This window comes from Lithobates pipiens, unplaced genomic scaffold, assembly GCF_037356315.1.
Source record: "Lithobates pipiens isolate NorthernLeopardFrog02 unplaced genomic scaffold, aLitPip1_a1.2 Scaffold_18, whole genome shotgun sequence".
In the NCBI taxonomy this organism is placed as follows: domain Eukaryota; kingdom Metazoa; phylum Chordata; class Amphibia; order Anura; family Ranidae; genus Lithobates; species Lithobates pipiens.
This window is the reverse complement of record NW_027507758.1, coordinates 592,457,778-592,601,956: the sequence shown is the minus strand read 5'-3', so window position 1 is coordinate 592,601,956 and position 144,179 is coordinate 592,457,778. Positions and strand designations below refer to the sequence as shown.

The 144,179-nt window shown below is 44.1% G+C and overlaps 2 protein-coding genes and 1 pseudogene across 9 annotated transcripts in view; 1 reads left to right on the top strand and 2 right to left on the bottom strand.

Moving 5' to 3' along the window:
* The window catches only part of LOC143989154 (fucolectin-like), a 47,210-nt gene extending 24,765 nt beyond the window's left edge, over window positions 1-22,445 (top strand). For all 7 annotated transcript variants that reach the window (XM_077489181.1, XM_077489186.1, XM_077489185.1 and 4 more), the window contains 2 exons: window positions 12,092-12,377; window positions 19,153-22,445. In XM_077489181.1, coding sequence (XP_077345307.1) covers window positions 12,092-12,377; window positions 19,153-19,351 — 485 coding nt within the window. In that variant the 3' untranslated portion in view covers window positions 19,352-22,445. The remainder of the gene's footprint in view (window positions 1-12,091; window positions 12,378-19,152) is intronic.
* Window positions 22,446-68,505: 46,060 nt separating this feature from the next.
* LOC143989151 (olfactory receptor 5AP2-like) lies at window positions 68,506-69,480 on the bottom strand (annotated as a pseudogene).
* On the bottom strand, window positions 69,418-121,452 carry LOC143989157 (PIN2/TERF1-interacting telomerase inhibitor 1-like). Of its 2 annotated transcripts, XM_077489188.1 has the most exons (4): window positions 121,353-121,452; window positions 113,066-113,175; window positions 108,735-108,813; window positions 69,418-69,556 (listed from the first exon to the last, which is right to left on the bottom strand). In XM_077489188.1, the coding sequence occupies exons 1-4, from the start codon at window positions 121,369-121,371 to the stop codon at window positions 69,525-69,527; spliced, it is 240 nt and encodes a 79-aa protein (XP_077345314.1). In that variant the 5' UTR covers window positions 121,372-121,452; the 3' UTR covers window positions 69,418-69,524. The 2 variants fall into 2 exon arrangements, 1 of the variants encoding a protein (XP_077345314.1); XR_013276996.1 differs by lacking the exons at window positions 69,418-69,556; window positions 108,735-108,813 and adding an exon at window positions 116,905-117,022 and having other exon boundaries at window positions 113,034-113,175; window positions 121,353-121,450.
* Between the last annotated feature and the right edge of the window lie 22,727 nt (window positions 121,453-144,179).

The window sequence follows — 144,179 nt, the reverse complement described above, 5'->3', positions numbered from 1 at the left end:
TAGAATAACGTGCAGAGGCAGCGCCCTGCACATGCGGAGCTCTGCGGTGTGATTCAGTCGGTGTGCTGCCCCCAAGCTGGCCCCCGGAGGGCATCCTGCCTCTTTGGTGATGTACCTCCTCCTCTCTTCTACCAAGCACCCACGTGGAGTCAGTGCCCTCATCATCCCCTCCCTCTTCATCACTGGAGCAAACCTGGCAGTATGCTGCAGCTTGTGGAACATGACTGCTAGATTGCTGTCCTTCTTGAGCATCCCCTCTCTCTGCGCTCACGCTACTGCCTTCCTCTAGCTGAGTATCATCATCAGAGCCTACAAAACACTGGGTATCGTCCTGGAGCATGTACCCAACACTGTGCTAAAAGAGTTCGGGGGACTCCTCATGAGGACATGGTGGGTCTAGGGAAGGAGTCACTGATGATGACATTGAGATGAGGGAAGAGGATGCGTTGGCAGCTTCTTTGCTAGTACCCTGAGCGAGAGAGGATGAGGATGAAGAGGGCTTGGTCATCCACTCTACCAAGTCTTCGGCATGATGCGGCTTAACACGTCCAGCTGCCGAAAATAAGGACAAGCAACGTACTGATGATGATGCATCGCGTCCACGACCAGCACTGTTGTCTCTAGATACAGAGCCTGCTTGCCCTCTTTTATTGGCTCGTGCCTGTCTGCCTCTCCTTGTTGGCCTTCCAGACATGGTAATGGCCTGCAGGGAGATAGGAAAACCAGCAATTGGGTAGTGTATATTGTGCTGGAGGCACACAACACCCACTAACTCCTGTAGATGCCTGTATGATAGAACACCAGCAATAAAGGGTAGATACAGGTGTATACTGGGCTGGAGGCACACAACACCAACTAACTCCTGCAGATGCCTTTATTATAGAACACCAGCAATAAAGGGTAGATACAGGTGTATATTGTGCTGTGCTGGAGGCACACAACACACAGTAACTCCTGCATATGTCTTTATTATAGAACACCAGCAATTAAAGTGTAGATACCGGTGTATACTGTGCTGTGCTGGAGGCACAAAACACCCACTAACTCCTGCAGATGCCTTTATTATAGAACACCAGCAATAAAGAGTAGATACAGGTGTATATTATGCTGTGCTGGAGGCACAAAACACCCACTAACTCCTGCACATGCCTTTATTATAGAACACCAGCAATAAAGAGTAGATACAGGTGTATATTGTGCTGTGCTGGAGGAACAAAACACCCACTAACTCCTGCAGATGGCTCAATTAGAGAACAGCAATATAGGTAGCTACAGGTGTATACTGCGCTGGAGGCACACAACACCCACTAACTCCTGCAGATGGCTCAATTAGAGAAGAGCAATATAGGTAGCTACAGGTGTATACTGCGCTGGAGGCACACAACACCAACTAACTCCTGCAGATGGCTCAATTCGAGAACAGCAATATAGGTAGCTACAGGTGTATACTGCGCTGGAGGCACACAACACCAACTAACTCCTGCAGATGGCTCAATTAGAGAACAGCAATATTGGTAGCTACAGGTGTATACTGCACTGAAGGCCCACAGACAACATCCACTAACTCCTGCAGATGGTTCAATTAGAGAACAGCAATATAGGTAGCTATAGGTGTATACTGCGCTGGAAGCACACAACACCCACTAACTCCTGCAGATGTCTCAATTAGAGAAGAGCAATATAGGTAGATACAGGTGTATACTGCGCTGAAGGCACACAGACAACACCCACTAACTCCTGCAGATGCTGGAACACTACACAAGGCCGCCGCTCTGGCGGCCTTATATAGTGTGGGGCATGTACTACACAGCCTGAGCTATAATTGGCCACAGGCATCCTGTCTGTGGCCAATCATGGCTCTCCTCGCTGCCGGCGTTGTGATTGGCCAAGCATGCAGGGTCACAGTGCATGCTTGGCCAATCAGGAGCCAGCAATGCACTGCGATGGCGCAGTGTATCGTGGGCCGTGAGAGCCACACGAATTTGTCGCTAACGGCCGACAGAGTTCTTGCTTCGCCGAACGGGCGAACAGCCGGTGTCCGAGTCGAACATGCGTTCGACTCAAATACTAAGCTCATCCCTAGTGCTGGCTTGCCATTTTTTCCTGGACTCCCAGCTAGAAGTGCAGAAGCTAACCTCTATGGAGTGAGCATGGAAACTGATTCTTGCGGTTCGTTCTCCTTTAACTCAACAGACGTTCATCTTGAGGCAGGGAGCCAAACTGACCAGTTTTAATTTAGGCTTCACCTTCTATGGTCAGGAATAATACAGTGATTGAGTATGTCCTTAAAGGGCACAGCATCTTCTGATGGTAAGGTTATGTCTCTGGCCAATCCTACAAGGTCTCACACCAACCAAAGGAGTGATTCCAAGCCCTGTTCAAAAATGCATAACTGACATGCTGCTGTGACAACATGCTCCATTCACGTAGAATGAGCACTTTTAGCCACCATAAGAGAATTGTCAATCTGTCCTCTGGAGGTACTTGAAATACTTCCACAGCTTCACTTTTATTTAAAGGAATTTCACCAACCTTACAAAAGGAGTAATAAAACATCAGGACAAAGGTCATCCTCATCTTGCTGTTCAGAAGGGACTGAAGAGGATTGATTGGCTTGAGAAGGTTCTGAGACCAGTTTTAATGGTCCTAAAAGGAAGACTGGACATTGCAAGAATAGATGGCCCTTGCAAAAGGTGAATTCAGCAATTCCTTTTAGAGTGTCTTGAACACATGCTTAATTCATTGTGACAATTTGGTCACCATCATCTTAATCGCTGTCTGCTTGAACAAAGAAGGAATCATACAGCCATGTTTATCCACATCTTTCTTGGGAAGAATCTGACAATGGTTGATTAGCCTAAGAAGGTTCTGAGATTGCTCATTTGCAAAATATATGACTCCTTCACTAAGGATGAGCCGAATCACCCCCGGTTCGGTTCGGTTCGCACCAGAACCTGCGAACAGACCTAAACTTCGTGTGAACTTTAGAACCCTATTAAAGTCTATGGGACTCGAACGTTCAAAATCAAAAGTGCTCATTTTAAAGGTTAATATGCAAGTTATTGTCCTAAAAAGTGTTTGGGGACCTGAGTCCAGCCCCAGGGGACATGTATCAATGCAAAAAAAAGTTTTCAAGGGTCTGGTATGGATATTTGGGGGGAACCCCACGTCATTTTTTTTTTTAATTTGATGCGGGGGAACCCCACGCTTTTTTCTTTCAATGACTGTTCTCTATATTACGGGGAGCCGACAATTCATTGTAGGCGCGAGTGCTTTTAAATGACTTTTTTTTCCTGCAGAAATTACACTTTGTGCAGGGACAGTTCTAAGCACGGGAAACATGCGCCCCTTTACAGGCATACTATACACACACCCCAGGTATGAAATTTAAAGGAATATTGTACTTTTATTGTTTCACTTTAAGCATTATTAAAATCACTGCTCCAAAAAAAAAGCCGTTTTTAAAACTTTTTTTAAATTGATACATGTCCCCTAGGGCAGGACCCAGGTCCCCAAACACTTTTTATGACAATTTATTTAAAATTAGCACTTTAGATTTCTCCCATAGACTTTTACAGGGTGTTGCACGGCTTTTCGAATTTGCTGCGAACACCCCAAATTGTTCGCTGTTCGGTGAACAGGCGAACAATTTGGGGTGTTTGCGGCAAATTCTAAAGCTGAAAAAATCGAAGCTCATCCCTACCCTTCACAGAGCGAGTGGAAGCAACTCCTTTAGAATGTAGTGACCATGTTTCAATGAATGTGACAGGCTTTTAGGTGTTGACATTTTTATCCCTGGCTAATTGAACCAGCAGGTCTTATACAGTCATGCTGAATATACAGTTTATTGGGCGACACAGTGGTGTAGTGGTTAGCACTCTCGCCTAGCAGTAAAAAGGGCCACTGGTTTGAATCCCAACTAGGACACATCCTGCCTGGAGTTTGCATGTTCTCCCTGTGTCTGTGTGGGTTTCCTCCCACACTCCAAAGACACGCAGGTAGGTTAATTGGCTTCTGTCCAAAACTGGCCCTAGTATATGAGTGGGGACCTTGGATTGTGGGCTCCTTGAGGGTAGGGACTGATGTAAGTGTGCAACGTACAGGGATAGGGACAATTGTAGACACTCAGTAACTCAGGTTGAACTGGATGGACTGGTGTCTTTATTCAACCTTACTAACTTTGTAACTATGCTCATCTGTATCTTCTTTTTTGGAAGAGTCTGAAAAAGACTGTTTGCCTGGAAGGCTAGGAGACTGCTCTTTGATAGAATAGATAACCCATTTTACAGGGTGAATGGAAACACTCCTTTATGCCGCGTACACACGATCGGAATTCTCATCAGAAAAAGCTCTGATGGTTTTCCCGACGGAATTCCAATGGAATTTCGCACAAGCTGTCTTGCCTACACAGGGTCACACCGAATTCCGATCGTTTATAAGGCGGTGAACTACAACATGTACGACGGGACTAGACAAAGGAGGTTCAGTAGCCAATAGCTTCTGTCTCGTAGTTGAATCTGCACATGTGTGATTTTTGGCGTGTCGGAATTGCATACACGCGATCGTAATTTCCGATAGAAAGTTTTTCCGTCTGGAAAATTGAGAACATGCTATCAATTTTTGGCTGGCGGAAATTCAGACAGCTAAATTCCGATGGAGCATACACACGGTCGCACTTTCCGATGAAAAGCTCTCATCGGTCTTTTTCCGGCCAGAATTCCGATCGTGTGTACACAGCATTAAAGTGACAATCTGTTAGGTGTCTTATCCTTGGCTGCTTGACCAAAGAAGTATTCATGCAGTCATGTCCATCCGCATTGCCCTCTTTGGAAACTCTGAAGAGGGCTGTTTCACCTGGTATGGCTAGGCGACTCATTGCCGGAACAGATAAACCTTTCAAAGGGTGAGCGGGAAATACTCCTTTAAATTGTATTGACAACGTGCTTATTGAATGTGACATCATTTTAGGTGTCATCCCTGGCTGCTTGAACCAGCTGGATACAGTCGTGCCCATCCACATCCTTCCTCTTTATAGAGTCTGAAGAGAGTTGTTTTGCCTGGGAAGGCTATGAAACTGCTCATTGCCATAACCTAAAAACCCCTTGGCAAGGTAAGTGGAAATAACTCCTTTTGAGTGTATTGGCCACTTGTGTAATGAATGTAACAACCTGTTCCGTATCTTCGTCCTCATCTCTGGTAGCTTGAACAAAGCAAGATCCAAACAGTCATGTTCCTCTGCATCTTCCTCTTTGGAGAGTCTGAAGAGGCTGTTTTGCCTGGGAAGGTTATGAGACTGCACATTGTTAGAACATATAACCCCTTCAGAGGGTGAGGGGAAACACTCTTTTGGAGTGTACTGTCCACTTATTTAATTAATGTGACATCATCCTCATCTCTGGTTGTTTTAACAAAGCAAGATTCATACACTCATGTTCATCCACATTTTCTTTTTTGAAAAGAGCTGTTTTGTTTGGGAAAGCTCTGAGACTGCTCATTGCCAAAATAGATAACGTTTTCACAGGGTTTTGCCTGCCAAAACAAAGCAACCCACAAAAATAATTAAATGCAGTATAAAAAAGTTTGCTTAGTAACAAACCCAAAAGGATAACTACTGCCAGATGAGGATGAAGCTTCCATCCACAGCCCTAATTTACCAGGTAGTTAATGAACCAAACCTTGTCCTGACAGGACTCAAGACATAATGAAAACATTTTGTTCAGAACAGTAAAAAAAAAAAAAAGTAGGAATTTGCAACAGAATTTGTTCTTCAATGCACACAAACCACCCAAGGGAAATGTAGACATCATAAAAGCATGCTTCTCACTTTTTTCTTGGGGGGGTGAAAAACTGAAGAGCACATAGACATTAAGAAGGATGTGTTACTGGTCTCAAAATATAAATTAACCACTTGCCGCCCGCCCTATAGGCAACTGACGGTGGCAAAGTGGTTGCATAATCCTGATCGAACGTCATATGACGTCATCAGGATTATGAGCCGCTGCACGCCCCCGGGGGCGCGCATCGCGGCGATCGTTGTTGCGGGGTGTCAGTTTGACACCCGTCAACTACGTTCTCGGTAAAGAGTCTCCTACGGAGACTCTTTACCACGTGATCAGCCGTGTCCAATCATGGCTGATCACAGTGTAAATAGGAAGAGCCAGTGATCGGCTTTTCCTCACTCGCGTCTGTCAGACGCGAGTAGAGGAGAGCCGATCGGCTGCTCCTCTGACAGGGGGGTCTGTGCTGATCGATTATCAGCACAGCCCCCCCGAGGATTCCCACACTGGAGCACCAGGGATGCCACCAGACCACCAGGGATGCCCAGCAAAAGGTAATCCTCCCTAGACCACCAGGGATGCCAGTCAGTGCCACAATGGATGCCAATCAGTGCCCATAATGGATGCCAATCAGTGCCCACAATGGGCATCACTGATTGGCATGCATTATTGTTTGGCACTGATTGGCATCCATTAGTACAATATAACATAATACAATGCCGCCTATGAGTGCCCACCTGTGCCGCCTATCAGTGCCCACCTGTGCCGCCTATCAGTGCCACCTATCAGTGCCCACCCATGCCCATCTGTGCCGCCTATCCATGCCCATCTGTGCTGCCCATCCAGGCCCATCCGTGCCAGCTATCAGTGCCAATTTGTGCCAGCTATCAGTGCCAATTTGTGCCACCTATCAGTGCCCATCTGTGTCGCCCATCAGTGCCACCCATCAGTGCCGCCTATCAGTGCCCATCAGTTCCACCTATCAGTGCCACATATCAGTGTCCATCAATGCCACCTCATCGGTGCCACTTCATTGGTGCCACATAATTGGTGCCACATAATTGGTGCCCATCAGTGCCGCCTTATCAGTGCCCATCAGTGTAGCCCCATCAGTGCCCATCAGTGAAGGAGAAAACGTACTTATTTACAAAGTTTTGAAACTGAAACAAAAAAAACATATTTTTTTTTCAAAATTTTCTGTATTTTTTGATTTGTAGCGCAAAAAATAAAAACCGTAGAGGTGATCAAATACCACCAAAAGAAAGCTCTATTTGTGGGGAAAAAATGATAAAAATGTCATTTGGGTAGAGTGTAGCATGACCGCGCAATTGTCATTCAAAGTGCGACAGCACTGAAAGCTCAAACTTGGTCTGGGCAGGAAGGTGTTTGTATGGTGCCCTGTATTGAAGTGGTTAAGAGAGCCGGTGATTGTAGACGCGATGAGGTAATGTGATCAGCTCGGCGGGAACTGCAAAGAATTACACAAACAGTATTAGATATGACCACTCATCTTCATGGCTTGAAGTAGTTTCACTTTTACATAGCAATACATATATTACATTTTTATAGTCACATGTTTATAACCGTTAACATAATATAATACAGATTGTGACTGAAATACTTTAAAACATAGTTACAACAATGAACATTATTATATTTTAATAAACAAAATTTTTCCTTTTATTCAGTATTATAGATAATTATCTTTATCTCTCTGGAACACTTTTGCTGTGCAATAATAATAATACTGGCATTGTATTGCTATAAATACAGATATTATTCTTTCAGTAGTTCTCTTTTTTGACCACTAGATGGTGCACATTGCATGTCTGTATGAAGTAATGCTTAAGCTTTCCAGTACAATAGTTTTTTTTTTACCCATTTAATATTGTTTTTTCAACATGTGCTTTCTAATTTTATGTAACTTTGCATAAACCAGGTTTAAATATACCTATGTATAACAGTTTAGTGCTTACAATAAACATTTGTTCTGACTAATACAGTATTTTTATGCTTTTGTGCCCTTTTCACTGTTCCTCACACATTCTGTTCTGAACTTCTAATTACAGCAAAACTATTGCATAAAATCTGCTGAAACTTTTCCTGCATCTGCTCAAGATGTTTAGGAATCTATCTATCACAGTTTAACATGGATTAGAAACTATTTAAAGTACATACCTGCAAAGAATTACACAAACAGTATCAAATATGACCACTCATCTTTATGGCTTGAAGTAGTTTCATTTCAGTCACATGGTACGTGGTCTTATATAGACTCTGCTTGTGTACCTTCTCTGCCTCTGCTATCTACTGGATGTTGATAGAATAGCAGGATGGTATTTATTTGCTTAGAAATAAAAAGAAATAAATATGTACTTTGGGGTGTCTGTTTTGTCTTTTATGTGACCATATAAACCCCAGTCCACCACAGATGTCCTATACTTCAACAGGCAATAGCGGGCTACATTATAGATAAATGGAACTGGCACCAATAATGAAACAAAAGGGAAAGAAGGATTGCTACACCTGAAATTAGTGAAGACTATTAAGGAATGAATACTGTGATAAAGGGCGCTCCCAATACAATCATTTAAAAATACAAAAAGTGATTTATACAAATAGTATGTATGCATACAAACCATGTATAAACGTATATTAGTGAATGACTTTATATGTGTGCACAAATACTTCAAAGAAAGATATTATATTAATATATTTATGATTGCTAAAACAAATATATCATAAAAAGTTCAAAACAGTTCCAAAATTCTTTAGAGATGATTCCACTCCAACACCATGTGAGAAATTAAATCAGTGTTCCAAATAATAATTGTGACTTTTCACCCAAAGTGACAACAAATTGCACTCACTAGATGGTCCTGGCCAGCAAGTGGCCATAACACATGAAGTACCTCCTTGAATCCTGGAAACCATTCAACGATCTTTTTCCAATCAATCGTTCACATGTATGGTGAACTTGGTCGAATGAGCTCGGGAACAGCCAGATCAAATCTTTATTATCTATCCTCCGCTCCAATCTCCTACATCTGAAAATCAAGCTCCACCAAAAAGAGCCAGGGAAGGCAAATATAGTGTAGTATCATTTGTTTATTTTTAAAAAATTATCACTTACAATATTTCCAGCAGGGGAATGCATCAGTATATCAAAAATACCTAGTGTGGTGGAAGTCCATTCAGACAGGCTACCTGACTAGCAGCATATGCTATGCATTAGGAAGCCCCCCCAGCATAAGTGACGTAAAGTGCATGTCAGACCTAGCTTCTATGCATTTCGAATTCCAGCATGCATCATCAAGAAGTGCTGCACTCCACGGAAACTGCCTTACTAAAACTCATTAACGATTTACTAACTGCTAAAACTAAAAGTACTCCATACTCCTACTACTTGACCTCTCTGCAGCCTTTGATACTGTTGACCACCCGCTCCTTCCCAGCAAACTACAGTCCCTCAGCCTCCAAGATTCTGCTCTATTCTGGTTCTCTGCCTACCTATCACAGCGCTTCTTCAGTGTCACCTACAACTCTGTCTCCTCCTCTCCATTGCCCCTTTCTGTGGGGGTCGCCCAAGGCTCTGTTCTTGGACCCCTTCTCTTCTCTATCTACACCTCCTCTCTTGGTCACTTTCAATACCACTTATATGATGATGACAGGCAAATCTATCTGTTTACTCCTCACCTCACTCATTCAGTCTCCTCTCCATTACTAACTAGACATGTGCGATTAGTTTCGTATGAATCCGAAAGGATCCAAAATACCAATTGCCATGCGTCCGAATTTTGTACGAAATACGTACTTTTGTTTACCAATTTCTGATCAGTCGTCGTCGAGGACTCATTATGCTTATTATGAGGGGCTCCCACCATCCCTGTGCTATGCTGACTTTCTCCTGGGGCTGTACCCCTGCTGTGCTCATTATGAGGGGCTTCCACCATGCCTGTGCTGTGCTGACATACCGAGCACAGCAGGGGATAAAAACCAAACTTCCATCAGCATCGACTGTCATATTGAGGTATATATATTTTTGCCTTTAAATTCATCGTAAAGAACGTTCGTACAAGTTAACAAACCTAACGACAATTTGTATTTCGTACAAATTGAAATTGAATTTCGGACACGAATTACCAAGTACGAATTAATTCTAATATGAACCGTAACAGAACGAAACAAAACAAATATATTGACGGTTCCCATGTCTATTACTAACTGACATATCAGCATGGATGTCACACCACTTCCTTAAACTAAATCTCTCTAAAACTGAGCTAATAATATCCCCCCCCCCCCCGACTTTTCCATCAAAATCAACAATGCAACTATCAATCCCTCCGCTCACACCAGGGTACTAGGTGTAATCCTAGACTATGATTTGTCATTTCAGCCTCAAGTCCAATCGTTGTCAAAAGTTTGTAGAATTCACCTCTGTAACATCTCTGAAATTTGCCCCTTTTTAACAAATGAAACCACCAAGCTCCTCATTCACCCCCTTGTTATCTCTCACCTTGACTATTGCAACTCCCTTCTCATTGGGCTGCCTCTCCATAGGCTATCCCCTCTTCAAGAGGAGCTGCACCTTAAAAAAAAAAAAAATTGAAAGTCAGCAGCTACAAATACTGCAGCTGCTGACTCTTAATAAATGAACACTTACCTGTCCCAGGGTCCAGCGATGTTGGCAGAAGATGACAAGCAATCACTCGTCTCTTGGCTGCCCCCGCCGCCATCCTCTGTCAGGGAATTGGGAAGCGAAGCATTGCGGCTTCACTGCCGGTTCCCTACTGTGCGTCTCCACTGGTCTCCGCTGTGTCCTGGGAACTGTGTGTTTCCAAGAACACAACGGGGGGCTAGCTTGTCCCAGAAATGGGTGCAGATACCTGGATTATACAGGTATCTGCACCCCCCTCCCCCCTGAAAGGTGCCAATTGTGGCACCAGAGGCGGGGAGGGCTCCGATGAGTGGGCCTTCCACTTTAGGGAATGCTGCTGCCAGACTTTTCCACCTTACCAATCGCTCAGTGTCTGCCAATCCTCTCCTCCAATCCCTACACTGTCTCCCAATCACCCAGCAAATTAAATTCAAAATACTAACCACAACGTACAAAGCCATTCACAACTCTGTCCCAAGCTACATCACCAATTTTGTCTCCAAATATCACCCAAATCGTCCTCTCCACTCTTCTCAAGACCTCCTACTCTCAAGCTCTCTCGTCTCCTCCTCCCATGCTTTTCTTCAGGATTTCTCCAGAGCCTCTCCCATCCTCTGGAACTCACAAACTCAACCTGTCCAGCTATCCCCTACTCTTGCTACCTTCAGGCAATCCTTGAAAACTCATCTCTTCAGGGAAGTATATCATGTCTCCAACTAATCTTTTACCACTTCCATCAGCTCATTCCCCACTGTTACAACCTTTTGTACCACCTGCCCCACCCTATTAGATTGTAAGCTCTTCTGAGCAGGGCCCTCTTAATTCTCTTGTATTTTATTGTATTATAACTGTATTTTCTCCTTTTTATATTGTAAAGCACTGCGTAAACTATTTTCGCTATATACATCCTGTATAATAATAATAATACCCTCTGTGGGGAGCTCAGGGTATGCACAGTTGTTGCAGGGAGCAAGGCACAACAATACAACAATACCTTGCAATGCAGCATTCATTTGGTACAAAGCATTTTGAAATTGAGCTCATTCAACCTCTGCCATCTGCCTGTAAACACCGACACAGTGTGGGTGTGCGTGCCTAGGAGAGACTCTGCTAACACCACTGCCCACTTCACATGGAACCCAGCGGACCCCAGACAAGGCTGTTAGCAATGATAAAAGCCACCCCAAGGACCAGCAGGGGGGCTCCCAGGATTATGGGCTATGTAGCTGAGACACCAGGGACTATGTCCATTCTAAACCCACATGCATGGATGGACGGCCAGCCCTTTAGACCGGCCAGTTAGAGGTGCACACCTGGGCCCTGCACATAGGAGGAAAAAAGAGTAACACAGAGACTGCAGGTGGGCTCAAACTTGAGTTATGGTCCTGGAAGCATAACAGGGGCAAGTCCTGTACCCAGCTGTGCTGACATGGAGCCGTCAGGAAAGGAATTATTGACTTTTAAAGCAGGTTGGTCCATACTTTAAATTATCAATCTTGCCTTTGTTTTACGGTTTAAATTCAACTTTTCAGATTTCCATATTATCTAAAAGTATGCACTGGATTTAAATAACAGTTACAAATGCTGTATTTTATTAATTGAAAAAACAAGGTTTGGCAAATATAATCTAATCTTATTCAATCTTCTCAACCAGACAAAAACGTGGCCCTTCAAGGCCGTGCAACTCAGTCTACAAATTATGAAACTTTAAGCACAGCAACAAATGTCATTGATGGAAATTTGGACTCAGAATATAAGCATGGTTCCTGTTTTTCCAGCAAAAGCCAACCGTCACCTTGGTGGAGGGTGGATTTATTGGTGAGCCATAAAATATCCCATATAATGATAACCAGTAGAGGAGACTGCTGTGCAGACTATCTAAATGGAGCAGAAATTCTTATTGGAGACTCTCTGGCCAATAATGGAAATAACAATTTGAGGTAAGTCATTCCTCTTCTCTCATTTCCCTTCTTTTCTCATTACCTCTCTTCTGCTATTCTCACAGTATACCAAGCCCTCTCCTGTTCTTTTCTTCTTTCCTGCTCCTCATATTCTTCTTCTTCTTTTTTCCTCTCCCATCATTCCTCTTATGTTTCACTCCTCTTATTCTGACTCCGATTGTTGTGAAGCGATTTATCCCTTGTGAGACCTCTATGCCTGGCCTGTATAAGATATAATCACTGAGGACAATCTTCATCAGATAGCTTGAACTCACCAAATACTGATGCCATACACAAAGGTGTTTTTATTCTGAACATCAGGTTACAGCAGATGACAGGATACAAACAGATGAATAGGTTGTGGTTAGGGATGAGCTTCGTGTTCGAGTCGAACGTACGTTCGACTCGAACATTGGCTGTTCGTCCGTTCGGCGAAGTCCGAACATTTTGGTCCGTTCGCGCCAAATTCGTGTGGCGCTCACGGCCCACAATGCACTGCGATGGCGCAGTGCATTGCTGGCTCATGATTGGCCAAGCATGCACTGTGACCCCGCATGCTTGGCCAATCGCAGCGCCAGCAGCGAGGAGAGCCATGATTGGCCACAGGCAGGATGCCTGTGGCCAATCATAGCTCAGGCTGTGTAGTGCACGCCCCACACTATATAAGGCCGCCAGCGCGGCGGCCTTGTGTAGTGTGTTGGCGTCTGAAGCAGTGGGTGTTCTGTGTACCTTCAACACAGTACACACCGATCGTTTTCGGCCGATTTTCGATCTTGCTGTTGTGTAGTGGTTATTGTCTGCGTGCCCTGACCGCAGTATACACCGCTATATTCACCTCACCTATATAGCTAGTGATCTATCTTTTATAATAGAGCTTGCAGTCAGTAGTGTTAGGAGATGCTGTCTGCGTGCTCTGTACCCAGTACATACCGCTATATCCACCTAGATAGCTGTTCTCTATTTGAGCCCACTTGCCATCTGCAGGAGTTATTGGAAGTTGTGTGTGCCTCCAGCACAGCACAGTATACATCTGTATATACCCCTTTATCTCTGGTGTTCTATAATAAAGGCATCTGCAGCAGTTAGTGGGTGTTCTGTGTACCTTCAACACAGTACACACCGATCGTTTTCGGACGATTTTCGATCTTGCTGTTGTGTAGTGGTTGTTGTCTGCGTGCCCTGACCGCAGTATACACCGCTATATTCACCTCACCTATATAGCTAGTGATCTATCTTTTATAATAGAGCTTGCAGTCAGTAGTGTTAGGAGATAGTGCGTGCTGTCTGCGTGCTCTGTACCCAGTACATACCGCTATATCCACCTACATAGCTGTTCTCTATTTGAGCCCACTTGCCATCTGCAGGAGTTATTGGAAGTTGTGTGTGCCTCCAGCACAGCACAGTATACATCTGTATATACCCCTTTATCTCTGGTGTTCTATAATAAAGGCATCTGCAGGAGTTAGTGGGTGTTGTGTGCCTCTAGCACAATATACACTACCCAACTGCTTTTTTACCCAACTCCCTTCAGGCCATTACCATGTCTGGAAGGCCAGCAAGGAGAGGCAGACAGGCGCAAGCCGATAAAAGAGGGCAAGCAGGCTCTGTGTCTAGAGACAACAGTGCTGGTCGTGGACGCGGTGCATTGTCATCAGCACGTGGCCATGGGACACGCTTGTCCTTCTTTTCGGCAGCTGGACATGTTGAACCGCAACATACAAACGACTTGGTAGAGTTAATGACCAAGCCCTCTTCATCCTCCTCATCCTCTCTCACCCAGTCTCAGGGTAGTAGCAAAGCAGCTGCCAACGCATCGTCTTCCCTCCTCTCAATGTCATCATCAGTGACTCCTTCCCTAGACCCACCACGTCCTCCTGAGGAGTCTCCTGAACTCTTTGAGCACAGTGTTGGGTACATGCTCCAGGAGGATGCCCAGTGTTTTGTGGGCTCTGATGATGACACTCAGCTAGAGGAAGGACGTAGCGTGAGCGCAGAGAGGGGATGCTCAAGAAGGACAGCAATCTGGCAGTCATGTTCCACAAGCTGCAGCATACTGCCAGGTTTGCTACAGCGATGAAGAGGGAGGGGATGATGAGGGCACTGACTCCACGTGGGTGCCTGGAAGGAGAGAGGAGGAGGAGGAGGAGGAGGCACATGTCCAACGAGGCAGGATGCCCTCCGGGGGCCAGCTTAGGGGCAGCACACCGACTGAATCACACCGCAGAGCTCCGCCTGTGCAGAGCGCTGCCTCTGCGCATTATTCTAAAAGTTCTTTGGTGTGGGCTTTTTTTGAGACGAGTGCATCAGATCGCACCGCTGCTATTTGCAACATATGTCTCAAGCGTATCTCACGTGGCCAAAAGATCAGCCGCTTGGGCACCACATGCTTGACCAGACATATGTTGACCTGCCATGCAGCTCGTTGGCAAGCGTACCTCAAAGACCCACACCAAAGAACAAAGCGGACCTCTCCTTGCTCCTCATCAGCTGGCATCTCCAACCCCACTAGACCTTCAGTTCTCTCTGAAACCTGCTCTGAGAGGAATGAAGGTGTAGAATTAGGTGTGTCACAGCCAAGTGCTCCTGGGAACTCTGCTAGCGGTACACCCACGTCCGATTATAGCAGGCAAATGTCCCTGCCCCAGCTGCTGGACTGGCGAAAGAAGTTCACTCCCAGCCATCCACATGCCTCAGCTAACCTACGCTGCATGGCCTCCCTGATCCTGCAAAGCCTGCAGAAGGATCCTCGTATTCTTCGGATCAAGGAGAGGGACCATTACTGGCTGGCCACTCTCCTTGATCCACGGTACAAGGGTAAGGTTGCCGACCTTATCTTGCCATCGCAGAGGGAGCAGAGGATGAGACATCTCCAGGAGGCCTTGCAGAAAGGTCTGTGCAACGCGTTCCCAGAGACTGGGAGGTTACAAACTCCTGGTCCTGGACAACGTGTTGCTGAGGCATCGGTCAGAAGGAGTGGTGGAGAAGGTGGCCGTCTGACTGATGCTTTCAGACAATTTTTTAGTCCGCAGCCCCAAGGTATGATCGGTTCCAGCACCCATCGCCAGCGTCTGATTTACATGGTGCAGGAATACCTAGGGGCAAGGTCAGACTTGGACACCTTTCCCACCGAAAATCCTCTGGCTTACTGGGTCTTGAGGATGGATCACTGGCCAGAGCTTGCACAGTATGCAATTGAGCTACTGGCCTGTCCTGCATCCAGCGTTCTTTCGGAACGCACCTTCAGTGCTGCTGGTGGCTTTGTTACCGATCACAGGGTGCGCCTGTCCACCGAATCAGTTGATCGACTGACCTTCATCAAAATGAATCAGTCTTGGATCACCCACAGCTACCAAGCACCTGAAGCTGATGTAACAGAATCATTTTTTTTGAAATATCACATCCTTCAAGACTGCCTATGCTGATGCTAAGTGACGGTCCTGTTATGTTGATTATCTATCCTCTTCCTCCTCCGCTGATATGTTGGAAGAACATTTCTGGTTCTGGTTGATGCCATCAGCCCAATTTTTCTGCCCCTGTTTAACAGGGGCGTTTAAGTACAATTTTTGATGCAATGCTTTACAGCAGGGCTAATTCCTGCAATCAAACAAGAGTATATGGGAGAGGTTGCAGTGTGGTGGCACCAGCACCAGTGCCTAAGGCCCAATTTTTCTGCCCCTGTTTAACAGGGGCGTTTAATTACAATTTTTGATGCAATGCTTTGCAGCAGGGCTAATTCCTGCAATAAAACTAGAGTATATGGCAGAGGTTGCAGTGTGGTGGCACCAACACCAGTGCCTAAGGCCCAATTTTTCTGCCCCTGTTTAACAGGGGCGTTTAATTACAATTTTTGATGCAATGCTTTGCAGCAGGGCTAATTCCTGCAATAAAACTAGAGAAAATGGCAGAGGTTGCAGTGTGGTGGCACCAGCACCAGTGCCTAAGGCCCAATTTTTCTGCCCCTGTTTAACAGGGGCGTTTAATTACAATTTTTGATGCAATGCTTTGCAGCAGGGCTAATTCCTGCAATAAAACTAGAGTATATGGCAGAGGTTGCAGTGTGGCGGCACCAGCACCAGTGCCTAAGGCCCAATTTTTCTGCCCCTGTTTAACAGGGGCGTTTAATTACAATTTTTGATGCAATGCTTTGCAGCAGGGCTAATTCCTGCAATAAAACTAGAGTATATGGCAGAGGTTGCAGTGTGGTGGCACCAGCACCAGTGCCTAAGGCCCAATTTTTCTGCCCCTGTTTAACAGGGGCGTTTAAATACAATTTTTGATGCAATGCTTTGCAGCAGGGCTAATTCCTGCAATAAAACTAGAGTATATGGGAGAGGTTGCAGTGTGGTGGCACCAGCAGCAGTGCCTAAGGCCAAATTTTTCTGCCCCTGTTTAACAGGGACATGTAATTACAATTCTTGATATAATATTTCACAGGAGGGCCCCTTCCTGTGCCCACCCAGAGTAACGGTGAGGACTTATAGTGTTGTGGCACCAGCACCACAACCACCAAAGGTCAATTTTTCTACCACTGTTCAACAATGGCATGTAATTACAATTCTTGATATAATCGTTCACAGCAGGGCGCTCCAGCGCCCACCAAGAGTCACTTTGAGGGCTTACAATTTGTGGCAAAACCAACACCTTGTTCTGCCATTTCTGCAGAGCATATAGGGCAGGCCCCTACTTTCAAACATCCAATTTACAAACATCTCCTACTTGCAAACGGAAGGAGACAACAGCAAGTGAGATGAAAAAAGATGGACGACAAAACAAATTATACAGGGGTGATAACCCTTCCCTATGTTTTCCAAAAAGCTTAAAAATCGTTTTTTTGACTGGAGCTACACTTTAAAAATGTACCAGTTGAAAATTACAAACAGATTCAACTTAACACAACAAACCTACACAGTCCCTGTCTTGTTTGCACCGCCTGTATACTGCTGTTCTGAGTATATAGGGCCTGGGGGTCACACGCATTTCCTTTTTTTAATATGGGTATGGGGTTCCCCTTAATATGCGTACAAGACCTAAAGGGGCTGGTAATGGGCAGGGAGGGCTACCCATGCCATTTTTCTCAATGATTTTCAACCATATTTCAGGAACCAGATATAACATTAAAACCGCAAGCAGTTTTAAATGGTGTTATTTCCGTTTAATGTCATTTTGTGCAGGGACTGTTCTAAACACGGGAAACACGTGGCACTTCACAGGCATACTACAGACACCCCCCAGGCACCATATTTAAAGGAATATTTCACTTTTTTTTTCACTTTAATCGTCATTAAAATCAGTGCTCCCGCCAAAACGGACATTTTTAAAAACATTTTAGGCATTGACCCATGTCCCCTGGGGCAGGAGCCAGGTCCCCAAACCCTTTTTAGGACAGTATCTTGCATATTAGCCGTTAAAATTAGCACTTTTCATTTCGAACGTTCGAGTCCCAATGGGGTTCTAAAGTTCGTTCGGGGGGTGTTCGGCTCATCCCTAGTTGTGGTATTTATGCAGTCAAAAGATGATATTGTCGGTAGCTTACAATGCAGAATACATGTCCCCTGCTACATGTGGCTTGTAAGCTGTATCCATCACACAGGAAGTACAAAAACACAGGAAGAAGGGTGGAGCATTACATATAAAGGAAGTGTGTCATAACATCAGGGAAAAAGAACATAAGAAAACAAGTGCATTACAACAAAAGATCACTAGATGGCAGCATGTGGACTAAATGTAAATGTCCATAGAAAATGGTTAGGAAAACAATCTATATAAATTCTGTGCCCTGTTGGGGCAGCACACCTCTCATGTTGCCCTCTTCTCTCACATTCCTTATCCCTAGAATTCTCTTTTTTTTCCTTTCCGGTTGTATTCTTTCTTTTTTTCCTTTCCCCTAATACTCGTTTCTACTCATATTCTTTCTATTTTTTCTTTTTCTTTCATATTCTCCCCTTTTCATCTCCTCTCTTCTTATATTCTCTTCTTTCAAATTATCTTCTCATTTCCTCTCCTCTCATATGCTTCCCACTTCTTCTCCCTTTTATAGTCCCCTGTTCTTTAATACTGCAATATCCTCTCTATTGCATATCTTATATTGTCATCTCCTCTCTTTCTTTTCTCTTTTCCTCTCCCCTAATGTTCTCCTCACCTCTTTCTATTCAGCTCATATTCTCCTCTTCTTTTTACCACTTCTCCTATGTTATCCTCTTATAATCTCCTCTCATTTTTCTCTCCTCCTTATTATCCTATCCATTCATATTCTTTCTCCTTTTTTATCCTCTGATGTCTTCTCTTTAAGTCTCCTCTTATATTTCCTTTTCCCTCTCGTCTGTTCCTTTTTACCTCCCCTCTCATATTCCTCTCTTCTTCCATTTTCTTTTCTCCATTCATATTTTCTTCTTCTTCTTTTTTCTCCTCTTGTCTTTTGCTCTCATATTCTTTCTTCTTCTATTATATTCTTCTCCTTTTTCTCTCATATTGTCCTTTATTCCTCCATTTTAACATTCTCCTCTCTTCTTTTTTCCTATTCTCCTCCTTTTCCCCTCCTTTCTTCCTCTCCTCTCATTTACCATACTTCTCTCTCTCTCCACTTTTCTCTCCCCTTCTCCTCTACTTTCCTTATTTTCTTTCATAGTTTTCTTGCCCTTGTGCATCTCCACATTTAATAGCCTGAATTGTTTGCCCTGTTTCTTCATCTTCTTTTTTTTTTATATATATTTCCTATTATACATAATCTCCAAAATTCCACATTCTTTTTGTTTATGCGCTTTTTCTTTTGGCCTAGATGTGCTCAGATTACATCCATTCCACAGGGTGCCACTGAAACCTTCCACTGCTTCGATATGAAAGGCCGATATGTAAATGTCATCCTACCTGGAAAAACAGGATATATCACATTTTGTGAAATTGAGATCTACGGAGTACCTGTGATTAATGATGAATGCTGTGCCTGCGCAAAAATATGTTCCAATAATGACAATTAAGAATGATGTCACTGCTGAAAAATAAAACATAGTCTACATTGTGAACAATACAATATAGCAGATGCCAATTTGTAAAGTAATTCTTAAATCGTGGGCAGCCATATATAGAGGTCGAGAGAGACTGTACATCCGCCCTAGTGTGACACAGCCTTATTACGTTAATTCAATAAAAAGACTTTAAACAATACACTCACATTAAATAAAAAGGCACATCAATGTTATCTGGCTATTCTACTTGGTCCTGATTGTAACATCCGAGGGTCTCAGAACTTCTGCCTGGATGCTCGGATCCTAGCATACCCTAATGCGCATGGGATATGCACATCTGCTCGGTCCAGCCGGTGCCGCACATTCTCAGTGAACTAGCAACACCAGGGAGGTGAGGACAGGAGAGGCAGTTTGGGAACTTCTCTTCCTGAACAAGAACCCATCTCCTCTAGACCTCAAACTAGACCAAAAACTTTATACACCTTCCCAGTCACTTACTGGGTGTCCTCCCCCAGGGATTGGCTGGGACTACTTTCCAGAGGAGGACGCACATCAGACATTTGCCATGGTGACATGTTTAGGAGTTCTCAAGGTTAGAAGTCACCTTGACAATGGAGGCCACACCTCTGAAACGTGTCCGTCATGGCAACTGTCTGATGTGTGTTCTCTCCTGTCCTCCTCTAGAAAGTAGTGGGCTGGAAGAGTCAAATCTACAGCCTGAATATTTATGTGGTCCCAGCCAATCCCTGGTGGAGAACTTCCAGTAAGTGACTGGGAAAGTGCATACAATTTTGGTCTAGTTTGAGATCTAGAGGAGAAGGGTTCCTGTTTATTAGGAGAAGTTCCCAGGCTGAAGGACTTTTGCCCTTCTGGACAATAAAGCTGTGTTTTTTTTCTGCTCATCCAGGTCCCAGCTTTGGTTAGCTGGGGGGCCTATTCTACTGAACTTTGCTGGAACTGACTGATAGATTTATCTGGGACTATGATCTGAAGAGTTCACAGGAGACATACTGTATCTGTCTCACATTGTAAGGAGGCATCCACATATTCAGGAAAATTTGTGAGTACAGATCGGTGTGTGAGTGCCCAGGGACTGTGTGCTGCTGTTATCTCTCTTGCAGCAGTGTCAACTTGTGCTTAAAGAGGGATTCCGCCCAAAAAAAAAAATATTAAAAGCCAGCAGCTATAAATACTACAGCTGCTGACTTTTAATAAATGGACACTCACCTGTCCCGGGTTCCAGCGATGCCGGCAGCCGAGGCCGATCGACCGCTCGGGCCTCGGCTGCTGCCGCCGCCATTCGAAGTGAGGGAATCAGGAAGTAAAGCGAATCGGCTTCACTTCCCGGTTCCCTACTGAGCATGCGCGAGCCGCGCCGCGCAATAGGAGATCTCCGCGCTGTCACTGGGACCCGTGTGTGTCCCAGCAGACAGCGCGGCAGAGCAGGAAATGGCGTAGACTCCAGTGGGAGTCTATGCCCGGAAGTGGTTGAAAATACCTGTCTTTGACAGGTATCTCCACCCCCCTCCCCCCTGAAAGGTGTCAATTGTGACACCGGAGGGGGGGGGGTTCCGATCAGTGGAGGTTCCACTTTAGGGTGGAATCCCGCTTTAAAGTTGAGCTTTCTTATAGTGTTCCTGTCCAGTTCAGTCCATCATTTGCTGCTCCAAGGACTGTGCTAGGAGGCTTGAGAAAAGTGAGAAATGTCCTCAAGTTGTTATTCTTCTACACTGGGGTATCCCACAGTTACCCTGTACCTCATCCAAATTCAAGTTATAATAAAGCACCATAAAAGGATACCCCTGGACTCTTCATTGAATGAGAAGAGTGACTGGGACTGTGTGACTAACGGCTAATACACTAGCTTGGGAAAGAACCCTGGGACAACATAGCGGGCCTTTATGGGGTAAGCACTAAACTTGAGATCAGTTGACTGGTCTTGTAACATAAGGAAATTATTCCAGACGGCTGCACTAGCAATAATCCTTTTATTGAAGCTTCATATGACCAGTGGATGACAGATGGAGCAGGGGACAAACAGGTAGAAATGTTTTATGCAAATGTTAGCTAACATTTGCATGGGGAATGCATCTACTTCTTTGTTCCCTGCTCCAGCTGTCAACCACTGGTCATATGAAGCTTCAATAAAAGGATTATTGGAAGAGCAGCAGTCCAGAATCATTTCCTTATGTTATACAACATAAGAGCTGGGCTAGCACCTGGTTAGTACCTTCTGAAAATGTGCAACAGGGAGGGTTAGAAGGAAGCTATGGAGAAATTGTTTGCTGCTGCCACACTCATTTACCTTTCCAAACTCTCAGGCCGTGTACACACGGGCGGACTGTTCGCTCAACTTTGTCCACTGAACAGTGTTTCAGCGGACAGTCCGCTCGTGTGTGGGCTTCAGCGGACAGTTTCAGCGGACAGTCTGACGAACAAAGTTTTTCGGAATTTCCGTAAAACTGTCCGCTGAAACTTGGTTTGAGCGGACAGTCCGCTCGTGTGTAGGCTTGTTCGTCAAACTAAGTCTCGCGCATGCTCAGAAAGAATTTACACGCCGAAGGTTGCATTGCAGTGTATAGGACGTCGTTTTTCTAGTCCCGTCGTACGTGCCGTTCACGTCATCGCGCACGGTTTCAGCGGACTGTTCGTTCATTGTGTGTGGTCAAGTCCGCTCATGCTAATTTTGAGCGGACTGTTTGTCAAACTGTTTGACGAACAAAGTTGAGCGAACAGTCCGCCCGTGTGTACGCGGCCTCAGTGTCTGCCACCCCTCTCTGCCAATCCCTACATTAGTTCCCGATTGCCCAGAGAAAAAAAAGATTTAAAATATGTCTAATTTAAATGTTACAAAAATAAACTGTATTTATAACCAAGAAGTAAAAAATGTTCTTGAAAGATGAGATTGCAACGTGTATGTTCAGCATTAAGCTTTCCGCCATATAGTTTGATTATATAACCATTGTGTAAGATAAATCAATAACTATGCAGAGTACAAACCTAAGCAATATTTATATCCAGTCAGATGACGCTGTGCATTACAATGTGGATAGTATATCTAATAGAGATTGTATAATCAGATTGCATTAAATGTGAATTCTGTTTATTATACCTACCAAAAACATTTTTTCTGATCATTGCTTCATTCAACCTCATTCAAATCTTATCAATACACTGGATATGAGCCCACCCAACTTTAGATTCCATAAAATCTTAGTAGATTGTATGGTAATATTGTAGCATGTGTGGGCAGTTGATGGATACAATAGCAAAACTCAAATTTTAATCTAAGTCCAATACAAATTGTACTATAATTTAAAGGGTTAGTTCACCTTTAGCAAAAAATAAAAAAATGCCTATGCAGGTAAGAGCTGCCTGTGAATAAAAACAAACTGCACAGTTTTGATTAAAGCTTGATAATGCCCTTGCTATAGGTGTAGGCCATTTACATACCCCAGGAATCATGGCAGAAAAACTCCCAGAGATAGTATCCCTCCAACCTCCCTTGTTGCTAGGATGTTGCTAAGACACCCACATCTGTTACTGCTCTCCCCCCAACATCACAGGAGTGAGCTCTGAACCCCCCATCCATGTTTCATCACCTAACCCCTCCATTGCAGCATCGCTAAACTCTGAGCTTCTGCAACAGGAGGGAGAGAGCGCAATGCGAGGGGGTTTGAATCCACTCGCAGTACCTTTCAATGTCCTAGCAACGTGGCTGGATTTGATGATGCCATCTCTGGGAGTCTTTCAGACAGGTTTTGGGAGGTATGCAAATGGCCTACACCTATAGCAAGGTCATTATCCAAGTTTGGTCAAAGATGTGCAGTTTGTTTTTATGTACAGGCACCCCTTACCTGCATAGATAAAACCACCATTCCAGAGTATCTGTTCAAGAACTGGGCACACATTTGCTTTTACAATAAAACAATGATTTTTGGTATTCTCCTCTTTTAAAGTGAACCAATGTGCAAGGTACATTTATTACATACTGGCTCAATCCAATCCAAAGTAGCTGCATTAAGCATGAGGGCAAAAATTTGATGAGTGTGACAGATAGTGGGAGACTTATACGGTCACCCTCACCTAGGTACTAGGTAGGGTACAGTAAGTATATTTTCTAACATTTCATAGATGTATTTTTTTAATTACAGGTAAAATACTGTTATTTTGCATGGGGATAGTATTAAGTAAGCAAACACTGATTTCTAATGAAGGGTCAGAATAGCCCGGAGTCAGACAAACGGCATAAACGCAGGGCTATGCATGAATGAGTTAACAGTGGTGAGCATAGGTATGGGACTAGTCGAGTCTTGGGAGTGGGAGGAGCTGACAGGGAGAGAAGAGCTGCACGTCCCTCCCCGGCGTCAGTGTCTTGCGGGGGATAAAACGTGCAGCATGGCGGATCTGAGCGGTCTTTTTGAGCATCTGAAGGCCGCAGTGGTGGAAAATGGGGACCGATGGCTGCGCGATCAGGTAGCCCTGGCGCTGGGGGACAGAGCGGAGGTGGCAGACATGGCAAGGAAGGGGCTGGACCGGGTGCGGCGTTCCCGCCCGACGGACCGGTTCTCCCTGGATTCCCCCGCGGAGGACTGATAACAGGCCAGCAAGAGACTATGGCATCCAGGGCCGTCTTTAATATTGATTGGACCCTGGGCAAAACTTTTCTTGGGCCCCCCCCCCCCCCCCTCCCACCATGCAGCTTTGCTCTCCACATGCTCTGAGACATACAATAAATAGCAGCTAGCCTAGACTCAAAATCAGTTTACTGAATCAGACAGGCAGCTATTGCGATTGGTTGCCAGAGGTTACAGAGTATCACTGCCTGGTTGCTAGAGGTTACAGCACACATTACGGCTCACTGATTAGTTGCTAGAGGTTACAGCACGATTGCTGCTTGTTGATTAGTTGCTAGAGATTACTGTGGATATGACCTCAGGGGGGTATGATATACATATTAATGCTGCCTCTATTTACTGAATGCTGGTAATTCACATATAAACACAGGGTCTGCAGGTGAGTCATCTGTACACAACAATAGGGCAGAGCTGGGCAGCATTAGTAGCAGCACTTCACACTGAGTTATCGGGACACAGCACAGGACTAAAACTTCGAGGGACGAGGGAATTTAAACCAGTATAGTTGGCAAGTATGAGGCAGCTGCTTTGGGCCCCACAACAATGACAGGGCCCAGGGCAGCTTGCCCTTTTGCCCTGCCTTAAAAACGGCCCTGATGGCGTCGCTCCTGATCCCCCGGCAAAATGGTCGGTGGTTCGGGATGGGGAACAGGGAGGTTACAGGCCGGGGACATGGCGTTACTGCCGGGCCACCGCGCCTTCTTCTAGCTCTTTTACAAGTGGTGGTTCTTCTTCTTCTGTCGCCGCTGCCGCTGTCTTCTGTTCTTCTCTTCTGGAGATGTTGCCTTGTCGTTGTCACCGGTCACAATGACAGGCACACGGTGTACGGCGACTTATATAGCGACATCGCCGGATGATGTCCCCGCCCATTATGATGTCACAGTCCCAGCATCCTCTGGGACTCAAAGCACCCCCCATGTTGAGGGCACGCGGCCTGGTACGGCTCAGGAGGGGGGGGGCACTTGCTCGTCCCCACCCCCTTTCCTGGCCGGCCGGGTAGCGTGCTCGGATAAGGGTCTGATATGGACCTAGGGGGGACCCTCGCGCCGTTTTTTTCGGTGTAGGGATTCCCCTTTAAGTCCATACCAGGTGACGGGGCCAGCGACGCCTCCTTCGCTGGTCCCGACTACCTGGTACCACGCTCAAAATGAATGGACTTTCCTCCGTGTATGTGGGCGAGTCCGTTTATTTCAAAAGTACGGCGGATAGTCTGGCGGACTTAGTCCGCCGTATCTAGTCCACCGCAAAAGTACCGTGTGTGGGCAGGTAGCTCTTTCGGAAAGTTTGGCGGACAGTCTGGCGGACACTCTGCCAGACTAAGTCCGCTGGATATTCTGATACGTGTGTATGCGGCATAACAGTGGTTTAGATGGAATTTGGTGAAAGGGTTCACTGCGGTCAGTGTTTTGGTTGCATCCGAGCCAGCTTGTCAGCTGGAGGCCTAGTTTTATTTTAAAGGTACTGCAGTGCATGGTGCGGATCGTTTATGTTAATGGTGGGGGGGGGGGGGGGAGTGTCATGCATAGACCAACGGGATCAGATGACATTGTAACTGCTGTTTGTTTATATATGTTAATTTAATTGATTTGTTTAATAAAAGGGGCTGCTACGGCCAATAATTACTCCAGAAAGGTGTGGTCTCTTTTAATGGGAAAAGGTGGGGTTGGAAAGGTATGGAGTAGTGTGGCTGGATTAGCAGCTGAGATGCAAATCTGTTATACTATAGTCATGTTTTAATAAATAGAAGGTCCAAGGAAACTTCTACTGAGAAAAATGGAGACTGCAGTTGCTAACTTGTCAGACCTCTCAGTATTCAAGGCTGAAGGCTGTGCCCCCCCCCAAAAGGCAGAGAGGACAAAGGATCATTTATCAGTAAGGCCTGCAGCTGATCTTTCCCCAATTCTGATTTACCATGCCTTGTTCTTTGTGTCAGGGTGGAGGAAACATTCTTGGTAGAAGCAAGACTTTACCTCATATCATAGCTTCCAACAAGTAAAATGGGACATACACACGATAGGATTTCCCAACAACAAATGTTGGATGTGAGCTTGTTGTCAGAAAGTCTGACTGTGTGTATGCTCCATAGAACATTTGTTGTTTGAATTTCCGCCAAGAAATGTTTGAGAGCAGGTTCTCAATTTTTCCGACAACAAGACTTGTTGTCAGAAATTCCAAGCGTGTGTACACAATTCCGATGCACAAAAGTCGACGCATGCTCGGAATCAAGCAGAAGAGCCACACTGGCTATTGGACTTCATTTTTCTCGGCTCGTCATACGTGTTGTATGTCACTGTGTTCTTGGCGATCGGAATCCAACAATATTTGTGTGACCGTATGTATGCAAGACAAGTTTGAGCCAACATCCTTTGGAAAAAAATCCAAGGTTTTGTTGTTGGAAAATCCTATTGTGTGTACATAGCTTTACAGTGAGCAGCGCAGGAGTGACATCACAAGATCTCACTTCAGATCTCCTGAAACTAGCAAACAAAGGCCACATTTCTGAGCTAACTTATGCTCAAAGCTCTCTTACTGCTGGATGAAAAGACTGACTGCTGGCAGATCACTAAAAAGGTACTGACTGTTTATTTTGGGAAACCCATTTGGGGGCACCCTGTTAGCGCCCTTTCACACAGGTGCACCAATTGGATCCACCTGTCAGCTTTTTAGGCGGACCATATCAGACAATCCATTGCCCTCTATGGAGCGGCAGATGTAAACATCCAATTTGAACAAACTAACTAATCTATATACAAATAGCAGGATAAATAGGGCAAAGTGAGGTCAGGCTGAGGAGCAAGGAGTATCACATCAGTAATAGGCCAGAACAGGGGTACACTAGAGCAGGTAAGTACAATTTCAAGGTTACAGGTACAGTGCACATGGGCAAAACACTGAGGCACCATAGTCTGCTAGAGAAGGGGCTAAATACCCCTCCAGTTGCCTTCATCAGATGGGGATTAATTGCTTGGATCTGCTAGCTACTAGAGACACCTGCTGGTGGATACTGGAACTATACCCTTCAGGTCCTGGAATGGCAGCACCTCCAGCAGGTGATTCATTTCCTGACATCAGGTCTTTTGGGGCTTCCCTCATGACCTCCTAAGACGTATGCTTAGGGCAGTCAAGGGGATAATAATGTTTCATCAGCTTGGAGGTAACAAGGGTTCCCCCAGATCCTGCCCCCCTATGTGAATGTACCCCTACTTTTTCACCAAAAACAAGTGTCAAAAATAAATGAAGACAGGAGACAATTTTTGAAAATTCCTTTATTTAAAAAAATGAAAAAACAATGTTCCCCAATGTAGATCCATCTTCAATCACAACACCCACTGCACTGAAAGAAAGAAGCCAGTGATGGAGGCAAACTGCCGAATGCCTGCTCCCCCATTTGACAGTTCTTAAAAAGGTATAGACGGGGGCCACCTGACAACATTACCTGGTGGCACCGCCCCTTGTGATGTCACTGACCCAGCATGCACCAGGGCAATGATGTCAGAAGGAGGGCGTGGCCTTACCTATTTAAGAGCTGTCATACAGCAAAGCAGGCATTCACCAGTAACCATTCGTCGTGGGTGGAGCTTTTTAAATGTCATTTTTTTGTCTTTATAAATGTCAGTTTTGCTACAGCAGGTTCTATACATGGTACAGATGAGCCACTTTACAGGCAGACTTGTGGACTGCCATGCACATACAGTATACGGAGATGAGGCGGGCCGCTCTGTGGCGGATCATGTACATGTACGTGATCCAGCATTTCTGGGTAGCAACACAGGGCTCTGTACACAGAGCAGAAATGTAGCTGTGTTTTTCTGCCTGCAAAGCAGGGAGAAAAATCTACCACATCTACTAGTAAAAGCAGCACATTTTGCACACATTACACCTTTAGGCACACGGTTAACCCTTTCATTGCCCCTAGTTAACCCCCTTCCCAGCCAGTGTCATTAGTACAGTGACAGCGTATGGTATTAGCACTGATCACTGTACTAGTGTCACTGGTGATGTCAATGGCAGTTAGTCAGTTCCCACCCAGTATCAGTTAGTGTCAGTTAGTGTCAAATTGGTCACTGCACACATTTCTACTATAAGTTGTTGATCACAGCCATTACTATAACTTTCATGCAAACCAATCAATAAACACTTATCAGGATTTTTTTTTTACCAAAGACATGTAGCAGAATACATTTTGGCCTAAACTTATGAATACATTTTATTTTTTTATTTTTTATTTTTTTTGTTGGATGTTTTGTAACATAAAGTAAAAAATATTGTTTTTGTTTCAAAAATGATGGTCCTTTTTCGTTCACAAAAAAAAAAAAACAGTGGTGACCCAATGCCGCCAAAACAAAGCTCTAATATGGCCCGTACACACAGTCGGATTTTCCTATGGAAAATGTTCTATAGGGGCTTGTTGTCGGAAATTCCGATGGTGTGTAGGCTCCATCGGACATTTTCCATGGGAATTTCCCTCACAAAAAATTTGAGAGCAGGTTTGCAAATTTTCCAACAACAAAATCCGTTGTCGTAAATTCCAATCGCGTGCACCCAATTCCGACCCACAAAGTTCCACGCATGCTCGGGATCAAGCAGAACAGCCTCACTGGCTATTGAACTTAATTTTCTCGGCTCGTCGTATGTGTTGCACGTTACCACATTCTTGACACTCGGAATTTCCAACAAGATTTGTGTGACCATGTGCATGCAAGACAAGTTTGAGCCAACATCCGTCGGAAAAAAAACATGGATTTTGTTGTCGGAAAAACCTATCGTGTGTACAGGGCATTAGTGTGAAAAAAATGGTTTGGTCATGAAGGAGGTAAAACCTTCCAGAGGACAAGTGGTTAATGAGGTCAACAGCGGTAAACATGGGACACAGTTCAGCAGTCATCCCGTCTCACCGTAGCAAGGGACAGCCACAGATCACTATTCAAAAACAAGTTCCCTCTTTTTTCCCACATTATTGGTGATGATGAATGGAAGATAGAGTTTTGGACCCAGCTTAGGTATTTCAAGTACCTTGCGATATCCTTCAGGCTTTGTATCGCCTCTGTTACTTTATACCATTTTGTGAATTACTGGTCATCTTTAGTGACTTTATTGAAGTCCTCATAGTTGTGTACTTGGATGGCATCATTTTCTTTGTCCTTGGAGGTATCATGTACCGAAAGTCCTAAGCCAATATAGCCAATAAGCTCTGACACATATGGTACATCTCCTTCCAAAGGTAACACACTCCAGTTTATTTGGAATTGGAGACACAAGAATGTTATATGTGTAATTGGTCGTGCCAGCTAGATTTTGTTGGACAGGCTGGTGTACACATGTGCCGAATGTTGGCCGGTTTCTCTGTGTATTCTAGGCTTAAAGCTCCATGAAGTCTACTTAAAGGGATTGTAAAGTAAACATTTTTTTTTTTTTTAAATAACAAACATGTTATACTTACCTCCACTGTGCAGCTCGGTTTGCACAGAGTGGCCCCGAACCTGCTCTTCTGGGGGTCCCTCGGAGGCTGTCTCTGCTTCCTCCTGCAGGTACTTCTCACGTTCATGCGAGCTCCCTCGCATTGTGAGAAGCATCTGCGGGCGCGCTCCCGTGATACAGCCGGCGGCTATAGCCGCTCGCTGTATCACACAGCTCTGCCTTCCGGCTCTCCGCGTCAGCGGATGTGATTGACAGCAGCGCGAGCCAATGAGGTAAGTAAAACGGGGGGGGGGGGGGCTGGGGGCGCAGGCAGTGTCAGATGTTTTTTCACCTTAATGCATAGAATGCATTAAGGTGAAAGAACATTTACCTTTACAACCCCTTTAACTAGTTCTCACCTGACCTATAGCAAAATGATGGCCGGACAGGACATTCTTCGATCTGAGTGGACATCATATGACGTCCTCCTGGATCACACCTCGCACACTCCGGCATGAACTGATTAGTGTCCCGACCCGTTGCCAATACAATGTGACCATGGTGACCAATCACAGCAGATCACATGACATTTGTAAACAATGGATGGCTTCCTTTCATGCAATCCAGGGGTGAATTAACAACACACACAGACACACAATATACGCACACAGTATACACACACAGAATACACATACACTACCCCTGGTTTTATTGAGGCTGGCAACCCTGATGGGGCCCCTTAGTGGCATGGGGCCCTCGGGCAGTGCCCGAATGGTCAGTCCGCCCCTGATGCCATCCATTGTGTACAATTGTGTTGTTAGATGTGATTTATTACAATGATCACATGGTACAGACAGGGCCAATTACAGCCCATCTGTACCAAGTGATTAGCTGTGATCAATCACATCTTATCACAACAAAAATCACTGAATTAGGCCCCTTTCACACGGGCGGATAGAATTCAGCTTTTAGCTGTGGATAGATCAAGTTATCTACCGCAGCTAAACTCACACAATGCTTTCCTATGGCCCCATTCACACACTGCGTTTAGCAACAGTTTTGTTACATAGGGTTTGGTGCGGTTAGAAAAAAATTAATTTGACTGCGTCCAGGACAGATTTTTTTGCTGCTATCTGCACATAACTGCAAGTAATCGCAGTGTACTATTTCTCCTGTGGATAGCAGAGGCAACAAGGAAAGAAAAACAACAGGAAGCACATCAGAAATGGCAAGAATGTTCCAACGAAGCTAAACGCAGCTAAACGCAGCCGCATGTAAACACAGCTAATCGCAATGTACAACTGCAAGTGAACGCTGTGCCAGTATTCCTGCAATTTCAAAATAAAAAAACATGTTTTAACAGCGGAAGAAGAGCTGCCTGTGTGAAAGGGGCCTTAATCAGTTTCATTCAGTAAAAATGGTTGCTTATACCAGTGAAATCCATTGGTACTATAAACAGTCATTATATGTAAAAAAAAAAAATCCTGATCATTTACCCTGAGTAGTACAGTATTACTATTGTAACACTGTATTGCGCTGGTCAAAGTGTTAAAAAAAAAAACATAAACAATTTTAAAAATAAAGAAAACAGAAAACAAATTAAAAACATTGGGAAAAAAAATATTTCAGTATTTTTTTTTTGTTATATACTGTCACCAGTCTGGGTCCCTGATCATATATGGTAATGTTGTACTGCACTGGTGACAGGATGTAAAACAAACAAAAAAAATTGTGATTTTTGACAAAAAAATTACAACTTAAAAAAAAAACTCATCATGCCTCTTACTTGGACTTTCTACTTTACAAAAAGGAATAATTTGGGGTTATTTGTACTGTCCTGGTGTATTTGAGCTTCATGGATAGCCATGTCCATAAAGACATAGAGAAGCAAGTTTGGGGTGGAGGAACTTGACTGACCTCAACCCGACAGAACACCTTTGGGATGAATTAGACTGCGAGCCAGGCCTTCTCGTCCAACATCAGTGCACAAATGCTCTTATGGAAGAATGATCAAACATTCCCATAGACACACTCCTAAACCTTGTGGACAGCCTTCCCAGAGGAGTTGAAGCTGTTATAGCTACAAAGGGTGGGCCAACTCACTATTGAACCCTACAGACTAAGATTGGGATGACATTAAAGTTCATGTGCGTGTGAAGGCAGGTGTCCCAATACTTTTGACAATATAGTGTATAATGTGCTATGTCCTATAAGAAGATATCCTTTGTTTCCCATATCTCATTTGTAAGTTGTTCTGGTAGTGGATTTCCTGTGCTGGAAGATAAGAATTAAAAAAAAAATAACTGTTGCACAATAATTATCCTGACACAACAAAAAACATTAGTGATGTCTCATCAGAAACTGTAAATGTAAGTAACTGTTCTTGTAATTGTACCTAGTATTAGAGGAAGATTCCCTATGCTAGAAAGCTATTCTTTATTAGGTATGTAGTAGTAGAAGCAATAATAATGATAATAATAATACTAATAACACTAATAATGATAATAGCAATACTAATAACACTTACAGTATAATACTAACAACACTAATAATAACACTTACAATATAATACTAATAACACTAATAATGATAATAGTAATACTAATAACACTAATAATAATACTAATAACACTTAGCCCTTGTACACACGGTCGGACATTCTGACAACGAAATCCGTTGGATTTTGTCCGTCGTATTTTGTCCGAAACTGTTGCATACACACGGTCGGACAAAGTTGCCGGAAAATCCGATCGTTCAGAACATGATGACGTAATTTCATTACGATGGGACTACGTTCAGGCTAGTAGCTAATAGCTTTGGTGTAGGAATTTGATCTGAGCATGTGTGGCACTTTGTCCGATCGGAATTCTCTACACACAATCGGGCAAAGTCCGATCGGATCGTGTTGTCGGAAAATTTTATAGCCCAGCTGGAAAACTTGGTCCGTCGGAGTATGTCCGATGGAGCCCACACACGGTCGGATTATCCGACAACATGGTCCGATAGGACATTGTCCATCTGAATGTCCGACCGTTGGTACAAGGGCTTACAGTATAATATTATAATACTAATAATGATAATAATACTAATAACACCAGGGCTGGACTGGGACAAAAATTTGGCCCTGGACTTCATCCAGACCGGCCCACTCCAATTTTGCAAACACGCACAAAAACAGTATGCTGCGCACTTGCACGAGAGTGACGTCATCACGGCCCGGCTAGACACATAGCAGGAGAATGCAAACTCAGAAGCCGACAGCACACTGCTGGTGATCTTTTATTTTCCAGCCCCCCCCCCCCCCTCTACCCCCTGGTGTCCCCTTGTCACCTGCCCGAAGTCTGGCTCTGCATTATATATTTTAAAATAAACAACTAATGCGCACACTTATTTTTGATCAACCGCAGTAATGAGAAGCTGCCAACATCAAACAGGTTTAGGCCCCTTTCACACGGGACGGATCAGTAATGATCCGCCCCGTGATGATCCGCTCGCTCAGCGGGGATCGCTCCGTTGTCCCCGCTAAGCCGGCTGCGGACAGGGCGGTCTCCGCACACTGTGCGGGGACCACCCTGTCAGCTCTCCGCTCTCCTCTAAGGGGATCGGATGCGTACAGACCGTCTGTCCGTCCTAATCCGATCCGCTCTGCAGACGGATAGAAAAATAGGATTTTCCTCCGTCTGCAGAATCGGACTGTTGCGATGGCGGAGGAAATCGGGTGTCTGCGGATGCTCATCCGCATACACCCGCTATCCCATAGGGATGAATGTATGTCCGTATTTCATCCGCAAACGGATGGATGAAATACGGACATATCATCCGCATGTGTGAAAGGGGCCTAACACAAACCCACAGATAAATGGAATATATAGCAAAGGATGTGATGCTAACCAAAATAACATTAAAAAAAAATCCATTTGGTGCAAATAATGATTCAAATAATACAAAAAATCCAACATAGCTAAAAGTACATCAAACGTGTCAATTAATATTGAAATGTGCATAAAAAAAATTTTCAGCAAAAAATTCATATATAAACCATTCATTATAATTAAAACCATTTTATCCAAACTATGTCCTTGGTATTAAAGTGCAAAAAGAGTGCAAAAAAAAGGGGGGTTTTTAATAAGCATTTTTTATATATGATTTTTTTGCTGAAAATATTTTTATGCACATTTTAATATTAATTGACAGTTTTGGTGAACTTTTAGCTATGTTGGATTTTGCATATTATTTTAACCATTATTTTCACCAAATTGATTTTTTATGTTATTTTATTTAGCACCACATCATATATATATATATATATATATATATATATATATATATATATATATATATATATATATATATATATATATATATATATATATATATATATATATATATATATATATATATATATATATAGAGAGAGAGAGAGAGAAAGAATATGGCTATATATATATATATATATATATAGCTGTATATAGAATATGGCTGTGTGTATGATATATATATATATATATATATATATATATATATCATACACACAGCCATATTCTATATACAGCTATATATATATATATATATATATATATATATATATATATATATATATATATATATATATATATATATATATATATATATATATAGCCATGTGCTATACACAGTATTCAATGGGCCGGCCGGTTACCTGGATGGGTTCCTGCAGCACTGCCATCCTCCAGGCTCCCTCGTCTGCTCCGGGGATTTCTCTGCCTGACGGCTGCTCTCACGGCGGCCCCCGGCTCATTTAAACTCACAGCGTCCGTTACCGCGGGGGCCGCCGGAGATAGCCGAGTTTTGTTCGCTGAAAAGCGCTGTCGGAGAGGAGCAGGGCGGGGGAAGCCGAGCGGTGGCGGAAAAGGACGACTGTGGGCCGGAGGTGGCCGAAGATGTGTGCAATACTATTGTTGTGAGAGCGCCGAGTGGGGGCGGAAAGAGACGAAGTGCGCGGCGCTGCGCTCGGAAGTACAGCGGTGCTCAAATGAATGGCTGTGCGAGTAGCGCAGCCATTCATTTGGCTAGGCTGTCACTGAAACCGGCCCACTGAGCCATCGGCCCGCCGGGAATCTCCCGGTAGTCCCGATGGCCAGTACATGCCTGAATAACACAGTATAATACTAAAAACACTAATAATACTAATAATGATAATAATAATACTAATAACACTAAAGCCCCGTACACACGAGAGGACTTATGTCCGACAGACTTCCGAAGGAGTTCCGTCGGAGTTCTGCCGGAGTTCCGACGGAGTTCTGATGGACTTTTCGGCTGAGCGGACATGGCCACACACAATCACACTAAACTCCGACGGATTCGAACGTGATGACGTACGACTGGATTCGAATAAGGAAGTTCATAGCCAGTAGCCAATAGCTGCCCTAGCGTCGGTTTTAGTCCGTTGGAATAGCATACACACGAGCGAATTTTTCGAAGGGACCGGGTCCGGCAGAGTTCCTTCGGAAAAATTTGAAGCATGTTCCATATTCTAAAGTCCTTCGGACTTTGGCGAGTCAAAAGTCCGTTGCAGCCCACACACGATCGAATAGTCTGACGGAATCATTCCGTCGGACTTTGGATGTTGAAAAGTCCACTCGTGTGTACGGGGCTTTACAGTATAATACTAATAACACTAATAATACTAATAATGATAATAGTAATACTAATAAAACTAATAATACTTACAGTATACTACTAATAACATTAATAATAATACTAATAACACTTACAGTATAATACTAATAATGATAATAATAATACTAATAACACTTACAGTATAATAATAATGATAATAATAATACTAATAACACTTACAGTATAATACTAAAAACACTAATAATATTAATAATGATAATAATAATACTAATAACACTAATAATTATAATAATAATAATACTAATAACACTTACAGTATAATACTAATAACACTAATAATACTAAGAATGATAATAATACTAATAACACTAATAATAATAATAATAATACTTACAGTATAATACTAATAACACTAATAATACTAATAATGATAATAGTTATACTAATAACACTAATAATAATACTTACAGTATACTAGTAATAACACTAATAACAATAATAACACTTACAGTATAATACTAAAAACACTAATAATACTAATAATGATAATAATAATATTAATAACACTAATGAGGATAATTAATACTTACAGTATAATACTAATAAAACTAATAATACTAATAATGATAATAATAATACTAATAACACTTACAGTAAAATACTAATAACACAAATAATACTAATAATAATACTAATAACACTTACAGTATAATACTAATAACACAAATAATACTAATAATGATAATAGTAATACTAATAACACTAATAATACTTACAGTATACTACTAACATTAATAATAATACTAACACCACTAATAATGATAATAATAATACTAATAACACTAATAATTATAATAATAATACTTACAGTATAATACTAATAACACTAATAATACTAATAATGATAATAGTTATACTAATAATAATACTTACAGTATACTAGTAATAACACTAATAATAATAATAATACTAATAACACTTACAGTATAATACTAATAACACTAATAATACTAATAGTGATAATAATAATATTAATAACACTAATGAGGATAATTAATACTTGCAGTATAATACTAATCATACTAATAATGATAATAATAATACTAATAACACTTACAGTAAAATACTAATAACACAAATAATACTGATAATAATACTAATAACACTTACAGTATAATACTAATAACACGAATACTACTAATAATGATAATAGTAATACTAATAACACTAATAATACTTACAGTATACTACTAATAACATTAATAATAATACTAATAACACTAATAATGATAATAATAATACTAATAACACTAATAATACTAATAATGATAATAATAATACTAATAACACTTACAGTATAATACTAATAACACTAATACTACTACTAATAATAATAATACTAATAACACTAATGACGATAATAATACTTACAGTATACTACTAATAATTATAAGAATAATAGTAATTATAAGAATAACAATTTTAATAATAATGCTAATAATAAAACAACTTTATTTGGAATGATCACATTACAGGAATTGCTGATTCAGTACTCTTTGATTCTCCTAAATATTTTTCTGTACACTCTGTCTGATCACGTAGTTTAGGAATCCAGATCATTCTTTGTAAATCAGATGATCCTCCATATGTATCTTCAGTAGATGAACAAGACACTAATCATACAATTTGTTTAGTATTTAAATTGACGCACTCACCTACAATTACTTATTTCATTCATTTATGTTGTGCTGTTTCTACTGACAGTAGCAACTCAAATGTATATTTTGATCTAAGTTTTTATTTATGGTCTCAAACTTTTTTTTTTGTACTATTGGGTAATGTGTATACATGTTAAAGACAGTCCATTTCAGATAAGGTCTACACGTAGTGTCTGCTGTGTAAATAAAAGGAAAGCTGGCATTCATTATTTTTTAAAAATCTGACAGCAGAGTATTTTACACACACAGATCAAAGTGGGTGCTCTGAGTAACAGACCAAGCAGATAACAGACCAAGCAGATAACAGACCAAGCAGATAACAGACCGAGCAGATAACAGACCAAGCAGATAACAGACCAAGCAGATAACAGACCAAGCAGATAACAGACCAAGCAGATAACAGACCAAGCAGATAACAGACCAAGCAGATAACAGACCAAGCAGATAACAGACCAAGCAGATAACAGACCAAGCAGATAACAGACCAAGCAGATAACAGACCAAGCAGATAACAGACCAAGCAGATAACAGACCAAGCAAATAACAAAGCAGATATCAGTCTATGTAGAAATAGAAGAGGGTCTTCATGCACTTCTGGCAGCACTTGAAGAGAGAAGCAAACTCTGGAAGTAAAATTAAAAGAAAAAAAGGGCGCCTCTTAGTGCAGAAGTAAAACTTTATATTTCGCAAAAGGGTTAAAAACACTTACAAAAGGGTGGATGGGTAGGAGCACATCATATTAGTAATATGGCAGGTGGTTCGGCATTCTGGTAGTCCCAAGGAGTCTCAGGGATATCCGGAGGTGTAATTCTATGGCAGCATATTCTGAAGTGGCCGGCAGATGGAAGCCACAACTCTCCTGGTTACTGGGAAGACAGCTAGGCCGAATACAGGAATTGATGTCAACGGGAAGGGACCAACAACCAGCATGGACAGCAAACTGGAAGTGATATCATCAACATGCGACGTGTTTCGGAACAGCTAATTGGTTCTTTAAGAAACATCTCTTTGCTTGAAGAATCATCTTCATCTTTAACCACTTCCCGACCAGCGCATGCCGATGTACGGTCGACAGAATGGCACGGGCAGGCATATTGGCGTGCTTGCGTGCTGGTCGGGACCCCTGTGAGTCCAGTCCCGGGCCCCGTGGACTCGATCGCTGTGGGCATACCCGTGATCGTCTCACGGGTGGCTGAACTGGGAGATGCCGTTGTAAACAGCATCTCCCCATTCTGCCTAGCAACAAGTGATACTGATCTCTGCTCTGTTTTATTGGAGCAGAGATCAGTGTTCACTAAAAGAAAGCCCAGCCCCCAACAGTTAGTAACACACCCCTAGGAACACTTAACCCTTACACTGCCACCCCCTGGTTAACCCCTTCACTGCCAGTGTCATTTACACAGGAATCACTGCATTTGTATAGCAGTGATGGCTGTATAAATGACAATGGTCCCAAAAATGTGTCAAAAATGTCCGATGTGTCCGCCACAATGTCACAGTCACAATAAAAATCACTGATCGCCGCCATTACTAATAAAAAAAAATTATTAATAAAAATGCCATAAAACTATCCCCTATTTTGTAAACGCTATAACTTTTGTGCAAACCAATCAATAATCGCTTATAGTGATTGTCTAAACTGAGGGAAAAAAAATGTTTTTATATATTTTTGGGGGATATTTATTATAGCAAAAAGTAAAAAATAATGTGTTTTTTTCAAAATTGTCGCTCTATTTTTGTTTATAGCGCAAAAAATAAAAACTGCAGGGGTGATCAAATACCACCAAATAAAAAAAGCTCTATTTGTGGGAAAAAAAGGACGTCAATTTTGTTTGGGAGCCACATCGCACAACTGCATAATTGTCAGTTAAAGCGATGCAGTGCTGAATCGCAAAAAGTGGTCTGGTCTTTGACCAGCAAAATGGTCCGGGGCTGAAGTGGTTAATCCATCTGTCGACCACTTCAGAATATGCTAACATAGAGTTACACCTGCGGATATCACTGAGACTCCTTGGGATTACCAGAACACTGGACCACCTGCCATATTACTAATATGATGTGCCCCTACCCATTTTCTCCTCTCCTCTTCCTTTCTCTGTTGGGATCCGTCAAGGTTCTGTTCTTGGTCCTCTTCTATTCTCGATCTATACCTCCACCCTGGGTCAGCTAATTGCCTCCCATTGCTTCCAATACCATCTATACACCAATGACACTCAAATGTATCTCTCTACCCATCAGCTCACTCCTTTAGTCTCCTCACCTATCACAAATGTACTAATAGATATAATCTGAAGCACCCTCTAGTATGCTAGAAGGATAGTACAGTTTTTTTTTGAGAGTAGGTAAATTTGCTGGCAGCCAAGCCTGGATGTGTTTTTTGTGATCTGTATTGTGAGTGACCTATAATAGACCTGGGTGATAGGTGGTGACACTAGGACCTCTCACTTCTTTTCAGAATCTTCTAGTGCTTTCTGGAAAGAGAGGTGGAGAAGGGAGGTGAAGTCACCTTGGGTATTCTGAGGAGCCCTGGCCAATCCCCAATCTGGATTGGCAGGGGACAGGCCTCCTTAAATACCCAAGTTCAGCCCATCTGGGGAGGAGTTGATCGAGTGGAAGATGGACATGGAATGTTTAGGCTGTCCGGGCCTTTGAGGGAGCTCCCCGGTCTGGGGGAGGGGGTGACGTTGGGCCTGAGCTTGGGTGTGGACGGACCCTCTTAAAACCCACAGAGGTGTTCTGACCAAGAGGCACAGGAGGACCAAGAGAGGACAGCGGGAGAACACTGCCAGGCAAGTCTCCAGGAGTTCCACAGAGGCAGCTAGGAGGGCTGGTGAGTGTTGTTGGGAGGACTGGGAGGCACGTCTGAGAGGACTGAGATGCAGCAGTCAGGGATGGGTGCAGAGCCAGTCTGGAGGATGGTGGTGGCACGGGCAGAGGAAAGGGGCAGCTGCAGCCTGGAGGGCTGGCAGGGCCTAAAGAGGTGGTGCTGGGAGCAGTAGCCACATGGACAGCTAGCACTGGAACTTTCTATTTTGCTACACCATAGGGACCCATGGCCAGTGTCAAACCCACAGTGCTAGCTAGTCCAGGAAATGCAGCAAGTGATGTGCCGGAGAAGTGAGGAGTGACAATCTGCAAGTGAGAAAGTGCAGGAGGAGAAGAGGAGAGTGTATATACTGTGGTGTATAAAGTAGTCCCAACTTTGACTGTTGATTACTTGGGCATCTCATAAGTTTGTTATCCCCCATCCAAGTTAAATTCCCCTCAATAAGACATACAAAACAAGTGCAAGGATTGCTTTCACGTCTCTGTGCGATCAAGGAGTGTGTGCCTGGCTGGACAGGGTGACAGACAGACCACTACATTCAGCAGCCCCTACGGGGGTACCGCTACAAATCATCCTGGATGTCACCCCACTTCTTCAAACTCAATCTATCCATAACGAAGCTCATCATTTTTCCTCCTTCACATGCCCCTTCCCCTGATCTCTCTGTCAAGATCGATGGCACAAGCATAAACCCATCCCCCCGCGTGCCATGGTTTTAGCTTTAATCCTGGACCTTGATCTATCCTTTAGGCCCCACATCCGATCACTGTCCAAATCTTGCCACCTCAATCTCCGCAACGTCTCCAAAATATGCCCCTTCCTAACCAATGCCACCACAAAGCTCCTAGTTCACTCCCTGTCATCTCTCGCCTCGACTCCTGCAACTCCATCCTTATTAGCTAACCTTTACATTGGCTATCCTCATCTCAGTCCAACATGAATGTTGCTGCCAGACCCATCCACCTTACCAATCGCTCTGTGTCTGCTACCCCTCTCTGTCAATCCCTCCACTGGCTTTCACTCAACCTACCCTCCCAACAAATTAAATTCAAAACAACTTACAAAGCCATCCACAACTCTGACCACAGCTACATCACTAACCTAACCTCTAAATAAAAAACCTACTCATTCTCTTTGCTCCTCCAAAGACCTCCTGCTCTCTAGCTCCCTCGTCCCCTCCTCCCATACTCACCTCCAGGACTTCTCCCGAGCCTCTCCCATCCTATGGAACTCCCTACCCCAATCTGTCTGATTATCTTCTACTTTTAGACAATTCTTATAAACCCTCCTCTTTAGAGAATCCTATCCTGCCCACACCTAACATATGTACTTTAATTTTCTCTACCAGATCATCCCCCACAGTTATTATCCTTTGTATCACTTGACTCTCCCTTTTAGATTGTAAGTTCTAACAAGCAGGGCCATCCGATTCCTCCTGTATTGAATTGTATTGTAACTGTACTGTCTGCCCCAGTGTTGTTGGCACTATATAAATCTTGCATTATAATAATAATAATAATAATAATAATAATAATAATAATAATGCCAAAAATGTCTTTTTTTTTTTTTTTTTGATATAATTATTTTTTTTTTCACTTTATTTTTTAAACTTTATTGCTATCACAAGGGGGTGAACAAGCATGGACAGATGGAATATATATTATGGAGGCACTGAGGTTCTAGCTGTATCCTTGGCCACACACTTGCTGAGCTGTGACCCCGAAAGTGACATAGTACATGTTGTGCTTCCAGAATTATTAGTCACAGGAGGGATCAGGGAACATGTGGTCACTTTCAGAGCCCCATAGAAGTGATTTAGCAGCTCTAGATCCCTTTTATTGGAAAGCCCTTCACTGGCTCCTAAAGCCACCACCAAGCTCACAGCTTGATTTACCTGCTTGTCTACCATGCCATTTTTAAATGTACCTTGGTAGATAAGTGGTAAAAGATATTTACCTTTACTTATTGTCAGTGGTGGCCCATGCATTTTGCCCCCCCCCCCCCCCCCCATCCGTGTGCCTGGCCCCTTTCAGGACGCATGGATTCCTATGGCAGGGCAGGAGGGGACGGTACTTTTTGAACCACCTGATTAGAGCCAGAGGCTCTAATTATCTTCAAAATAGGATGGTCTCTCTGCACTCTGATCCCACCCAATTGTGTGATGATAGCAAATAAATTTTCGCACTAATTTTCACACTATTTCCACACTAACCTTCCTCCCCGCCAATCAGGAGGCAGGGCGTCAGACCTGTTTCTTGATTGGCCAAAGTGGCAGGCCACCCTATTGGATGCCTGTCACTTAGGAAGAGGAGCGGAGGAGACACGTGCTGGAGCGGAGGTTGCCGCCGCTCTGGTGAGAGGGGCAGCTGCCTGACGGTAAGTGTCAGGGGGTCTACCAGAGCTTTACGCGGGGAGGGTTGGGGTTGCTGCCAGAGCCTCAGGGCGCAAGTGGCTCCCTATACTGGGCACAAGTGGCTGCATTTGACGAGCACAAGTGGTTGCATTTGATGGGCACGAGTGGCTGCATATGATGGGCACAAGTGGCTGCATATGATGGGCACAAATGGCTGCATTTACTGGGCAGAAGTGGCTGCATTTACTGGGCAGAAGTGGCTGTGTTTAATGGGCACAAGTGGCTGCATATGATGGGCACAAGTGGCTGCATATGATGGGCACATGTGCCTGCATATACTGGGCACAAGTGGCTGCGTTTAATGGGCACAGGTGGCTGCAAATGATGGGCACAAGTGGCTACATTTAATGGGCACAAGTGGCTGCGTTTGATGGGCACAAGTGGCTGCGTTTGATGGGCACAAGTGGCTGCATATGATGGACACAAGTGGCTGCATATGATGGGCACAAGTGCCTGCATTTGATGGGAACAATTGGCTACATATGATGGGCACAAGTGGCTGCGTTTGATGGGCACAAGTGGCTGCATATGATGGGCACATGTGCCTGCATATACTGGGCACAAGTGGCTGCGTTTAATGGGCACAGGTGGCTGCAAATGATGGGCACAAGTGGCTAAATTTAATGGGCACAAGTGGCTGCGTTTAATGGGCACAAGTGGCTGCAAATGATGGGCACAAGTGGCTGCATATGATGGACACAAGTGGCTGCATATGATGGGCACAAGTGCCTGCATTTGATGGGAACAATTGGCTACATATGATGGGCACAAGTGGCTGCGTTTGATGGGCACAAGTGGCTGCATTTGATGGGAACAAGTGGCTACATATGATGGGCACAAGTGGCTGTATTTGATGTGCACAATGGCTGCAATTGATGAGCACAGTGGCTGCATTTGATGGGCACAATGAGGCTGCAATTGATGGGGGGGGGGTTCAGTATTTTTCAGTTTGTTTGCGCCCCCCCCAAAATTTTTGACCACCAGCCGCCACTGCTTATTGTCCTGCTAACAATGTTTTTTACCAGACACAAAGTAAGGGAAAATCTGCAACAAAGACCAAGATAGCAATTTAAATGTTTTTCTTTAGTAGAATAGGCTGGAATGGTTTGCAACTTTTTTTCTATCCATGTCCCTATTGCAGATTTTTCCTCACTTATTGAAATTATTGTGAAATCTGGAGACAGCATCCCAAAATCAGGGATGGACACTTTTTATCTGAGGACAACATTCTAAAATCAGGTATGTCTGGCCGTCCTATTGTAAGCTGGGCAAAGTGGAAAGCAATGACATCAAGTCTCTGGCCTTGCTAGAAAAACAATTGATTCTGTAGGTTGGGGCTATATGATCTGTTATATAAATACCCTAGTATCATCAATTAACATGTGATGTGCCCTATCCATTCCTTGTTATGTAAAATCTCTCCAGCAGGGACTCCGATAAAAGCAAATTTTTAATAGAATTGATGGGTTTGGACTTCCGAAAATGTTTTTGTTGCAAGATAAAGGTTTGATTGTTTTCTGTTTGCATTCCTTTTGAAGTTTGAAGTTGAAGTCTCGACGACGTAACGCGTAGGACACCCGGAAGTGACGTTCGTATCCGGTTTTGCTTGCTGTCTGTCATATGTGCCTATCTTTCTTGCTTCACTTGTGAGTAGTTTTAAACTATTTAAATAAATTGCTATATTTTAAAAAACAACTACACTATGGCGGTTTTCTCTGATTCATTCCCCTGAGTCTACCTACCATCCATGAGGAAGCCAAAAGAAGTCTCCCAAAGAAAATTTGTTTATACAGCCATCCCTACAATCACCTTGGTGCCCATTACTATCTTTTGCTGTGTTACCCACAGCAGTGAGGTAATTGCATAGTATTAACACTATCTGCACGGATCACCACGGATGGATTTATCACCCAGCACGTTGCACGCTTAATTCCGTGTGTCTACCGAATTGCACGTTTTGAATTTGTGTCCATTATTAATTTTGTGTCCATTATTAATTTTGTGTTACCCACAGCAGTGAGGTAATTGTATAGCATTTACACCACCTGCACGGATCACCACGAATGGACTTATTACTCAGCACATTGCATGTTTAATTGAGTGTGCTTACCGAATTGCACGTTTTTTTGATTGTGTATGGGACATTCTACACAAATCACTATTGTTATTTGGATTTAATATTCATCTTTTTTTCTTTGCACATATATATTTTCAGTTTAATTTTTTACACGTTGAATACGTGCATATATCTTATTTTATACGTTAAAATTTATGTTTTTTAGAATTTTTTTTTGCACTAGTTAATCACCGGCATGGTCTTTTAATTCATTGATATATATGTATAGGGATATTCTCTGATTGATTTATGCACGGTTGCACTTTATATAGCTCTATAATTGCACAATTTTAGTTTTGTTGTGGCTATTTGAATGTTTTGTAATTAGCGCATCACATCTTTATTCAATTACCTTTACCAGTGAGAGACAACTCATTTAGTGATTGCTGCTTTTTTTCATTTGCTATTCTCGCCCTCTCCTATCTTTTCCCATAGAGCGCGGAAGTCTCTATATATACTCACTATGTGTTGAAAAATTAACACAGTGAGGTTAATTGCATGAATAAAAATAAATAAAGTGAAAATACGGTGACCATACAGTGTAATATACCCTCAAATAAATATGTGATAATACCAGGAATGTAAATCCATAAAATAGGAGATATTACATAAATAAATAAATATTAAATAAATCAATGTGATAATTATTACCCAAGAAAATGCATATAAATCTCAAAGTTAGCCCCAGATAATCTATTAAGAGCTATAAATGCAGTCCAAAAAGTGAAAAAATATATTACTAGAAAAAATTAAAAAATTAGTAATTAATAAGTCCACAAAATCTTCACAGCAAAAAGCTGTTAATTTAGCAAGGGAGCTTTCCCTGAGGTTAGTGAATGAGATGAAGGTCGGCTGGCTTCCATCATCTAAATATTTATTTTCTCTAGACTGGGATGGAAAACTGTACTGGGTGGGCTGTACTGAGGGGCTAGGAAGGGAGGGGGCTCTGTACTGGGAGGGGGTCTCTACTCAGGGGATCTGTATGGGGGGTACTGTGCTGATGGTTTCAGCTGGGAGGGGGGGACTATACTTAAGGAGGTCTGTGCTAAGGGGTTAGGATGGGAGGGTGTTTTGTACTGGGTGATCTGTACTGAAGGGTTAGGATGAGCGGAAAGTTGTACTGGGGGGTAGGCTGTACTGAGGGGTTTGGATAGGAGGGGGGTCTGTATTGAGGGGTTATAATGCCAGGGGGGTTTGTACAGGGGGTCTATATTGCGGGGTTAGGATGAAAGGGGAGTTGTACTGGAAGCTGTACTGAGGGGTCAGGATGGGAGGGGGATTTGTACTGGGGGGTCTGGACTTGAGGGGTTAGAATTAAAGGGGAGTTGTATTGGGTGCTGTACTGAAGGGTCAGGATGGGAGAGGGATTTGTACTGGGGGGGGGGGGTCTGTATTGAAGGGTTGGAATGAAAGGGGAGTTGTATTGGGGGCTGTACTGAGGGGTCAGGATGGGAAGGGGATTTGTACTGGGGGGTCTGTACTGAGGGGTTAGAATGAAAGGGGAGTTGTACTGGGGGCTGTACTGAGGGGTCAGGATGGGAGGGGGATTTGTACTGGGGGTGGTCTGTACTGAGGGGTTAGAATGAAAGGGGAGTTGCACTGGGTGCTGTACTGAGAAGTTAGGAAAATAGGGGGGTCTGTACTGAGGGGTTAGGATAGGAAGGGGGTCTGTATTGAGGGGTTATAATGCCAGGGGGGTTTGTACAGGGGGTCTGTACTGAGGGGTTAGAATGAAAGGGGAGTTGTATTGGGGGGCTGTACTGAGAGGTTAGGATAGGAGGGGGGGTCTGTATTGCAGGGATAGGATGGGAGGGAAGATCTGTACTAAAGGGTCTGTATTGATGGGTTAGCACCCTTCTATTGACTCACGAAATAAGGACCAGCAACCTAACACCACATTATCATTCACTATATTAGGCACAGTGTTTACGCCCCCACTTCTTCTGTACTGAGGGTTAAGGATAGGAGGGAGGTCTGTATTGAGAGGATAGGATGGGAGGGAAGATCTGTACTTGGGGGTCTGTAATGAGGGGTTAGGATGGGAGGGTGCTTTACTGATAGGAGGGTCTGTACTTAGGGGATAGGGGGGGTGGGAGGGTCACCCTGGGGAGCTGTACTTTGGGGTTAGGATAGTTAGGGAGTCATATTTGGGTGGGGTCTATACACTACATAGGTTAGGATAGGAGGGTTTTTCCTGAGGAGGGTCTATATGAAGAGTTAGGCTGGAAGGGGGAACTGTACTGGGGGGTCTGGAATGGTGTGAGACTAGGAGCTGGGGTCTGGACTTTGGTTGGTATTCACTGAAAAGTTAGGCTTGGAAGGGAGTCGGTACTAAGGTGGTGGGCTGGATGGGGGGATTCTGGGCTGTGGGGAGGATCTGTACTGGGGGGCATTGGAGCTTTTGTTTGAGATCTGTACTGTGGGGGGTATGGGCTTTGGGGGAAGTGTACTGGCAGGAGGGGGTGGGGTCATTATTGGTTGTATTATGTGTAGTGGCCTCTGAGTTACACTATCCTGAGCCCTAAACTCTGAGCAATATGCGTTCCTGGGAGTGTGAGTACAAGTACTGGGGTGTGTGCTGTGTATACAGTGAGTAGGCTCAGATTTCATTTAACCATAGTTCTTTAAGCCCATCTTATTGTGCAATTTGGCCCCACTTCTGGTGCTTTATTCCTTTACTTATTTTTCGTGTCTGTGCAGGAGGAGTTGTAAAAAAAAGGATCAACCTCAAGTGCCAGATATGCTAGGTACGCCACAGCATGATTGGTATTCTTTGCAAAGTGGCATTTCGCCACATTCACTAAATTCCCTTGCAAAGTTTTAATTTCCCTTGTAAAGAGAACAACCTATTTATTTTAGTAAATCAACCCAAGGGTTTCCTCCCACTGACTCCTACCCCCTATAGCCATGTATGAGTAGGCAGGAACCACTGCTTGGGTATGGAGAAGCAGGTGTGCGTCATTCTGTCTATCTTACTATGTTTATATACTGAATAATATTTGTATCTGTTCACTTATGTTCTCAGATATGAATGCGGCCCTCCGAGGTCGGGCAACTCAGTCTACAATTTTACGAAGTTCAAACAGCGGCTATCAGTCAGCAGCAATAAATGCAATAGATGGTAACCAGGACTCAGACTTTTCCCACGGTTCCTGCTCCCATACACATAATGACCCATCTCCTTGGTGGAGGGTGGACCTGCTGACAGCTTACAGAATCAATCACATCAACATTACTAACAGAGGGGACTGCTGTGCTGAAAGACTGAACGGTGCTGAAATTCTCATTGGAAACTCTCTGTCCAACAATGGAAATGATAATCCCAGGTGAGGTTGGGTTTAGCCTACACTCTTCCACATATATGAAATGGTGAAATCCTCCACCACAATAAGAAAAAACTCCTACAGGAAAAAATCTCAGAATTGCACTGAGTACAGCTAAACTCCTCATCGTAAATTAAATGCCAGTTGGAATCACAGGCTAATAGCAAAGTTCTGGTCCGCTTTTCATTAACCACTGAAAACCAGACCTCTTTCTGACACTTTTTGCTTTAAGTAAAAATCAGTATTTTTTGCCAGGAAATCCAAACAGTATATATTTATTTAGCAGAGGCCCCAGAGAATAAAATAGTGGGTTTTGCAGTTTTTTTTTTATATAACACGGTATTTGCACAGCGGCTTTTCAAACAAACATATTTAAAAAAAAAAAACAACCACTGTCATTTGTACAGTGACAGTGCACAGCACAGATCACTGTATTACAGGGATGAGCCAAACCCCCGCCAGTTCGGTTCGCAGCAGAACATGCGAATAGGCAAGGAATTTGTGTGAACACTCAAACACTGTTAAAGTCTATGGGATGCGAATGTGAAAAATCAAAAGTGCAAAATTTTAAAGGTTTATATGCAAGTTATTGCCATAAAAAGTGTTTGGGGACCTGGGTTCTGCCCCAGGGGACATGTATCAAGGGCCAAAAAAGTTTTAAAACTTCACGTTTTTTTCGGGAGCAGTGATTTTAATAATGCTTAAAGTGAAACAATAAAGATGGAATATTCCTTTAAACACCGTGCCTGGGGGGTCTACTTAGTCTGTCTGTAAAGTAGTGCATCTTTCCCATGTTTATATTATGACCACAGCAAAATGAAATTTCTAAAGGAAAAAATGTAATTTAAAACTGCTTGCGGCTGTAATGTATTGTCGGATCACAGCAATATAAATAAAAATACCAAAAATGCAAAAAAAAAATGTCGTGGATGTCCCCCCAAATCCACACCAGGCCCTTCTAGTCTGGTATGGATATTGGTTTGGGGATGACCGTGATGTGTGCTGTCAGTAGATCTTTCGGTGACGGGTTGGCAGATGTAAAAGAGTTAAATGCCGCTAAAAAATGTGGTTTCAAAATGTCATTGAAAGCTTTATAGTACCCAGACGTAAGTCCGTCAGGGCCCGGGCTTTTGCTGGGTTTTAATTGTTTGAGGGCTGTATCAAGTTCAAGTGCGCATATTGGAGCTTCAAGATCATGGGCTGTTTCGGGTGTTATAGGGGATGGGCCGTACTGAAGTAAAAATTCTCTAATTAGTTGTGTCCTTTGCGTGTTCCCGGTTAATTGGTGGGTGTCATGGAGATTGTAAAGATTCTTGTAATAGTTAACAAATTGGTCTGCAATTTGGTGGTTAGACGAGATCGCGTTACCCGCTTTATCTTTCAGTATGTGGACTGAGGTAGCAGCTCTCTGTTTGCGGAGCGCTCTGGCTAAAAGCTTGCCTGATTTGTTACTGAATTCGTAGAAGGTTTTACGAGAGAGGATATAATTCCTCTTAATACGAGCATTTATATAATCTAAGAGATCTTGTCTGGCCTTAATGAGTTCGGAAATGGAGTTCTCGACCTGCGATAGTTTATGCGCTTTTTCCAGAGATCTAATCTTGTTTGTGAGATGCACAATTTGGGCATTTCTGTCTTTTTTCCGTTTGGCAGCAGCAGCTATTAAATCCCCTCGTATAACGCATTTATGTGCTTCCCATAACATCATAGGTGAAATATCAGGGGAGGCATTTTCCTTAAAATACGTCACTAATCGGTCCTTCGTTGTAGCTGCTATGGCGGGGTCTGTAAGAAGAGCGGGGTCTAGTCGCCAAATCGGAGAGCTAGGTGGATTGTCGTTAAGTTTCAGAGTCAAAGATATTGGGTGATGATCAGAAATGAATTTAGGGTCAATGGTAACATCAATAAGACAGGGAAGATCTCTCTGTGACAAGAATAAATAGTCTATTCTTGAGTGTCTCTTGTGTGGGAAGGAGAAAAACGTGTAGTCTGATTCTCGGGGGTTGAGGGTCCGCCAGGTATCATGTAGGTTGAGTTCCTGTAGTCGTAGTTTAATAGTACGTAAAGTTTTGTGTGGGATAGAGGAAGATCTGGTCGAGGAGTCTTGGATCGGGTTAAGTGGGACATTAAAATCTCCTCCCACAACGAAGACACCCTCTTGAAAATCTGAAAGCTTATTCAAAGTCGAGGCGAAGAAGGATGCTTGACCTGTGTTGGGGACATATATGTTGGCAAGTGTAATGCGCTTGCCCATTAGTGTACCTTTGGTAAAAATGAAAACGTGCATCCGGATCGCGGAGGGTGTCCTCAATGTGAAAGGGGCAATGTTTTGCAATCAGGATAGAGCCCCTTTTTGATTTGTTAGTCGGGTTAGTGGCGTGTATCGCAGTGGGAAAATTGTGATTTGTTATTTTTGGGGTATAGTTGGACTTGAAGTGGGTTTCTTGTAGGAAGACTATTTTGGCCTTACTCTGTTGGAGGGAGAAGAGCAACTGAGACCTTTTTTCAGGTATGTTCAACCCGTGAGTATTCAGGGAAATAATTTTAATTAAGTCTTGTGTGTGGGTCTTGTGGGTCCGTGGCATCATGAGTTTATTGGAGTGTTATAATCCTTGTGTAGATATGAACTTTCGGTGTGTGATAATGGGTCTGCAAATGGAGGTATCAGCTAAGGGGTGTGTATAGGATACGTTCAGAACTGACCGTATAGAGTCTGTCACTTAAAACCAGAGGTTTACTGAAATAGGTGAAAAGAGAGTGGTCGGATGGACAACCTAGTCGATGTATTGTGTATTTATCGTATACCAGACTAATTCCGGAGAAAAGCAAGAACCAGCCAGAGGCGGCTCTAGGCTTTGTGAGGCCTTAGGCATAAACTAGACATGAGGCCCCACTCACGTCTATAACGGGGGGGAAAAAAATAATTCAAGCAAAAAAAATGAATTGCATATATTAAGAGTACTGGTGTCAATGTGCTCAATCATACCAGTACTGAGAGCACACTGACACCAGCGCTGAGAGCACACTGACACCAGGGCTGAGACAGAGCACACTGACACCAGGGCTGAGACAGAGCACACTGACACCAGGGCTGAGACAGAGCACACTGACACCAGGGCTGAGACAGAGCACACTGACACCAGGGCTGAGAGCACACTGACACCAGGGCTGAGAGCACACTGACACCAGGGCTGAGACAGAGCACACTGACACCAGGGCTGAGACAGAGCACACTGACACCAGCACTGAGCTAGAGCACACTGACACCAGCGCTAAGTACACTGACACCAACACTGAGAGCACACTGACACCAGCGCTGAGTACACTGACACCAATGCTGAGAGAACACTGACACCAGCGCTGAGAGAACACTGACACCAGGGCTGAGGTAGAGCACACTGACACCAGAGCTGACACAGAGCACACTGACACCAGGGCTGAGGTAGAGCACGCTGACACAGAGCACACTGACACCAGGGCTGAGGTAGCGCACACTGACACCAGGGCTGACACAGAGCACACTGACACCAGGGCTGACACAGAGCACACTGACACCAGGGCTGAGGTAGAGCACATTGACACCAGAGCTGACACAGAGCACACTGACACCACAGCTGACACAGAGCACACTGACACCACAGCTGACACAGAGCACACTGACACCACAGCTGACACAGAGCACACTGACACCACAGCTGACACAGAGCACACTGACACCAGAGCTGACACAGAGCACATTGACACCAGGGCCGACACAGAGCACACTGACACCAGGGCCGACACAGAGCACACTGACACCACAGCTGACACAGAGCACACTGACACCAGGGCTGACACAGAGCACACTGACACCAGAGCTGACACAGAGCACACTGACACCAGAGCTGACACAGAGCACACTGACACCAGGGCTGACACAGAGCACACTGACACCAGAGCTGACACAGAGCACACTGACACCAGGGCTGAGGTAGAGCACATTGACACCAGGGCTGAGGTAGAGCACACTGACACCAGAGCTGACACAGAGCACACTGACACCAGGGCTGAGGTAGAGCATACTGACACCAGGGCTGACACAGAGCACACTGACACCAGAGCTGACACAGAGCACACTGACACCAGGGCTGAGGTAGAGCACATTGACACCAGGGCTGAGGTAGAGCACACTGACACCAGAGCTGACACAGAGCTCACTGACACCAGGGCTGACACAGAGCACACTGACCCCAGGGCTGACACAGAGCACACTGACCCCAGGGCTGACACAGAGCACACTGACACCAGAGCTGACACAGAGCACACTGACACCAGGGCTGACACAGAGCACACTGACACCAGGGCTGAGGTAGAGCACATTGACACCAGGGCTGGCACAGAGCACACTGACACCAGGGCTGACACAGAGCACACTGACACCAGAGCTGACACAGAGCACACTGACACCAGGGCTGAGGTAGAGCACATTGACACCAGGGCTGAGGTAGAGCACACTGACACCAGAGCTGACACAGAGCTCACTGACACCAGGGCTGACACAGAGCTCACTGACACCAGAGCTGACACAGAGCACACTGACACCAGAGCTGACACAGAGCACATTGACACCAGGGCCGACACAGAGCACACTGACACCAGGGCCGACACAGAGCACACTGACACCACAGCTGACACAGAGCACACTGACACCACAGCTGACACAGAGCACACTGACACCAGAGCTGACACAGAGCACACTGACACCAAGGCTGACACAGAGCACACTGACACCAAGGCTGACACAGAGCACACTGACACCAAGGCTGACACAGAGCTCACTGACACCAGGGCTGACACAGAGCTCACTGACACCAGAGCTGACACAGAGCACACTGACACAGAGCACACTGACACCAGAGCTGACACAGAGCACATTGACACCAGGGCCGACACAGAGCACACTGACACCAGGGCCGACACAGAGCACACTGACACCACAGCTGACACAGAGCACACTGACACCACAGCTGACACAGAGCACACTGACACCAGGGCTGAGGTAGAGCACACTGACACCAGAGCTGACACAGAGCACACTGACACCAAGGCTGACACAGAGCACACTGACACCAAGGCTGACACAGAGCACACTGACACCACAGCTGACACAGAGCACACTGACACCACAGCTGACACAGAGCACACTGACACCAGAGCTGACACAGAGCACACTGACACCAAGGCTGACACAGAGCACACTGACACCAAGGCTGACACAGAGCACACTGACACCACAGCTGACACAGAGCACACTGACACCACAGCTGACACAGAGCACACTGACACCAGGGCTGAGGTAGAGCACACTGACACCAGAGCTGACACAGAGCACACTGACACCACAGCTGACACAGAGCACGCTGACACAGAGCACACTGACACCAGAGCTGACACAGAGCACATTGACACCAGGGCCGACACAGAGCACACTGACACCAGAGCTGACACAGAGCACACTGACACCACAGCTGACACAGAGCACACTGACACCACAGCTGACACAGAGCACACTGACACCAGGGCTGAGGTAGAGCACACTGACACCAGAGCTGACACAGAGCACACTGACACCAAGGCTGACACAGAGCACACTGACACCAGGGCTGAGGTAGAGCACACTGACACCAGAGCTGACACAGAGCACACTGACACCACAGCTGACACAGAGCACGCTGACACAGAGCACACTGACACCAGAGCTGACACAGAGCACACTGACACCAGGGCCGACACAGAGCACACTGACACCAGAGCTGACACAGAGCACACTGACACCACAGCTGACACAGAGCACACTGACACCACAGCTGACACAGAGCACACTGACACCAGGGCTGAGGTAGAGCACACTGACACCAGAGCTGACACAGAGCACACTGACACCACAGCTGACACAGAGCACGCTGACACAGAGCACACTGACACCAGAGCTGACACAGAGCACATTGACACCAGGGCCGACACAGAGCACACTGACACCAGAGCTGACACAGAGCACACTGACACCACAGCTGACACAGAGCACACTGACACCAGGGCTGAGGTAGAGCACACTGACACCAGAGCTGACACAGAGCACACTGACACCAAGGCTGACACAGAGCACACTGACACCAGGGCTGAGGTAGAGCACACTGACACCAGAGCTGACACAGAGCACACTGACACCACAGCTGACACAGAGCACGCTGACACAGAGCACACTGACACCAGAGCTGACACAGAGCACATTGACACCAGGGCCGACACAGAGCACACTGACACCAGGGCCGACACAGAGCACACTGACACCAGGGCCGACACAGAGCACACTGACACCAGGGCCGACACAGAGCACACTGACACCAGGGCCGACACAGAGCACACTGACACCAGGGCCGACACAGAGCACACTGACACCAGGGCCGACACAGAGCACACTGACACCACAGCTGACACAGAGCACACTGACACCAGAGCTGACACAGAGCACACCGACACCAGGGCTGACACAGAGCACACCGACACCAGGGCTGACACAGAGCACACTGACACCAGGGCTGACACAGAGCACACTGACACCAGAGCTGACACAGAGCACACTGACACCAGGGCTGAGGTAGAGCACACTGACACCAGAGCTGACACAGAGCACACTGACACCAGGGCTGAGGTAGAGCACACTGACACCAGAGCTGACACAGAGCACACTGACACCAGGGCTGAGGTAGAGCACACTGACACCAGGGCTGACACAGAGCACGCTGACACAGAGCTCACTGACACCAGGGCTGAGGTAGAGCACATTGACACCAGGGCTGAGGTAGAGCACACTGACACCAGGGCTGAGGTAGAGCACACTGACACCAGAGCTGACACAGAGCTCACTGACACCAGGGCTGACACAGAGCACACGGACACCAGGGCTGACACAGAGCACACTGACACCAGAGCTGACACAGAGCATACTGACACCAGAGCTGACACAGAGCACACTGACACCAGGGCTGAGGTAGAGCACATTGACACCAGGGCTGAGGTAGAGCACACTGACACCAGAGCTGACACAGAGCACACTGACACCAGAGCTGACACAGAGCACACTGACACCAGAGCTGACACAGAGCACACTGACACCAGAGCTGACACAGAGCACACTGACACCAGAGCTGACACCACACCACTGTACCACCCCCCCTCCAGTCACATGTACCACCCCCCCAGTGACATGCACCCCCTAGTCACATTTACCTCACATACAGCAAGGCTCTGTCCCCTCATAGTTCAGTCCGTCGGCTGCACAGTGCACACAGACAGGCTGAATTGGCTCCGCCTCTATCATGGAAGCCCCGCCCTGGAAGGAGGGTAGACTCGGCGATCCTGTGCTGAGATGCTAGCTGTGCCCTGCCCTTGCACAAGAAAGGACGGACAGGATTTGAGGGCAGGCAGGGCGGGGCAGGCCAGTTGATGGTCTCTGTGTCTGCTGGTGTTCTGAGTGGAAGGACACCTGCACTGCAGTTCCACTTCCAGTGAAGTTTTCTGGACAGGAGTGGGGCGGGGTGTTACAGAGAAGAGAGGAGGCGGGCTGACTGTACTCTGACCGAGCAGGCACCTGGGACGGATGTATGATGATAGCCAGAGGCGGCTCTTTAGGCAAAGTATGCGGGAGCGAGGCCCCTAGAAGGGCGAGGCCTTAGGCCACCGCCTACTTTGCCTAATTAGAGAGCCGCCTCTGGATAAGGCCATGGAGGAGTATGTTGCAGACGCACTTTCTCGAGGTTTCATCTGCAAATCCTCATCTCCTGCTGGTGCTGGTTTCTTCTTTGTGAAGAAGAGGAGTGGTGAACTGAGACCTTGTATTGATTATAGGGGTCTCAATCATTTCACGATTAAGAATGCCTATCCGATTCCATTGATTACAGAGTTATCTGAGCACCTCAAAGGCGCAACAGATTTCACGAAGCTTGACTTGAGAGGGGCATACAATCTCGTGAGGATTAAGGAGGCGACAAGTGGAAAACTGCATTTAATACCAGAATAGGCATTATGAGTACCTCGTAATGCCTTTTGGCCTTTGTAACACCCTGGCAGTTTTCCAGAAATGTATTAACGATGTCCTCTGAGATTTGTTGCAGTTATGTGTGGTGGTTTATATCCTCATATTTTCCAAGTCCCTGGAGAGCCACTACACAGATGTCTGTTGTGTGCTTCAGAAACAAAGAGAAAACAATCTCTATTATTAACTGAAGAAGTGCAAGTTCCATCATGAACAGATTAAATTCCTGGGTTATGTAATTTCCACTGCTGGTTTTTTGATGGACCCAGAGAAACTTTCGGCAGTCCTACAGTGGCCCCGACGTGTGGGTTTACATCCTCTGCAGAGTTTCCTGGAATTTGCCAAATATTATCGGAAGTTTATTGGTAACTTCTCGTCTCTGGTCAAGCCCCTGACTGATATGACCAGAGAGGACGGTAACCCACAGAGTTGGTCTCTGGAGCCCATTAAGGCCTTTGAGAGTCTCAAGGCTGCCTTTGTTTCTGCTCCTTTGTTGGCACATCCTGATCCTACCTTACCTTTTATCCTTGCGGTTGATGCTTCTGAGACTGATGTTGGCATCCTTCTGTCTCAATGTCCTACCTCTGAGAGCGCTATGCATCCTTGTGGCTAATGTTCCAAGAAATTGTCACCTGCGGAGTGCAATTACGAGATTGGTGGCAGAGAGCTGTTGGCGATCATTTTAGCCCTGAAAGAATGGAGACATCTCCTCGAAGTTACCACTGTGTCATTTCTTCTTACTGACCATGAGAATCTCACTGTCAAGTACCTTACAGCAGGGCCCAAAATGATGAGGGTGGTCTCTTGCATGGTTCCGGTCCAAGCACCCCTGGTGGTGGAGACAGGGAGTGCTAGGGCCACGGAAGGGTGCAGGCGCCTGCAGGCAGAAGGCTGAAGCTTAGAGACACAGGAACTTCTCTGGAGAAGATGTGAAGACTGATCACCAGACTTGTTCAGGGGGAGCCAAGTAGTTAAGTACAGACTCAGGATCAACTGCAGGGTCAGGAACAGGCAAAGGTTGGCAACGGGCTGGCAGAAAAGTACACAATCAGCAGGCAGAACCGTAGTCAGGGACAGGCAGAGGTTGCCAACTGGCTGGCAGCGAGGTACACAATCAGAAGGCAGAGCCATAGTCATAAATCCAGGCCAAGATCTGTATTGTAAGCAGAGGCAAATGAACAGGCAGGGAAGATCCAAGAAAGTAGTCAAAGGAAGCTGGGTTTTCAGGAGCAAGGTCAGCAGGCAGGAACAGTAATCTGGAACACAGGAACAAGCTGAAGATGATCCAGCACTGACACTAGGCAGATTCTCTGTTTATATAGGGCGCCGTGCATCGGGATTCCTGGGAGTGTGTGTGCGTGCGCGAGTGCACGCTAATGCACATGCGTTTGTATGGATGCGCATGCCCACTCTGGATTTCACTCGTCTCTGCCTAAGACTCCATGCGTGCGCATTGGCATTAGCAGAACGGGGGTTGGCAACTTGTCAAGTTTCAATTACATTGTCTCATTCTTACCCGGTACTAAGAATGTAAGGGCTGATACCTTGTCAGGACAATTTTCTTCCACTTCCAAGTTGGAGTCGGTTCTGGTTCCTGTGATTCTTCCTGATCATATTCTGGCTACAGTTTGCTCCAGTCTCACTTCTCCTTTGGGTGACAAAATTCTTGCTGTTCAGGTCCATGCTGCTTTTGAGAAACCTTGTGATCACTGCTTTGTCCCAGAGAGTCTCCGTACTGTTATGCTCCAGACTTACCATTCTCCCAAGGCTGCTGGCCACCCTGGGAGGAATCAACTAGTTTGAGCCATTTCCCAACAATTCTGGTGGCCTAGTTTACGTGCTAATGTTACTGCCTTTGTAGCTGCCTGTTCCATGTGTACTCAGAGTAAGACTCCACAACACCTTCCAGTGGGCCTCCTACAACCCATACCAATGGAGAGAGGCCCTGGAACCACCTGTCTATGGATTTCATTGTGGAGTTACCCAATTCCCAGGGAAACGCAGTTATCCTTATGGTGTCTGACCGGTTCTCAAAGATGTGTCATTATATTCCACTTAAGAAGTTGCCCACTTCTTAGGAACTGGCTTCCATTTTTGCTCAGGAGATCTTTTGCTTAAATGGGCTGCCCAAGGTGATTGTCTCAGACAGGGGTAGTCAGTTTGTGTCCCAGTTATGGCGAGCCTTTTGTGCACAGTTGTAAATTCAGCTTGTTTTCTCCTCTGCGTATAACCTGCAGCCTAATGGGGCTGCAGAACGAGTCAATCAGTCCTTGGAATAATTCCTACGTTGCTATATTTCTGACCATCATAACAACTGGTCAGACCTATTACTGTGGGTAGAGTTTGCTCACAACAGTGCCTTGAATTCTGCTTCCCGATTGTCAACGTTAATGGCAAATTATGGTTTCCAACCTTCCATGTTGCCTGACTCATTTGTTCCACAGATTATTCCTGCATTAGAGGAGCATCTCCGTGGTCTTCGTTCCAATTGGGCACAAGTTCAGGAGGCTTTGTGACATGCTAATGATAGCAGGGCTGGTGCAAAGATTTTTGACACCCTAAGCGAAACCTAATTTTGCTGCATTGTCAGTCTCTGCAATATACATAAGAGTAATTAAAAAAAAAAACTGCATGGGATTCCCCCACAGTCCATTACTAGGCCTTTCGGTCTAGTATGAATATTAAGGGGAACCCCAAACCAAAATTAAAAAAGAAAAAATTGCATGGAGATCCCCCCAAATTCCATACCAGGCCCTTCAGGTCTGGTATGGATATTAAGGGGAACCCCGCGCCAAAATAAAATAAAAATGGTGTGGGGGGTCACCTCAAAATCCATACCAGAGAGAAGGGTCTGATATGCATTTTAAGGGGAACCCATGCCAAAATTAAAAAAAAAATGGCATGGGGGTCCCCCCAAAAATCCAGACCCTGATCAGAGCATGCAACCTTGCTAATGTTAATGGGAACAAGGGCCTCATCCCCACAACCCTTGCCCAGTGGTTATTGAGGTCTGCGGGCCAGGGGCTTATCGGAATCTGGAAGCCCCCTTTAACAAGGGGACTCCCAGATCCCGGCCTCCCCCCTGTGTGAATGGTAACGGGGTACAAATGTACCCCTACCACTTCACAAAAAAAATGTCAAAATGGTAAAAATGCCAAGACATGGCTTAGGACAAGTCCTTCATTAAAAAAATTCAAAAATGAAAATGTCCCACAAAGTCCATTCATCTTCTTCTCTCGCTCCCACGGACCGAAAAAACCCCACCTCCATAGGAGGCTCCCGCCATATGATGTGTCTTTTTCAGGTGACAGTTCTTTTTTAACTGAGGGTGGTTACATCAGCAGATGGCTCCGCCCCCTCTGACGCCCCAGGTAAGTCATAGGGAAGTCCCCGTGCGTCAGAGGGCGGCGAGGTCACCCGGGGATGTCACTGTGTGGCCCCACCCTCAGTTATAAAAACTGTCACCCTCAAAGACGTGTCATACGGTGGAGGCGATCCGTCAGAGCAAGAGAAGAAGATGAATGGAGTTCATGAGACATTTTTATTTTTTCATTTTTTAATAAAGGACTTGTTCCAAGCCTTGAGCCATGTCTTGTCCTTTTTACCATGTCACAAAGGGGGAAGGCTGGGATCTGGGGGATCTTGTTAAAGGGGGCTTCCAGATTCCAATAAGCAAGGGCAAGGGTTTTGGGCATGAGGTCCTTGTCCCCATTAACATGGGGACAAGGTGCTTTGGGGGGCTACCCCAAAGCACCCTCCCCACGTTGAGGGCATCTGGCATGTGGCCTGGTATGGTTCAGGAGGGAGGGTGCTCTCTAGTCCACCCTCTTTTCCTGTTGCATGCTAGGTTGCATGCTCGGATAAGGGTCTTGTATGGATTTTTGGGGGGGCCCCACACCATTTTATTCACATTTTGGTGTGGGGTTCCCCTTAAAATCCATACCAGACCTGAAGGGTCTGGTATGGATTTTGAGGGGGACCCACACCATTTTTTTTTCAATTTTGCCATGGGGTTCCCCTTAATATGGGGTTCCCCTTAATACCAGATGTAAAGGGCCTGGTATGGAATTTGGGGGGACCCCACACAATTTAAAAAAATATAAAAATCGGGGTTCCCCTTAATATTCATACCAGACCCAAAGGGCCTGGTAATGGACTGGGGGGGATCCCATGCTGTTTTTTTTTTAATTACTTTTTTCATCTGTATTACCGGGACCGACAATTCATTATAGCCACGTGTACTTTTAAATTACTTTTTTTCCTTTAGAAATGTAATTTTGCTGTCAGACTGTTCTAAACACGGGAAACATGTGCCACTTTACAGGCATAGCATAGATACCTCCCCAGGTGTGAAATTTAAAGGAATATTTCACTTTTATTATTTTCACTTTAAGAATTATTAAAATCACTGCTCCCGAAAAAAACTGACAGTTTTAAAACTTGTTTTTGCATTCATACATGTCCCCTGGGGCAGGACCCAGGTCTCCAAACATTGCATACCATGCATATAAGCCTTTAAAATTAGCACTTTTGATTTCTCTCATAGACTTTTAAAGGGTGTTCCACGGCTTTTGAATTTGCCGGGAACACCCCAAATTGTTTGCTATTCGGCGAACAGGCGAACACCTGATGTTCAAGTCGAACTTACGTTCATCCCTACTAACCATCACAAATAAATGGAAACACAATATAGCCCTGGGGTCATCCATAGAGTTAATATTCAATGCTTTTATGAGAGACCCTTTTTATTTGCTTAAGATATCAGACTTTCATAATGATTGGTCTCCTTGGTTACAAGTGAGTGGTACTTCACAAATTTGAATAAAGTCAGTTTTTAGCTATTACCAAAAAACTACTGTTTTTCTCTCTGGCAAGAAGATTTGCTTGCCTTGTTTTGTATGGTTTAGTTTTGCTTGTTTCTTATTTTCTTCTCAAGATTTTTCTTTCTGCTTCTCACTCTGATATTTCAGCCCTTGTGGATTATAAGGTTCAGTGTAAATGTGCATATGATACATTTACTCTTAGGCTTGCATGAAGGTTATTGGTGTATCTTGATTGATGACCCATCAAATGTAGTTTTCTTTTCTTACATCAGGGGACACAGAGCCATAGTAATAACTATATGGGTTATAGCGGACCATCAGGTGCTGGACACTGGCACGCCACAAGGCGTGTACTTCCCCCATATAACCCCTCCCATTACTGGGAGTCCTCAGTTTTTTCACCAGTGTCTAAGGTGTTGGGCACGAGTAAGGATGTGTTATGCTGAGCTCCACAGGCAGTAATCCTTGACGAGAGCCAGCTGATGACCGGATTCATTCTGATGTCTTTGTAATGGGCTAAATTAATGGTACCCGGGCCTCGTAATCTAAAGAAACAAGGTTTTACTTGCAAATGCTTCTCTCTAAGAGCTGGGCCCTGGGATTCAGTACTTTTTGGTAGTGAGGCCAATAAAAGTTTACTGGCAAGTGTCAGAAACCATGAATGAGACCGAGGCAGAAATACAATTAAATCACACTATTTTTAGTAAATAAAAATAAAAAAGGTCAATAGAAAAAGCATAGTCAAAGCATAGCCAGAGCCCAGTAACCAGATAGAGTAGTCAGCCAGGCCAGAGTTCAATTACCAGATCAGGTAATCAGCCAGGCCAGAAGTCAGGGATCCAAGTAGAGCAACAGCAAGCAGGATAAGGAGCCAGAAGGGATGTCAGCAAGCCAGTCTTTAAACAGAACCAGTGGAGATGGTTTCTTGTGATGTGACCAAGGTGAAGGCAGAGGTGAAGTGAGCTGGCTTTAAATAGGCAGGTCAGATGAGCATGATCAGGAACAGCTGGTAACTGTGGAGAGAGATGAGAGTTGGCAATTAGCTGACAGCTGAGCAGCCAGCCCAGAGAAGGAAGGGCTACGCCAGCCCTGACAGCAAGGTCCTGTCGCAGGTCCAGGATTGTGGGATTACCTGAGAGTTCCCCGGTTCCTGAAGATTTCCTTTAAGGTCTCGGAGCCTACCGTGAAGGGCGAAGATTGCGTTTTTTATCTCTGATAAAACCCTGCTGCAAGGATAAAGTAGGGGAGATTTTCTCAGGAATTTCTCCTATGTATTGTGTTGTCATGTCATGTCTGTGTGTCACCACTGGGGGCTGTATTGAGAACTCACCATTCTGACGCTGGAAACAGCAGAAGCTTTTACTCTCCTTTCCTTCAAGCCAGCTCAGACGCTCTGGTATGAAAAAGGGGGGTCTGATCTCTTCCTGGGCCCCGAGATTGACGTTTTTTTCTTTTTTGTATGCCAGACCAGCTGCCTTGTTCTTTTCTAAATAAAAAATAATTTTTTTGGGCAGAGCGCGGCCGCTCGGGAAAGTGGAGGATTTACCCCCCCCACCCGCCATGCTGCAGGATGCTCTTAGCCAGTTTATGTCCCTTCCTGGGGTATGGTTATTTAGAGTGGATATGTACATCCAAAAGGGTAAAGCTCTCTTTAGCAGTAAAAGGAGGTTCAAACATTTCTCCTTTAATGCCTGGGGCATCTCCCTTTAGGCACTCTCTACAGTCTCAATTGTCATGTTCAGGGGAAAGTCCCCAAGGGCAGCACCAGGATCTTGGGGGCAGAAAGCCCATAAGGCAGAATGCTAAAGCCTTCTCATGAAGGAGCACCCCCACTCGTTTGGGTGAGGGGAAAGGTCCTGCAATTCTCAAAGTCTGGCAGGAACAATGTCAAGAGCAGAGGGATTTCTGCAATTATTTCTCTAGGTTATGACTAGATTTCCAAGAGCCCAGATGGCTCAGTCGGCTTTGATCTGGGGGTCTGGGGTTCAGATCCCTGTTTGGGTGCTGTCTGTGGGGTCCTTGGGCTGCTGATGCGGCAGTCTTTATGCAAAAGTTTCCGTCTCCTCTGAGAATGTTCCTAAGGATCCAGAGAAAAATGGAATCTCTCTTTCTGGCCTCTGGATCAGCTACTATCCCAGTCGGTGATATCAGAGATTCCTTTAGTGGAACAGGGGGTTTTAGCTCAAACCTTTTAAAGTTCCAGAACCAAACAGAGAGGTAAGACCCATTCTAGATCACTCAGATTTTAATCGGCACTTGTACATCCAATCCTTTCATAATTCAATCGGCTGTGTCCATCCTGCAAGGAAGTGAGTTGCATATCTCCATGTGCCAAAGTTTCCCGCTTACCAGAAATTTCTGCGGTTTGAAATATAAAATAATTTTTTTTAGTTGTGGCACTGCCATTCAGCTTGGCCAAAGTACCATGAGTGTTCTGAAAGATTCTGGCTCCTCCTTTAGCCAGGTTAAGGGCTCATGCATAGCAGTCCTAGCCTGTTAGAAGATCTACTTTTAATACATCATTCAGTCTCAGGTCTAAAACCAGAGTCTTATCTCAGCCGTAAATATCTAAAATCTCTAGATTGGATTCTCAACCTAGGAAGATTCTCCTTTAAACCATTAAGGAGATTACGGTACTTGGGGGCTTGTTATATATCATACAGAAGAAGGTATTCTTACCCCAGACGAGAATGAGTTCCATTGTATGATTAATTCAACTTATCAGAACAAAGAAAAATTCCTACATTCGGCTGTGCACAAGATTTTTAGGGGAAATGGTGGCCTGGAATAAAGCAGATTCAGGCCTTGTTTGTTTCCAATACGCTTGGCTCCCGACATAGGTCAGAGCCTAAATTGGTGGTTGTTATCCAGCAAAAGGGAAAATGTTTATCCTGGAAGGTGTTAACAGAGGCCATCCTTCTAGGCTGGGGAGCAGCCCTGGAAGAGGATTCTGTCCAGGGGAGATGGTCCAAGTTAGAGGACCTTGCCTATCAACTTTTTTGGACGTTTCAGGCAGTACATCTAGCCCTAAAATCTTCGTCAGACTATGGGACTATCTTGACAGGATTCAGTCTAACTAGGCCATGGCGGTGGCTTAGATCAATCACCAGGGGAGGCACGAGAAATCATGCAGCCCAAAAAAAAAGAGGTGAATATTGTTCTAGCTTTGGCAGAACACAACACTCCTTGCCTATCGGCAATTCAAATTTTTCAGGCGTACTACTTGAGATGCCAACAATTATTTCTGGGAGAATGATCTCTTCACCCCGACATCTTCCTAGCAATATGTCAGATGGGGTATTCCGGACATGGACCTATCCAGATTCATTAACAAGGTCAACAACTTTATGTCGAACAAAGGAGTCCACTAGCAGGCAGAAGAGATGCATTAGTCTTCTCATGGGATCAGTTTTTCACTGATCTATGCATTTCCTCCAGTTCTGCTACTTCCGTGCCTTCTCCACAGGATTAAGCAGGAACAAGAGGAGGTGATTCTGGCGGCCCCAGCGGGTTCCAGAACATCTTAATTTACAGAGATCATAAGGATGGCAGTAGGAGTCCTTTGGACTCTGCCGTTATAGCCAGACCTTCTTGCACAAGGTCCGGTATTTCATCCTACCTTACGGACAAAAGGTTTAACAGGTTTGACCGTTGAATCCCACTCTATAAAAAAAATCGTGGGTGATCTCCTTTGGTAGTGTCTACTTTGTCTAATGCCAGGAGGCCGGCTTCCAGAATCACTTACTTTAGAGTCTGGAAGGCATAGGTTTCTCGGTATGGATTCGGGGGTTGGCACCCCAGGAAGTATCTCAATAGGCAGGATTCCTGCATATGGGTCTGAAATGAAGCTGGCCTTGACTTCTATCAAGAGCCAGATCCAGGTCTTGTCTGTGTCTTTTCCTATGGCCTCTTGGTGCATAGATTATTCAGGGGGTAACATGGTTTATTCCCCCTATTAAGGCACCTCTAAATCCTTGGGATTTAAAATTGGTCTTATCGGCTTTGCTGAATCTTACAAGAAACTTCCTTGGTTCTTTGACAAGAAAGAAAACACTACATTCTCTTGATGTAGTAAGAGTGATCAGAGTCTATTTAAAGGCGACCGCTCAGGTTTGCAAAACACAGATTTTATTTGTACTGCCAGAGGGTCCAAGATGTGGACAGGCAGCGTCAAGATCCATATTTTTCAAATGGATTTGTCAAGTGATTGTTCAAGCTTCAGCTTAAAGAAGAAAATTCTTCCTTCGCATATTAAGAGCACACTCATCCAGGGTGATTAGTGCCTCTTGGGTGGTGCATCATCAGGCCTCTACAGCTCACATCTTGGTCTTCGGGTTCATAAGTTTATCCGATTTTATCAAAATGATATTCAAGGTCATGAGGATATTGCCTTTGGGCACAGCACAGTCCTCTGGCCTCCTGTTTTTTGTTCTGTCTTCCCTCCTTCAGTTGACATTGCTATGGGCCATCCCATATAGTTATTACTATGGCTCTGTGTCCCCTGATGTAAGAAAATAAAATAGGATTTTTAAAACGGCTTACCTGCAAAATCCTTTTCTTTGATGTACATCAGAGGACAAAGGAGGTCCATCCCTTCTTCTTATACACTTATATTGCTTGGCTATAAAACTGAGGACTCCCAGTAATGGGAGGGGTTATATGGGGGAAGTACACGCCTTAAGGGGAGTGCCAGTGTCCAGCACCTGATGGTCCGATATAACCCATATAGTTATTACTATGGCACTGTGTCCCCTGATGTACATCAAAGAAAAGGATTTTACAGGTAAGCTGTTTTAAAAATCCTATTATCCTCTGGGTATCGACTTTGTTGTTGCAATGTGCTGCATTGCCTAATGATTCTTGTTGCAACCTTTGTATGCAACTCTTAAACTTTAATTAAAACTATTGAAACAGAATGTCCAAATGCACAGACCAAACGTAGCAGTGTTAGGATGTGTTGGTTCATTTCACAACTCCATGACTAATTTGCCTACGTAAATATTTTATACAATGTTTTTAAGGACATATAAAGTTTTTATTTGGAATTCTGCTTAAATAAACCTTTATTATTATTATTGTTATAAGCTGAAAAATTTAAAATGTGTTGAAAATGCATTTTTGATAATATAACATAAAGCAGTTTTAAATGTAAAGCTTTTTTTCATGAGTGAATATTTTTTTGCACACTGTGGTAACCTGACAACTTCATTTGTCACTATGCTTCTCTCCCTGTGTGAGGCACAGTGATGGCTGGACCCAGCAGATTTGTATTTAACCACTTCAGCCCCGGACCAATTTGCAGCCAAAGGACCAAGCCCTTTTTGCGATTCGCCATTGCGTCGCTTTAACTGACAATTGCACGGTCATGCAATGTTGCTCGCACAAATAGAGCTTTCTTTTGGTGGTATTTGATCACCTCTGCGGTTTTTATTTTTTGCGCTATAAACAAAAATAGAGCGACAATTTTGAAAAAAAATGTAATATTTTCTACTTTTTGCTATAATAAATATCCCCCAAAAATATATAAAAACATTTTTTTTCCTCAGTTTAGAACGATACGTATTCTTCTACATATTTTTGGTAAAAATAAATCGCAATTAGCGATCATTGATTGGTTTGCGCAAAAGTTATAGCGTTTACAAAATAGGGGATAATTTTATAGCATTTTTATTAATATATTTTTTTTACTAGTAATGGGGGCGATCTGCGATTTTTATTGTGACTGCAACATTATGGCGGACACATCGGACATTTTTAAACACATTTTTGGGACCATTGTCATTTATACAGCAATTAGTACTATTTAAATGCACTGATTCCTGTGTAAATGACACTGGCAGTGAAGGAGTTATCCACTAGGGGGCAGTGTAGGGATTATGTATGATGTTATGTGTTTTTTTATTGATGGGGGTGTGGCCTGGCATGTGACGTCACTGATCGTCTTTCTCAATATCAGGGAACAAACAATCGGTGACAGCCACAGTAGGAAGCACGGGGAGAGGTTTGTTTACACAGACCTCTCCTCATTCTTCAGCTCTGTGTCAGGGCTGGCTTAGCCCTTCCTCCTCTGGGCTGGCCGCTCAGCGATCGGCTAATTGCCAGCTCACTTCTCTTTCCACAGTTGCCAGCTGTTCCCGATGATGCTCGTCTGACCTGCCTATTTTGAAGCCTTCCTGCTCACTTTTTCATTTGCCTTTGCGTTGGTCACATCACAGGGAACCATCTCCTGCTGTTTTTTTCAAGACTGGCTTGCAGACATCCCACCTGGCTTCTTATCCTGCTTGCGGTTGCTCTCCTTGGGTCCCTGACTTCCGGCCTGGCTGATTACCCGATCTGGTTAATGATCTTTGGACTGGCTGACTACTCGATCTGGCTACAGGACTCTGGCTATGCTTGACTATGCTTTTTTCTATTTCCCTTTATTTTTATTAATAAACAAGTGTGATTTGATTGTACTTCTGTCTCAGTCTGTTTCATGGTTTCTGACACTCTGCGACCCAATCGCGGGGCACCAGCGGCAATCGGGTCCACTGGTCCCGCGGCCGCGGAGCTCAGGACCGGGTCAGGAGTGCACCGCAGGCGCTTCTTATATAACGGAGGGGGGCCATCCAGTAACCCCGCCCCCCTCTGATGCACAGAGACTTCCCTATGGCTTTTCCCGTATTGTCAAAGGGGACAGGGTCACCAATTTACATAAACGGGGTGACCCCGCCCCCTCTAACATCATGGGGAAAGCCATAGGGATGGCCCCTTGCATCAGAGGGGAGCGTGGTCACCGGGTGGCCCTGCCCTCTGTTATATAAGAAGTGTCAGAAGAACCAGAAGCGTCACCTGGCAGAAGACTCCCACTGAGGCGGATTGTGCGGAGGACAGAGCACAGAAGAAGTTGGAGGAAGATGCGGGAAAAGAAAAGCGGAAGAAGAAGATGGAGGAAGAAGAAGAACACTGAAGGAAGACCAGAAGAAAGAAGATCAAAGAAGAAGCGTAAAGAAGAAGAAATTAATAAAGGACTGTTTTTTTAACCTTTTTGACACTTTTTTTGTGAAATGGTAGGGGTACCCCGTTACCAATTCACACGAGGGTTGGGATCTGGGGGTCCCCTTGTTAAAGGGGGCTTCCAGATTCTGATAAGACCCCGCCCGCAGACAACCACAACCACCGGGCAAGGGTTGTAGGGATGGGGCCTTTCTCCCCATCAACATGGGGACAAGGTGCTTTGGGGCTACCCCAAAGCACCCTCCCTGTGTTGAGGGCATGTGGCCTGGTACGGTTCAGGAGGGGGGGGTGCTCTCTCACCCCCCCCCCCCCTCTTTTCCTGCAGCCTGCCAGGTTGCATGCTAAGATGAAGGTCTGGTATGGATTTTTGGGAACCCCACGCCTTTTTTTAAATTGTGGCGTAGGGTTCCCCTTAAAATCCATACCAGGCCTGAAGGGTCTGGTATGAATTTTGAGGTGGACCCCCAGGCAATTTTTTTTTACATTGTGGCACAGGGTTCCCTTTAATATCCATACCAGACCTGAAGGGCCTGGTATGGAATTTAGGGGGACCCCCACACATGTTTATTTTATTTTGGTTCGGGGTTCCCCTGCGGGGAAATTACATTCCTTTTTATCAATGAACTTTTATGTGTATTGTTGGACCGACAATTCATTATAGCCTCAAGTAGTTTTAAATTACTTGTTTTCATTTATAAATGTAATTTTGCTGTCAGACTATTCTAGTGCCCTTTTACAGGCATACTATAGACAACCCCCCCCCACCGATACAAAGTTTAAAGGAATATTACACTTTTATTGTATCAATTTAAGCATTATTAAAATCACTGCTCCCAAAAAAAACGGACGTTTTTAAAACTTTTTTTGCATTGATACAATACCATGCATATAAGCCGTTAAAATTAGCACTTTTGATTTGTCCCGTAGACTTTTAAAGGTGTTCTGTGGCTTTCAAATTTGCCACGAACACCCCAATTTTTTTGCTGTTCTGCGAACTGGCGAACAGCCAGTGTTTGAGTCGAACTCATGTTCGACTCGAACATAAAGCCCATCCCTAGTTGTCAGTGATGAATATAGATAGATAGATTTCCATGTGTGTCGGCCTTACATTCTGAAAGCTGATGGTCTTTGTATTGCACATTCTTTAAAGTTATGTAGAAAACAAACTCAACCCCATTTCTATTTTATTTGGCATATTGTAATTCTTCAATCTTGGCCTCTTCAAATTTCCAGATAGTTCCGGTTTTGGGTCCACTAGGGCATGTCACCTTAGCACAACCATATACCTTCCCAACTGTCCAAGTGCCTTTTGAACATCTTTATTTCTTAGGCTGTAGATTAAAGGGTTTAACATTGGTGTAACAATTGTATAGAACACCGACACCACCTTGTCTGTCACTATCTCGATATCTCGGGCTCATGTACTGTACATAAATATTGCTGTTCCAAAGAAGATGTCCACCACAATCAGATTGGATATGCATGTGGAGAAGGCTTTGTATTGCCCAGAAGGGAGTTTCAAAATGATTAAGAAAATGTGTATGTATGCAAAGAGGATAAGGCCCAAGGGAATTAGAAGCAATATGGATGCACCAACCAAAGTTACAGTGTTGTACACTGAGATATTCCCACAGGATAGCTGAAGTAAGGCTGGGGCTTCACAAAATAAGTGTTTAATGGTTATATGTCCAAAAAAATCGTAAATGGCATATAAAGTATGTATCAAAAGGAGGCTATGCTACCACCAGCCACCCAAGGCAAGCCAATCATCCTGGTACAGGAGACTATATTCATAATATCATTGTAACGCAGGGGATTACAGATAGCCACATGTTGGTCATAGGCCATGAAACCCAATGGTATGCATTCTGTTTCAGCCATAAAAAGAAAGAAGTAAACTTGAAGAACACAACCAATATATAAAATATTTATTGTGAACAAAACAATATTTAGTAGCATCTTGGGCACAATGATTGATGTATAAGAGATGTCCAAGAAGGACAAATTTGTAAGAAATAAATACATAGGGTTGTGTAAATGGTTGTCTGAAGACCAATATAAGGAGAATGTTCCTGGCCAGCATGGTCATGTAGACAAGTGAGAATAACCTGGAACAGCCAAAGTTGTAAATTGGGATTATCTTTAAGTCCAAGAAGAATACATTCTGTTACTGTACTTTGGTTTTCAGCTACCATGGTCACACTCTTCTAATAATATTTGCTTGACCCACAGTTGACCGTTATGTTGAATTAGGGACAAAATAAGAAAGATCTATATGAGAGAAAATTGCAATCTGAAAATAAATCACCAGTAAATTTATAGGAAATGTAAATGTGGGTAAATCGCCAAAATCTTTTTGCACTACATCTCATATGTTAAAATGAAAGAACAAAGAGAATATGTGGGACTTTTAAGGTGCTATCTTATCACAAGGACACCAAATAAAAAAAATAAAAAATCATTTTTTTTTTAATCATCATTAAAATATATAATGTATTAACCAATGGAAACAAATACATGTATTTAATTTAAAAAGTTATCTCCTATGTGGCTCTTGGTTGGCATGGCTGGCAAAAATCCAGACATGTTTTGCTTGATTAGGCTTCCTCAGGGGTTGTAATTGTTCGTTGTGCATAATGTCATTCCCCTAATGCTCAGTATATTGCTTCAAAAAATAATTATAATAATAATAATAATAATTATTATTATTATTATTTTTTGAAGCAATATACTGAGCATTAGGGGAATGGCATGACGCACAACAGACAATTACATCCCCCGAGAAAGCCTAATTAGGCGAAAAATATCAGGATTATGCCAGTCATGCCAACCAGGAGCCACATAGGAGATAACTTTTTAAATTAAATACATGTATTTGTGTCCATTGGTTAATACATTTTATATATTTTAATGAGGTTTCAAATAAAATGATGATTTTTTTATTACCTTTAGTGTCCTTGTAATATGATAGCACCTTAAAAGTCCCACATATTTTCTTTGTTCTTTCATTTTTACAGACTATCAGTTTATGTCTATTTTGTGGACACACAACCCAAACATTTAAGCAGGTGCTATTATTACATATTTGTTACAGATTTTTTTTTCTTCTTTGAAACTTTTGCTGTAGGTTGAGCAAATTGTAGCTATGCACCATTTAATGATGTATTGTTACAGCTGGATACTGTATATTTGGTTTTTCGGATAACATAAAAGTTACATCCAAGTGATATACTGCACAGAACCTTACCTTAAGTCGTAGTAGCAGGTATACAGTAATAAGAGAACAATTTGTAAAAGCTAAAAAAAAAAGCTAAATTTTAAAACATAAGATTATATTTGTAGAAGAAGATAGCACCAACTGAGATTAAAATTGTTATACAAAAACCTATTAAAAAATAAAGCAAAGTCTACTTCAAATAATGCAAGACATGTAAATAACTTTTAAATAAATACTTATCTGACCTGCAATTAAACCAATAAGAAATAATAAAAAGGAAGATGAGATGCTTATTATCTTATAATTTGTATTTTCCTTTAACCACTTCCCACCCGGCCAATGCACATATACGGCCGGGTGGGAGCCGTCTACTCCTGATAGGACGTTCAGGAACGTCCATCAGGAGGAGCGGGATCGCGCGCGCGCGTGCCCACGCAGCGGCGCGATCCCGATGCGCCCGTGTCACCGAGACACGGCGCATCTCAGATCGGCAGGAGGGCTCTGTGATTGGCCCTCCTGATCACATGACGACCGTGTCCAATCACGGCCGTCATGTGATGTAAACAAACAGCCGGTTGCTAGGCAATCGGCTCCTCCTCTCCTCACACAGAAGTCATCGCTGAGGAGAGGAGAGCAGATTGCTGCAGCCGGCTGATGATCAGTGAGTATGAGCTGTTTTTTTACAGCTTTTTACTCACTGATCTTCAGTCTAGTGTAAACACACAACACACCACACAGTGTAAACACAGTCCCCAAAACACACATGTCCCCAAAACATACATGTCCCCAAAAATAAAAACATGTCCCCCACATATGTCCCACGAAAATCACTTGTCCCAATGATTATGTGCACACATATGTACGTGATCATTTGCGTACATATGTCCGTGATCACACAAACCAATTATTATACACTTAACGGAATTTTTTTTACCAAAAACATGTAGCAGAATACATTTTGCCTTAAATTTATGGCAAAATTTGATTATTGGATTTCTTTTAAAATAGAAAAGAAAATATTGTTTTTTTTTCCAAATTTCCGCTTTTTTGCGCTTATATCGCAAAAAATAAAAAATGGAGTCGTGAATAAATACCACCAAAATAAAGCTCTATTTGTGCGAACAAAATGATAAAAATGTCATTTGGGTACAGTGTAGCATGACCGCGCAATTGTCACTGAAAGCGCTAGAGCGATGAAAGCTGAAAATTGGGCTGGGAAGGAAGGGGGCGAAAGTGCCCTGTATTGTAGTGTTTAATAATAAAGAGAACATTAGATATAAACAATATATTGGATACAAATTCTTAACAAAACATATACTGTACAAATCATTTTACTTTTTACTAGGTGACCGGATAAAACATTTCATCATGGGATGTCTAGAAGCTGAGGCCCAAGCAGAAAAGTGTATCTAAACCGAAAAACAAACACATAACATATTGCATCTTACCAGTCTTTATATGTGGTGCCTGCATTAGTTTTCTTTTTTTAAAGCTGTTTTCACCTGGTGATTCTGCCAGTGACACACTTTCTGTCCTAGGATGATGCAGTAACTAAAGAGCCGCTCTGGCTTCAAGCAAGCTTCTGCAAACTTCAAAGAAGTTCAGATACCTAACTCCAGCCCCGCTGAAATCATTGTGAGCCAAATCTATCAATTGAAAAATGGCCATTTCTTAGCAGTGTCCATCTTTTGAAGAAATCTTTTCACAGAATACGTTATTACAGCTTCTGTTAATGAAACAGGGGATTCAAGTCACTCGATCCGCTAAAGACAAGAGCAATTAGATGGCGGCCTTAGTAGCCGCTAAATTGGAGCGATATGCTCATCCAGCCTCCCTGTCACCGACCAGAGGGAGCTCTTAGCAACCAAATCTGCACCCCAAAGAACAAAAGAACTCTACTGTGGATAGAAAGAGCCAAGGCCGCGTGTCTTCAAATCCATCCACCCCGTCAGCTGCTAAAACCGTGAGTACTAAGAGTTCAGGGGGGCCCAAATCAGAGACTATACCCATAAATCTAGGTGTAATTACCGCAATGTCTCAGACACCTGATATTGAACTGACGGAGGGAGAGCCTACATTAAGAGAGGTACCCAATGCAATTTATGATTGTAAGGCTTCAATCTCTGTTTTGATAGCCAGCTAAAAAATATTAAGGAAGAACTACTCTCTTGTCAAAATTGCGCAAAATGCCTCTGATCTAGAAGAACGAGTTAGCACGGTTGAAGACAATCTGGGACTAGCCAAGTGAGAGATTAAAGGGCTTAAAGAAATAGTGACTAAGCAAACTGAAAAAAATTTATGAAATCGAGAATAGGAGTCGTAGAAACAATGTTAGAGTGATAGGCCTTCCTGAGCTTAGCGAGGGCCTTAGCCCAATAGCTTTTCTTGAGGGGTGGCTCAGGGACATATTTGGGGTTACTTCCTTTTCAGCTTTGTTTGCAATTGAGAGAGCTCACCGAGTCCCGTTAAAAGCACAATGGACAGGTGAATATGCTAGACCGCTGATTATGAAAATCCTTAATTATAAGGACAAGATGACCATACTCCAGAAGGCCAGGGAGATGGGAGACATCAAGCTCAAGAAAGCTAAGGTCTCCCTTTACCACGATTTCTCCCCAGAACTTCAAAAACGCAGAGCTGAATTTATCCCTATTAAAGGTTGTTTGATGAAATATAAGATTAAATACGCTCTATTATATCCTGCACGCTTAAGGGTGATAACGCTTGGCAAGACTTTATTCTTCAATAATTCCTGACACAGCACGTGGCTGGAGGAAAATAAGAAGGACTTGTAGCCCTCCAGATGTTGGAGAAGCTGGGTTAAATACAGGACATTTAAATGGGGGGGTGAGTGCACTATAATTTATTGTGGTGCCCTTTTTTTATTTTTATTTCCTGACGCCTTCATGGCAGCACACACTGGGTTGTGACTCCGCCCCCACAACCTGACAGGATTGGATTAGCTATAAATTTGAAGGGGAGACCCCCCGCTGCATTCTCTTTTTTTATCCTCACCTGACAGGTTGGTCGGACGTGGTTCCTTGTTACAGATGAAAAAACAGCCTCTACCACATTCGCCCCAGCAGGTTCTAGCCTCTCCTGTTTGGAAGTCCCTCCTGTACAGTCTCTAAAGGAGCTTCTATGGAGGGAGCCACCCGCTCTGGTGGTCTCAAGGGGCATTTTTTTACTGGCATTTTTTATAAAGCTTTAAAGAAGCTTTCCTTGCAGTGGATCTCCTTTTTTTTCTATTTTCTCTTGTCTCCTCTAGCCTCTCTAATAGACTGGCTGTTACAATGTTTAGAGCCCAGGTTTACTTAACTTTAAAAAATAAATTTTTAAAATACCTTCTTTTTCTCCAGCGGAGGGAGCAGGTCTTGCTGGGACCTGCTATCCCTCTCGTGCGCCGTTCGTTCCGCCGCACTGCGCATGCCCGGTCTCAGGATTTTCGTTCCTGGGCTTTCCTTGCCGTTTCCCTCTTCCAAGATGGCGCGGGTGTGTTCGTATCACTTCCGCGCATGCGCGGAACGTCACTCAGCGGCGGTATGGCACCAGATTTAAAAACACAGTGCTCCTGTGTAAATATCAATACATGATGTATTGCTGGCTGCAATTGGGAAAAAAACGGCTCTGCTTTCCTAATTTCTGAGATCTGCTAAAGGTAAGTCCCTGTGGGGTTTCTTTTTACTTGTTTTTTTCTGTTATATTTTAATATTAAATAATATTTAAATATTTATGTTTTATTTTTTTCTGTGCAAGTTAATTGTTTAAAAAAAAAAAAAAAAAAAAAAAATGTATCGGTATGATTCTTTATAGTCCCTTCCTGCTTATGCGCTTCCTCCTCACGTTTTAGACTATCCTGTACCCTTTCCTTATGGAGTCCACTGCCCACGCAGACCACCATCAGCAAGTTAGGTAAGAGGCTTCACCGGTTAGGTACGTATTGAAGGGGAGATCAAAAGAGTGCCAGATGCTTAGTGCTGCCTTTTGTTTTTTCGGCAGCCCGGCTGAGTCAAGAATGGCAAGTTCTAGACAGGGGAGAAGATCCAGCCATACCTCAAGCAGGAAATCTCGTCGAAGCCGCTCAAGATCCCCATCACACCACCAAAGGCATAGCCATTCACGGCATAGCCACTCACACCGCAGCCAGTCGAAACGTAGAAAATCTCCTCCCTCGCACCATCAGGGTCGCCATGTTCGTCCTGCACCCAATGCCTGCTGGGTATGCGGTGCCCCGGCTTTGCCAGACAAGCTTGCTTGTCGTTCATGCTTCAGTGAGGCCACTAGAGAAAAAGAAGCCGATGCTAGAATGGCCACGGATCTCATTAGAGAGTCCGTACGGGAAACATTACTGGAGTCAGCTACACCGGCTATGGATAGACCAGTTCCTAGCACATCTTCGGCGGAACCTCGTATGACCCAAGTATCAGAATCCTCCTCGGAGGACGAATGTCAGGATATGTCAGCCGGCTTTGACTTTTCCCTGGTGGAGCCCTTTGCGAAATCCGTTAAGGAGGCTATTGGCTGGCAGGAGGACGCGGCTAATCCTCCGAAGGTACGGAAATATTTTCCGAATTTGAAAAGAGATCCAGAAACCTTCCCTTTTATTGAGGAACTTGAGGACCTCATCAAGGATGAATGGGAAAGATCAGATAAGAGAGCTAGCCTCTCTAATAGACTGGCGAAAATGTATCCCCTAAAGGAAGCGAAAGTGAAACCCCCGTCGTTGACTCTTCATTGATGCGCCTGGCCCGTCACGTAACCTTACCGATCGAAGATGCGGTCTCTTTCCGGGATGTTTTGGATCGAAAAATGGATCTGGAGTTGAAAAAAAAGCTTATTCCACGGCTGGAGGAGCCTGTAGACCAGCAATTACTACGGCGGCAGTGGCCAGGGCCATCTCAGGATGGGCATCCGGAGTGGAGAAAGACCTCAGAGACGGCGTCGAGATGGAAAAAAATAATATCTTCCCTGCAGGAGATCAGACTTGCAGGGGATTTCGTGGCGGAGGCCTCGGTAGATGTTATTAGATCTTCTGCAAGATCAATGCTGGCCTCGGTGACAGCAAGAAGAGCTCTATGGCTCAAGCCATGGGTAGCGGACGCAGCCTCAAAAACTAATTGGTGCCGGATTCCATACGATGGTTCTAACCTGTTCGGTGCCAAACTAGATTCAGCCATCTCCAAAGTTTCCTGGAGGGAAGTCAGGTTTGATCCCCTCTGACAGAAGACCTAGGACACAGAGAGGTCCAGCCTTCAAACGCAATTTACCAGACAAGTACCGGGAATCTAGATCCTACTGTCCTGGTAGAGAATTTAGAAGAGACTGGAGGAGCACAAAACCCTCCTTTCTCAAATTACAAAAATCAAGGCCAATCCGGCTGGAGATCAGCCGAAATCGTTTTGAAGATCCGCCTGCCCACCCAGCCCAGGTGGGCGCCAGGCTGAGCAGCTTTTCCAAAACTTGGGCAAGGCACATAGAAGACTCATGGACACTTTCCACAATAAAATTTGGGCACAAGTGGAAGTTCAAGAACGGTCTTCCACCAAGCTACTTCCGTGAAACCAGGCTTCCATCTTCATTATACAAGAGGAGCCTGTTAGTGAGATATATAAAAACGGAACTGAGACAAAAGGGTGCAATCCTAGAAGTACCATCACACCAAAAAGGGAGAGGGTTCTATTCCCCTCTTTTTTTTAGTGAAGAAGAAAACGGGCGACTTGCGACCCGTACTGGACCTCAAGAGACTCAACAGAGGCATCCAAGTAGAGTCCTTCAAAATGGAGAGTTTACAGTCTATTCTCTTAGCAATAAACCTAAACGACTGGATGCTTTCTATAGATTTGTCAGATGCTTATCTTCACGTGCCAGTTCACCCGTTTTTTCAAAAATTCCTGCGCTTCGCCATAGATCAACACCACTTCCAATTTCAGGGTCTTCCATTCGGCATCTCCTCGGCTCCCAGGACATTTACCAAAGTTCTGCTGCCACTAATAGCTTTCCTCAGGGAAAGAGGGTTACGAGTCCACCACTATCTGGACGACATCCTGCTGTTAGCCGAGGATCAAGAATCTCTGATTCTCCACCGGGAGATTCTTCTTGCGACCCTCCAGAAATTTGGGTGGTTAATCAACTGGAAGAAGAGCAGTATACAACCTACACAGAGGATGGTCTTTCTGGGGGCAGACCTAGATACCAAGTTAAACAGAGTACAGCTTCCACAGGAGAAGGTCAGACCTTTAGTACCGAAAATGTAAAGGCTATTGTCAACAGACCAGTTGCCAGCCAGAGACTGCCTGAGTATACTGGGGACCATGTCAGCTACAATACCCATGATTCAGTGGTCCCAGTGGCACATGAGACCTCTCCAGATCTCGTTTCTCAGGCAGTGGGATGGAGTATCAATGCGTCAAACCATCTTGATCTCCAATACAGTGAAGCAAACAATATGGTGGTGGACACACCGCAGCAACCTCATGGGATACAGGCCGATAGTCCCTCCAGATCCAGAAGTAGTAACTTCGGACGCCTGCCAGACCGGTTGGGGAGCCCATTTTCAAGACCTGGCAGCCCAGGGGAAGTGGCTTTTTCAGACCTTGGGCTTAGTCTCTAACATCTTGGAGCTCAGAGCAGCTTTTCAAGCCTTGCGAGCCTTTGCACCACTCCTGAGAGGCAAAAGTGTAGTTATCCGCATGGACAACAAAGTGGCAGTGACCTATATTCAGAGGCAAGGAGGTACCAGGAGTGTCACTCTTATGTAGGAAGTTCAGCCCTTTTTAGATTGGGCTCAGATACATCTTTCAAGCCTAAAAGCAGTTTATGTCCCAGCAGCGCAAAACATGCTAGCCGACTACCTGAGTCGAGAGACTTTTTCCAACAACGAGTGGTCCCTGAACCCTCGAACCTTCACTCTTTTGACAGAACTTTGGGGAATGCCAGAGATAGACCTTGCAGCTACTCCAGCGAATACCAAATGCCGCAGATTCCTGTCAAGAGGATCATTCCCATCAGCAGAAGGGGTGCACTGTCTGAGTCACCCATGGAATTTCAGGCTGGGATACATTTTTACTCCAATTCCATTGATCGCAAGGTTTCTATCCAGACTCCGGAGATCCTCGGCGACGGTAATCGCAGTTATACCACTGTGGCCAAGGAGGCCATGGTTCACGACACTTCTCCAACTCAGCCTTCAACCTCCTATTCCCCTTCGGACATCTCCGGATCTTTTGTCCCAAGGTCAGTTCCTACACCCAGCTCCGGAGAAGTTGCACCCGATGGCCTGGAGATTGAAAGGGCTAGGCTGAGAGCCCAGGGATGTTCTCAAGAGGTCATAGCGACTCTAATGCAAGTTAGAAAATTCACGACCAATTCTATTTATTCTAGAATTTGGGAAAGATTCTGCTCCATGGCTCAACTGAAAGGATGGAATAGCGTTTCCCCAGAGCCTGCTCACATTCTGGAATTCCTCCAGTCAGGGGTCAACAAGGGCCTGAGTCTAAGTACCCTTAAGGTTCAGGTGTCTGCCTTATCAGCTAAAACAGACACAAAGTGGGCCTTTCATCCTCTAGTTGTCCAGTTTTTAAGAGCCTATCTGAAGATCAAACCTCCCAGGAAGCCGCTCTTTCCGTCATGGGATTTATCAGTAGTTCTTCATACCCTGTCTTCACCTCCATTTATTCCTTCTGAAAAAAATCTCTCTATGGAACCTGACCTTAAAATTGGCTTTCCTGATTGCTATTACGTCAGCAAGAAGGGTATCAGAAATACAAGCATTAATGATCTCTGAGCCTCATTTAGTCCTTTTTCCTGACAAAGTGGTTCTAAGACCCTCGGAGCAGTTTATACCCAAAGTAGCTACTCCATTCCACTACAACCAGGATATCATTCTCCCATCCTTCCGTAACGATCAGGGGGATCCACACCCACTGGATGTAAGGTCAACCATCATAAATTATCTATCCGCTACTACCTCGTTCAGAAAGAAGGATTCTCTCTTGGTCATCCCTCACGGCTCCAAGCGGGGTCAAGCAGCCTCTTCACGCACCATCGCATCCTGGCTGGTTAGGGTCATTAAGAAAGCATATTCCTCCCAGCAGCTGAAAATTCCTGAAGGCATCAGGGCCCATTCTACAAGGGCAGTGGCTACCTCCTGGGCAGCATATTGTAGAGTATCTCCAGAGACAATATGCAGAGCAGCATCTTGGTCCTCTAGGCATACCTTTATTTCCCATTACAAAGTGGATTCAGCTTACTTGTCCATGACTGACTTCGGCAGATCTATCATTAGAGCAAATTCTTCTGCGTTAAGGAATTAAAGTTTATTTTTTACTTGCACCCACCCGACTGGCGAGTTATTTCCCAGTGTGTGCTGCCATGAAGGCGTCAGGAAAACGGAAAATTGTATACTCACCTTCCGTAATTTTCCTTTCCTGACGCATCTTCATGGCAGCACACGATTCCCTCCCTGACTCTTTGTGATGATATATACGGAGAATGCAGCGGGGGGTCTCCCCTTCAAATTTATAGCTAATCCAATCCTGTCAGGTTGTGGGGCGGAGTCACAACCCAGTGTGTGCTGCCATGAAGATGCGTCAGGAAAGGAAAATTACGGAAGGTGAGTATACAATTTTCCGTTTTTTCTCTGCCTCCCCCCCTTTTTTTTCACGGAATCGAACAAATAATAATCATCTATTGGAATTATAGGAGAGAGGGAGTGTTCTAGTTGCAGGCTCTAGTTGAATGCTGATAGGTATGAGTGCAAGGAAGCAAATGCTCCCCTTATTATTTTCACTATTTATCCTAAGATTGTTAATTGGGAATATGTATGGGGGTAGGTATGGTAAGGTCACAGGCGCACCCCTAAGGGTAAGCCCTGATGGGCAGGGGGGTGGAGGGGAGTTGGTAGGGTTCTGGGTGGGATGGGCGATTTGGATAGGGAGGATAGGCCGGGAAGGAGGGGTGGGAGAGTTCAGACACTATCTATATTGACACGTTTAATGATTCAATTTGTGATGGGAAAGTTCACATGTGAAGGCAATTGCCAAAGGGGGAGGGGAGCGCAATGGATAGTTAGAGATGTCACTGTTTTTGTTTTTTTATTGGTTTCGTTTTCTTTTTTCTTCCATATATATTATCTTTAGGAGACTCCATGCAGGATAAAATCCTAAGAGTAATTTCTTGGAATGTCAGGGGTTTGGAGAATCCAACCAAGAGAGCCCTGGTCCTTTCAGCGTTGGAGGGGAGGGGGCCTGGAGTGCTCTGTTTGCAGGGGACACAGCCGACTAGTGACACAATCCCTCTACTTCATAATTGGCAATTCCGAACTCCATATCATTCTGTGCACTCTTATTCGAGAGGGGTGAGCATATTGGTGTCATTTTCCTGCTCTCAGAGCTGTATTGACCCCTTAGGCCGGTACATTTTTCTATATTGTTCTATCGAGAGCAAACTGTATGCGATAGCCAATATCTACATACCCCCCCCCCCCCCCCCATTTAAACTGGAGATTCTAAATGAACTGCTAGCATTCACACTTGACAAGGTCGGGGTTTCCTGTGTTAGTGGTGGGGGACTTCAACGAAGTCTTGGATAGACTTATTGATAGATTCCCTTTGATAAACTCCCCTGCAGGATTATGTGAGGGTAGATTAGCCCGCTTCGTGAATGAATCAGGGTTATGTGATATCTGGCGTACACGATACCCGCTTGATAAGCAATATTCTTGCTTTCCCAGCACTCATCTCACCTTGTCGAGAATAGACATGGCCCTAGCTAATGGGGAAGCTCTGCCCCTGATAAGAGACATAAAGTATGGCCTAAGAGGGATCTCTGACCACTCTCCTTTGATATTGCCAATTAATTTAGGGTCTAGGACCCACTCCAGAGAGTGGAAAATCGACCCTGCCTGGCTAGAGGTGTTGGAGAATCCCGATGAATTAACAATTAAACTAAAAGAATTTATAAGTATTAAAACAGATACAGCATCGGTCAGAGTGGTCTGGGACTCTTTTAAAGTGTATATGAGAGGCTTGCTTATACAACAAGTGGCGTGAGTTAAAGGTAAATCCAAGGAATAGGAAAGGATAGCTAAAAACAAAGCAACGATGGCAGAGAGCCAGTTCGTGGGCAATCCAACCTCAGATACCCAGAAGGATTGGCTGGAAAAACAGCAAGCTTATAAAATGATTATAATAAGAAAGGCAGAAAGCAAGTGTATATTTCAGCGCCAGTCTAAATTTGGAGAAGGGGGAGAAAGTGGGTCGTATGCTTGCCCTATTGGTCAGATCGAATACTCCCCCCTCAATGGTCCCAGTAGTTAGAACTTCACAGGGAGGTACTTCCTCCGACCCTATTGATATAATGCACACATTTTGAGAATGCTATAAATCATCATATAAATAAGGGAATGGAGAGGGGAAAAATGGAGGATTTTTTCCAGAAAATAAGAATGCCCACCCTCCTTGAAAAGGACACAATGATTATGGACACACCAATAACTACTGACGAGGTGCGGAGGGCGGTAGCTGGGATGTCAAATCAAAAGTCACCAGGCCCGGATTGGTTGCCTATTGAGATATACAAACGATATGGTGAGGTTCTCCTGCCAGAGCTGCTGAAGACGTTGAGATGGGCACTAACCAATGGGAGATTACCCGCTTCGATGTCAGAAGCTACCATTGTTGTTATACTTAATGAAAGGAAAGATTATATGCAACCCTCTTAATACCGCCCGATATCACTATTGTGTACGGATGTAAAAATATTGGCGAAAATACTAGCAACCCGTCTAAATGAATTAATCCAGAACCCTATTCATCCCGACCACTCGGGATTCATACCGAACAGGGTCCACTAGTATTAACATTCAAAGAGTTTTCATGAATATCCAGACTCCAATGGATAATGGTGGCTCCAGGGCCCTTTTGGCCCTGGATGCAGCCAAGGCTTTTGATAGCCTTGAGTGGGATTACCTACTCGAGGTGCTCAAGAGATTTGGCTTCGGGCCAAACTTTATTAGCTGGGTGAAGATACTTTATACTGACCCCAAGGCTAAAATAAAAATGAGCAATGAGTATTCTGACCTGTTCCAATTGGAAAGAGGCACAAGACAGGGGTGCCCCCGTTTGCTCTTGCGATGGAGCCGCTGGCCATTATGGCTAGATCCAATTTGGAAATGCAGGGTTTCTGGAGGGGCCTAGAAGAAGATAGGATAGCATTCTTTTTTCTTGGGGATGTTCAAATATCCCTAGAAATAGTGATATGAATAATCGGAGAGTTCGGTCAACTTAGACACTAATCTGCCCTGCTTCCAATAGACTCATTCGATTGCCAGATTCCATTGGGAGCTCCTAATTTAAAAGTCGTGGATAAATTAAAATACCTGGGGATTTGTATCACTAACGATACAAATGCGTACTGTGACAGACCTAGCCGGGACCAAGGCTTTTTGAGGGGACAGAATGAGAGCCCCTTGCCGATTGATTATGGGCCCTGGATTTTAAGGGTGCAGGGTGAATGAGAACCCCACTATAATCTGTGCTAGTCAGATTCAATGCTGTATATATGTATATATATATATATATATATATATATATATATATATATATATATATATATAATGTGTGTTGTCTCATGCTGTTGGGACACACACTGTCAGATGCTAATGTCATGAACTCCAGCCATCTGTCTGTTGTCTTGTATAATGCAAATGAGTCTAGTCTGGCTTGTGAGAGTATTCCATACATTGTTGTTTGTGCTACTTAACCCTGTGTTGATGTTTATGGTAATGTCTATTGAATTGTTAGTGAGCTAGGAGCCGAAAAGTCTTATCTCTTAGTCAACTAGTCTGAGTGTTGATTTAGATAATTAGCTCAGGTTAATTCTGTTTTTGGCTACAGTTGTATTGTTAGAATAAATGATCAGGAGGGGGGACCTCCCCTTTTACTGTATTATAAATACTTGTCATTTTGGTTCTAATAAATCAGTCCATGTTGAGCAGCTAAGCAAGTGTCGTCTTGTTTTGTGCTTGTGAGCGGTTGGGATATCTGATATCTATATTCAGGCTGGGAGGAAGTGGTATATGACAAAAGCACTCAATCGGAGTGTGGGATTGGATCCGTCACACGTACCTTAATCAAAATTTAGCCCCTTTATTACTCAAGCTGAAACATAAGGGTGATATATGTAGCCGACTCCCTGTCTAATGCAGGACGCTGCAGCCTAGGCAAGATGATATGGTTGCCCCAGTTATTATATCTTTTCCACAACTCTTCAATCTGGATAGGCCAGAAATGGTTCAAGAGAATAGATTCCCTGTTTAGGGAGCTAATTTGTAAAAAGGGGCAGCCCAGAATCAGTCTGCAAATGCTGTAGCTACCGCTTAACAAAGGGGGTATGGCGGTCCCGCATCCGAGATTGTATTTTTTGGCATCCCAGCTACAGCACCTGGCAGGAAATTGACACCTAGTGGCAGCAACCCTAGTGGCAAGATGATGTTGAAGGGATCACCGCATTAAAACTTTGATTGAGGCCTTAGAGACAGATTCGTTTACTTTGAGATCCCCAATGATAAAATTAATCACGAAAACTTGGCAGACATCAAAGGCCATATTGGGCTACCAAGGAATATCAGAGTTTGCGCCCCTGTGGAACAATAAAAAATTTCCAGGGGAGATTTGGACGCGTTTTGCACCATAATCAGTGCTTACTCACAGCTATGAGTAAGCACTGATTACGGTGCGAAACGCGTCAGTATATTCCTGTACCCTGTTATTCCTTTTGCTGTGGATTTTTTTTTTGTTTTGATGTGACCCACGTTGTTTCAATTAAAGATGGGATCTCAAGTCTTTTTCCAGTGTGCAGCTATCCAGAGTTTTGTCCTGCTGTTTGCTACATAGTTCCAATGCTGGATATTTTTGCTACAGTTGAAAGAACTTTGTGATTCTTCATATCAACAAAGACGGCTTCCTCCTCTTTTAAAAGGGTTTGGATATCAAACTTTTCTATATATGTAGTGGCTATATTATGATCTCACCCTAATATTTAGTTTTTTTTATTTATTCACCGTTTTTTGTTTGGAAATAATATAATATTTTCACGGGTTATTAGAAGTGTTTGTTCACAACGGTACATTTACTTATTGTGTGTTTTGGATTACTTGAAGTGTAGTTTATTATAGTTCATTTTAATATTCAGTTATTCATTTGGGTATAAAATTATTTGCTAGATTTAGGTTGCGAAACTTAACATTTTTTTCTACATTCACATAAGCTGAATATTCAGACTTTTCTTTGGTTGCAGCACCTTTGGTTTTTCTCTTTTTTCACTAAGTATGATCAATTATAATTATCAAATGTCACACTAAGTTACATCGTTAGTAAGGTTGAATAAAGACACCCGTCCATCCAGTTCAACCTGAGTGAGTGCCTACAATTGTCCCTATCACTGTACATTGCACACTCACATTGGTCCCTACCCTCAAGGAGCCCACAATCCAAGGTCTACATTCATATACTTTGGCCAATTTTTGGACAGAAGCCAATTAACCTACCTGCAGGTCTTTGGAGCGTGGGAGGAAACTGGAGTACCTGGAGGAAACTCATGCAGGCACAGAGAGAACATGCAAACTCCAGGCAGGTAGTGTCGTGGTTGGGATTTGAACCAGTGACCCTTCTTACTGCTAGGTTAGAGTGCTAACCACTACACCACTGTGCTGCCCAAAGTTGTAAATTATTTTTTTTTTTAATCTTTAAGATAGGTATAATTTTAAATTTTTTTGTTTGGTTAGCGTGGATATTTTTCTTTTTTACAGTATAGTAATGAGCTCTTGAACACTGAGATTCCCTGACTATTTTGAGTGCTGATTCCTGGGTTTGTAGACAACTTTACTCTCTGTGCTGACAGGGGCCCTTGGGACATGGCATGTACATCCTCTACCACAGTGTAATGCTCTACCATCCACCTCAGTTGGCCCATCACCTGGGGCTCCCTATGGCTGATCCAATGCCGAAGCTTACCTGGTAGCACCCTCAAATAATGGCCAGTTGTAGCAGGTCATGCATTTGGGACCAAAAAGAATAACCAGTGAAATACCTCCAACAATGCCTCCCATGCGTCAAATTTTAAATATTTACAGCAAAGCCAATTCTTGCTTTCATCAAGAGTACCTCTAGAAGGTTATGGAGTGAAGGCACCACCATCACCCAAAGCCCAATTTTTCTGCAACTGTTTGACAGGTACATCAAATAAAATTTTTTTACAAAAAGAGCAATTCTTGCTTTCATCAAGATTACCTCTATAGAGTTGCGGATTGAAGGCACCACTAACACTCAAAGACCAATTTTTCCGCAACGTTTGACAGAAGCATCAGATTACTTTTTTTTTTTACAGCAAGGCCAGTTCTTGCTTTCATCAAAAGTACCTCTAGAAGGTTATGGGTTGAAGGCACCACCAACACCCAAAGACCAATTTCTCCACAATGGTTTGACTGGGGTGTCAAATTTAAATTTTTTACAGCAAGGCCAATTCTTGCTTTCATCAAGAGTACTTCTAGAAAGTTATGGGGTGAAGGCGCCACCAACACCCAAAGACCAATACCCTTTTTATGGCCAATAACTTGCATATAAGCCCTCAAAATGGGGACTTTTGACACTTTAACATATGAAAAATAACAATTTAAATCTATATCTACATTTAGATATAGAATAACTCCTGCGGGAATCTTATAGATTTTTTTAAAAACAAATTTCCAAGATATTTCAAACAACTAAGTTTCTACTTTCAAGATTTTCAATGAAAAACATCCCCACAGAGTTCACAACAAACTACATCTAAATGAAAAAAAAATCTCAATGCCATTCCAAACCAGAAGTTTCCCTTGGCTTGCATACCAAACTGGACCAATAAAATCCAGTAAAAAATTTGTATTCATTTTTTTTTACGTATCTTACTTATGTTTAATGACTACATAGCTGTATATACATACATCACCCTGTATTTTAAAACTTGTTTAACCACTTCAGTCCCAGAACATTTGGCTACTCAATGACCAGAACACTTTTTACAATTTGGCACTGCGCTGCTTCAACTGGTAATTGCGTGGTCATGAGATGCTGTACCCAAATTACTTTGCTTCTTTTTTTCCCCCACAAATAGAGCTTTCTTTTGAAGTATTTGATTGCCTCTGCAATTTTTATTTTTTTGCGATATAAACGGAAAAAGACCAAAAATTGTGAAAAAAATGATATTTTCTACTTTTTGTTATTAAAAAAACCCAATAAACTAAATTTTAGTCATACATTTAGGCCAAAATGTATTCATCCTGCACGATTTGGTCTTGGTGCGCATTACAGGTTGATGTTCCTGTTTACATTTTACAACAGGGAGCCTAACTTCACAGATTTAATGAAAAGGAGCTGTTGACATGCACTTCAGAATGCAACAGCTTGAGGAATTTACCATCTACCATCCATGATTGAATTGAAGTCCGATTCATTTATGGAAACAGTTGATTGGAGCTGCGTGTGGCTTGGAAGGTCCTAGCTTAAAGCGGAAGGATCCCCTTTATTATATGCCTGGTGGTCACTTTGTGGCCAAAGATATCTGGTGAGCAAATTTATATGTCACTTCCGGTGAAGCACCCTGGTTCCTTCAAGATTTAACCACACTGCACTTTAGGAGGCATGGTGTTGAAGAAATAATGTACAGAAGATTTGAATCATTGTTTTATTTCCATGTATATTTGTGCTGGACTGTTCTGGACACTATGGTGTATTTGTTGTCACCTAATATTATACTCATGTCATGTTTGGTGATTTATATGTTTTTTGTGTCCAATTTTTCACCATTTCATGTTTTATTCGTTTTTACAAATTTTTGGTGCAGTATTATTGCAATTTTCTAATTTTGTTACTGTATAATTGGCACAGTTTCTCATTTTCTATTTTCACGTATTTTTGGTAAAAAAAATGTCAATAAGCGTATATTTATTGATTGGTTTGTGCAAAAGTTATAGCATCTAAAAACTAGGGTACATTTTCTGGAATTTATGCAGCTTTTAGATTATGACTGACTATCTCATTTCTTGAGGTGTTAAAATGGCATGGTAGTACAACCCCCCCCACCAAAAGAGCCCATTTTGGAAAGTAGAAATTCGAGGAAATTGCTGAGAGGCATGTTGAGCCCATTGAATATTTTACTTTTTTGTCACAAGTGATTGAAAAATGCCAAAAAAAAAAAAAATACACAAAGTTGTCAATAAATTATATATTGCTCACACGTGCCATGGTTATATGTGGAATTGCACCCCAAAATACATTCTGCTGCTTCTCCTGAGTACAGGGATACCACATGTGTGAATTTTTGGGAGCCTAGCCACGTACAGGACCCTGAGAACCAATCACCACCTTCAGGCACTCTGAAAGCATAAAATGGTGAATCCACTTCCTCAATACCTATCACAGTTTCGGAGGCCAGAAATGTCCAGATAGCACAACCCCCCCCAAATGACTGATTTTGGAAAATAAGACACTTCAAGCTATTTTCTAAGAGGCATGTTGTGTCCATGGAATATTTTATACTTTGCAACAAGTTTTGGGAATTTTTTTTTTTTTTTTTTTTTTTTTTTTTTTTTTTACACAAAGTTGTCACTAAATGATATATTGTTCAAACATGCCATGTGTGAGACTTTGGGAGCCTAGCTGCGTAAACCTTTATTGGGGGTTTTAGGGAGGGCCCTAGACTTATCTGGGGTTATTAATAAGTACCCTAACACTGATTATTGTCACAAGTGACACCAGTATAGTGATCAAAGAAAAATATGAACACTGCACTGGGTGACACTGTGACAGGGAGTGAAGTGGTTAACTGGGGGGGGGGGGCAATCAGGTGGTGACAAGTGTGCCTATGTGTACTTTGTCAGTGTAGTGTTGGCGCAACTTACTCTGAGATGTCTTCTCTCCTCTCTCTGGAACTGTTTACACTTACATAGGCAGGGGAATGATTTCATTCGCCAGAACCGATCACCAGGTCCAGGCCAGAAATAATTGGCCTGGGCCTGGAGATTGATCGGTTCTGAAGTGAATCCGCAAGGTAACGTCGATTCGCCTAGCCGAGCCAACCTGCCGCAGTACAACTGTGGTGGCTGGTGCAGAACTGGTTAAAACTCAATAAAACACATTGAAATGGAAAAAGTACTCTATGAATAGCATCAACTCAAATATATAAGTACATGAATACATAAACTTGTAAACACTCTATTGGTGCAAAAAAAATAAAAAAATGACATAGAAATGATTGTTGAATAAACTCAAAATCCATATAAATTAAAAGTTAAATTCTTAGAAAGGTCACACTTTAGGTTATCAGTGTTGCATGCTGTGTATCACACCATGTGCATACAAATATACATGTTGATAATACTCCATATCTGTGTATGGTGCTCACTTCCAAGCGATACACACCCCCCCCCCCCCCCCCCCAACTTCTCCCACACACTCACCAGAGAGACTGGAGCCCCTTGCATAAACAAGTGAGTCAGCAGTATGTCTGTATCTCACAGGAATGTATAATCTTTCAGATCCAGTATAACAAAATGCTGCCTCTACAGCATTATGTCCATATACTAATCAGAATTATATGCAACAGGCTCAAAGAAAGGAAGTGCTGCAACAGTGTTCACTCCAAATACTGGAAATGACCTCACCCGAAACAATTCCCAATGCGTTTCATCATCATTAGTGGATGTCCTCTGGAGCAGGTATTCCTAGCCCCACTTGCTTGATATGCTAAAACATCCCTGTTTTTTTTTTGGGGGGGGGGGGGGCGCACGCGAGTTCCTCGAGTCCTAGAACCATATGGAGTCAGGTTCCACAATATCCTCTCTTTTACTTTTTTCATAGGGTCCATTTTAATACCCATGCAAGGCCTGAAAAACCTGGTATGAATTCTGGGGGACCTTATTTTCAAGATATTCACACAGCTTGTTTACATTCAACTGTCAGTTGAGACGCCTACAGCTGAATGTGTTGGGCAGGGATGAGTCACTGGTTATTGGGAAGCTGGCAGGTGCCAGATCTCTAACAGCCAGGAGCCCTGCACAAGAAGCTGTCGCATTTAGCAGTGGTAATATTACATTTACTTCAAACTGCAGCTTTAGGTTCAGTCAGCTGAACACCCATTTGGAAGTGAGGGTAAAACCCTTCCAATGGCTTTCCTTGGGGGACACACTGGTCAATCCAAATAGTTTCCCCATTGGGTAAAATGCACTCTAGCATTTTGCTGTGTACACCCCAAATTATTATGCCCTGTACACATGACCGGACTTTCCAGCAGACTAGGTCTGACTTCCCTCCAGAGTTCCAACGGACTTTACGAACGAAATTGCCCACACATGACGGACCTAGTCTGCCGGTCTTCTCGAAGGAGTTTCGACAAAGTTCCGGTGGACTTCCAAATGAACGGAATTGCCCACACACGGACTAGTGCATTTTGAACATTATGAGTTAAGACGGGACTAGAAAAGAAGTCAATCTCGCCGATTTTATCGGCGAGATTGACACTTTGCGAGCGCCGTCACCTGGTATGGATTTTAAAGGGGAACCCCCTACGCTGAAAAGACAGCGTGGGGGTCCCCCCAAAATCCATACCAGACCCTTACCTGAGCATGCAGCCTGGCTGGTCAGGAAAGGGGGTGGGGACGAGCGAGTGACCCCCTCCTGAACCGTACCAGGTCACATGCCCTCAACATGGGCGTGGGTGCTCTGGGGAAGGGGGGGCATCCTGCGGCCCCCCCAGCCCAAGGCACCTTGTCCTCATGTTGATGAGGACAAGGGCCTCTTCCCAAAAACCCAGGCCATTGGTTTTCGGGGTCTGCAAGCGGGGGGGGGGGGGGGGCTTATTGGAATCTGGGAGCCCCCTTTAATGTACATCGTACCCCTACCCATTCACCTGGTGGAAAAAAATGTCAATAAAAAAAAAAACAAAAAAAACAAACAACACTATACAGGTTTTTAAAGTAGTTTATCTTCTCCTCCTCCTCCCAGACTGATTGCTGCTATTTGGTGATGATTTATATTGCAAAAATTCTACAGTTGTTTGCGAGTAGTTTTCTATTTTATCACTTTTAATAAATATCCAAAGGATAATGCACAAGGCTGGAGCGCCCCGTTTTTTTCCCCTTTTTTATCTTAGGGGGTACTTGAGGACTGAGGCTGAGAACCACTGCACTAAAATGGTAAATGTAGGGGGGCGTGGCCGGAAGCCGAGGTGGACGGACGCACTGGAGGAGAGCTCCGTGCATCCCCGATCACATCCACCTCAATCCGTACCCGGGATCGACCGCCGAGGCCCCAAAACAGCTCATCCTGAGTGGGGAAGCCGCCCGGATCGGATTACGGGCGATATTTCCGTCCCCCGGCGCCCTCACCGTTTGCGGCCTAGTGCGCGGCCGGCGCCGCGGTGTGTGTCCCGCCGCCATCTTGCGGCCTACTTCCTCTGACGGGCCCTGCAGGCTTCGGACTCCACCGAGCAGGTAGACGCACCTGCCCACCGTAGAACCGCCGCACGCACCGGAGGGTGACCGCGAGGACGGCGGAACACCCACAGCGACATTCCTGGAGGTTTCCAGAAGCAGCAGCGATCCTTCAGGCTCCCGAGGTACTCCGGCGGCCATCTTGGTACACCCGGGCCTAAGGTGAGGAGAAGTCCTGGGAGTCCACTAAAGTGCTTACCCCTGCTGGCTTAGCTCTGCACTGTACACACGCAGGGAGGGCAACAGACTTCTGCATCTCCCCCTACCACTGCCCTTAGCTGAACACTGAGGCTCTGGCCTACCTGGCGGCCATATTGGGACTCCCAAGTCACTCTCAGTGAGCACAGCTCCTCCATTCTCCCCAGATCCTTCCACCTCACCAGCACAATATCCCCCCTTGGAATTCTCTTTCTCATTTCGGGCCCCCGCGATACCCTTTATACCCGTGTGGTCCTTGTAGCTCATGTGCTTCATTCTCTGCAGTGGGGGCCACATGTTTGGTCCCATAGGATGACCACCATGTAACCATTAAATGTCGCCCTAAGCCGCCTTCCTACTCCCCCTACAACGCATAATCAGCATCTCTACAACGGGGGACAGCACAACTGTCTGACTTCTAGTCCAAACGCCTCATGGTGAAGTACGGGCCAAAACATCCCACCCAGTCTCAATCTCCAGACCTGCGACCCTCACAAACACTTGACCGTTTTCTGAGCAGACCTACATCCCCTTCCCCAACCTCGACGGCCATCCTGTCCACACAAACGCCTTCTCAAGGGGTGCCGCGCAACGCTTCTCAGCTTTCCTCAGACGCCTCACCGGAAACAATGGCCGCCCCTGTCACGGTAGAAGTTCTTGATGACAAACTTAAGGCCCTACTGCAAGACCTGACTAGCAACGTCTCTAAAGAAATGGGAAAACTTGCACACGAACTACGGGGAGAGATAGCTCAAATTGGTGAACGCACCGATGTCTTGGAAACGAAGTTTGATGATCTGATCCAATGTCGGCCTGAAACAATCAATCTCCCAGCTTCAATCCCAGCAAGAAGACTTGGAGAATAGGGAACGCCGTCAAAATTTACGTATCAGAGGCGTGCCGGAGACCGTTAGCGAGGGAGAAATTAGACCATATCTCCTCAGCTTGTTCAATGTGGTGGCCCCTCGGATTCCGGACATTGACTGGAGACTGGATAGGGCGCACAGATCCCTGGCTCCCAAGCCCCCAGCGGGTGCCAACCCCAGGGACATCATAGTACGTTTTCATTACTATGACAGTAAGGAGGCTTTAATAGTGGCTACCCGCAACAAATCCCGCCTAGAGTTTAAAGGGGCGAAGATACAGATTTTCAGTGACTTATCTCCGATCACCCTTGCCAAACTCAGAAGCTTCCGCCCGGTGACTACGCATCTACAGAATCATCAACTCCCATACCGATGGGGTTTCCCCTTTCGCCTGTCTGCCTCAAAAGACGGAATTCAATACTCCATGAGAGACTTACAGGAAAGTGAAGCTTTTCTCCGTAGCCTTGGTTTACCACCGATTCCAGATGAAGACCCCACTCCTCTTCCCGTGACACCCAAACCCACTTCCATTCCAGGACGACTCTGGACCCCCGCTCGGCAGAGGTCGCAGAAGAACTTTTCTACTCCTCAACGCTTGCCATTCGCCAGACATCCTACTTGAGATGGACCCCTTCCCCAACCATGGTTGGGATTGATTTCGGCCCCTAAGTCACCATGTTTCCCCTGTTAAGGGGTTGGTCATACCCGTAATTATGGGTCTTTCTTTGCTCCTTTGGACTGGAGTCAAGCTAAGTTACATTGTTTTTTGCTATTTCTAGACGCTGTCGGAAGGTGGCGAGGGGAACCACTCCCGATGAGATGGAACCCCTTGTGTGCCTTCGATTGTTCCGCGGCCTTGGCCGTGGACTCCTGGGTGGTTTTTACCCCCCAGGCTCTTTTTCTCTGTTTTTTTCTCTTTTTTTTTGTTATGGGCCTTTTTTTTGGCCTATTGGTTCTTTTTGACCTACATTGTTCAAGGTATTGTGTTGCTTTTTTCCTTACAGTCGATGTTGTATGCGTACATCTGCTTTTATTCCACAGGATACACCATGGTTTAAACTGCCTAGTTAATTTTTACGGGTATTTTTGGTTAATACATGTTTGTTCTGCCTACATTGCATTAATGCCAATCCATAAAGATGGCTTTAAGGGTTCTTACTTATAATGTTAAAGGCTTGAACTCTATTCATAAGCGTTGGCTGGCTCTGAAAGAGTTCAAATCTTCGGCTGCGGACATAGTCCTGGTCCAGGAGACTCATTTTCGCCCTGGGGGTTCTCTCAAATTTGCTGCTAAACACTTTCCAAATTCTTTTATGGCTTCTGACCCCTCTGGCAAAGCAGGGGTTGCAATCCTGATTAGGAAATCTTGCCCAATTAGGGTGAAATCTTCATTTATAAATCCCCATGGTAGATATATTCTCCTGGACTGCGAATATCTCTCACGCTCTCTTACTGTGATTAATGTATATGCTCCTAACTCGGGCCAAATCCAATTTCTTTCTGACTTACTGGACAGCTTAGGTAACTATGCTCAACCTCTCATGATCATGGGGGGGGATTTCAACATGGTCATGTCTCCAAAGAGAGACAGACAGACGCTTTTTCCTTCCACTACCTCATCTAGAGTGGAATGTCAGTCCACCACATTTCGTAAACTAATTAGAACCCATAACCTGTTGGACATATGGAGAATCAAACACCCCACTAGCAGACAATTTTCATTTTTCTCCCCCCCACATAAGATGTACTCCAGACTTGACCACCTTTTTATATCAACACCTCTACTGACATCGGTGGTGGCCTCAGAACTGAACCCCATAACGTGGTCAGATCACGCCTCGCTTCAGCTTGACCTGGCCCTTGCCTGCTCCATGCCGAGAACCTGTCATTGGAGACTCAATGACTTTCTCCTCCGCAACCCCATTGTCGAAGCTCAACTGTCCCAAACTTTATCAGAATTTTTTCAACTGAATGAGGGTTCAGTGGCAGAGGTGTCTACCCTATGGGAAGCCCACAAGGCGTTTTTTAGAGGTGCATGTATTTCTGCCGGCGCCCGCTTAAAGCGGGACTCGGCGGCCCTGAGGCAAGAAACCCTCTTACAGCTCCGTAAGGCTGAAGATCTGCTCCTGGCTTCCCCTACGGTAACCCGTCTGCGCACAGTCACGACCCTTCGTGAGCGTTTGAGGTCGCTAGATATGCAAAAATGTTCTAAGGCCCTAATTTGGGCAAAGCAGAAATTTTATGAGTTTGCCAACAAACCCCACAGGATGCTAGTAAATAAGCTTAAACCGCGTCCCTTTCAATCCTATCCTGATCTCCTCCTTCAGGATGACGGCTCCCCGACCCATTGTCCTTTGGCGATGTCCAAAGTTTTTGGCTCGTTTTATGACAAATTGTACAACTGTTTAGCTTCTGACCCTAAACACCTCTTCACTCAAGAGGCTTTTGATTCTTTCTGCTCCCCTTTAAAGTTGCCTAAAATTTCACCGTCACAGCTAGTTGCCCTTAATGCAGATATCTCGACAGAAGAGTTAGCAGCAGTAGTGAAAGAACTGCCCTTACATAAGTCCCCTGGCCCTGACGGTCTACCATATCAATATTATAAAACTTTCCTTCCCATCCTTGGCCCTCACTTATTAAAGCTTTACTCCTCCTTACAAAAAGGGGTCACTCCACATTCGCAATTCCTACACGCCCATATCACGGTCCTTCCGAAACCGGGCAAATCCCCATCCCTGCCAGATAATTACAGGCCCATCGCCCTACTGAACTCAGACTATAAAATCTTTACAAAAATTTTAGCCAATAGACTTTCTTCCATAATCCCTGCCCTTGTTCACAACGATCAAGTGGGTTTTGTTCTAGGTAGACGAGCGGGCGATAACACCAGACGCACCATTGATCTAATTGACATGCTTGATAAAACCTCTCGCTCTGCTCTTATTCTCAGCCTAGATGGCCAAAAGGCTTTTGATAGGCTTGGCTGGCCTTACATGTTTGCCACACTTGCACGCTACGGTTTTTCAGGCTCCTTTGTATCGGCTCTTCGTACCCTTTATTCCCATCCCACCTCACAAGTTCAATTGGCATCCTTCAAATCCCCAACGTTTACACATAGCAATGGAACTAGACAGGGTTGCCCCCTTTCCCCCTTGTTATTTATATTATGCCTTGAACCCCTGGCAGCCCGCATTCGGGGAGACTCAGATATCAGGGGAGTCTCTTTACGACGGAAGGAATACAAGCTGTCCTTGTTTGCCGACGACATATTGCTTACTTTAACTAAACCTCACACCTCGCTCCCCAACCTCCATGCCCTCCTAGAAACGTTTGGTAATATATCAGGATATAAAGTTAATACAGCTAAAACTGAAGCGCTTCCCATTCATATCCCTCCCCTACTTCTCGCCGCTTTGCGCAACACCTTTCCCTACCAGTGGCGTTCTGACTCGCTCAAATACTTGGGCATTCATCTAACAGCATCCTATCGCACACTATACCAGGCTAACTTTCTCTCTTTAATTTCAGAAACGCACAGTCTACTCCGTAAATGGATGGAATGTCCCTTGTCCCTTTTAGGTAGGATAAATGTCAATACTCCCTACATTTTTGTATCTCTTCGAAACTTTACCTGTGGCCCTTCCCATGTCCCACCTCCGCAGTATCCAAAGGGCCTTTACTAAATTCATATGGGGTGACAAAGCACATAGAATTGCCCATACGGTTGTCTTTGCACCGCGCTCGCATGGGGGTCTGGGAGCTCCCGATATTATACGATATTATTACGCGACCCACCTATCTACGACGGTCTCCTGGTCCTCCTATTTTGCGACGAGTCGTTGGGCGGAGATAGAAATGAGTATCACTGACCCGGTCCATCCTTGTTCTATGCTCTGGTCTGACCTTTCCTCCTCTATATCTCAACTCAGACGTATTTGCCTTGCTCCTATGCTATTTACTTTGGATATTTGGAAAAAATGCCACAAGAAGTTCTCTCTTTCCTCCCCCTGTCCACCCCTTTTAAATGTTACTCACAACCCAGATATACCTGACAGTTTGTCCACAATGGCTATGACCCCGTGGACTCAAGCAGGTATTTTCCAACTCCGCCACTTAGTTCACCCAGTGTCCCGCAAACTTTTATCTTTTCCGGACTTACAGGATAAATTTGACATTCCACAACGGTCCATTTTCACCTACCTTCAATTTAAGCACTACTTTTGCTCCGTATCTCCTGCCATGAGCCTAGAGAAACCTAACGCCTTTGAAATGTTATGCACCCAGGGTTCACACCAGAAGGGTCTCATATCCGCTATTTACAGGATTCTACATGACTCACTACCCCCCACTCTAGACTCTCACCTTTATATGCGGAAATGGGCCAAAATCCTACCCGTTGCTGTTTCTCTATCTCAATGGCAGGAGATCTGGACTTCCATTTCCAAAGTCTCGAGATGTGTAGAGCAGAAAGAAACTGCTTATAAAGTACTAATGTTTTGGTATAGGACCCCCGAAGTTTTACATAAATATGATCCCTCACTGTCTCGTTTATGCTGGCGGTGCCTACAGGATATTGGCACACAACTTCATATCTTTTGGGATTGTCCACGTATCACATCTTTTTGGTCTATGGTCCAATCCATTCTCCAATCAATATTGAAGAGAGATATCCCACTGACTCCGACACACTACCTGTTAGGCCTTCCGATCCTAGATCTCCCTAAACATGCCAGGAAACTAATGGCTTTCATACTCCTGGCTGCCAAGAGAGTAATTCCAGCTCATTGGCTATCTCCCATACCCCCCACACAAGCACATGTAGTCTCGTCCATTGCTCACATGCGTAGGATGGAACATTTGACGGCAATAGCTCATGATTCCTTGCCCAAATTTTCCAAGACATGGGACCCATGGGATGCCTCCATATTCAACCCAGAATCTTTGACTACCCCCTCTGCCGGTCCCTCCTTAAGTGACCTTAGGGGGATTTGATATTCTGTTTACTGTATTATACCGTATCAGACCAAGAACACCCATACGTCTGGTTTCCAATGAATGTCTTAGTTCGTTCTATCCTTCTTTTTCAGTTATGTTATCACCATTGTATACAGCTTCATGGTGTATCCTACCACTTAACCCGTTTGTAACCTACAATATGGTGCCCATATTATGTCCACCCAATGTTACTGACTACTGTACCGTATTTATGTCATTTTTGTACTGTTTACAGAAATTTTTCTTCAATAAATATACATTTAAAAAAAAAAAAAAAAAAAAAAAATGGTAAATGTAATAGTTACCGCCCTGTAATTTTCCTTTCCTGGTGCCTATCCAAGGAAGCATACGCACAATTCATGCATACGCTATGTAACATTGGGGTGTTTAGCTCAATTGGTAGATGCATTTTTTAGTTCACATCAGGCAGGCGTTTATGGTTAAGGGCCTGGTAGCCCACGTTTATTATAAGAAAACAAAATATTAGTCCATCCAGAAATCCCACGCAGGGGTCCAAGCTTACATTAAATACACAAAAAATCCAAATGAAAATGCTAGCCCACCTGGCTACTCTTCAACAGTAGTGCTGCTATAGGTACTTGCTCCGTCCACCAAACTGCTTGGACGCACACAGTCTTAGGCTCCTTGGACGCACACAGCTTTGGGCTCTTTGGACATGCACACAGCTTCAAGCTACTCCACTCCACCATCCCTCACATTCTACTCCCAACAGCCCCTTTGTTTTATGGCATGTGTGCAGCTGGGCACACACCCTGCTCGTTATCACCAAGACCTGGACACAGGGTTGGAGATCCCTTTTTCCTCCAATTTCACAGGGACAGAGCCTCGCTCTGTCACATATCCCCCCCCTTTGTTTCGATCCGGAGGGAGGAACACCAGCACCCATCATGATGGTTGGGACACCTCTGTGCTGGCTGTCAGCCACATAGGCCCAACCTTTTTCCGGGTGTGCTTCCAGGAACATTCCCCCCCCCTTTGTTTCGACCCAGAGGGCGGAACCCCCAAGTTACTTTTGGCACCTCTGTGCCAGATACCATTTACAGAAGTACACTCCTGTCCAACCTCGCTTCTCCTAACGGGGAACTCTACCCAATGCCTCCTTTGGTGTCTCCCTCTAAGCCTTACTGTCACTCTGCTATGAGCTTTGATGCAACCTTCCCAACTTTTCTTCCGAGTGCATTTCCATAAGCACTTCCTCTCCTGAAATCTTAATGGGTTCCAGTTGGTCTTTCTACCAACCCTTCTGCCTCCACGCTTCAGGTTCCCAGGTTTCCCCAAAACTTTCTCAGCAGTACTGTTCCGAGACTGTAGGGGGCCTATTTCTATAGTGTTTAGAACGGAAACCCACCTCTTATTTCTGGTACCTGACTCAGCAGTCACTAATTGATTACCAGGTTTACCTGTACCTTTGGGCACCACATTATCATGTACCATTAACACATTATTTGGTTCATCATTGACAGACATATTCAAACCAACATTAGACCTCTCAATGTTGCACATGTCACCAATGCCTTTTTTTTCAAAATTTGCTAGGTCAGAGTCTGCAGAGGGCACACATACCAGAGGGCCGCCATCACCCACAGGAACCTCACAGGACGCCACCTCCCCTGGGTTCACCCACTCTGCAGGCAGCTGTCCTACCACTTGACCCGTTCTGATGCCATCTGTATTTTTATCCACCGGAACAGGCAAGCTCTCGTCTGATCCACATACAATTTTTACCACGCTCCTTGCCCATTCCCCTGTCCCGGGGACCTTATTAGGTTTGTCACCTAAACCAACCACTGGACTGGGGACCCCAGTCTCTTTAACCACCTTTGTTTGAGCCCTGGTCAGGATCTCTGCTGCTTTCAGGTCCACACATGGCCCTTCCACCGCATGTGGTTTTTCTACTGGTGCAGTATACACGCCCTTCACCAACTGACCAGCACCACACTGGACCATAGGAGCAGAAATGCTTCTCATCTGGCTGTTAGGAGGTGTAACCACAGGCAATTTAGGCTTATTTTCAACTTCTCCAACATCTGTCTCAAATATTTCTTCTGGATCTAATCTAGCAGCATACGTAGCGGCAACTTTTAACAAAAGTAGCAAATTTAGGAATAAACCATTCCTTTCATGTTTTGCTTTGCTCTGTACAGCCTGCCATACAGTGCTCCACCTAGTGGTACTCCGCAATACCAGACCATCAGACTGGAGGAGACACACTAGTATAGATTGGTTATATATCCCAAAGTTCAAGCATCTCTTTTAATGCTTCGGTTATAAACCAGGCCCTTGACTCCAGACCCAAGTCCTTCCTGGGGATTTTCATGACACTGGGGATGCAGAGAGACTCACTTGCTGAGACTTGAAAAGTTGCGACGGTTAACGGAACCTTCTCGCAGCTGGAGGTAAACACGGCCTGGTGCTCCACCAGAGTGCTGCCAGGTGCTGGACTCATACCCAACTTCTCAGGCTCAGCATCAGTGAACTGCTCCAGAACATTACCAGTGACGTCACGTTGACACTCCATGCCAACCTCAGTTTTGTGGGTCACGGACAATGTCTCTGCTGTGCCCTTATTTGGTTCATCCTGCTCACCAGGGTTAACCCCTGCAGCAGCCACCGCGCCCTCAGGTACAGGCTGTTCTGCAGCCCCTCCTGCTGGCCCAGCAGAAACCGTATCCACCTTATCTTTGTGCATAAAAGCCTTATCTATCAGGGAGATAAGATTTTCACCCCAACTATTCCAATCTATTGTATGTGATCTCCCTTCTGCGGTACTCCTCAGCACCGATCCTTCTGCCCAAGGGGACACATAACAGACTGGCTTAGTTGCAGACTCATAACACCAGTCATTGTAAATTATGTCAGACTGTGGCAGCACAGGTTGCAATACACCATATTCACCACCTTTCTCTGCTTGCATTTCATAAGCCTCACACACTTTTGCATTTTTCACAGGTTGTGTTAATCCACCATTTACCTGCACATTTTTAGTACTAGCAGCTTGCACTAACACATTACCATTACACAGTACAGTTCCATTCTGTCCCACCAGAGTGACATCGCAGTTGTCCAGGGCAACCTCTGACTCCAACACATGAAGTTCCCTGGAGATTCCTGTGGACAACTGTGCTGTCTTACCACCAGTTGCTACAGGCAACGGCCCATTTTTGATAACCCCAGGTTCTTTCAGAGCAAAAGTTTTCCCAACAGCATTAAACTTTTCATTAACAGTAACACTTAGAGCATTTTTCGCATTTGTAGGCTGTCCTAGCCCATGGTCAACTTGAGCCTGATAGTCATTAGACACAACACTTTTAGTCATCAACACAGGTTCTATTTGGATTTTAACCCTTGCATTCCCACTATATAGGGAAAAGTCATTCTCAAGTGCACATTCAGTGGCCCCACTAACTGGGGTCACTCTCACATCGTCATGGACAGTCTCGTAACCAGTCCTTTTATACATGAAATCAGCAGTTCCAGCCATCATTTCATTAAAGACAGTCTTACCCACCGCAGTAGTTGGTGTCACCATCTTCATTTGAGTACGTCGTCTTATGCACCAGTCCTCTGCTGCACTTTTACTGGCCAACTCCTCCTGGTGGCCATGGGATGAAACTACAGCAGGCATCTCCCACCGTTTAGCACCCCCTGCAGGCACAACAGGAAACTTCTTGTTGCTAGGGGTTACTGCAAACATATTTTCACCGGAATCTGGGCCTACAGACAAAACTTTCTCAGCAACATTATCTCCAGCCGTATTCCACAACCTAGGGCAAGAAAACTTGCCATGCCCCAGCTGGCCACATTCCAGGCATGGTACTGGACGATTTTTTTCCAAAGCGATTCTCTCCTGGTGATTCCCAGCTGGCCAGAATGCACAGGCCTCTTTGTGGGGACGCTGAACCAAACCTCTACTGCAGCTCCTTTCAGGCATAAATTTCACTCCGGTTGCCATGGGAGACCGCACTCTCCCAGCAGAACTGTGCTGGCTCTCTCCAACATGATAAATTGGCTCCTCCTTAAGCCACTTTCCATGATCCTTATTAGACATAGCCCATGGTACAGAGATAGCCCGACTGGCTTCCTCTGCGTTGCTATGGGCAACCACTCTCATCCTTTGATCAGCCTCGCTCCTTGCATATAGCATGGGCTTCTCTCTGCTGGATCCTGTCTCATGCTGTGACACATTCACATCTTTCACATTAGCTGTTTTAACTGCATCAGCTTTGCCAGGGGCAACAACAGCCCTCTTCCAGTTATGGACATCCAGCGGCTTTCCCCTTGCACTGAGGGTTGGCTTCCTTTCCTCTGTAGCTTGGTTCAGTGCTGCTAAATGCCGCTTGCACCAATCCACTGCAGATTCAAATGCTGGTGGACTCTCCATAACAGCAGTCACCTGTGCACTCATTGCACCAGTGTTGCTAGGGACAACCCCAGCCCTTTTTCTCCTTGATACACTCTGATCAGGTATGTATGGGGCTCGTTCGGGCGGTAACAACCCCTCCAACCACAGAGCTCTGTCTCTTTTAAAGCAAGTTGCTTTTCTCTTCATGCAAGCTTTCCTCACCTGCACATTGCACACACCGATTGTGCTGTCTCATGCACACAAACACAGTTCATAGCAAGAGAAAAATTTTTTTTTACTTTTCATTCACAGGTACACCACCTGCAACACGCAATGCCTTTTGCCTGGCTGCACTTCCACACACAGCCAATAGTTCCTGACTTGAACTTACTGTAGAGCAAGGACCCGGACTCCACCGTCTTGTGCCCGCATTCGAACACCACTTGTGACATTGGGGTGTTTAGCTCAAGTGGTTAGAGGCATTTTTCAGTCCACATCAGGCAGGCGTTTATAGTTAAGGGCCTGGTAGCCCACGTTTATTAAAAGGAAAAACAAAATAGTCCATCCAGGAACCCCACGCAGGGGGTCCAATCTTAAATTCAATACACACAATCCAAATGAAAATGCTAGCCCACCTGGCTACTCTTCAGCAGTAGTGCTGTTATAAGTACTTGCCCCTCAAACGAGCTGCTTGGATACACAGTCTTAGGCTCCTTGGACGCACACAGCTTCAAGCCCTTCAACGCACACAGCTTTGGACTCCTTGGACGCACACAGCTTCAAGCCCTTCGACGCACACAGCTTTGGGCTCTTTGGCCATGCACAGCAGCAAGCTACTCCACCATCCCTCACACTCTACTCCCAACATCCTTTCATTATATGGCCTGTCTGCAGCTGGGCACACACCCTGCTCGTTATCATCCAGACCTGGACACAGGGTTGGAGATCCCTTTTTCCTCCAATTTTATAGGGACAGAGCCTCGCTCTGTCACAGTAGGTATGCTACTATTTATTTATATTCTCTCCTACCAGATCATTGTCAAGTTATAAGCCCTCCACAGAGACTGACCTGTCTCCTGTCTAAGCGTAGAGCTAATAATATGGGACATTTTGGCATCACAAATTGATGGAAAATTGTACTTTAGAGAAGACCAACTTAATACGCTCTGCCCCTTCGCCGTTCTACATATACCTCTTCAACTTATCTTAAATCAGTCCAAGAGATGCCATTTGGTGTCCCTATCCTGGGCCACATGGTGCTGTGCCCCTAGTTGATAGCCATTCCATTAAGGCTTTTGTAGAAATGACATACATGTGCAGTACTCCTCCATAGTAGGAATCTAGAGAATCGGAGCACCACATGGGGTAGGCTGCTCTTCCTGGATCAGCTCATATAAAGCATACAATGGGTTACAGCTAGAATGGGCAAGTAGGTGGATGGGTCAGGTTGTATTAAGTTGGTTTAAAGCATTGATGGATAATTTATTGGATATAAGGGGCCTCAGAGACTGCAGACATGCTACAGGAGATGGTCAGAGACTGCAGACATGATAAAGGAGATGGGCAGAGACTGCAGACATGATAAAGGAGATGGTCAGAGACTGCAGACATGATAAAGGAGATGGTCAGAGACTGCAGACATGATAAAGGAGACGGTCAGAGACTGCAGACATACAGGAAAAGAAAATAATAGTGAACAGCGCACCCTACTCACTAATTAAACATGTACATCATAAATGCAAAAGGATACAATATATTTTGCAACCACTAGGTGTCCCCAGCAGGTTACTAACGATAAAGTGACAGTGCAAAAGTTTTAAATACCAATTACATACAGTGACCACTGAATCTCTCCAGTGTGTGACAATATACTTATGTAAATTTTATAAACTTGTAGTGAAATGTCCAAAATGTCCAAAAGTAAATAATATTAAATAAAAATAAGTGAACAAAGTCCATTCAATTCCCATCAAACGATATACAAAAGTTTATTTCCAACAATAGTGACTAGGACCTTCTGCCACCAACACCGGTCACACAGCCTACTCACCGGATTTATATGACCCCCATGAAAAAAGTCATATACAGCAGGTTAATACAGACAGACTCCCGAAGTGCTCTTAAACGAAAGACCACCTCCCCACCCCTTGTTTTTGGATATTTAAAAAAAATTTTTTACTTTCTAACTTACCTTTTTTGGAAGTACTAAGAGTACAGGAGGCCAACATCGCAGGCTTCCTGGACAGGTGAGTGTCCTTATTAAAAGTCAGCAGCTACAGTGTTTGCAGCTGCTGACTTTAGAAACTTATATATTTGGCCGGAACACAGCTTTAAAGCAGCGCGCTATGTGTGTTGGGAAACTAACACTGCACATCACCCTGAATACATCATCCCCACTGTGAAACATGGTGGTGGCAGCATCATGTTATGGGGATGCTTTTCATTAGCAGGGACAGGGAAGCTGGTCAGAGTTGATAGGAAGATGGATGGAGCCAAATACAGGACAATCTTAGAAGAAAACCTGTTAAGCCTTGTACACACGGTCGGAGAATCCGTCGGAATGTGTCCTATCGGACCGTGTCGTCGGATAATCCGACTGTGTGTGGTATGCATCGGACTGATTCCGTCCGAATCTCCGTCGGACCCAATTTTCCAACATGTTGGAAATATTTCCCGACCAACTGGGCCGATCAGACATACTCCGATCATGTGTAGAGCATTTTGATCGGACCAAGTGCCACGCATGCTCAGATCACATTCCTACATCAAAGCTATTGGCTACTAGCCTGAATGTAGTCCCATCGTAACGAAATTACGTCATCACGTTCTGAAAGATCGGATTTTTCGCTAACTTTGTCCGACCGTGTGTATGCAACAGTTTCGGACAAGATCCGACGGACAAAATCCGACGGATTTGGTTGGCAAAATTTCCGACCGTGTGTACAGGGGCATAGAGTCTGCAAAAGACTTAAGACTGGGCCGGAAGTTCACCTTCCAGCAGGACAATAACCCTAAACATAAAGCCAGAGCTACAATGGAATGGTTTAGATTGAAGCATATTCATGTGTTAGAATGGCCCGGTCAAAGTCCAGACCTAAATCCAATTGAGAATCTGTGGCAAGACTTGAAAATTGCTGTTTAGACGCTCTCCATCCAATCTGACAGAGCTTGAGCTATTTTGTAAAGAAGAATGGGCAAAAATGTCACTCTCTAGATGGGCAAAGCTGGTAGAGAAATCCCCAAAAAGACTTTCAGCTGTAATTGCAGTGAATGGAGGTTCTACGCAGTATTGACTCCGGGGGGCGCCATACAAATGCACGCCACACTTTTCACATTTATTTGTAAAAAATGTGGAAAACCATTTATTATTTTCCTTCCACTTCACAAGTATTTTCCACTTTGTGTTGGTCTATCACATAAAATCCCAATAAAATACATTTACGTTCTTGATTGTAACATCTCTTAAACTTATTCCCAGCCTATTAATTGGCAAATTATTTAAACATCGTCAATCCCACTTTGTCTACACTCCATAGTGGGCACCCCTGAGTATGTGCATACGGTGTTTGGAGTATTTCCTTCTGATGGACTTGTGGAGGTAGCGGCACTTTTAAGCATTTTGGCATGGGACCCCTGGGGACACCCTGAAGCACATCCTGTTTTGAGTCCAGTGTCAGAGATGAAGAGCCGACACAGGAAGCTGAACCAATGGACCTGGAAATAGGGGTGTCACCTGCATGGATGTGACAGAGAGGGGGTGTAAATCTGAAGATATATTGTACCTTCTACAGATAACACATAATATTAGAACCGTGTGCCGAGCTGTTCTGCTTTAATCCTTAATTTTTCAGCCTTCACTTCAAAGAGCGTTGAAAAAGTTTTTGGGAAAAAAGAGAGACTTTCAGGAAGCCATGACCTGGTAAGGACATCTATTTCTATCCCTAGGGACTTTATATGACATCAGGACCTGGAAAGGTCATCTATTTCCATCCCTAGGGACTTTATAGGACATCAGGACCTGGTAAGGTCATCTATTTCCACCCCTAGGGACTTTATATGACATCAGGACCTGGAAAGGTCATCTATTTCCATCCCTAGGGACTTTATAGGACATCAGGACCTGGTAAGGTCATCTATTTCCATCCCTAGGGACTTTATAGGACATCAGGACCTGGTAAGGTCATCTATTTCCATCCCTAGGGACTTTATAGGACATCAGGACCTGGTAAGGTCATCTATTTCCATCCCTAGGGACTTTATATGACATCAGGACCCGGTAAGGTCATCTATTTCCATCCCTAGGGACTTTATATGACATCAGGACCCAGTAAGGTCATCTATTTCCATCCCTAGGGACTTTATAGGACATCAGGACCCGGTAAGGTCATCTATTTCCATCCCTAGGGACTTTATATGACATCAGGACCTAGTAAGGTCATCTATTTCCATCCCTAGGGACTTTATATGACATCAGGACCTGGTAAGGTCATCTATTTCCATCCCTAGGGACTTTATAGGACATCAGGACCTTGTAAGGTCATCTATTTCCATCCCTAGGGACTTTATATGACATCAGGACCTGGTAAGGTCATCTATTTCCATCCCTAGGGACTTTATATGACATCAGGACATGGTAAGGTCATGAATATCCATGCCATTTACATCGAGAAAGAAAAAGGGGGTTCATTTGCGGGGAGGGTGGGACTTTGTGTGAAGCACGTAGAAGCAAAACATTAAATGGATGAATGAAAAGGAATTCACTTCAAAGAGGACTAATCAAGAGATCTAAGAAATGAAAATCTCTCCAACACCTGAGCGTATCTCCAGGCGTGAAACTTCTCATCAGAAAATTTCTGCCTTTAATAACTGCGCATTGCCCAGAAGAATCGGAATAGCCGACAAGAATTTGCATGTTCCCCCGTCACAACAACATGTCTGTTTACAGATGTAGTGGGAGCTTTGTCCATTCAAGAGAACCTGTCTACTGGAGATACACAATATTGTCAAAAGTATTGCGACACCTGCCTTTACACACACATGAACTTTAAAAGGCGTCTAATGCCCCGTACACACGATCGGACATTGATCGGACATTCCAACAACAAAATCCATGGATTTTTTTTTTTTTCTGACGGATGTTGGCTCAAACTTGTCTTGCATACACACGGTCGCACAAAGTTTGTCGGAAATTACGAACGTCAAGAGCGCGGTGACGTACAACACGTACGACGAGCCGAGAAAAATGAAGTTCAATAGCCAGTGCGGCTCTTCTGCTTGATTCCGAGCGTGCGTGGAACTTTGTGCGTCAAGATTTCTGACAACGGATTTTGTTGTTGGAAAATTTGAGATCCAGGTCTCACATTTTGTGTGATGAAAATTCCGATGGAAAATGTGTGATGGAGCTTACACACGGTCGGAATTTCCGACAACAAGCCCCCATCAAACATTTTCCTTTGGAAAATCCTATCGCGTGTACAGGGCATTAGACTGTAGGGTTCAATATTGAGTTGGCCCGCTCTTTACAGCTATAACAGACCTCCCTCAGGGTGGGCAGGGGGGCCAGGGGTGCGATTGATCAGGATGCTCCCATAATACTCCCCCCAACCCTTTTTTCTCTCTCTTTTCTATGCATCTTCCTAGCTTCTCTCTTTGCTTTTTCCAGTTTGGGCCAGGTTAGGTTCTTGAATTGCCTCCCGCCCGCCGTATAGACAAATAAATGGCAGAGTGGAGCAGCTCTGAGACACCTTCATATGACGGCACCCAGTCTTGGTACGCAACGCGGCAATCGTGGGCTCGCCGTGTCCCTGGGGACACAGGGTGACCCTGATCTCGGTAAAGAGCCGTGGCTCTTTTCCCATGTGATCAGCAGTGGTGTCCAATCACAGCTGATAAAATGTAAACAAGGAGATGCTGTTTATCGACTCTCCTAGCCTCACACTGACAGAGGGAGGAGAGGAGAGCCAATCAGCGGCAGCTCCTCACAGGGGAGACCTGTATACATCATCAGGGACATGATTACAGTAAAGCCCCAACAGTGCCCATCAGTGAGGCCAATCAGTGCTGCCTTTCAGTGCCCACTAGTGCCACTTATCATTGCCCATAAGTGCTGCCCATCAGTCCCACCCTTCAGTGCTGCATATTAGTGCCTCTTCAGTGTTAGCCCATCATTGCGGCCGCATCAGCGCATATCAGTGGAGGAAAAAAATTACTCATTTAAAAATATTTCTGACATAAGCCAAGAAAAAATAAAATTTTCAGAGAGAACTTCCGCTCTGACCGCCTAGGCCAGTGATGGCGAATCCTTGGCACCCCAGATGTTTTGGAACTACATTTTCCATGATGCTCTTGCACTCTGCAGTGTAGTGGAGCATCACGGGAAATGTAGTTCCAAAACATCTGGGGTGCCAAGGATTCGCCATCACTGGCCTATGCGGTTAGTACGGAAGTATAAGCAGGTACCTGTCAAAATGCTCATTTTGACAGGTTCTCAAACCGGAGCGGGGGAAGAGGCCTTAAAGGAGGAATAGTTTTGCCTGCCGTCGAAAGCGGCATGAGTCAAACATAATGTTCTCTATGCCGATTGTATTAAAGAATAGATGTGTACTTAGGAGCACAATATGTGGGCCCTACGAATACACTGCATTGTTTGAATTGTAATGGATACGATTTGTCATTTGCTTTCTGGAATGGTGATATTGTTTCCATTATATATAAAAAAAAAAAAAAAAAAAAAAAACGCAAGGGTCTCCAAACTTTTTCAGTGGAAGGGCCACATCAGATATTTTACAATTATGGGTTTACTTCCTCTTTCATTCCCTGCAAAGGCAAAGCATAATGGACTACTATGCATCACATAGTAGTCCATTATGTGTCACTTACCTGACACAGGAGCCAGCGAAGTCACTGCTGTCCCCTGTAGTCCGCCGCATCCATCTTCTTGGTGGGGTCTCGCAGCTCCGCCGCTGTCATTCGCCAAAGCCGCGATGAGGTCACTCCCGCGCATGCGCACGGGAGCCGAGACGCGCGGCATCTTCGTTATTGAGAATGCCACGCTCAGTGCCCCTGCCTTAATCTAGGCTTACCTGTAGGTCAAAGTGGTTTGTAAGGGTTTACAACCACTTTAAAGGGGTTATATTAGAACATATTTTTTTTTTCTAACTTGTCAGGTTACTTTAACTGATAACATATAAAAGATAGAGGTTCATCCCTTTGATCTGCAGATGAATGAGATTAGATACAAAAGTAACAACGTTTATAAACACTGTGCCATGGGATCCTTTATTTCTTTTGACAGCAGCAGCTTCTATATTTACGCAGCAACTGTCATTATGACAGCTGGGAATCTCCAGCTAGTGGGAGAAGGGACTACACACCCTGTACATGTTGATAAAGTTTTAGCGTATGTACAGAATCCAGGGTCCACAACTGGTTAAAGGATTGTGTTTGGATAAGTAACTTATTTGCTATAGTCTGGTCACAGGGGTGTGTTTGTGTGTGTGTGTGTGTGTGTGTGTGTGTGTATTGGGGGAGTGGCTTGGCCGAGGCTGTAATTTAACACATTCACAGGGTCTTGCGGTGATGTGCGGCGCACAGGACCTTTGTTGTCTGTTCCATCACAGAGATACATGGTGGTTGAAGGCAAGATGTGGGTGATCATCATTGGCGTTTCAGCTGCTACCTCTCTGGTAGAGACGGAAAAGTGCCAAGCAAGATAGATTCGGATGGGTGTAGAGGTGTATTTGGTATGGAAGATCATCACACTTGAGGTTGCTTTTAAAATTTTTTATTGAAATTCACGGTTCACAAGTCATGACAGTAGCCAACGTGTTTCGGGGGAATTGCCTCCCCCTTTGTCAGGGCTGTGATGGTTGGAACGGAACTGGACTTGAAGGTCAAATACAGTCCTCCATCATTTTACAGCACCTAAAAGGCTCCATTCTTATTTGACCCCTGGGTCCAAGGCCAATCTCGACCACATCAACCATCACAGCCCTAACAATGTGGGAGGCATCACCCCTGAAGCACACTGGCTCTACTGATCACTTGAACCACGAACTTCAATAAAAAAATTTAAGAGCAACCCCAACTGTGACGACCGTCCATATCAAGTGCACCTCTACACCCATTCAAACCAGGGGTCATCATCTGTACAGCACATTTCACCATGTTACATCCTAAATACGGGTGTAACATGGTGCAAAAGGGTGGCATTTAAGGAAATCAGTGGACAATCAGTGCACTATGATGACAATAATATGTCCAAATTCTGCATGCACTGATCTTACCAAAGCTTGCTGTGCCATGGCAAAAGTTCAGTTCGGGCAGAAGGTGGTTGAAATCGTCTTGATGGGGGATCCATTTATCCTGAAATAAAAAAAACAAATAAAAGGGATTCTGATTAAAAAGCATTTAAAAAATGGACACAGACATATTGACCATGAGAAAAGAGGAACAGCGTATCTGCAAAGGGCCGCTAATGACCCACCTATGCTCCCCTTATATGGACTCCTTTACAGCTCTTACCTCCAATGCAGCCAGTGATGAAATTATCGGTCTTGGGGAACCGGGAGAAAGAAGATGTCACTCTCTTGGTCATGTGACAGTGCTGGACCCTATAAAGTGGTTATTAGGCCTGAGCACAGACAGAGGAGAGGTGGTCACAGGCTCCCCCATACCTAGTGTCAACTGCTGTGAAGGAGGAAGGCGCGGTGAGAAAGTCAGGTGAGTAAAAGAGGTTGGAGGCCCTTTGAGATGTCACTTTGGACCCAGCAAAAAAAAAACCTGCACACACACACACACACACACTTACTTCTAAGAGGTTCAGAGATGGAAACTGCACAAAAAGCAAGTAGAGGGTGAAATACTAGTCACCAGTGTTGCCTGTGGTCTCCCTATAGATGTACTTCTTCCCATTACTGACTTACCATGCCATGTTCTATACTGTGTCTCTGTGCGGAGGCAGCCATCTTGGTAGAGGAGAAAGGCTTTGCTTCCTTGTGTCAGGACTGCACCCTGCTTTAGCTTCCCCCTCCAGCAAGGAGAACAGTTAGCAGTACTGTAGTGACATCACCAAATCTCACTTCAAATTTCCTGAGGCTACCAGGTTTGGAAGCAGGGAAATCCTTGAACTGCAGATCCTCTGGTACAGCTTCCTCTCCAGCAAGGAGAACCGGTGGAAACAGTAAGGCCTAGAAACGCCGGCGAAAGATGCGAGGGGAAGTCTGGGGTTGATCAATTTAAAAAAAGAAAATGCTTGACAAGCAGTTAAGAGGCAACATGGAAATGAGCCCTCTTGGGCTTGTTCCTAAGTACTTGAGTACAAGTTGAGTACCAGGGTGGAAAAACTGGTACTTAAACGCCTGGTTTTAACCCCCGTCCCTCTGGTAGCACTTGGGAACAAGCCCAAGAGGGCTCATTTACATCTGCAGTGTATTGGATTTTAAATTAGTCCCGTACCCATATTTTAGAAGCATTAAACTCTATGGCCTGGCTTTCACGGGGCTTCAGTTTGTATAAGAGCAGCAAGTGTTGACAAAGCATTTGCAGACATGATACAGGAGATGGTCAGGGACTGCAGACATGATGCAGGAGATGGTCGGAGACTGCAAACATGATGCAGGAGATGGTCGGAGACTGCAGACATGATGCAGGAGATGGTCGGAGACTGCAGACATGATGCAGGAGATGGTCAGAGACTGCAGACACGGTACAGAAGAAGGTCAGAGACTGCAGACACGGACCAGGAGATGGTCAGAGACCGCAGACACGGACCAGGAGATGGTCAGAGACTGCAGACACGGTACAGGAGATGGTCAGAGACTGCAGACACGGTACAGGAGATGGTCAGAGACTGCAGACACGGTACAGGAGATGGTCAGAGACTGCAGACACGGTACAGGAGATGGTCAGAGACTGCAGACACGGTACAGGAGATGGTCAGAGACTGCAGACACGGTACAGGAGATGGTCAGAGACTGCAGACACGGTACAGAAGATGGTCAGAGACTGCAGACACGGTACAGAAGAAGGTCAGAGACTGCAGACACGGTACAGGAGATGGTCAGAGACCGCAGACACGGTACAGGAGATGGTCAGAGACTGCAGACACGGTACAGGAGATGGTCAGAGACTGCAGACACGGTACAGGAGATGGTCAGAGACTGCAGACACGCTACAGGAGAAGATCAGACACTGCAGACAAGAAAAAGGAGATAAGAGACTGCAGAGGCTCCTGGGCCAGGGGATGGGCACCAGGTCCCTAGGGGCCTTTACATGGCACTCTAATCAGATGCTTTTGATAGTGACCCAGCAAGGATTCTATAGGGAGAACACTGCAGAGCCCCCTCACATCCTCCCTAGTGGCTCCTCTATGAGCCTAGCATGGCTGCAAGGAATCAAGAACGTTGGTCGGCAATGCCTCCTCTGCTTCCTACAGACAGTAGGTATAAAAGGTACACAAAACACAAACCCAGAAATACTCCGAGGACTTCCAGGTTTATTCAGCATAGCAACGTTCTCGATTCTCCGCAGCCATACTAGGCTCACAGAGGAGCCACTAGGGAGGATTGTGAGGGGGGCTCTGCAGTGTTCTCCCTATAGGATCCTTGCTGGATGACCATCAAAAGCAACTGATTAGAGTGCTGTGTAAAGGCCCCTAGAGACCTGGTACCCATCCTCTGACCCAGGAGCCTCTGCAGTCTTATCTCCTTTTTCTTTGACCATCTCCTGTATCATGTTGGCAGTCCCCGACCATCTCCTGTACAATGTCTACGCTGATGGTTATATGTAGCCCTTTGTATCTATTAGGCACCCAAGATGAGGCCCTCTATACCTACTATTAGTTGTTGTTGTAGGACACCAATGCTCTTGTCTGGTACAAAACGTCTTCATTACCTCATAATTGTTGCAAGCTCCAAGGCCCAGAGTGTTCTTCACTTGAACTTTGATGTGCTCCGTGGATCCTTATTCCTGAGCCCCGAGACCCTTGAATAGAACATCGGCATTGGTTAAAAAAATCATCACATGATAAGACAACGGCTGCACCCCAAAAGGAATCCTGTCATTGGAAACAGCCGGAGTGACACCAGCCGACTGTAAAATCATCAGTTCTAGAGTATTCCAGAATAATACAGCCGGCCTGGCCAGAGATGTTACCACCTGTGTCTACAATTCCCCTATGGGGGTCACCCCTCCCTTCTCTTCCCGGAACATATCTGCACAGTGTACCCCCCCATGGTGCAATTCAAAGTACATTATTTTGTGGCACAGATGTAACTTCTAATCCTTCTCCTCTAAATTTAAAAGGCATAGGCCGCCTTTTGCAAAATTTTAGTAAATGCACCAACACTGATAGAATAACAAAAATGTGCAAGTCCTTAATTAGTGCACTGAGGCCTGCAGAGCATGGCAACAACTTCCGGGGATCGATGGGCACAGAGGGGATGGGGGGACCGATGGGCACAGAGGGGACGGGGGGACGATGGGCGCAGAGGGGACGGGGGGACCGATGGGCGCAGAGGGGACGGGGGGACCGATGGGCGCAGAGGGGACGGGGGGACCGATGGGCGCAGAGGGGACGGGGGGACCGATGGGCGCAGAGGGGACGGGGGGACCGATGGGCGCAGAGGGGACGGGGTGGGCCGATGGGCGCAGAGGGGAGGACGGATAGGCCGAGGGCCGCAGAGGGGAGGACGGGTAGGCCGATGGCCGCAGAGGGGAGGACGGGTAGGCCGATGGCCGCAGAGGGGAGGACGGGTAGGCCGATGGCCGCAGAGGGGAGGACGGGTAGGCCGATGGCAGCAGAGGGGAGGACGGGTAGGCCGATGGCCGCAGAGGGGAAGACGGGTAGGCCGATGGCCGCAGAGGGGAGGACGGGTAGGCCGATGGCCGCAGAGGGGAGGACGGGTAGGCCGATGGCCGCAGAGGGGAGGACGGGTAGGCCGATGGCCGCAGAAGGACAGGGGGAGGGGCGATGGGCGCAGAAGGACGGGAGGGGGGCGATGGGCGCAGAAGGACGGGAGGGGGAGATGGGCGCAGAAGGACGGGAGGGGGAGATGGGCGCAGTAGGACAGGGGGGCGCAATGGGCGCAGAAGGACAGGGGGGGGCGATGGGCGCAGAAGGACAGTGGGGGGGTAATGGGTGCAGAAGGACAGTGGGGGGGTAATGGGCGCAGGAGGACAGGGGGGGGCGATGGGCACAGAAGGACAGGGGTGGGCGATGGGCGCAGAAGGAGGGGGGGGCGATGGGTGCAGAAGGAGGGGGGGGGCGATGGGCGCAGAAGGATAGGGGGGACTGTTGGTGTCCTCTACAAATCCTATCTGCCGTGGTGACTTTCTATATAGTTTTGCATGCAGTGAAGAAAGGTTCTAAATACAGCCTGGGTCCTTTTTCAGGAGCATCGCAATCACATCATTATTCTGACATACACCCTTCAAACAGGAACTGAGAAGAAATGTCCCACATGGGGGTCAACAGTAAGAAAACCTTTTGCTGCGCTATTTAAAACAAATAGGCTGGACTAGAGACAGATCTCAACTCTATGAAAGGGATAATGGGGGGGGGGGGGGGGTGAAGTTGACGCTTGATACCTGGCCTCCTCTGACATATTGCGCTCACCTTGCCCTTGGACCAACCCATCTTCTCCAGCATCTTTTGCCCGAACTTGGAGTCGTCCTTGGTCCAGGCGCTGTTCCTGGGGTCCACCGACCATTTCTGCTTCCTGCGGGCTGGAGAGAGAACTAAGACTATCAGACACTATGTGTGTATTATAGAGATTTTATATTATATAATTTATTATTATTATTTTTTTATATATATATATATATATATATATATATATATATATATATATTACACACACAAACCTTGGTTTGAGAGTGTTTTGCAAGACAAGAACATTTTTTAAACAAATTGTGACTTGATCTACAAGCGATGTCTTGATATACAAGTAGCGTCAGGTCACTACTGGGTATAAAACAAAACAGAGGCACCTCTAAGTGTAGCAATATGGTTACATTTAATGAAGGTACAACATTTAGCAACTCACATGGTTGATGAATAGAACAGGCACATCTAAGTATGTAGGCATCGGGGGTAAAGCCGTTCACATAGACCATCCTCCGCACGGCCAACAACTTCTACCCTGAGCTCCACGAGAGCTTCCAGCCTCGCTTTCAGATCGCCCTATCGCAGGGTAGTCTTCCCGGTCACGATTGCTGACTGACATCGGTGAGAGCCGGTGATGCGGAAGGCGGTCTATGTGGACAGCTTTACCCCAGATGACTGCATACTTAGATGTGCCTCCTTCAATCATCAACCACGTGAAATGTGCATATAATATGGATTGCGCCAACTACCACCACAACTATTTAGTGTCATATATCACTTCCACAATATTTTGTGCAAAACCACATAAAGTGTCGTGCCTTAATTAAAGAGGAGGGCCGTTTAAAAAAAAAAAAAAAATTTTAAGTCAGCAGCTGCAAACACTGACTTAATAAGCCGACTTACCTGTCCAGGGTGCCCGCGATGTCGGCCGCCCGAGGCCGACCTGTCCCTCGGCTCTCGGACGGGCTAAGGAAAACAGGCAGTGGAGCCTTGCGGCTTCACTGCCGGTTAACTACTGCACATGCGCGAGTCGCGCAGCGCTTTGTGAATGGGACGCGCTGTGTTCTGGGACACACAGTTCCCAGAACACAGCGCAACCCATTACCCAGAAGACAACGCGACGAGGAGAGAAGAAAGATCTCCGTGGAGGAAGAAGAGGCAGATTAGGATTAAGTGCCTAGCAACAGGCATTTCTGGTAAATTTTTTTTGATTTTTTTTTTTTTTTGATTTTTTTCTAATTTTTTATGTCTTTTTTTTTCAGGGTGGCCCTCCCCTTTAAGTTCCTCACTTTGCTCTCATACCCCTATATAGAGTGCAATTAATATAAACAACGAGGATGAGAAATCCAAACAAAGAATATGTATCATTATATAAATAAAAAATATAATAAAAATAAAAAAAATAGACCGAACTATTTCAGTGCCACATGAATGTCCCAAGTGAGTGATCACTCCAGTGTCACTAAATTCCTCCTATTTAAAGTGCTTCTTCAATAAAGAGAAAATATAAATAATATAAAAATAAAATAAATAACATAAAAATATATAAATAGAAGAAGCACTTTAAATAGGAGGAATTTAGTGACACTGGAGTGATCACTCACTTGGGACATTCATGTGACACTGAAATTGTTCGCTCTATTTTTTTATTTGTATTATATTTTTTATTTAAATAAGGATACATATTCTTTATGTTTGGATTTTTCTTCCACAATGTTTATATTAATTGCACTCTATATAGGGGTATGAGAGCAAAGTGAGGACCTTAATGAAGGCACGGCACTTTATGTGGTTTTGTACAAAATATTGTGGAAGTGATATATGACACTAAATAGTTGTGGTGGTAGTTGGCGCAATCCATATTATATGCACATTTTATGTTAAATTTGTCCACTTATATAGTGACATTTATACCTGATTGCAGCAAACTAACACATAATCTGTTGAAACCTTTTGCGCCGGTAATTCATTAGTTTTTCATCAACCATGTGAGTTGCTAAATATTGTACCTTTATTAACCACTTCAGCCCCCGAAGGATTTACCCCCCTTCCTGACAAGCCCTTTTTTGCAATACGGCACTGCGTCGTTTTAACTGACAATTGAGCGGTTGTGCGATGTTGTACCTGAACAAAATTGATGTCCTTTTTTTTTTTTCCAAGAAAGAGAGATTTTTTTTGGTGGTATTTGATCGCCACTGCGGTTTTTATTATTTGCTCTATAAACTAATTTTGAACACATTTTGAAAAAAAAAGCTTTTTTTTTTTTTTTTTTATTACTTTTTGCTATAATAAATATCCCCCCAAAAATAAAAAAATAAAATAAATAAATTCTTCCTCAGTTTAGGCCGATATGTATTCTTCTACATTTCCCCCCCCCCCAAAAAATATCACAATACGAGTATATATTGGTTGGTTTGCGCAAAAGTTATCGCGTCTATAAAATAGGGGATAGATTTATGGCATTTTTATTATTTTTTTTATTATTAATGGCGGTGATCTGAGTTTATCATGAATGCAACATTATAGCAGACAGATCTGACACTTTTAACACTATTTTGGGACTATTGGCATTTATACAGTGATCAAAGCTATAAAAATGCATTGATTACTGTGTAAATGTCACTGGCAGGGAAGGAGTTAAACACTAGGGGGCGAACGAGGGGTTAAGCGTGTTCTCTCAGCGTGTTCTAACTGTAGGGAGGATGGGCTCACTAGAACATGACAGAGATCACCGTTTCCGATCACTGGGAGCAGTAGATCTCTGTCATGTTACTAGGCAGAACAGGGAAATGCCTTGTTTACATAGGCATCTCCCCATTCTGCCTCTCCGTGTCACAATCGCGGGCCACAGGCGGGTACGCTCCCGTGGCACGCACGCTAGCCGCTGATGACGCAGCAACGTACGAGTACATTGTTTTCCGCACCCGTGCCACTTTGCTGACATATATCAGCGTGAGCCAGTCGGCAAGTGGTTACATGTAACCATATTGCTACACTTAGAGGCGCCTCTCTTCTCTTTTATGCTCTGTAGCTCCTACTGGATTTTTCTTCTAATCCCCTTGCGGACTCTTCCATTTATGGATGGACATTTTATTGATACACAACCTGGTCACATTGCTATAATCTTTTTATATTGACTATAAACTGAAGGTCTTATGAATAAATGGTTGTGGAACGAATCATCTGAGCTTCCATTATTTCTTTTGGGGAAATTCACTTTGATATACAAGTGCTTTGGATTACAAGCATGCTTCCGGAACGAATTATGCTCGCAATCCAAGGTTTTACTAATATACTTGCGATCGCAGGCACAAAAGTAAGAACAGGTGTGTGTGCGTGCGTGCGTGTGTGTATAAACACACAAATCCCTGTTCTGTGAGGAGAGACAGATTATGTGTTCCTACTAGCTAGGAACAATGATCTGTCATCTCCTCTAGTCAGTCCCATCCCCCCTACATTTAGAACACACACAAGGGAACACAGTTAACCCCTTGATCACCCCTAGTGTTAACCCCTTCCCTGCCAGTGACATATACGCAGTAATCAATGCATTTTTATAGCACTGATTGCTGTAGAAATGTCAATGGTCCCAAAAATGTGTCAAGTGTCCGATCTGTCCGCTATAATGTCGCAGTCCCGATAAAAAAAAAAAAAAAAAAAAACACAGATTACCATTACTAGTAAAAAAAAATAAAAAAATTATAATATACACCAATGCATTTATGGACATGATAGAGAATGTTTTTATTTATCATTGTAATTTGTTTATTCATGCTTTAGAACATAATAAACAAACAAACACTGGTCTATCCTGTATGATCTACAGAAATTCCAGTTTCCTCCTTTACCTTCCTACCGTCGAGGTTGGACAATATATGACAGATTGGTTCAAGCTGATGAATGTCGTCTTCCCTCACCGTTTACCGCCTTTCTGGGACCATGCAATCTTGGCTCCTTTCTCTGTCTCTGTTGCATTCAGTGAAAAGTATGATAAAAATGGAAATCTTTTTCGCCATCCACATAAAGGTTACAACATTGACATCAAAAATCATTACCGTTTCCCGGAAAATAAGACCTAGCGTGATTGTCGGTGATGTTAATACTGACATAGACCTGTACACAACTGTTATAGTTGGCTGCCCAGAATTGCAGATGCAGGGTCCACAAATATGTAAAAAAAAATGGTGCATCTGCTTTGTAGACTTACGGAAAGCTTTATTTGCTTGGTACATGCCCCCTCTGTTGTACTACCCTGTTTCCCCGAAAATTAGACCTAGCGCGATTGTCTGTGATGGCTGCAATATAAGCCCTACCCCCCAATAAAGCCCTAGTTAAAGTCCTTGTAGGTCTTATTTTCAGGGTAGGACTTATTTTCGGGGGAAACAGAGTAGGGCTTAATACTTGCCAATCGTCTTACGGTATATACATAATAAAATGCCCTTGTGGGTTATTATATGTTGGAGAAACTACCCAAAAAGTTAAAAGATAGGATTGCCCCGGGTACAAGTATTCTATTAGAGATAAATGAGATAAGCTTTAGCCGGGCATTTTCTGGAGAACAGACATACTATTTCTCAATGAAAGTTTATGGTTATAGATGGCATATCTAACAATAGACATGGAGGGAATAGAGAATTAACCCTTCAAAAACGAGAGGTTCTATGGATACATGGTTTGATTTTGACATTATTTTGACATTGTTGCCCAATGGATGGAATTCAGATTTTGATTAATTTTTTTTTTTTGCAAAATGATGATAATTATCATTATTATAATTTTTTTTTTTTTAGATATAACTGGTCATATATATAGAAATTCACAATATGTGTTTGTTCTTCTTTAGTGCATATCGAATGTAATGAGAAAAAATGCGGTAGCACCTGATGACCCACAATTCTACATATGTCTACATGCATTTTCCCATTTGTTAATTAGCCTCATTGGCATTGAATGATTAATTAATTGATCCCATATGAAAGAAGTGTGTGTGTGTGTGTGTGTGTGTGTGTGTGTGTGTATACATACATATACACACACACACACACACACACTTGTAAAGATCACCATTGTTGTATGTGTCTAGTTCTGACGAAGGGTGTTATCTGTACAGCCCGAAACCATCATGCTTTTGATACTGAAGGGAATATGAGTTCATGTCTTTTTTTTAACCACTTGCCCCCCAGGCCAACTCTGACATTTCTCTCCTACATGTAAAAAACTTTTTGCTAGAAAATTACATAGAACCTCCAAACATGACATATTTTATTTTTAGCAAAGACCCTAGAGAATACAATGGCGGTTGTTGCAACTTTTTATCTCACACGGTATTTGCGCAGCAATTTTTCTAACGCTTTTTTTGGGAAAGTTTTTGTGCTTTAAAAAAAAAAAAAAAAACAGTAACGTTAGCCCAATGTTTTTGCATATTGTGAACAATGAAGTTATGCCAAGTAAATAGATACCTAACATGTCACGCTTCAATATTGCACACGCTCGTGGAATGGTGCCAAAGTTCGGTACTTAAAAATCCCCATAGGCAACGTGTGAAATGTATTTTTAATTTTTTATTGTTAATTATAATTTTTTTTAGGGCTGTGGAAATTAAAGATTAATCCCTCGATTTATGAGGTCCCTCCCCTGCAGGGATTGCGATGTCGAGGTCCTGTGTGGCAGGTGAGATGTGGTGATTGGCGTTTAGGTCTTTCTGGCCGGTACCATGAGGGTTATTTTATTCTATTTATTATAATCCTCTCATTTGATATACAGAATCTCACAAAAGTGAGTACACCCCTCACATTTTCGTAAATATTTTATTGTATCTTTTCATGTGACAACACTGAAGAAATGACACTTTACTACAATGTAAAGTAGTGAGTGTACAGCTTGTATAACAGTCTAAATTTGTTGTCCCTTCAAAATAACTCAACACACAGCCATTAATGTCTAAACCGCTGGCAACAAAAGTGAGTACACCCCTAAGTGAAAATTTCCAAATTGGGCCCAATTAGCCATTTTCCCTCCCCGATGTCATGCGACTCATTAGTGTTACAAGGTCTCAGCTGTGAATGGGGAGCAGGTGTGTTAAATTTGGTGTTTTCGCTCTCACTCTCTCATACTAGTCACTGGAAGTTCAATATGGCACCTCATGGCAAAGAACTCTCTGAGGATCTGAAAAAAAGAAAAAAAAAAAAGAAGGATTGTTGCTCTACATAAAGATGGCCTAGGCTATAAGAACTTTGCCAAGACCCTGAAACTGAGCTGCAGCACGGTGGCCAAGACCATAGAGCAGTTTATCAGGATGGGTTCCACTCTGAACAGGACTCACCGTGGTCCAACGTGGACTCACATGGGTACCCCTTCAGCCTCTGCAGTAATGCTGGCAGCACTCATACGTCTATTTCCCAAAGACAACCTCTGGATATGACGCCGAGCACGTGACCTCAACTTCTTTGGTGGACCACGGTGAGGCCTGTTCTGAGTGGAACCTGTGCTGTTAAACCGCTGTATGGTCTAACACACCTATGGTTTAACACACCTGCTCCCCATTCACACCTGAGACCTTGTAACACTAAAGAGTCACATGACACTGGGGAAGGAAAATGGCTAATTGGGCCCAATTTAGACATTTTCACTTAGGGGTGTACTCACTTTTGTTGCCAGCGGTTTAGACATTAATGGCCGTGTGTTGAGTTATTTTGAGGGGACAGCAAAGTTACACTATTATACAAGTTGTACACTCACTACTTTACATCGTAGCAAAGTGTCATTTCTTCAGTGTTGTCACATGGAAAGATGTAATAAAATATTTACAAAAATGCGAGGGGTGTACTCACTTTTGTGAGATACTGTATATAGAAGTATAAAGAGGACCTGTCATGGCTCTATACATGTATATAGAAATATAAAGAGGACCTGTCATGGCTCTATACATGTATACAGGAGTATAAAAAGACGGGTCATGGCTCTATACATGTATATAGGACTGTAAAAGGACCTGTCATGGCTCTATACATGTATGTAAGAGTATATAAAGAGGACCTTGTCATGGCTCTATACATGTATATAAGAGTATAAAGAGGACCGGTCGTGGCTCTATACATGTATATAGGACTGTAAAAGGACCTGTCATGGCTCTATACATGTATATATAAGAATAAAAGGGCCGGTCATGTCTCTATACATGTATATAAGAGTATAAAGAGAACCGGTGATGGCTCTATACATGTATATAGGACTGTAAAAGGACCGGTCATGGCTCTATACATGTATATAGGAGTTTAAAAGGACCTGTCATGGCTCTATACATGTATATAGGAGTTTAAAAGGACCTGTCATGGCTCTATACATGTATATATAAGAATAAAAGGACCAGTCATGTCTCTATACATGTATATAAGAGTATAAAGAGGACCTGTCGTGACTCTATACATGTATATAGGACTGTAAAAGGACCTGTCATGGCTCTATATATGTATATATAAGAATAAAAGGGCCGGTCATGTCTCTATACATGTATATAAGAGTATAAAGAGAACCGGTCATGGCTCTATACATGTATATAGGACTGTAAAAGGACTGGTCATGGCTCTATAAATGTATACTGGAGTATAAAAGGACCTGTCATGGCTCTATACATGAATATAAGAGTATAAAGAGGACCTGTTGTAGCTCTATACATGTATATAGGACTGTAAAAGGACCGGTCATGGCTCTATACATGTATATAGGAGTATAAAGAGGACCTGTCGTGGCTTTATATATGTATATAGGACTGTAAAAGGACCTGTTGTAGCTCTATACATGTATATAGGACTGTAAAAAGACCGGTCATGGCTCTATACGTGTATATAGGAGTGTAAAAGGACCGGTCATGGCTCTATACGTGTATATAGGAGTGTAAAGAGGACCTGTCATAGCACTATACATGTATGTAGGAGTATAAAAGGACCTATTGTGGCTCTATACATGTATTGTAGGTATACCCATTTTTTGTTAGATACAGTGTGTGTGTAGATATATATATATATATACACACCATTATAAATAACGGGGGGGGGGGGGGGCTATGGTGTTTTATGAGATATATACATAAATCAATCATCAGGGTGGAGGGACCTCATAGGACACCATTATATATATATATATATCTCAGAACACAGAAGTCTCTCCATGATTCCAAGGACACAGGTCAGAGCGCTCCACACAGGGACAGCTCATTATCTCCATCATAATAACCGCACTACAGAGGAGTCCCTCCATACAACATACACACAACGGGCACCGGTCACCCCACACTCACGTTGTGACAACATCTCCATGGTGACTTCAGCTTTAGGGGGGCGGGGACTGAACGGCGCGATCACGTGACGTCCCGCACTGCCGGGATTTCATTGGCTGATCCTCCATGTCCGCAGTACAGGAGACATTTTACCGTAGACGGAGGCAACTAACTCATTAGCAAATAGGAAAACATATTAAATAGTAATAGTTTATTGATTATGAGTAGGAATAAATAATAAAAAAAAAAATATTCAGACTAGATAATGAATAGAAAATAAATAGTAAAAATGGCGGGAATAAATTAAGGGAAATCCGGCACGTCACTACGGATTGGCTACGATCGCGTGACGGAATAGCTACAATCACGTATCGGAGTAGCTACAGACACGTGACCAGCCACTACCAAGCGGACCGTTACGCGTGACGTCACAAGTCCTGCCCGCTTAACGGAGTTCCTACAATCACGTGCAGTAGTAGGTACAGACACGTGACCAGCCACTACCAAGCGGACCGTTACGCGTGACGTCACAAGGTCCGCCTATAAATAAAGTCAGCAGAGCAGGAGCGGCTCAGTCTTTGCCTGACTCTCGGTCGGGAAACATCTCTTGCCTTTAGGTGCGGCTCAGTCACTGCTGTTCAGGATCACATGGAAGGGAAACGCTGCAAAAAAAAAAAAAAGAAGAGAAAAGGCCAGACTTATACAATTTATATTGTTGTTCTATGAGGTCCATCCCCTCTGTGTGTGTATATATATATATATATATATATATATAAATAAATATATATTTGTGTATATATATATATATATATATATATATATATATATATATATATATATATATATATATATATAGGTGTTCTATGAGGTCCATCCACTCTGTCTATACACACACACACACACCCGATCCTAGGCAGGGTGCAATGCACACAGGCACCACTGTGTCCAGAGGAGGCTCTCCCCACTGGAGATATTGATATGTTGTTCTATGAGGTCCTCACCCTCTGTGTGTGTGAATATATACATATATATATTCATGTTCTACGAGGTCCCTCCCCTCTGTGTATATGTGTGTGTGTGTGTGTGTGTGTATATATACGATTTCAACACCACAGTTCAAAAAAGAGCATATATGCTGAAGCATAGGGGCAGCAGGGACGGAGGAGCGATTTTGCTCCTAATCCGCATACATATGGTCGAAATTCCGAAAGATGGCTTGCCCATGGAAAAGTCCGACCGTGTGTACGTGGCATAACTTTTTTGCGGGAGGATGCCCCCATGCTTCGGCATATCTAAATGGTGCATGTATGCCCATCAATAGAAGTGGGTGGATGAAGGGAGGTATTCTAATGGTGGACATAACCACCGATCAATCTCTTTTTTTTTTCCTTCAGCCAACAGGCTGCATGAAAAAAAGGTTACAATATATGTCCAACAAGGACCAGCAACGTACTGGTATGTTGCTGGAATTTGAATGGTTATACCAGAATGATGCCTGCGGGTTTAGGTATCATCTTGGTATTCTTTTCAGATAGTGATCGGCTTTCATGTAAAAGCAATCCTAGTGGCTAATTAGCCTCTAGACTGCTTTTACGAGCAGTGGGAGGGAATGTCCCCCCTCCCGGATATAAACATCGCCATTGGGAAAGCATTTTATCACACCGAACGGTGTGGTCAGATGCTTTGAGGGCAGAGGTAAGATCTAGGGTCTAATAGACCCCAATTTTTTCAAATTTACAGGTTGCTGAATGCAGATATGTGCGATTTACAGGTTACAGAATGCAGATATGTGCGAATTGCAGATTTCAGAATGCAGCTATGTGCGATTTACAGATTTAAGAATTCAGATATGTGCGATTTACAGATTTAAGAATGCAGTTATGTGCAATTTACCGGTTGCAGAATGCAGATATGTGCGATTTACAGAATACAGATATGTGCTATTTACATGTTGCAGATATATGCAATTTACATGTTGCTGAATGCAGTTATGTGCGATTTACTGAATGCAGATATGTGCAATTCACAGGTTGCAGAATGCAGTAATGTGCGATTTATAGGTTTCAGAATGCAGATATGTGCGCTTTAAATGCTGCAGAATGCAGATATGTGCAAGTTACAGGTTTCAGAATGCAGTTATGTGCGATTTATAGGTTGCAGAATGCAGATATGTGATTGACAGGTTGCAGTGCTGTGGGGGCAGCAGGGGCGGAGGAGCGACTTCGCTCCTAATCCGCATACATATGGTCGAAATTCCGAAAGATGGCTTGCCCGTGGAAAAGTCAGACCGTGTGTACGTGGCATAACTTTTTTGCGGGAGGGTGCCCCCATGCTTCGGCATATATAAATGGTGCATGTATGCCCATCATTAGAAGTGGGTGGATGAAGGGAGGTATTCTAATGGTGGGCATAACCACCGATCAATCTCTTTTTTTTTTCCTTCAGCCAACAGGCTGCATGAAAAAAAGGTTACAATATATGTCCAACAAGGACCAGCAACATACTGGTATGTTGCTGGAATTTGAATGGTTATACCAGAATGATGCCTGCGGGTTTAGGTATCATCTTGGTATTCTTTTCAGATAGTGATCGGCTTTCATGTAAAAGCAATCCTAGTGGCTAATTAGCCTCTAGACTGCTTTTACAAGCAGTGGGAGGGAATGTCCCCCCTCCCGGATATAAACATCGCCATTGGGAAAGCATTTTATCACACCGAACGGTGTGGTCAGATGCTTTGAGGGCAGAGGAAAGATCTAGGGTCTAATAGACCCCAATTTTTTCAAATTTACAGGTTGCTGAATGCAGATATGTGCGATTTACAGGTTACAGAATGCAGATATTTGCGAATTGCAGATTTCAGAATGCAGCTATGTGCGATTTACAGATTTAAGAATTCAGATATGTGCGATTTACAGATTTAAGAATGCAGTTATGTGCAATTTACCGGTTGCAGAATGCAGATATGTGCGATTTACAGAATACAGATATGTGCTATTTACATGTTGCAGATATATGCAATTTACATGTTGCTGAATGCAGTTATGTGCGATTTACTGAATGCAGATATGTGCAATTCACAGGTTGCAGAATGCAGTAATGTGCGATTTATAGGTTTCAGAATGCAGATATGTGCGCTTTAAATGCTGCAGAATGCAGATATGTGCAAGTTACAGGTTTCAGAATGCAGTTATGTGCGATTTATAGGTTGCAGAATGCAGATATGTGATTTACAGCTTGTAGAATGCAAATATGTGCGATTTACCATTTTTTTGTTTTCAGATGCACCATTCAGCTGCAGCTCAGATTTATTTATCTTGAGAGCAACAGCATTTGCCCTCACGATACATAAAGCTGTGACTCCAGTGCTGTAGGAGGTGATTTCAACACCCCAGTTAAAAAAAAGAGCATATATGCTGAAGCATGGGGGCAGCAGGGGCGGAGGAGCGACTTCGCTCCTAATCCGCATACATATGGTCGAAATTCCGAAAGATGGCTTGCCCGTGGAAAAGTCCGACCGTGTGTACGTGGCATAACTTTTTTGCGGGAGGATGCCCCCATGCTTCGGCATATATAAATGGTGCATGTATGCCCACCATTAGAAGTGGGTGGATGAAGGGAGGTATTCTAATGGTGGGCATACCCACCGATCAATCTCTTTTTTTTTTTTTCCTTCAGCCAACAGGCTGCATGAAAAAAAAATTACAATATATGTCCAACAAGGACCAGCAACGTACTGGTATGTTGCTGGAATTTGAATGGTTATACCAGAATGATGCCTGCGGGTTTAGGTATCATCTTGGTATTCTTTTCAGATAGTGATCGGATTTCATGTAAAAGCAATCCTAGTGGCTAATTCGCCTCTAGACTGCTTTTACAAGCGGTGGGAGGGAATGTCCCCCCTCCCGGATATAAACATTTCCAGTGGGAAAGCATTTTATCACACCGAACGGTGTGGTCAGATGCTTTGAGGGCAGAGGTAAGATCTAGGGTCTAATAGACCCCCAATTTTTTCAAATTTACAGGTTGCTGAATGCAGATATGTGCGATTTACAGGTTACAGAATGCAGATATGTGCGAATTGCAGATTTCAGAATGCAGCTATGCGCGATTTACAGATTTAAGAACTCAGATATGTGCAATTTACCGGTTGCAGAATGCAGATATGTGCAATTTACAGAATACAGATATGTGCTATTTACATGTTGCAGATATGTGCAATTTACAGGTTGCTGAATGCAGTTATGTGCGATTTACAGAATGCAGATATGTGCAATTTACAGGTTGCAGAATGCAGTTATGTGCGATTTATAGGTTTCAGAATGCAGATATGTGCGATTTAAATGCTGCAGAATGCAGATATGTGCAAGTTACAGGTTTCAGAATGCAGTTATGTGCGATTTATAGGTTGCAGAATGCAGATATGTGATTTACAGGTTGCAGAATGCAAATATGTGCGATTTACCATTTTTTTGTTTTCAGATGCGCCATTCAGCTGCAGCGCAGATTTATTTATCTTGAGAGCAGCAGCATTTGCCCTCAGGATACATAAAGCTGTGACTCCAGTGCTGTAGGAGGTGATTTCAACACCACAGTTAAAAAAAAAAGAGCATATATGCTGAAGCATGGGGGCAGCAGGGACGGAGGAGCGATTTTGCTCCTAATCCACATACATATGGTCGAAATTCCGAAAGATGGCTTGCCCGTGGAAAAGTCTGACCGTGTGTACGTGGCATAACTTTTTTGCGGGAGGATGCCCCCATACTTCGGCATATATAAATGGTGCGTGTATGCCCATCATTAGAAGTGGGTGGATGAAGGGAGGTATTCTAATGGTGGGCATACCCACCGATCAATCTCTTTTTTCCTTCAGCCAACAGGCTGCATGAAAAAAGGTTACAATATATGTCCAACAAGGACCAGCAACGTACTGGTATGTTGCTGGAATTTGAATGGTTATACCAGAATGATGCCTGCGGGTTTAGGTATCATCTTGGTATTCTTTTCAGATAGTGATCGGCTTTCATGTAAAAGCAATCCTAGTGGCTAATTAGCCTCTAGACTGCTTTTACAAGCAGTGGGAGGGAATGTCCCCCCTCCCGGATATAAACATCGCCATTGGGAAAGCATTTTATCACACCGAACGGTGTGGTCAGATGCTTTGAGGGCAGAGGAAAGATCTAGGGTCTAATAGACCCCAATTTTTTCAAATTTACAGGTTGCTGAATGCAGATATGTGCGATTTACAGGTTACAGAATGCAGATATGTGCGAATTGCAGATTTCAGAATGCAGCTATGTGCGATTTACAGATTTAAGAATTCAGATATGTGCGATTTACAGATTTAAGAATGCAGTTATGTGCAATTTACCGGTTGCAGAATGCAGATATGTGCGATTTACAGAATACAGATATGTGCTATTTACATGTTGCAGATATATGCAATTTACATGTTGCTGAATACAGTTACGCCATTCAGCTGCAGCTCAGATTTATTTATCTTGAGAGCAAGAGCATTTGCCCTCACGATACATAAAGCTGTGACTCCAGTGCTGTAGGAGGTGATTTCAACACCCCAGATAAAAACAAAGAGCATATATGCTGAAGCATGGGGGCAGCAGGGGCGGAGGAGCGACTTCGCTCCTAATCCGCATACATATGGTCGAAATTCCGAAAGATGGCTTGCCCGTGGAAAAGTCTGACCGTGTGTACGTGGCATAACTTTTTTGCGGGAGGATGCCCCCATGCTTCGGCATATATAAATGGTGCATGTATGCCCACCATTAGAAGTGGGTGGATGAAGGGAGGTATTCTAATGGTGGGCATACCCACCGATCAATCTCTTTTTTTTTTCCTTCAGCCAACAGGCTGCATGAAAAAAAAATTACAATATATGTCCAACAAGGACCAGCAACGTACTGGTATGTTGCTGGAATTTGAATGGTTATACCAGAATGATGCCTGCGGGTTTAGGTATCATCTTGGTATTCTTTTCAGATAGTGATCGGCCTTCATGTAAAAGCAATCCTAGTGGCTAATTAGCCTCTAGACTGCTTTTACAAGCAGTGGGAGGGAATGTCCCCCCTCCCGGATATAAACATTTCCAGTGGGAAAGCATTTTATCACACCGAACGGTGTGGTCAGATGCTTTGAGGGCAGAGGTAAGATCTAGGGTCTAATAGACCCCCAATTTTTTCAAATTTACAGGTTGCTGAATGCAGATAAGTGCGATTTACAGGTTACAGAATGCAGATATGTGCGAATTGCAGATTTCAGAATGCAGCTATGTGCAATTTACAGATTTAAGAATTCAGATATGTGCGATTTACAGATTTAAGAATGCAGTTATGTGCAATTTACCGGTTGCAGAATGCAGATATGTGCGATTTACAGAATACAGATATGTGCTATTTACATGTTGCAGATATATGCAATTTACATGTTGCTGAATGCAGTTATGTGCGATTTACTGAATGCAGATATGTGCAATTCACAGGTTGCAGAATGCAGTAATGTGCGATTTATAGGTTTCAGAATGCAGATATGTGCGCTTTAAATGCTGCAGAATGCAGATATGTGCAAGTTACAGGTTTCAGAATGCAGTTATGTGCGATTTATAGGTTGCAGAATGCAGATATGTGATTGACAGGTTGCAGTGCTGTGGGGGCAGCAGGGGCGGAGGAGCGACTTCGCTCCTAATCCGCATACATATGGTCGAAATTCCGAAAGATGGCTTGCCCGTGGAAAAGTCCGACCGTGTGTACGTGGCATAACTTTTTTGCGGGAGGGTGCCCCCATGCTTCGGCATATATAAATGGTGCATGTATGCCCATCATTAGAAGTGGGTGGATGAAGGGAGGTATTCTAATGGTGGGCATAACCACCGATCAATCTCTTTTTTTTTTTCCTTCAGCCAACAGGCTGCATGAAAAAAAGGTTACAATATATGTCCAACAAGGACCAGCAACATACTGGTATGTTGCTGGAATTTGAATGGTTATACCAGAATGATGCCTGCGGGTTTAGGTATCATCTTGGTATTCTTTTCAGATAGTGATCGGCTTTCATGTAAAAGCAATCCTAGTGGCTAATTAGCCTCTAGACTGCTTTTACAAGCAGTGGGAGGGAATGTCCCCCCTCCCGGATATAAACATCGCCATTGGGAAAGCATTTTATCACACCGAACGGTGTGGTCAGATGCTTTGAGGGCAGAGGAAAGATCTAGGGTCTAATAGACCCCAATTTTTTCAAATTTACAGGTTGCTGAATGCAGATATGTGCGATTTACAGGTTACAGAATGCAGATATGTGCGAATTGCAGATTTCAGAATGCAGCTATGTGCGATTTACAGATTTAAGAATTCAGATATGTGCGATTTACAGATTTAAGAATGCAGTTATGTGCAATTTACCGGTTGCAGAATGCAGATATGTGCGATTTACAGAATACAGATATGTGCTATTTACATGTTGCAGATATATGCAATTTACATGTTGCTGAATGCAGTTATGTGCGATTTACTGAATGCAGATATGTGCAATTCACAGGTTGCAGAATGCAGTAATGTGCGATTTATAGGTTTCAGAATGCAGATATGTGCGCTTTAAATGCTGCAGAATGCAGATATGTGCAAGTTACAGGTTTCAGAATGCAGTTATGTGCGATTTATAGGTTGCAGAATGCAGATATGTGATTTACAGCTTGTAGAATGCAAATATGTGCGATTTACCATTTTTTTGTTTTCAGATGCACCATTCAGCTGCAGCTCAGATTTATTTATCTTGAGAGCAACAGCATTTGCCCTCACGATACATAAAGCTGTGACTCCAGTGCTGTAGGAGGTGATTTCAACACCCCAGTTAAAAAAAAGAGCATATATGCTGAAGCATGGGGGCAGCAGGGGCGGAGGAGCGACTTCGCTCCTAATCCGCATACATATGGTCGAAATTCCGAAAGATGGCTTGCCCGTGGAAAAGTCCGACCGTGTGTACGTGTCATAACTTTTTTGCGGGAGGATGCCCCCATGCTTCGGCATATATAAATGGTGCATGTATGCCCACCATTAGAAGTGGGTGGATGAAGGGAGGTATTCTAATGGTGGGCATACCCACCGATCAATCTCTTTTTTTTTTTTTCCTTCAGCCAACAGGCTGCATGAAAAAAAAATTACAATATATGTCCAACAAGGACCAGCAACGTACTGGTATGTTGCTGGAATTTGAATGGTTATACCAGAATGATGCCTGCGGGTTTAGGTATCATCTTGGTATTCTTTTCAGATAGTGATCGGATTTCATGTAAAAGCAATCCTAGTGGCTAATTCGCCTCTAGACTGCTTTTACAAGCGGTGGGAGGGAATGTCCCCCCTCCCGGATATAAACATTTCCAGTGGGAAAGCATTTTATCACACCGAACGGTGTGGTCAGATGCTTTGAGGGCAGAGGTAAGATCTAGGGTCTAATAGACCCCCAATTTTTTCAAATTTACAGGTTGCTGAATGCAGATATGTGCGATTTACAGGTTACAGAATGCAGATATGTGCGAATTGCAGATTTCAGAATGCAGCTATGCGCGATTTACAGATTTAAGAACTCAGATATGTGCAATTTACCGGTTGCAGAATGCAGATATGTGCAATTTACAGAATACAGATATGTGCTATTTACATGTTGCAGATATGTGCAATTTACAGGTTGCTGAATGCAGTTATGTGCGATTTACAGAATGCAGATATGTGCAATTTACAGGTTGCAGAATGCAGTTATGTGCGATTTATAGGTTTCAGAATGCAGATATGTGCGATTTAAATGCTGCAGAATGCAGATATGTGCAAGTTACAGGTTTCAGAATGCAGTTATGTGCGATTTATAGGTTGCAGAATGCAGATATGTGATTTACAGGTTGCAGAATGCAAATATGTGCGATTTACCATTTTTTTGTTTTCAGATGCGCCATTCAGCTGCAGCGCAGATTTATTTATCTTGAGAGCAGCAGCATTTGCCCTCAGGATACATAAAGCTGTGACTCCAGTGCTGTAGGAGGTGATTTCAACACCACAGTTAAAAAAAAAAGAGCATATATGCTGAAGCATGGGGGCAGCAGGGACGGAGGAGCGATTTTGCTCCTAATCCACATACATATGGTCGAAATTCCGAAAGATGGCTTGCCCGTGGAAAAGTCTGACCGTGTGTACGTGGCATAACTTTTTTGCGGGAGGATGCCCCCATGCTTCGGCATATATAAATGGTGCGTGTATGCCCATCATTAGAAGTGGGTGGATGAAGGGAGGTATTCTAATGGTGGGCATACCCACCGATCAATCTCTTTTTTCCTTCAGCCAACAGGCTGCATGAAAAAAGGTTACAATATATGTCCAACAAGGACCAGCAACGTACTGGTATGTTGCTGGAATTTGAATGGTTATACCAGAATGATGCCTGCGGGTTTAGGTATCATCTTGGTATCATTCTTTTCAGATAGTGATCGGCTTTCATGTAAAGCAATCCTAGTGGCTAATTAGCCTCTAGACTGCTTTTACAAGCAGTGGGAGGGAATGTCCCCCCTCCCGGATATAAACATCGCCATTGGGAAAGCATTTTATCACACCGAACGGTGTGGTCAGATGCTTTGAGGGCAGAGGAAAGATCTAGGGTCTAATAGACCCCAATTTTTTTTCAAATTTCCAGGTGGCTGAATGCAGATATGTGCGATTTACAGGTTACAGAATGCAGATATGTGCGAATTGCAGATTTCAGAATGCAGCTATGTGCGATTTACAGATTTTAGAATTCAGATATGTGCGATTTACAGATTTAAGAATGCAGTTATGTGCAATTTACCGGTTGCAGAATGCAGATATGTGCGATTTACAGAATACAGATATGTGCTATTTACATGTTGCAGATATATGCAATTTACATGTTGCTGAATGCAGTTGTGTGCGATTTACAGAATGCAGATATGTGCAATTCACAGGTTGCAGAATGCAGTAATGTGCGATTCATAGGTTTTAGAATGCAGATATGTGCGCTTTAAATGCTGCAGAATGCAGATATGTGCAAGTTACAGGTTTCAGAATGCAGTTATGTGCGATTTATAGGTTGCAGAATGCAGATATGTGATTGACAGGTTGCAGAATGCAAATATGTGCGATTTACCATTTTATGGTTTTCAGATGCGCCATTCAGCTGCAGCGCAGATTTATTTATCTTGAGAGCAACAGCGTTTGCTCTCACGATACATAAAGCTGTGACTCCAGTGCTGTAGGAGGCGATTTCAACACCACAGTTCAAAAAAGAGCATATATGCTGAAGCATAGGGGCAGCAGGGACGGAGGAGCGATTTTGCTCCTAATCCGCATACATATGGTCGAAATTCCGAAAGATGGCTTGCCCGTGGAAAAGTCCGACCGTGTGTACGTGGCATAACTTTTTTGCGGGAGGGTGCCCCCATGCTTCGGCATATATAAATGGTGCATGTATGCCCATCAATAGAAGTGGGTGGATGAAGGGAGGTATTCTAATGGTGGGCATAACCACCGATCAATCTCTTTTTTTTTTCCTTCAGCCAACAGGCTGCATGAATATGTCCAACAAGGACCAGCAACGTACTGGTATGTTGCTGGAATTTGAATGGTTATACCAGAATGATGCCTGCGGGTTTAGGTATCATCTTGGTATTCTTTTCAGATAGTGATCGGCTTTCATGTAAAAGCAATCCTAGTGGCTAATTAGCCTCTAGAGTGCTTTTACAAGCAGTGGGAGGGAATGTCCCCCCTCCCGGATATAAACATCGCCATTGGGAAAGCATTTTATCACACCGAACGGTGTGGTCAGATGCTTTGAGGGCAGAGGAAAGATCTAGGGTCTAATAGACCCCAATTTTTTCAAATTTACAGGTTGCTGAATGCAGATATGTGCGATTTACAGGTTACAGAATGCAGATATGTGCGAATTGCAGATTTCAGAATGCAGCTATGTGCGATTTACAGATTTAAGAATTCAGATATGTGCGATTTACAGATTTAAGAATGCAGTTATGTGCAATTTACCGGTTGCAGAATGCAGATATGTGCGATTTACAGAATACAGATATGTGCTATTTACATGTTGCAGATATATGCAATTTACATGTTGCTGAATACAGTTACGCCATTCAGCTGCAGCTCAGATTTATTTATCTTGAGAGCAAGAGCATTTGCCCTCACGATACATAAAGCTGTGACTCCAGTGCTGTAGGAGGTGATTTCAACACCCCAGATAAAAACAAAGAGCATATATGCTGAAGCATGGGGGCAGCAGGGGCGGAGGAGCGACTTCGCTCCTAATCCGCATACATATGGTCGAAATTCCGAAAGATGGCTTGCCCGTGGAAAAGTCCGACCGTGTGTACGTGGCATAACTTTTTTGCGGGAGGATGCCCCCATGCTTCGGCATATATAAATGGTGCATGTATGCCCACCATTAGAAGTGGGTGGATGAAGGGAGGTATTCTAATGGTGGGCATACCCACCGATCAATCTCTTTTTTTTTTTCTTCAGCCAACAGGCTGCATGAAAAAAAAATTACAATATATGTCCAACAAGGACCAGCAACGTACTGGTATGTTGCTGGAATTTGAATGGTTATACCAGAATGATGCCTGCGGGTTTAGGTATCATCTTGGTATTCTTTTCAGATAGTGATCGGCTTTCATGTAAAAGCAATCCTAGTGGCTAATTAGCCTCTAGACTGCTTTTACAAGCAGTGGGAGGGAATGTCCCCCCTCCCGGATATAAACATTTCCAGTGGGAAAGCATTTTATCACACCGAACGGTGTGGTCAGATGCTTTGAGGGCAGAGGTAAGATCTAGGGTCTAATAGACCCCCAATTTTTTCAAATTTACAGGTTGCTGAATGCAGATAAGTGCGATTTACAGGTTACAGAATGCAGATATGTGCGAATTGCAGATTTCAGAATGCAGCTATGTGCAATTTACAGATTTAAGAATTCAGATATGTGCGATTTACAGATTTAAGAATGCAGTTATGTGCAATTTACCGGTTGCAGAATGCAGATATGTGCAATTTACAGAATACAGATATGTGCTATTTACATGTTGCAGATATGTGCAATTTACAGGTTGCTGAATGCAGTTATGTGCGATTTACAGAATGCAGATATGTGCAATTTACAGGTTGCAGAATGCAGTTATGTGCGATATATAGGTTTCAGAATGCAGATATGTGCGCTTTAAATGCTGCAGAATGCAGATATGTGCAATTTACAGGTTTCAGAATGCAGTTATGTGCGATTTATAGATTGCAGAATGCAGATATGTGATTGACAGGTTGCAGTGCTGTGGGGGCAGCAGGGGCGGAGGAGCGACTTCGCTCCTAATCCGCATACATATGGTCGAAATTCCGAAAGATGGCTTGCCCATGGAAAAGTCCGACCGTGTGTACGTGGCATAACTTTTTTGCGGGAGGATGCCCCCATGCTTCGGCATATCTAAATGGTGCATGTATGCCCATCAATAGAAGTGGGTGGATGAAGGGAGGTATTCTAATGGTGGACATAACCACCGATCAATCTCTTTTTTTTTTCCTTCAGCCAACAGGCTGCATGAAAAAAAGGTTACAATATATGTCCAACAAGGACCAGCAACGTACTGGTATGTTGCTGGAATTTGAATGGTTATACCAGAATGATGCCTGCGGGTTTAGGTATCATCTTGGTATTCTTTTCAGATAGTGATCGGCTTTCATGTAAAAGCAATCCTAGTGGCTAATTAGCCTCTAGACTGCTTTTACGAGCAGTGGGAGGGAATGTCCCCCCTCCCGGATATAAACATCGCCATTGGGAAAGCATTTTATCACACCGAACGGTGTGGTCAGATGCTTTGAGGGCAGAGGAAAGATCTAGGGTCTAATAGACCCCAATTTTTTCAAATTTACAGGTTGCTGAATGCAGATATGTGCGATTTACAGGTTACAGAATGCAGATATGTGCGAATTGCAGATTTCAGAATGCAGCTATGTGCGATTTACAGATTTAAGAATTCAGATATGTGCAATTTACAGATTTAAGAATGCAGTTATGTGCAATTTACCGGTTGCAGAATGCAGATATGTGCGATTTACAGAATACAGATATGTGCTATTTACATGTTGCAGATATATGCAATTTACATGTTGCTGAATGCAGTTATGTGCGATTTACTGAATGCAGATATGTGCAATTCACAGGTTGCAGAATGCAGTAATGTGCGATTTATAGGTTTCAGAATGCAGATATGTGCGCTTTAAATGCTGCAGAATGCAGATATGTGCAAGTTACAGGTTTCAGAATGCAGTTATGTGCGATTTATAGATTGCAGAATGCAGATATGTGATTGACAGGTTGCAGTGCTGTGGGGGCAGCAGGGGCGGAGGAGCGACTTCGCTCCTAATCCGCATACATATGGTCGAAATTCCGAAAGATGGCTTGCCCGTGGAAAAGTCCGACCGTGTGTACGTGGCATAACTTTTTTGCGGGAGGGTGCCCCCATGCTTCGGCATATATAAATGGTGCATGTATGCCCATCATTAGAAGTGGGTGGATGAAGGGAGGTATTCTAATGGTGGGCATAACCACCGATCAATCTCTTTTTTTTTTTCCTTCAGCCAACAGGCTGCATGAAAAAAAGGTTACAATATATGTCCAACAAGGACCAGCAACATACTGGTATGTTGCTGGAATTTGAATGGTTATACCAGAATGATGCCTGCGGGTTTAGGTATCATCTTGGTATTCTTTTCAGATAGTGATCGGCTTTCATGTAAAAGCAATCCTAGTGGCTAATTAGCCTCTAGACTGCTTTTACAAGCAGTGGGAGGGAATGTCCCCCCTCCCGGATATAAACATCGCCATTGGGAAAGCATTTTATCACACCGAACGGTGTGGTCAGATGCTTTGAGGGCAGAGGAAAGATCTAGGGTCTAATAGACCCCAATTTTTTCAAATTTACAGGTTGCTGAATGCAGATATGTGCGATTTACAGGTTACAGAATGCAGATATGTGCGAATTGCAGATTTCAGAATGCAGCTATGTGCGATTTACAGATTTAAGAATTCAGATATGTGCGATTTACAGATTTAAGAATGGAGTTATGTGCAATTTACCGGTTGCAGAATGCAGATATGTGCGATTTACAGAATACAGATATGTGCTATTTACATGTTGCAGATATATGCAATTTACATGTTGCTGAATGCAGTTATGTGCGATTTACTGAATGCAGATATGTGCAATTCACAGGTTGCAGAATGCAGTAATGTGCGATTTATAGGTTTCAGAATGCAGATATGTGCGCTTTAAATGCTGCAGAATGCAGATATGTGCAAGTTACAGGTTTCAGAATGCAGTTATGTGCGATTTATAGGTTGCAGAATGCAGATATGTGATTTACAGCTTGTAGAATGCAAATATGTGCGATTTACCATTTTTTTGTTTTCAGATGCACCATTCAGCTGCAGCTCAGATTTATTTATCTTGAGAGCAACAGCATTTGCCCTCACGATACATAAAGCTGTGACTCCAGTGCTGTAGGAGGTGATTTCAACACCCCAGTTAAAAAAAAGAGCATATATGCTGAAGCATGGGGGCAGCAGGGGCGGAGGAGCGACTTCGCTCCTAATCCGCATACATATGGTCGAAATTCCGAAAGATGGCTTGCCCGTGGAAAAGTCCGACCGTGTGTACGTGGCATAACTTTTTTGCGGGAGGATGCCCCCATGCTTCGGCATATATAAATGGTGCATGTATGCCCACCATTAGAAGTGGGTGGATGAAGGGAGGTATTCTAATGGTGGGCATACCCACCGATCAATCTCTTTTTTTTTTTTTCCTTCAGCCAACAGGCTGCATGAAAAAAAAATTACAATATATGTCCAACAAGGACCAGCAACGTACTGGTATGTTGCTGGAATTTGAATGGTTATACCAGAATGATGCCTGCGGGTTTAGGTATCATCTTGGTATTCTTTTCAGATAGTGATCGGATTTCATGTAAAAGCAATCCTAGTGGCTAATTCGCCTCTAGACTGCTTTTACAAGCGGTGGGAGGGAATGTCCCCCCTCCCGGATATAAACATTTCCAGTGGGAAAGCATTTTATCACACCGAACGGTGTGGTCAGATGCTTTGAGGGCAGAGGTAAGATCTAGGGTCTAATAGACCCCCAATTTTTTCAAATTTACAGGTTGCTGAATGCAGATATGTGCGATTTACAGGTTACAGAATGCAGATATGTGCGAATTGCAGATTTCAGAATGCAGCTATGCGCGATTTACAGATTTAAGAACTCAGATATGTGCAATTTACCGGTTGCAGAATGCAGATATGTGCAATTTACAGAATACAGATATGTGCTATTTACATGTTGCAGATATGTGCAATTTACAGGTTGCTGAATGCAGTTATGTGCGATTTACAGAATGCAGATATGTGCAATTTACAGGTTGCAGAATGCAGTTATGTGCGATTTATAGGTTTCAGAATGCAGATATGTGCGATTTAAATGCTGCAGAATGCAGATATGTGCAAGTTACAGGTTTCAGAATGCAGTTATGTGCGATTTATAGGTTGCAGAATGCAGATATGTGATTTACAGGTTGCAGAATGCAAATATGTGCGATTTACCATTTTTTTGTTTTCAGATGCGCCATTCAGCTGCAGCGCAGATTTATTTATCTTGAGAGCAGCAGCATTTGCCCTCAGGATACATAAAGCTGTGACTCCAGTGCTGTAGGAGGTGATTTCAACACCACAGTTAAAAAAAAAAGAGCATATATGCTGAAGCATGGGGGCAGCAGGGACGGAGGAGCGATTTTGCTCCTAATCCACATACATATGGTCGAAATTCCGAAAGATGGCTTGCCCGTGGAAAAGTCTGACCGTGTGTACGTGGCATAACTTTTTTGCGGGAGGATGCCCCCATGCTTCGGCATATATAAATGGTGCGTGTATGCCCATCATTAGAAGTGGGTGGATGAAGGGAGGTATTCTAATGGTGGGCATACCCACCGATCAATCTCTTTTTTCCTTCAGCCAACAGGCTGCATGAAAAAAGGTTACAATATATGTCCAACAAGGACCAGCAACGTACTGGTATGTTGCTGGAATTTGAATGGTTATACCAGAATGATGCCTGCGGGTTTAGGTATCATCTTGGTATCATTCTTTTCAGATAGTGATCGGCTTTCATGTAAAGCAATCCTAGTGGCTAATTAGCCTCTAGACTGCTTTTACAAGCAGTGGGAGGGAATGTCCCCCCTCCCGGATATAAACATCGCCATTGGGAAAGCATTTTATCACACCGAACGGTGTGGTCAGATGCTTTGAGGGCAGAGGAAAGATCTAGGGTCTAATAGACCCCAATTTTTTTTCAAATTTCCAGGTGGCTGAATGCAGATATGTGCGATTTACAGGTTACAGAATGCAGATATGTGCGAATTGCAGATTTCAGAATGCAGCTATGTGCGATTTACAGATTTTAGAATTCAGATATGTGCGATTTACAGATTTAAGAATGCAGTTATGTGCAATTTACCGGTTGCAGAATGCAGATATGTGCGATTTACAGAATACAGATATGTGCTATTTACATGTTGCAGATATATGCAATTTACATGTTGCTGAATGCAGTTGTGTGCGATTTACAGAATGCAGATATGTGCAATTCACAGGTTGCAGAATGCAGTAATGTGCGATTCATAGGTTTTAGAATGCAGATATGTGCGCTTTAAATGCTGCAGAATGCAGATATGTGCAAGTTACAGGTTTCAGAATGCAGTTATGTGCGATTTATAGGTTGCAGAATGCAGATATGTGATTGACAGGTTGCAGAATGCAAATATGTGCGATTTACCATTTTATGGTTTTCAGATGCGCCATTCAGCTGCAGCGCAGATTTATTTATCTTGAGAGCAACAGCGTTTGCTCTCACGATACATAAAGCTGTGACTCCAGTGCTGTAGGAGGCGATTTCAACACCACAGTTCAAAAAAGAGCATATATGCTGAAGCATAGGGGCAGCAGGGACGGAGGAGCGATTTTGCTCCTAATCCGCATACATATGGTCGAAATTCCGAAAGATGGCTTGCCCGTGGAAAAGTCCGACCGTGTGTACGTGGCATAACTTTTTTGCGGGAGGGTGCCCCCATGCTTCGGCATATATAAATGGTGCATGTATGCCCATCAATAGAAGTGGGTGGATGAAGGGAGGTATTCTAATGGTGGGCATAACCACCGATCAATCTCTTTTTTTTTTCCTTCAGCCAACAGGCTGCATGAAAAAAAGGTTACAATATATGTCCAACAAGGACCAGCAACGTACTGGTATGTTGCTGGAATTTGAATGGTTATACCAGAATGATGCCTGCGGGTTTAGGTATCATCTTGGTATTCTTTTCAGATAGTGATCGGCTTTCATGTAAAAGCAATCCTAGTGGCTAATTAGCCTCTAGACTGCTTTTACAAGCAGTGGGAGGGAATGTCCCCCCTCCCGGATATAAACATCGCCATTGGGAAAGCATTTTATCACACCGAACGGTGTGGTCAGATGCTTTGAGGGCAGAGGAAAGATCTAGGGTCTAATAGACCCCAATTTTTTCAAATTTACAGGTTGCTGAATGCAGATATGTGCGATTTACAGGTTACAGAATGCAGATATGTGCGAATTGCAGATTTCAGAATGCAGCTATGTGCGATTTACAGATTTAAGAATTCAGATATGTGCGATTTACAGATTTAAGAATGCAGTTATGTGCAATTTACCGGTTGCAGAATGCAGATATGTGCGATTTACAGAATACAGATATGTGCTATTTACATGTTGCAGATATATGCAATTTACATGTTGCTGAATACAGTTACGCCATTCAGCTGCAGCTCAGATTTATTTATCTTGAGAGCAAGAGCATTTGCCCTCACGATACATAAAGCTGTGACTCCAGTGCTGTAGGAGGTGATTTCAACACCCCAGATAAAAACAAAGAGCATATATGCTGAAGCATGGGGGCAGCAGGGGCGGAGGAGCGACTTCGCTCCTAATCCGCATACATATGGTCGAAATTCCGAAAGATGGCTTGCCCGTGGAAAAGTCCGACCGTGTGTACGTGGCATAACTTTTTTGCGGGAGGATGCCCCCATGCTTCGGCATATATAAATGGTGCATGTATGCCCACCATTAGAAGTGGGTGGATGAAGGGAGGTATTCTAATGGTGGGCATACCCACCGATCAATCTCTTTTTTTTTTCCTTCAGCCAACAGGCTGCATGAAAAAAAAATTACAATATATGTCCAACAAGGACCAGCAACGTACTGGTATGTTGCTGGAATTTGAATGGTTATACCAGAATGATGCCTGCGGGTTTAGGTATCATCTTGGTATTCTTTTCAGATAGTGATCGGCTTTCATGTAAAAGCAATCCTAGTGGCTAATTAGCCTCTAGACTGCTTTTACAAGCAGTGGGAGGGAATGTCCCCCCTCCCGGATATAAACATTTCCAGTGGGAAAGCATTTTATCACACCGAACGGTGTGGTCAGATGCTTTGAGGGCAGAGGTAAGATCTAGGGTCTAATAGACCCCCAATTTTTTCAAATTTACAGGTTGCTGAATGCAGATAAGTGCGATTTACAGGTTACAGAATGCAGATATGTGCGAATTGCAGATTTCAGAATGCAGCTATGTGCAATTTACAGATTTAAGAATTCAGATATGTGCGATTTACAGATTTAAGAATGCAGTTATGTGCAATTTACCGGTTGCAGAATGCAGATATGTGCAATTTACAGAATACAGATATGTGCTATTTACATGTTGCAGATATGTGCAATTTACAGGTTGCTGAATGCAGTTATGTGCGATTTACAGAATGCAGATATGTGCAATTTACAGGTTGCAGAATGCAGTTATGTGCGATATATAGGTTTCAGAATGCAGATATGTGCGCTTTAAATGCTGCAGAATGCAGATATGTGCAAGTTACAGGTTTCAGAATGCAGTTATGTGCGATTTATAGATTGCAGAATGCAGATATGTGATTGACAGGTTGCAGTGCTGTGGGGGCAGCAGGGGCGGAGGAGCGACTTCGCTCCTAATCCGCATACATATGGTCGAAATTCCGAAAGATGGCTTGCCCATGGAAAAGTCCGACCGTGTGTACGTGGCATAACTTTTTTGCGGGAGGATGCCCCCATGCTTCGGCATATCTAAATGGTGCATGTATGCCCATCAATAGAAGTGGGTGGATGAAGGGAGGTATTCTAATGGTGGACATAACCACCGATCAATCTCTTTTTTTTTTCCTTCAGCCAACAGGCTGCATGAAAAAAAGGTTACAATATATGTCCAACAAGGACCAGCAACGTACTGGTATGTTGCTGGAATTTGAATGGTTATACCAGAATGATGCCTGCGGGTTTAGGTATCATCTTGGTATTCTTTTCAGATAGTGATCGGCTTTCATGTAAAAGCAATCCTAGTGGCTAATTAGCCTCTAGACTGCTTTTACGAGCAGTGGGAGGGAATGTCCCCCCTCCCGGATATAAACATCGCCATTGGGAAAGCATTTTATCACACCGAACGGTGTGGTCAGATGCTTTGAGGGCAGAGGAAAGATCTAGGGTCTAATAGACCCCAATTTTTTCAAATTTACAGGTTGCTGAATGCAGATATGTGCGATTTACAGGTTACAGAATGCAGATATGTGCGAATTGCAGATTTCAGAATGCAGCTATGTGCGATTTACAGATTTAAGAATTCAGATATGTGCAATTTACAGATTTAAGAATGCAGTTATGTGCAATTTACCGGTTGCAGAATGCAGATATGTGCGATTTACAGAATACAGATATGTGCTATTTACATGTTGCAGATATATGCAATTTACATGTTGCTGAATGCAGTTATGTGCGATTTACTGAATGCAGATATGTGCAATTCACAGGTTGCAGAATGCAGTAATGTGCGATTTATAGGTTTCAGAATGCAGATATGTGCGCTTTAAATGCTGCAGAATGCAGATATGTGCAAGTTACAGGTTTCAGAATGCAGTTATGTGCGATTTATAGGTTGCAGAATGCAGATATGTGATTGACAGGTTGCAGTGCTGTGGGGGCAGCAGGGGCGGAGGAGCGACTTCGCTCCTAATCCGCATACATATGGTCGAAATTCCGAAAGATGGCTTGCCCGTGGAAAAGTCCGACCGTGTGTACGTGGCATAACTTTTTTGCGGGAGGGTGCCCCCATGCTTCGGCATATATAAATGGTGCATGTATGCCCATCATTAGAAGTGGGTGGATGAAGGGAGGTATTCTAATGGTGGGCATAACCACCGATCAATCTCTTTTTTTTTTTCCTTCAGCCAACAGGCTGCATGAAAAAAAGGTTACAATATATGTCCAACAAGGACCAGCAACATACTGGTATGTTGCTGGAATTTGAATGGTTATACCAGAATGATGCCTGCGGGTTTAGGTATCATCTTGGTATTCTTTTCAGATAGTGATCGGCTTTCATGTAAAAGCAATCCTAGTGGCTAATTAGCCTCTAGACTGCTTTTACAAGCAGTGGGAGGGAATGTCCCCCCTCCCGGATATAAACATCGCCATTGGGAAAGCATTTTATCACACCGAACGGTGTGGTCAGATGCTTTGAGGGCAGAGGAAAGATCTAGGGTCTAATAGACCCCAATTTTTTCAAATTTACAGGTTGCTGAATGCAGATATGTGCGATTTACAGGTTACAGAATGCAGATATGTGCGAATTGCAGATTTCAGAATGCAGCTATGTGCGATTTACAGATTTAAGAATTCAGATATGTGCGATTTACAGATTTAAGAATGCAGTTATGTGCAATTTACCGGTTGCAGAATGCAGATATGTGCGATTTACAGAATACAGATATGTGCTATTTACATGTTGCAGATATATGCAATTTACATGTTGCTGAATGCAGTTATGTGCGATTTACTGAATGCAGATATGTGCAATTCACAGGTTGCAGAATGCAGTAATGTGCGATTTATAGGTTTCAGAATGCAGATATGTGCGCTTTAAATGCTGCAGAATGCAGATATGTGCAAGTTACAGGTTTCAGAATGCAGTTATGTGCGATTTATAGGTTGCAGAATGCAGATATGTGATTTACAGCTTGTAGAATGCAAATATGTGCGATTTACCATTTTTTTGTTTTCAGATGTACCATTCAGCTGCAGCTCAGATTTATTTATCTTGAGAGCAACAGCATTTGCCCTCACGATACATAAAGCTGTGACTCCAGTGCTGTAGGAGGTGATTTCAACACCCCAGTTAAAAAAAAGAGCATATATGCTGAAGCATGGGGGCAGCAGGGGCGGAGGAGCGACTTCGCTCCTAATCCGCATACATATGGTCGAAATTCCGAAAGATGGCTTGCCCGTGGAAAAGTCCGACCGTGTGTACGTGGCATAACTTTTTTGCGGGAGGATGCCCCCATGCTTCGGCATATATAAATGGTGCATGTATGCCCACCATTAGAAGTGGGTGGATGAAGGGAGGTATTCTAATGGTGGGCATACCCACCGATCAATCTCTTTTTTTTTTTTTTCCTTCAGCCAACAGGCTGCATGAAAAAAAAATTACAATATATGTCCAACAAGGACCAGCAACGTACTGGTATGTTGCTGGAATTTGAATGGTTATACCAGAATGATGCCTGCGGGTTTAGGTATCATCTTGGTATTCTTTTCAGATAGTGATCGGATTTCATGTAAAAGCAATCCTAGTGGCTAATTCGCCTCTAGACTGCTTTTACAAGCGGTGGGAGGGAATGTCCCCCCTCCCGGATATAAACATTTCCAGTGGGAAAGCATTTTATCACACCGAACGGTGTGGTCAGATGCTTTGAGGGCAGAGGTAAGATCTAGGGTCTAATAGACCCCCAATTTTTTCAAATTTACAGGTTGCTGAATGCAGATATGTGCGATTTACAGGTTACAGAATGCAGATATGTGCGAATTGCAGATTTCAGAATGCAGCTATGCGCGATTTACAGATTTAAGAACTCAGATATGTGCAATTTACCGGTTGCAGAATGCAGATATGTGCAATTTACAGAATACAGATATGTGCTATTTACATGTTGCAGATATGTGCAATTTACAGGTTGCTGAATGCAGTTATGTGCGATTTACAGAATGCAGATATGTGCAATTTACAGGTTGCAGAATGCAGTTATGTGCGATTTATAGGTTTCAGAATGCAGATATGTGCGATTTAAATGCTGCAGAATGCAGATATGTGCAAGTTACAGGTTTCAGAATGCAGTTATGTGCGATTTATAGGTTGCAGAATGCAGATATGTGATTTACAGGTTGCAGAATGCAAATATGTGCGATTTACCATTTTTTTGTTTTCAGATGCGCCATTCAGCTGCAGCGCAGATTTATTTATCTTGAGAGCAGCAGCATTTGCCCTCAGGATACATAAAGCTGTGACTCCAGTGCTGTAGGAGGTGATTTCAACACCACAGTTAAAAAAAAAAGAGCATATATGCTGAAGCATGGGGGCAGCAGGGACGGAGGAGCGATTTTGCTCCTAATCCACATACATATGGTCGAAATTCCGAAAGATGGCTTGCCCGTGGAAAAGTCTGACCGTGTGTACGTGGCATAACTTTTTTGCGGGAGGATGCCCCCATGCTTCGGCATATATAAATGGTGCGTGTATGCCCATCATTAGAAGTGGGTGGATGAAGGGAGGTATTCTAATGGTGGGCATACCCACCGATCAATCTCTTTTTTCCTTCAGCCAACAGGCTGCATGAAAAAAGGTTACAATATATG

Bases quoted from the DNA above. Each gene is read 5' to 3' on its own strand.
- LOC143989157 (XM_077489188.1), bottom strand. The intron at 108,814-113,065 runs GTGAGCGCAATA...TTTTTATTTCAG, and splicing joins TGGGTTGGTCCAAGGGCAAG to GATAAATGGATCCCCCATCA. The intron at 69,557-108,734 runs GTAAGATCAGTG...TCTCTCATATAG, and splicing joins CCATGGCACAGCAAGCTTTG to ATCTTTCTTATTTTGTCCCT.